At 37.6% G+C, this 106622-nt stretch overlaps 10 protein-coding genes across 12 annotated transcripts; 1 reads left to right on the top strand and 9 right to left on the bottom strand.

The window, feature by feature from the left end:
• Window positions 1–2499: 2499 nt before the first annotated feature.
• On the top strand, window positions 2500–4913 carry LOC143468771 (uncharacterized). The gene is made up of 6 exons (XM_076966156.1): window positions 2500–2732; window positions 2918–3414; window positions 3518–3652; window positions 3886–3953; window positions 4115–4278; window positions 4484–4913. The coding sequence occupies exons 1-6, from the start codon at window positions 2679–2681 to the stop codon at window positions 4628–4630; spliced, it is 1065 nt and encodes a 354-aa protein (XP_076822271.1). The 5' UTR covers window positions 2500–2678; the 3' UTR covers window positions 4631–4913.
• Window positions 4914–4986: 73 nt separating this feature from the next.
• On the bottom strand, window positions 4987–11080 carry LOC143468772 (uncharacterized). The gene is made up of 6 exons (XM_076966157.1): window positions 10915–11080; window positions 8945–9090; window positions 6632–6742; window positions 6342–6537; window positions 5818–5936; window positions 4987–5530 (listed from the first exon to the last, which is right to left on the bottom strand). The coding sequence occupies exons 1-5, from the start codon at window positions 10991–10993 to the stop codon at window positions 5830–5832; spliced, it is 639 nt and encodes a 212-aa protein (XP_076822272.1). The 5' UTR covers window positions 10994–11080; the 3' UTR covers window positions 4987–5530; window positions 5818–5829.
• Window positions 11081–11714: 634 nt separating this feature from the next.
• LOC143468769 (uncharacterized) lies at window positions 11715–22065 on the bottom strand. Its single transcript, XM_076966155.1, has 13 exons — window positions 21917–22065; window positions 19935–21399; window positions 19641–19669; window positions 19317–19437; window positions 18945–19102; window positions 18454–18551; window positions 18107–18281; window positions 16611–16800; window positions 16298–16418; window positions 14585–14678; window positions 13971–14141; window positions 13626–13716; window positions 11715–13465 (listed from the first exon to the last, which is right to left on the bottom strand). Exons 2-13 carry the CDS (start codon window positions 19978–19980, stop codon window positions 13377–13379), a joined length of 1383 nt encoding a protein of 460 aa, XP_076822270.1. The 5' UTR covers window positions 19981–21399; window positions 21917–22065; the 3' UTR covers window positions 11715–13376.
• Window positions 22066–25280: 3215 nt separating this feature from the next.
• Window positions 25281–36314, bottom strand: LOC143468837 (protein Niban 2-like). Its single transcript, XM_076966269.1, has 16 exons — window positions 36158–36314; window positions 35821–35954; window positions 35600–35731; window positions 35279–35393; window positions 34841–35032; window positions 33872–33987; window positions 33158–33292; window positions 32034–32166; window positions 31395–31480; window positions 30871–31007; window positions 30503–30635; window positions 30070–30183; window positions 29422–29529; window positions 28936–29047; window positions 28332–28458; window positions 25281–27821 (listed from the first exon to the last, which is right to left on the bottom strand). The coding sequence occupies exons 1-16, from the start codon at window positions 36219–36221 to the stop codon at window positions 27098–27100; spliced, it is 2562 nt and encodes an 853-aa protein (XP_076822384.1). The 5' UTR covers window positions 36222–36314; the 3' UTR covers window positions 25281–27097.
• A 656-nt stretch (window positions 36315–36970) lies between these two features.
• Window positions 36971–49512, bottom strand: LOC143468981 (ral GTPase-activating protein subunit beta-like). Of its 2 annotated transcripts, XM_076966484.1 has the most exons (30): window positions 49236–49512; window positions 48627–48706; window positions 48238–48443; window positions 47981–48147; window positions 47612–47798; window positions 47086–47217; window positions 46493–46668; window positions 46245–46348; window positions 45807–46044; window positions 45374–45611; window positions 44716–44874; window positions 44535–44649; window positions 44276–44417; window positions 43949–44080; window positions 43664–43782; window positions 43329–43514; window positions 42914–43080; window positions 42442–42677; window positions 42144–42225; window positions 41597–41774; window positions 41178–41248; window positions 40871–41021; window positions 40552–40680; window positions 40026–40185; window positions 39610–39857; window positions 39214–39297; window positions 38810–38936; window positions 38536–38605; window positions 38238–38377; window positions 36971–37745 (listed from the first exon to the last, which is right to left on the bottom strand). In XM_076966484.1, the coding sequence occupies exons 1-30, from the start codon at window positions 49366–49368 to the stop codon at window positions 37471–37473; spliced, it is 4632 nt and encodes a 1543-aa protein (XP_076822599.1). In that variant the 5' UTR covers window positions 49369–49512; the 3' UTR covers window positions 36971–37470. The 2 variants fall into 2 exon arrangements, with proteins under 2 accessions (XP_076822599.1, XP_076822600.1); XM_076966485.1 differs by lacking the exon at window positions 39214–39297.
• A 4098-nt stretch (window positions 49513–53610) lies between these two features.
• Window positions 53611–59758, bottom strand: LOC143469013 (coiled-coil domain-containing protein 186-like). The gene has a single exon (XM_076966526.1). It carries the CDS (start codon window positions 58015–58017, stop codon window positions 55360–55362), a length of 2658 nt encoding a protein of 885 aa, XP_076822641.1. The 5' UTR covers window positions 58018–59758; the 3' UTR covers window positions 53611–55359.
• A 3703-nt stretch (window positions 59759–63461) lies between these two features.
• On the bottom strand, window positions 63462–70315 carry LOC143468169 (uromodulin-like). Of its 2 annotated transcripts, none has more exons than XM_076965191.1 (9): window positions 70159–70315; window positions 69148–69203; window positions 68869–69056; window positions 67415–67596; window positions 67098–67228; window positions 66690–66804; window positions 64228–64399; window positions 63952–64159; window positions 63462–63714 (listed from the first exon to the last, which is right to left on the bottom strand). In XM_076965191.1, exons 2-9 carry the CDS (start codon window positions 69200–69202, stop codon window positions 63539–63541), a joined length of 1227 nt encoding a protein of 408 aa, XP_076821306.1. In that variant the 5' UTR covers window position 69203; window positions 70159–70315; the 3' UTR covers window positions 63462–63538. The 2 variants fall into 2 exon arrangements, with proteins under 2 accessions (XP_076821306.1, XP_076821307.1); XM_076965192.1 differs by having other exon boundaries at window positions 70198–70291.
• A 5386-nt stretch (window positions 70316–75701) lies between these two features.
• On the bottom strand, window positions 75702–89600 carry LOC143468168 (E3 ubiquitin-protein ligase UBR3-like). The gene is made up of 35 exons (XM_076965189.1): window positions 89359–89600; window positions 89021–89199; window positions 88465–88643; window positions 88102–88240; window positions 87755–87912; window positions 87561–87667; window positions 87265–87417; window positions 87025–87103; window positions 86751–86953; window positions 86225–86390; window positions 85749–85929; window positions 85432–85499; window positions 85225–85359; window positions 84564–84774; window positions 84320–84496; window positions 84072–84178; window positions 83844–83931; window positions 83545–83657; window positions 83326–83392; window positions 83020–83160; window positions 82813–82859; window positions 82452–82634; window positions 82107–82269; window positions 81648–81899; window positions 81198–81347; window positions 80807–81026; window positions 80313–80575; window positions 79772–79944; window positions 79430–79551; window positions 79017–79203; window positions 78605–78746; window positions 78400–78491; window positions 78147–78278; window positions 77766–78027; window positions 75702–77621 (listed from the first exon to the last, which is right to left on the bottom strand). The coding sequence occupies exons 1-35, from the start codon at window positions 89499–89501 to the stop codon at window positions 77458–77460; spliced, it is 5346 nt and encodes a 1781-aa protein (XP_076821304.1). The 5' UTR covers window positions 89502–89600; the 3' UTR covers window positions 75702–77457.
• Window positions 89573–91772, bottom strand: LOC143468170 (retinol dehydrogenase 7-like). The gene has a single exon (XM_076965193.1). It carries the CDS (start codon window positions 91672–91674, stop codon window positions 90685–90687), a length of 990 nt encoding a protein of 329 aa, XP_076821308.1. The 5' UTR covers window positions 91675–91772; the 3' UTR covers window positions 89573–90684.
• A 10613-nt stretch (window positions 91773–102385) lies between these two features.
• LOC143469826 (uncharacterized) lies at window positions 102386–105167 on the bottom strand. Its single transcript, XM_076967664.1, has 5 exons — window positions 104605–105167; window positions 103815–103984; window positions 103649–103702; window positions 103432–103560; window positions 102386–103275 (listed from the first exon to the last, which is right to left on the bottom strand). Exons 1-5 carry the CDS (start codon window positions 104917–104919, stop codon window positions 103023–103025), a joined length of 921 nt encoding a protein of 306 aa, XP_076823779.1. The 5' UTR covers window positions 104920–105167; the 3' UTR covers window positions 102386–103022.
• Window positions 105168–106622: the final 1455 nt, after the last annotated feature.

The following is a 106622-nucleotide window of genomic DNA, read 5'->3' as shown; positions in this document are numbered from 1 at the left end:
AGAAATCGATTTTAAAATAAAACTTTAGGTATGGATTGTATAAGAGAAAAAAGTCTAAACCAGTGGTTCGCAACGTTTGTCACAAACCTTCCTTACAAACCTCAGACAATGTCATTTGAACAATTGAACAAAGTTCCTCCCAGGAAATTCCCCCCCAAAGAGAACCAAGTGGCTTCCAGTTGAGAACCACTGCGCTAAACAAAGTTTTGTTTCAAGAAGTATTAAAGCTTTAAAACGACCTGGGCAGGTACGTTGTAGTTCGTTGGCAATTGTGTCAAATTGGGTCTTGCAGCTGCTATTTTCAAAAAAAGTAAAAAGAAAACGTAATATTTTTTGACTCAACCCTTGTTTGGTCCACCACTTTTCCGTTATGACGTCATAAAGAAAAGCTAGAAATTATTTTGACGAATGATGCAAAATTGGAAATGACAAATCAATTGCTTTGTTCTCCATCAATCACGTTCAGGCGGATACTTCGTGGCGTCTCAGCTTGCTAACTGCCATCTCTAAGTAAAGCCTATGATTCTATACCACACGTCACAGAAGTCAGTCAGAAAAATAACTCTGTTTTCGTTTGCAGAACCGGTTGGCAAAGCCCACGCAATAAGATGTCTTGTACCAGCAAGTGCAGAGCCAGACACTGAAATGATATAGGACTGGAGATCTAGCGGAAGATATCTATAGTCGTTGAAGATGTTATATGGAATGAGATATAGGCCAGCTGGTATTGGAATAAAATAAATATATCCTGAATCCGGCAATTATCAATAACCTTGTTTGTGAAACGACATCAGTTTTTCAACAACAAACCCTGGGTTGGAACTTAAGTTCTTAACTAAATTCTCGAGTAAGTTTAAGATTTTAAGTTTTTATGTTTTCGGTAAATTTTTCGCAGTAAAAATCCTCTATAGAAAACCTTATCAAAACGTATGTGTTATCAATAAACCAAAATTTACCCAAAAACGCTACATCGAATACTTTCGCAAAGATGATAGAAATAAAGCCAATAACCTCATTAAAAATCACATTTATGTCATCGCGGTCTTCGCAGGTACAGCATCAGGCATCTCTAACGAAATTAAAGGTGTAGTTGAGTGGAGCTATTCACTTTTGTCAAGAGAATTTTTGTTTTTTAGTAGGAGCCAATACCAGGTCGTTATTACAGTTCAAACTTCTCTAATTTTATAACAATACGTTTTGTGTTTGTTCTGTTTTATCCCAATGGACTTAACAACGTCATTATTACGTCACAATGAAATTTGTAAGTCGAGGATCTTTTGCGTGCAAACCTTAGAACCAAATAGACAGAAGGGCGACATACGTAACAATGGAGTAATTATTACATCAATGACTTGCAGACTTCAAACAGCAATGGGGCCTATCAAGTCTAACAAATAATGACAAGAAAAGGCAGTATTATTTTTTTCACACAATCAAACAGTCCAAAACACTGAACTACGTTATCCGGTATTGAGTCATTCGGACCGGGTGTGAACCAGGCCAAGCAGCGCATTGATGCCAGATTAGCAGTGGAATAAGAATGCTCCAACATCGAAGGAAATCTCTAGACCAGGCAACATATATAGGTCTCAATAATAGCAAAGAGCAACACAGTTGTAACTAGCAGTCTGCAACAATACTTATAATCTACGGTAGCAGTTGATACAGTCTTTATCATTCGTTGCTGTTTTACCAAAAGGGCAACAGCAAAATTAAGTCTTGTAGTTTAAGTCGAAAGTTAGATACAAGTGACTTAAATGATTCAGCCAATGGCGTTTTTGATAAAGAAAACAAGCTTTAACTTTAGAATGGCAGTTGATAGCAGCAATAAACTAACTTAAAACACGTTAAATATTGCCTGGTTTTAATTGACGTAGCACGTTGGTATTTACTAAGGATGGGCCGATGCGAACCCAAACCCGAATAGATTCGCCGAATATCGCCTTTATGGAAGATTCGGGCGAACACAAATACTAACAATGGCGAACCCGAATACAATATTATTTATAAATTTACTGACTTTCGTAAAAAATGATGATCTAGTTTCACGACAATACTAAACTAGAGTCAGCAGTACTTACAATGAAGGTCGATTTCCTAACGATTTTGCTTTTTCGATCGTTTTTTAAACACTATTTTTCGAAAGAAAGCAATTTGTTTATCGATTACGTCATTTTAGAAGCAAGACTTGACAACTTTTGGAGGAAAGTTTATTGTTTGGTTCTAATACGAATAGATTCGGGATTCGTTCGTGTCGACCTTAATGATATATGGGTTCGCACGAACCCGAAGAATCTTCCTCGCGGCACATCCCTAGTATTTACTGAAGAAACAATAGACCCAAAACACCGGAAAATTATTTGTAATACAAACACTTTATTTGCTAATGTAATTATTTTCTATTGAAAGGTTTTCGTGACAAATATGTTTTACAGTGTTTTGGCTCTGCGGTTTGTTATACGCATTACACGTCACTCTCAGCATTTTCGCCACCGTTGCTATTTTCTGTGTGTCACAGGGCGCCGCTTGGCGGAAGCTTGAATTATCATTGTCCGATGACGTGGTAGCTGCATTGACAACAGCGTTTCTTTCTCTCACATTTATTTTTGTTTGAAGATTTTAAATCTTGTGATACTTTACAAAAACTTTTCAAACTCAGACGAAGAGTTTTCTTCAAAATGTCTGGCGTGACAAATTACTGGTTTGACAAGATACAGTGTGAAGTCCATCAGGTAGGCTAATTGGCGTTTTGCAGGCTTAGGTAGGCCTAATTGTTATCTTTCAAGCAACCTTTTGTCGTTACTAGTACCGCGCGGTGGGGCTGAATATGTTAACTTTTCATGCATTTACTATGCTGCGAGTCTTCGTTTTCATAATAATCTTGTGGTTTCAGTTGAATCTTTGATTTTATTTCTAGAATTTTCTTTATCGTCCGCGGTCTCTCAACAACTTGAGCGGCCACAACAGTAGATTTCGTCGATGGAAGGATTACTGTGACATCACAAACACGTGGCCGAATATTTCGGGCGACGGAAGAGAAGCTTGTATCTCTACCCAAGGATTCAAAGCTCTCATGGAAGACGTGAATTCTGGATTAATCCGTCTCGAAAGCGGCCGCAGAAGAGGAATGCACACTTCCTCTCAGAGCCTCAATTTAAGCGGCCGGACTCGGGTTTCAGGATGGAAAGAGACAAACGCTCTTCATCGATGCAAGGCCAAGATAAAGAAAAACAGCGCTCCTCTTCAAAGAAGGAGCAAACTCACCCAGTCTTTGCGGGAATTTAGTCGCCTTCAGTTCGGCGCTTTGCTAAGAAATGAAGTCGATGTCAGATGTGAGGGGAAACTAAGGCTGGGTCTTGATAAAACAAGAGCAGCACAAAAACCAGAAGCTTACGAGAAAACACAAGAAAAATTGTAAGTTTCCCGGCTTAAGATCAGCTCTACTTGACTCTAAAAACCTTATTTTTGACAAAAATGCAAAGATCGATTTAAAAGGTATGAAACGAAATATTCGCAGAAATCAAGTCCTGTCTTGGGTTCAGAAAAACAGCAAAAAGGCAGCGGAGAGATGCAAGGTCAAGGGTAAACGACGAGCTCACCAGCCCGACAAACATTGCACTGGAGCGCGTATGAACACATCGATTTCCAATGAGTAAGATTTCTCTCACTTGGGCTTTGTTGATGTAAAATATTTCAAACCATCCAGTAAAGGAAAGCTTTTGAGGGTTTTCCATAATAATGGTGAATAAAATCCATAATTACCTATTTCCGTTTGCGAAAGGACAATATATTTGTAGATTGATAAAAAGTTCTACTTCACAAATTGTATTTTTATCTTTGATCGAAACATTGTTTATTTCTGTATTTTCACGTCTATATTCACAGGCAATCACCTAAATATGTCGCAAGTACGACCTCCAGCGTCAGTTTAAAAGAAGTCCTTTCGAACAAGGGTGAGTGGCCTGACGCCAAAACAGACCCACTTTACGAAACGCACGATTACTTCTTTGCAGTGGCATTACAACTGGGGACCTTTCTTAAAGCGAAGTCTTCGTTTATTAAACTATAAGTTACTGTCACTTGTGCCGGTGACTTTATATGTTTTCTATTTCAGTTGAGATGCGAATGTTCCGGAAATTTCTCACAAAAGAACTGAGCGAAGAGAATCTCGACTTTTGGCTCGAGGTCGAGTTTTACAAGAAACAGAAACCGAACAAGCAACAAAAACTCGCCCCAACAATCTTCGGCAAATATTTCTCTTCTTCTTCTCCCCACGAGGTGGCGTTCTTCTCTTTCTTTTTCTTTTGTTTTTTTTTCATGTTCATCATTGTTCAATTTAACTGATTTCAGCCTTAAACTTTGTCATGTTTTTAAAAAATTATGTAAGACCGCAAGTGTCTAAAGACGCAAGACCCAATTATATTGCAAAATGTTTTGGGCAGATATTTGCGAATCTAAACTTAATCAGCTCCTTTTGTTGCAGATCAATATCGAACGCGAAGTGCGAGCGAAAACGGAAGAAAATCTTCTTTGTCCGGATGCCGAGTGTTTTGACTCGGCTCAGTGCCACGTCTTCCGTCTGATGGAGTCGGACTCTTTCCGAAGATATCTCGAACTAAACAGTAGATAGTCATTTTCTTTACTGAATGAGTGAATTTATATTGAAGTCTGAGACACCGTAGTGATGTTTCAACTTAGCACAACTCAAACACAGTCGTTATATGGATGCTACGGCCAATGGCGTTTAAAATACGTTGGAATACCTCATGGCAACAAGTAAGTTCCAGAGAAAACCACTCCGTCTACGTCTGTGTTTTGTCGTTGTGCGTTTACTTCTTGCCTTTATCAACTGCCGAACATTTGTCGTGGTGCATATATAGCCTATGTACCAGTAAATGCTGAATTATGTGTTATTGGTATTGCTGTCTATGTAATTACTACCCTAGTAACCACTCGTGTCGTAGATATATATCCACCAAAGCAAAGTATTTGAAAGAAATCTTGTTTACAGGAAGAACTGGGCAACAGTAATGAACAATTTACAAAAAGACATAAGGTGGTATATATCTTCTTGTGGTCATTTCACACATGAAGGTAACAAATAATTATGCGAACCTATTTCTCATGGTACAGTGCTCGTATAAGCACTGCTATAATAATGAATGACAGATCATGCAATAACAAGCAAGCGGCGTGCAATGAATTACAACGAAATCAGTTGTCCTGTCGCTCTGCAACAAGGATATTTTTTAAGTTCATTGTACAATGCCATTTTTCTTTCTATTTCAACTATTACAATGCACGAAAACCATCTTGAATTCAATATCTTTTCAATTAAAAAGCTGGCTGTTTAACATATGCCAGAGGAAACTGCAGGTCAAGATTAGTCCAAACAAGTTTAAAAACCCTATACTATATAGTTCTTGTTGGGGAAATCGTCGAAATGGTGGAAACAAATGCTGTAGGCACATCGTAAAATATTCTTAATTCATATTGTCTGCATAACTGATAATCCTTCGCAATGGTGGATCTGCAAAAGAATATTCGAAAGGTGTTAAAAGAGTTTTTTGTTTGTCAATCTTCAGCTAGGCTACATTCTATGCCCAGGCAAAGCAAATCAACACGAACAAGCGTAGACAGTAATAGGCCTAGTAATTTAGTTGGGTTCGCATTTATGATTAATATTTTGTCCCGTTTTGGTCCAGGAGCCTCGAAGGTCCATAAAGCGGCGCAACTGCATTTCGGAACTTTGGTTTCAGATTTTTGCTACAAAACCCTGCAGTAGATTAACCCACTTCACATGCCAGTATTCTTTACCTGCTTGTCAACTTAAAGTGTCCAAGTCAACGCGAATTCCTCGAAGTTGCGCGCTTGTTGTCCGTTGTCTCTACGTTTTCTATCGTTATTGGGATTGCCATCATAGTTACCAAGAAGCCCTGAAAAAAAAAGTAAGGCGTACAAGTCATGCTTAGGAAATGAAAACATAAATAAATACGATAAAACGTCATACCTCATAAGTTTATGCAACACACAAGATCTACAGTCGATTTGTGTTTGGGTTATTATTTTCAACTCGAAACGTGCGCTTAACATAATGCTTTTCCATCAAGGAAACGGTGCTTACATCAATTATACCCGGGTTCCCAGCCAGAGGTACGAGCTAAATTTTTAAGCATTAAACAAGGAAAAAGCAACCATTTCAATCCAAAAGTATGTTTAACTGGTGTTAGTCGAAAGCGGCATTTGATGGAGGCAAGAGGTGTGGAACCAATCTAGGAGGTGCGAGGAGTAAAAAGGGACGAGAACCCTTGGATTATACTAAACAGCTAAAATGCTTTTACCTTCCATGCGTCCGCCGTAAGTGTTTCTGTTGGGCCTAACAGTCAACTTTCTGCCGTCAAAAATGATCTTCAGCTTATTGTCATTCGATATAAACGTGCAAACGTTCCTGTTCACTTCAACAATTTTAAAGACGCCATTTTTGGTGTGTGTGATTCTTCCGTTTACCCCCACCGTGGAATCAAAGCCTCCTTGAACCTAAGAACAAGACAAAATACCTTCAAAATCTTTTTCTGTAGCTAATTTTTCCGGGAAGAACTGCAAAATTGTAGTTGAAACCGTAGACATTTACCTCCTTTAAACAACCATTTAATCCCATTGCTCGTTGGAGAGTAATTGTTTCACCTTGATACATTATGATGACTTCATCAATGATAGTGAGAGGCGGACCAATAAACGTAGCCTGAGTAAAAAAGTAGCTGTTTAGCCATTCTTATTCCACGCTAAAAGTCAGCAGTGTTCAGATTTTCATTTCTTCAAGTGGTTTTAATTCGAAGATATATTCTGCAAACCAGTGGCATGAAAATGTTGATAACCGGTTGTTATAAATTAGTTGATCTCAAAGCTGGTTTGAATCAACGTGTGTAAGCTACAGCAAATATCACTGTCAGAGTTGCACGCAGTAAAAGTTACTAAAAGAAAAATACTTTAAATTCAAAGAGAACAGATAAAATGGGGAACCACCGGTGTAAGTACAGCGAAAGAATTCCACCACAGCACAGCTTGCACAAGAAATGGCCGGATAAGTACAGAAGTGTAACTTCGATATTTTCGACAATTACGTTTTTTTTAAATTTTGGTAAATCTCTCCGCCATGGAGACACCAAATTGATCGTTCCTCGCACAGTTTGACTTCATAAAGTCATAGACGAACGTTTCTTTTTTACCTATGTTTTCAATGGGAGCACGACATATGGCCGCGGGAAAGTGGCCGCGAACAAACTCACCGGGGTCAACTGAACGTGACGTAAATTGACCGCAGACAAACTGACTGTGACATAAACTGGCCGGCGATCAAATTAACCGTCGATAAATTGGCCGGCGATCAAATTAACCGGCGACAAATTGGCCGTCAAAAGGTCAAAATTTTAAACTCGGTAGTATATGATATGTAAAGTAAATATTTGTTTGTAACTATTTCCTTTGTTTTTAACAAAATTGTTTTTTATTTCAATACACATTGAAACGTTTATTGAAATAAACAGAAATATTTCCGGAAATACGAGAAATACGAGTAACAACATTAAAAGACGTTCACTGCAAAACACATATGACACTACATAATATGGGCACTAAAATTTACACAAGCTGTTATTTGACAAACAAGGAAGTTTATTGCGCAAATTGTAGGTTGTGGGCGATGCCTCTGAGAAAATCTAATATGTCACGGTTTGCAAAATCTTCAACGATGGTTATTGCGGTTCCACGACATATGGCCGCGGGAAAGTGGCCGCGAACAAACTCACCGGGGTCAACTGAACGTGACGTAAATTGACCGCAGACAAACTGACTGTGACATAAACTGGCCGGCGATCAAATTAACCGTCGATAAATTGGCCGGCGATCAAATTAACCGACGACAAATTGGCCGTCAAAAGGTCAAAATTCTAATTCACTATCTAGTCACTTCTGTTTATTTCAATAAACGTTTCAATGTGTATTGAAATAAAAAACAATTTTGTTAAAAACAAAGGAAATAGTTACAAACAAATATTTACTTTACATATCATATACTACCGAGTTTAAAATTTTGACCTTTTGACGGCCAATTTGTCGCCGGTTAATTTGATCGCCGGCCAATTTATCGACGGTTAATTTGATCGCCGGCCAGTTTATGTCACAGTCAGTTTGTCTGCGGTCAATTTACGTCACGTTCAGTTGACCCCGGTGAGTTTGTTCGCGGCCACTTTCCCGCGGCCATATGTCGTGCTCCCGGTTATTGCAATAAGTCCATTGTTACAACATGAGATAGGCTACAACGCATTGTTTCATAATCTCATCAAACAACTCGTCTAGACTGGGAAAATGTATGTAACAATAAGAAATCTATGAATATGGGTCACCGTACAAGGGGCCAAAAAACTCTACGAGTGGCAACCTTGACTGCAATACACATACTGGATAGTGACTAGATAGTGAATTAGAATTTTGACCTTTTGACGGCCAATTTGTCGTCGGTTAATTTGATCGCCGGCCAATTTATCGACGGTTAATTTGATCGCCGGCCAGTTTATGTCACAGTCAGTTTGTCTGCGGTCAATTTACGTCACGTTCAGTTGACCCCGGTGAGTTTGTTCGCGGCCACTTTCCCGCGGCCATATGTCGTGGAACCGTTTTCAATTATCACCAAACAACACTATCCTGGGAATATCAACATCTCAACATAGAGTACAAAAATCTTTGCAAATACCGTATTATTATGTATATAGCTGAAGAGACAGATATGTCGTTCGGTTTGATCAAAATATATTTCACAAAGACTTTAATTTATGGTTACTACTGGTTTCATATCAACAACAATAAATAGAAATGCTGTAAGCATTTAACGACTGGCAAGAAATTCACCGTTGAGCTAGAAAGCTGCACATAGCGCATGAGTATTCACCTGCACTTCAAATGCGATATTATTTGCGGTTCCATCAACAGTCCGTGTGGCGATAAACCTCCCTGCTTTATTAAAAATAATTTTTTTTCTTCTGTCGTACTGTTTGACTCTGACGTCACCAGATATGGATCCTTCATCCAAGATACCTGAAACATCAAACACAATCGTTACACAATATGTGACTCGATGATAACCTGCAAGTAAGATGCTGTCATGAGGGGCTGTATGTGTAACGTTGGAATTTTGCCAGGTTTTCAACCGCCAACAACCACTCACATAATCCAACATTTATTAAAACCAAATATTTTGCCGGCAAACAAAAGCATAACATTCTCTGCCGGGCACCAAACCCAGACTAAACAATAGCACACCCAATTTTCTACCACATGCAGCGAGTCAAAGCGTGCGGCGTTTGCTGCCTAGGCCCTAGGAGAAGGCAGGTTCGAAGTGAAATGATTTAAAACGTGTTTACAGACAAACACGATACATCGCGTAAAACTTGTGAAATACTAAAATCATCTTAAAAGTACAAAACATTATACAACATGGCATATCTATATATATATAAATATATATACATCGGCAACGCGGTGTTACTAGCTTTTTAATTCTCGTGGCAAATAATGTTACCGGGTGAAAACAATTTATGTACAAGTGGCTGAGACAATAAAACAACAAACGTCTTGAAGCAAATTTAACTTTTCCATGCAAACCTGATTTTTAGCCAAAAGTGTAGTAGTGAAAATTCCGTTACATTTATGTCCATATGATAGTGACAGTTTAGTCTATGATTGTTTTGCCCTGTTGCCAACAATACCAAGCAGCTTTTGACACAGCCTATTACCTAGCGTGGGCGAGACCATTTTCAAAGTAGGTTGGCCCACTGGCGTATTTAAGATGGCGTCGAAGCGAATCAAAGTTTTCAAAAGTTTGTTCTAAATTTCTTGCCTCTGCCTAACTCACCAATGTGCACAGAGTGCAAAAATTTCGAAAGAAAGACGCCGTATAAAACGATTTTGTAACGCCGTATAAGCCACCCAATGCGTTTATTGAATGTTTTAAGGGCTCACTTCCCAATATAAAGACAATTTTGAGCCGGCAACACATTGATTATTACGTGTTCGTACTCAATGCGTCATATTAAAAAAAGTAAGAAAATTTCCGGTCCAATGCGCATGTGACGTCGCTGTGAACAAGTTTTGTTGTTATTTTGGCGGCAGCTGGTCGCAGGTCTAGGCTAGGTTGTACATTTTTTGTGGGTTTGAGTTTTTGCTTTTTTGGAGAATTTGTGCTGAATTTTTAAGTTTAAAACTTGCTGTAAAGTTTAGGTAGCTGTTATAGAAAACTGAGTACATGGATTTTGTCCAAATTAGGACTGCAAATAGTCATAACCTAGATATCGTTGCAAGCAAAAATTCAGTGTAGGTTTATGATGTGAATTTGCGACAGTAGCGTCTTGATTTAATGTACTTTGCATTGAAAAGCCTATCTCTTTGAAAAGGGTAGGGACCCCTTAAATGAACTGATCTTATACTGCGTATATGGCCCGTATTCGGGTGACCTTTGCTTTATAACAATACACCTGGAGTTTTCAAAGCATCTAACATTGCAAAAGTTATAGCCAATAAGTAGTCGCAAACATTAAATTATGATGAACAAAAATGAATAAAAACGTTAAAAGGCCTATGGCCCAAAAACGTAGGTTTGTGAAAAACATGGCCCAATGTCTCCAGCCTCCCCATATACGCTATAGTCAGGCTGGTGAGTGGGCCTTGTAGGTTGTGGCCTGGTTTGAAAAGTTTATCATAAAAGCGCTCATTCTATTTTCACAGGTTTATTTTTTTAAATAGAAGGGCCTGGCGCCCCCCCCCCTCCCCTAGTAAAAAGGCGGAGGGTTCAAGTCCCTGTTTTACCATCTAGGCTGTTACATTTAAACCTGCACTGAATAAAACCCATGAACTTATACTTACTGTTTGATTCTTGGGCACTGACACATTCTGTCGAGACCAGAAGCATTAAAAAAGATAAAAGTAGGTAAAATAACTTCATATCTTTGAGCAGTTTGATCCAGAGAAATATTCAGAAAACACTAAGATGTTTACTGCAGCGACAACATTACAATCAATAAGCCATTTCAAATAAAGATCGGAAATCTATTTGTTTGCCCCGGAAGCATCACAATGAAATCATTTGTATTAACGACAATACGTTGCCAATGTGCCTATGATAAAGCCTACTGCTAGCAACTGATGCTAAAGCAACAATAATTCAATGCAGTCGTATATACCCAAGGTTGCCATCGGCCTGGACTCAAAAATAAGGACGACTAGGAAACAAAAGAAGAATGCTACTTTAAACAGTGCACAACGGGAGAAGGCAATCAATGTTCTTAAAAAAAACGATACTCTATTTGCATGTTCTTAATTTTGGTATCTCTTTGGTACAAAGTGGTATACTGTAGGGGTCGAAATGGCCAAAATAAAGCACATTAGTATTTTATAAGACGTTGTACTTGAAAATAAGCACAAAACTTAGAAATAAGCACGGAATGGTAATCCTGTATATACCGTTGTCTCCGTCGTTGTAGGAGCAGACAGGCTTATGAAATAAAAGCTTGGGTCAGTTTTTATTTTCTTGTGTTTTCAGTTGTTCGGGTAAAATTTTTTTAAAGCGTGATGTCGAAGTGAAGCGCATCAGCTCTGTACAAGGGAAATACCCATCAAGAAAACTTGCCCTTTTTTTGCATCGATAATTTAATTAATTCACAAAATCCGGCAAAACGGTATTTATTGAAACTGAAAAAGCCACAGAATACTGGCACATTTAAATACTTAGAAACATAAAACAGCAAAAGACATCACTCAGTGCAATATTACTCAACTCATCAAATTTCGAAAGACTGAAATAGACCAAAAGTTTAATTTAAAGGTAAAAAACAAACACAGTCGAAAACAATATTTCTATGGTTCGGTGTGTATTTTTCCGTTGTTTGTGTATACTGTATTTTACAGACGATAGTAAAAAACGACAACGGCTTAACGAGACGTCATAAACCAACGCATTATTGCACAACAATCACACAAAGGTTACTGGCAATTAAAAAGTTTTAACAAAGCAAACAATAGTTATATAGGATCAAAGTGAAGTTCAAAATTTAATTAAAACGCGGCAACGACAATGCCAGTATAAAGGAAAAACAGTTTCAAAATCGTAAAAACAACATATAATTTACTGTCGAAAGGTCGCGTTAATTTCAGTGAACTTGTATTAGATGAATGTTCATTCACAGATTAATTATTATTATTAGCTTACAGTAGATATTAACAACAGGTGACACATAAACATAGGAACTAGCAAATCTGAACCGATGCCAGTAACATACAATTGGATACGACACTGTTAATGCATAGAGATCTCTATGATGTAACAAATACAACATTATGACAGCATAACAAAACACATCCTATCGTGCGCCCCTATCAAGATCGTGATTCAAGGTATTATGACGTCATAACACCGTATGCATGTAAAAACTAGAACGGTCTCGCTTGGTTAATTACTGGATGTGTTTCCAACGACTAAATTATTCGGGCTGGTTCATTGCAAGGATGTGTCAGTGTGTAAAGGTTGGTGAGAGGCAATGCAGGCAGTGTGGTAAATAACATTTTGAAATGGCAAACAAGTGTACTCAGAAAATGAATGAAATGAAACTTGACAAGGGAAACTTTACGGAATTAATTAATAATAATTAACTGCGCTTGGCACATAAATATACGACAAACAAGAAAAAAAAAGTAAATCCAAATTGGCATGCTGGACCGTACAACTTGAACAAAAATTTTGAAAGTTTTATGTAATCATACTGGCAGTTCAAAGTGGAGGCAATCTCAGGCGGTTGGCTCTGAAGCAATTTTAGTGGTTTTTGTGGGTGAAGCGAGCATTGGTTAAAGACATTCGCAATATTTGCCTCACAATTGGCACTAGGGCCTAAAACCTACGCTTAAGGCGATACGACTAGTCCCCTAACTAATACCACCATCATGGTAACCCACCAGGCTAAGAGCATGCACGAAGCGCAGACTGCACAGTACGGCTTAAGCATACGTCTTGTGATGAACTGAACAATTTTCTTTACAAAGTGAACGATGGTAAAGTTTTAAATGAATTTGTCGACAATCGATATTAATCAATACAATTACTAAAGTAGGACGGCTGGTTGGGAATTGAAACCACAGCGTCGATTTCTTGTAAGTAGCGATGTGCCGATCGATATTTTACTAATTTTTACGACTTCATGTCAACCCCACAAATTTTGCTTTGTGACGTGACAGACTTGGAAGAAGGCAATGCTGACTATAACGTAGGATGGCAAGGGACCGTACTGTACTGCATGAGGATAAGGGTTAAATGGAAAAGCATGTTGTTGACAGTATCAGCCGATATCGAAACTGACACAGTTGGACACCGGACTGCCTTCCTCTTTCACAAGACGTACTCCAGAAACACTGAGCACAGATGTACCTGTGACATCACAACACAATAGCATCAATATCAACATACCACAGTTGTAAGGCTTATGAACATGGCAAATTACTTGCAAATGGTTGCAGATTGCATCCACACGCGTATGCCTATGCGCGACTGGTGAAGTCCTGCTTTTTTTAACATAGTTACAACTTACGGTCTGGAAGATCGTAGATTTCTTGTGGAAAGCAGTGGAAAATGGGATGACGCATGCCTTCGTTTGCATTCAGCCTGTCATCGGGTTCAAACTGTAATTGACAGTTATCAATCATCAAACATATCATAAACATAACTAAGCCACATTTAAAGATATCAGTAAATTTCATGAAAGTGTCAACATCTACTAAATAAATTCTTCAGCCGCAATAGAAAGCACATCGGCCAAAGAAACCACAAAATTAATACACAACCGATGAAGTGTCTGTGACGTTTAAATGCGGCCGTGACATTAATAACAGTGATTCTACAACTCTTGTACCTCTTAGAATGTGAAATTTTATACCTTTAGTAAGTCGAGAGCAAATTCCATTCCAAAATCAACTGAATTAATCTTTTCGCAGAACTTAGAAAATGGTGTCGGTGGACGTTTCACTTTAAAACAGGATGAAAACTGCGGGACACATGGAAGGTGTTCTAGCCTTGGCCACATGGTGGTGTTTGGAGTTCCTAAAACCTTTAAATATCGTCAGTATTTTATCACTCAAGTTTGTCAAAATGGACCAGTCTATGTACCAAAATGTAGCTAACGCTAATGTACAACCAATTACATTTTGGTGTTTACACCAGCAACACCAGCTACGTACTGGTGTATATAATGGTCTTGTGAGCACATGTCTAGGAAGTTGTGTTAAAGCATATACATAGCTAAAAATAAACAGAACAGAAACAAATTAAAAATTGCAGAAATCACCGAGTGAATATGTGATGTTACTCATCCGAGACCAGAAAATATTCTTAAAACTCTAACAAACATGTACTTCATTATGACATCACAACTGAATTCAGCTGCTTTAAAGTGAATGTCAGCATTTATTAATGTAGTTAAAATCCCATAGAGTTTAAATCTGCAATAACTTTTAACCCGGCATAATTACTACGACACTAATAAGCAGTCACCTCAAATATTTTATTTAGTTGATCCTGAGCGTCAGACTGGCCAGGAAAGACGGGTACACCCATCAACATCTCCAGGAATATGCACCCAACACCCCTAAAAATATACGAAGAGTTTAGGAGCAAAGTGTTCAATGGTACAACTGACAAAGACTGAAGACTAAAGGCAAGACAGTATATACCAGGACTTCTCAACCAGGAACCTTGAGCAGATGCGCCACTAGTGAGCTATATATATATATATATATATGTATATATATGTGTATATATATATATATATATGAGCTATATACTAGTAGTATAAGGGTAAGACGAGGCAAAGTGGGACACAAGTCTCTCACATTTTTGTACTTGTTGTGCAAAACTTGTGGCACGAAAGCTACGGCACGCACGCAGTAGTGAATTAAAATGTGTCTTGCAATCAACAATCTACATTTTTTATTGATGGGCAGGGGGCCACGGATTTTGAGGGTCGCTGTAAGAGGGCTATGAACCATGGAAGGTTGAGAACCACTGGTATCAACCGCAGAAAACATATTCATTATTCTAAGGTTTTGGCTTGATTCTAAGGTATTATCAATGCAAAGGAAAAAACAACTACGCGGCGAAGTTATTAAGTACAACAGTTGGAGAGAAAAAACGACTGACAAAGAACTGACGAATACTAAGTTAAACGTCTGATTAATAAATATGTTTCTGCTGTCTTGGCTGTAGAGTTTATTCTGAGCACGACGAGTCTAAATTCACAAACAAGTGTGAGATGTAATGGAGTAATGGCAATGTCAATAAAGCTTTTGGAACAAAAAGCCTGGCAGTAAATCCAAAGTAGGCTTTAGGCCGAATTAAAGCTGGCAGAAAGTTACTTGCAGCTGATGTGAAAATCCTGTATTTATTTGGAACAAACATTAGATGTCTGTCACCAAAACATTAGAATATAAATTGATTAATCCAAAAAAGCATTAGCCAGCACATAGCAAGTTTCATTCGGTTCTTTGGTGAATATAAAAAAATCAATGAAAATTGATTACTGCTTTTTTCTTAACATTTAAATGCATGTAAGGAAAATTTATTGAATTCCATGTGCCCTTTTTATCGCCTCAAAGACGTAACAAAGCGTCTAATGACCAAGAGGATTAAAAGCAGCCACCAGACCACGAGCAATCAAGCATTCACAATGATAAGATTTAAGAGAGTAAAGAAATAAACAAGCGTTTATCTAATTAGCATATTTCTTTTTCAAAATTGCTCACAGTTAGCTTTAAAATGTATATGAAATGGACACTGATAAAAATACTTTTTTCTGCAAAACACTGCTTCCAGTTAGCCTATAAATAAGCTTGTCATATAGACATGAATCTGCTTTAACAAACAACATCTCAACGTTTTAACACTCTTCATACAGACTGCATAAAAAACAAGACATGACATGGACACGGCTCCAATGGTCAGTATGCAGAGAAACTATAAAGCACAACAAAAAGCAATCATTGTCAGTTGCCATTGAATTACCTTGACCTAACAAAGTGTCAATGTTGGGTTCACATGGACGAGCAGTAAAGTGATTCAAGGCACACTAATCGCAGGAACAACAACTGCCAGTGCACATTACGTAGACCACACAAAGAAATGGTAGCAAATAGATACATACAAAAGTACAGTATGTATTTCACCAAAACTGGCCAAGGTTAAAATTAATTTAAAAGGACAAGAAATTACCATATGTCCAGTGATGTTGTATAATTTCTAGAGCCCAGTAACACATCTGGCGGGCGATACCAAAGCGTAACCACTTCATGTGAGTAGGTGTTGGTTGGAATTGACTTTGCTCGTGCTAAGCCTGTTAAGCGATTTGATAATTGAGCGTCATAAAGGCACATACTATACAGACTAACCTAGTACATTATACAATCATTGTCAATTTCCTATAGCCCTTGTGGACAGAGTAGCTAAATACAGTAGCACTTATTAATTATATAACACAGTTGTATAATATATAAATAGAAATACATTTTTTACAACTTAGGCTTACCGAAATCGGCAAGTTTTAACTCTCCGATTTCACTTAGGAGCAAATTTTGTGGTTTGATGTCTCTGTGCAGGATCCTTCGCTCGTGGCAATACTTCAAACCACGCAAGAGTTGAAATGAAAAAAGCACAGCATTACGAGGATTCATCCCGACCGAACCGTACCACTCCATGTATGCACTTAAGTCTGTCACCTGAACAAAAATGTTGTTACCAATGAAACACTGCTACAGGCCAGTCACCAATAAATATCATGACTTTTGTATCTGCTGTAAAAAGCAGAAAATTGAAAGGTCAAGCTCAATGTGAAGCAACAAATAATGGAGATGTGATGCAGTACATCAGGATTGATATGAATAGCCGACAGAAATTTGAATTACCTCGACTGCATAATCGTTGAGGCATGTCACTAATAAGACAAGCAATAGAATGAGCTACGCTTTTTAATCCAAACCACAGTTTTTAGCAGAAAATAAATATCATTAAAATTTTAATCAGGCTCCTCTTGATAACAATTTCTGTCGGGCGTAAATGAATTACCAAAAATGATCAACCTTGTCGTTTACATAAAGGCAAAGACATCTTATATATTGAATCGCATTAAGCACTCATTGATATTTTAAACACTCAGACCAAGGCAAACCAATAATTAAGAATCACTGGTTGCTCCAATTTTGAAAATATTTCTTAATGATGAATCCAAACCACATTTTAAGCAGAAAATAAATATCATTAAAATTTTAATTGATACCCACCACTTATACCGTGCCATGTATATACATATTATCAAGACGACATCACAATTGACATCAAGGACAAAATCAAAAACATGTAAGAAAATTGAGGAAAGTGGAAAAATAAATTTTGACACAACTTTTCACTTTGAAGGTCAAGTAGGTTCTTTAGTTCAATAAAATCTTTGTCACGTTGAAAAGGCTTAACCTTTACAAAAAGAACTCTTTGCTGAAACAATAGTTATCAATCACTACTGCACAGTGCAAGATTAGCCCAATGCAAGTTATGCAATGATCAAATAAATGAACTAAAACACACTCAAGTTAGATTTAAATGTTAAATCAATAAGTAATTAATTTATAAAATCAGTAGACGGTCCATTATTAAAATATTACTAAATCAGCATAACACCATATATTTCATGAAATTTATTTTATCTTTGGTAGATGTGAAAATATAAAACTTTATATATATCACTTAAAATTGTCTACATTACTAAATATACATCACTGTTTAACACCTCAACTGCGTCATTAAAAATTCTTCTCCTCACCGGACACGTTGTATATAAATAGTAAGCAAAGTTGTACAAACACAAAAATCTATTATCCATACTCTCAAAAGTTTGAATCCTTACAATTCCTCATAAGCCCAATGAGTTCCTTAGATAAAGTAATTCTAGGCACATAGCACCCAGTGGTATCACATAGCACCCAGTGGTATCACATAGCATAGGATTGTTTAATATTTGTGAAGGAAACTCACCATAAATTCAAAAACGAGTGTAAGCTTGGTGCTTGTGTGAATGATGTCATGCAGAGTAACAACATTGGCGTGTCGGAGAGTCTTTAAAAGCGACGCTTCCCTGATCGCTGTAAATGGGGTTCCCTCTTCTGAATTTAATGAGATTTCTTTCAGAGCAACTAATTGTCCAGTATGTCTACGGTAACAAAATATTCAACTTAGTAGAGCAACATAGCAATTAGATGGCAACGTATCTGGTAATTAAAGGCCCAGCCCAGGATTAAATTGATACATTCAGAGTATAGCCTATGATGAAACCTCCTCAAAAATCTAAGTCATTTTTTAATTAATAAAACACAAATGCTCACTTGCTTTTTCCTTTGTACACAGTGGCATACGACCCTTCACCCAATAGTTCGAGTTTTGTGTAAGTTTCATCTTTTCCGTAAGGCGATAAGTCACAAGTCTGCACACATTATAATATTTAATATCAAGAACTCATAACCATGTATCAATAAACACAAAATTACACCCACCCTGTTCTGTTTGCGATCAGTATCATTTTCATGCTTTACTCTTTCCATTGACATAGTATTACGATATATATATTTAGCAATTTACTTCAACATCTGTAGCCAGTAAAATAGCTAAGGTTAACCAACTAATGTCAATTCAAATTCATCCAAAGTGCACAAAACTAAACCGTCAGCTGAAGCAGCTAAAGTGGAAAATAAACTGACATTACAATCTCATGTCATACTTTGCAGTAAAAACTCTGCACTCCCAATACCAAGTAAAAACTTTACAACTACGGAGGAAAAGCCTTGATTTTAATATAAATAAACTCTGTCAAGGTTACCCAAACAGGGCTGGAATGCCTGCGAGAGACTTTTTCGCGTGTGCTCAACGTTTCTTTCTTCCATTTATCAGCGGATGAAGTTGCCGATAGGAACCTCTTCCTCAAGACTCCATCGTCTGCATCTTCCTCTTGGACTGATGAGAGCTGCTTGTTTTTTGCTGAAGAAGATAAAATAGTTCATTTGTCATTTTCGACAAACTGTGAAATGTAAATACATCCTGTCTGAGTGTGGTATATACTTATACTAAAATAAATAGTCTTATATATCTTATATAAATATTATATAACAATCACAAGTCTAACTAATAACTCTTAAACAAGGCTTTTAAAAACTTGGCAAAATTAGCTGGCAAATGAATATAGACATTTTACGTTTTGTGTTTCCGGCTCCCTCAACTGGAACATTTGGCATGGAGGAAGGTTTCTGCTCGGAAGCATAAAATTTCATGGCATCTTCTTCGCTTGATAAGTATTCAGAACTTTCAGTTTCATTCTATATGATACATAATAGGAAAATCATTAGAATAACTTTTAACAGTGGCTATTACTAGGCAACTGAAAGTTATCAAAGGAGTTTAGCTAAAAAACAAAATAGGCTAAAAACACTGCCAAAATACTGCGCAATCTTTTAATCGAGTATTTATCATAAACATCTATACTACACATATACATACAGACAGAATTTGTAAGGCTTACCGGTTGTGTATCAGGTTCACCATTTGATGCTGTAAAAACAACACAATAAACATGTAATTATATATTCGGAACTTTAGTGATACATATCTGTGCAGATATATATATATATATATATACTGTTCAAAGTTTTTAAGGTTTGACTTTGGCAACCATTAAGAAATGTTAAGAGACCGTTTCAGACACCTTGAAAAATACTTACAATGTATGATACATATCATAATGATACATTACATGTAACTGTAAAAGTGAACTCTGCAGTAAATGCAAGTGTAATCAACAAATGAAATAACTTACATAATCGACTCAAATGCTGCGATAAACGTCGTTTTAACTTCTTCATATTTCTGTCCTATGTGTATCGCTTAGGTTGATACAACCTGTTTTGATCTCAAGGCGATGTGTTGGAAGCAACTTTATCCGATTCTACGTCTTTCCATAAATATACCAAACTTTAAGGATGACAGCTCATTGTTTCAGCGGAACGTAAATCACATGAGAGACAGTTTTATGCAATCATCCACTTCCATAGCCAAGCTATAGGCCTACTGAGTAAACTATATGAATAAGGGATACAGGTTTGAAAAAGTATAAAAACTTTGTTAGCTGCAAAAACTGAGCATGCACACAAAAAAGCTATCAGTGCCATAACACAGTGTTCAGAACACAGAATGTATGAATCATGAGTCAAAAGTAAAAGACCAGGATGGCAGTGGCACACCATCAGATCATGGTGCAAAGTGTTGAAAATATAAATAAGTCAATTTCAGTAGTGGCATAAAACTAATGAATATTCACCTGTCTCAATCAAATTGAAATGCTAACCTTTCCAAAAATTTGATAAAAATCGACAGGTTTTCTCTTTTTAGAGGTTTAATAAGTTCCTAATGGAAACTTTGCTTTTGGTGCGCTGGATAAATACGCCAATAAAGGAAATTTCAAAATTCGCGCCACACAATAAGCTACAAGTTTATAATGAAGACTATAGTGCAAAACGACAATTCAGCCATCCCCAAAAAAATTGGTCCATATGCCCATCTTCTGTACTGGAGAAACTCAGTGCTTCACACAGACTTTCCAGTAGGGCTTTATTATTATTATTGTCTTATATATATAAAACTAAAAAGTAAATGAAAAACGTAAAAAATTTACCATACAAATACAACCATTATTTTTTATAATTTACAGTACCCATATAATCACAGAGCATCATCGAGAATCCTAACTGGAAAGTAAGGAAGTTTTCAACAAGAAATCGTGTGTGCACAGACGCAAATTTTAGCAAGATGGCATGCACTGAAGTCTCAATTCTTTGTTATTAGTTAGCATTCAAACAAATAGAATTTTGTTGTATGATTATTATAAATCGGCGTGAATATAAAAAATGTTGTGTGCACATTGACTAAAATGCAGAGTTTGGTACTCAATACTGTTTTTCACGAACAACAACGGTACACTTTAGGTGCGTGTTTTTGCACTTAATAACTTGGACAGAACTTCTGCGCACTCAATTTTTAGTTCATAAACAGATTGAATTAGTCAATTTTTGTGTAACTGCATGTGAGTCTGTGATTGTGCACTTAAGTCGCTATAGGCGTAAATGCGCACTTCAAGTGCATCTGGGCCTTTTTGTGCAACCGTACTTGTCATTTTTGGTAGTTTGGTGCATGCAAGATCTTGCTGAAATCGGTCATCTTCTGCAGTTTGGCATGTTGATGAACCTCATGCGTACAGCTGCCACACTTTCCACTATAGCCCAGAACTGTGCAGCAAAATGAAATGAATGAAAATTTAGCTAGCCTAGGCTAAAAATTATCAGCAGGCTACAATGCAACAAAAAGCACCCTAGCCTACAGCTATCTAACCTAAACTGATAATTGTGCAAAAAAAACTGCTCACGCTTATGCTAACCTAGCAGAAAATGCGAGTTACTTTTGCACTCCTACTACAGTACCGGTGTAGCGCCAAATAGTGACCCCCTGCCAAATGCTGAACACCTCCCGTGTGATGTAATAAATTCATTGTCTGATAAAGAGTGGCTGAATAGTATGATGCCGTAGCGTTTGCGAATGCATGTATACTGGCAAACAAAATACCATGGCGTATAGGCTACAGGTGTTGGCCTACTTCTGTCTATAAGTTCTGTAGGCTACTTGTGTATAGCACTTATTGCGTATTGAATGAATAAATTTATTACGTCACAAAGGGGTGTCACTATTTGGCACGACGACACCGGTGAATCATTACGTCAGCACATCAGTTAGCCTATTTTCTATTACCTCGCAGTTCCATACCATTCAGGCATTCGACTAATTCAAGTTGAAATACAAAAGACCCGGCATGACAAGTCATGCTTCCGCAGAATTGCAATTTCACTGCTACAGTCTCCTGTGCCGGTCGTGTCCAACTGTTCAATCGCTGGTGAATTTGCATGCTTGATTGCTTGGACTCGACTTCGACTTATATGTAAGATATCTATGGCCTGATCTCGCTCATGAAGTTATTGTAACCATAGATATCTTATATATAACAACAAGATATCCAATTCTCACTGAAAATTGATACAAACCTGCGATGACACTTGCGCCCAAAAGCGTTGGGAGAGCGTGAGACAAAGGCTTTTAGCCAATTGCAAATTGTAGTAGCTCTGCATAGGCCTAATTCTATGGAAGTTTTTCGAAACGCCGAGGTGTTTGCACTGCATTATCACTGACTGTTTTTGTAAATATTTGTATTTTAGCTGTATCGATGAATAAGCTTGCCTAGGCTAACTGCCTGCTGGTACCGTATAGCATAAGGCAATGGGCATTTCTCTACCCTAGGTTCACGCAGGTATATCCTGTTGCGAGACGAAGGCAATGCTAGCCCTTGACTTCCTGCATTTATTGACTGATGCAACGGTAGTCACAGCAAAATCCTGCCAGTTGGCAAAATTCACGGTCATTGCATTTCTTAAGAAACACAAAAAAATACGTAATACAAAAATACTTCATTCGTATTATGTATAGTCCAGAGCCATCACTGTATTTAACCTCTAGTGATTACAGGGTATGTTCGAATATTGTTTCTTCCATGCACATAAGCCTTCCAGATGTATATTTGGCAGAAGTATAATCTGAAAAAATTTTCGTACATACGTAATTATCATACGAAAAAATTACGAAAAACAATTGTTTATGATGGTAGGGTTGGTAGCTACGAACTACGATATAGCCTACAACAGCACTATGAGGTTAACTTTTATTTATATTTACATTTTCTCCACAGAAGCTTTCGCAGATATCACCTTGCTTCATCAACTGCAACAAGAAAAGGCAAAATTTTTTTCGTATACATTCGTATATTCTGATTTCAATCTTATGTTAATTAAAATGCAAGTTAGAGTCACATAAGATTCATAAATCCTTCTGATTTAACAAAACAAATACAATTGAATCATTTTAATATTATGCATGATAAGAAGTCGTTTTTTTTGGGAAATCTTTAAAGCTTCATTCAATTTGCCTATGACATAAATTCATTTTACCACATATTGACCATCATAACATTACTGACAGTTACAGGCTAATAATAATAAATAGAATATCAGTATATGTTAGCAATGATGATGGCCGTAGCCATTGCCTTCCCAAGCTAAGCAGTATATACATATATATCTATATAGTGTGACCTTTCTGACTAGTTGACCACCATCAGCGAGTACCGTTTATTGCATGGCAATTTTAACCAACTGGTGTGCCAGGTTCCAAGCTGTTCTAGATGGAAAAAAATTGCTGTATTTAGGTGAGAAATCCCCTCGCAACAAGATGAAACAATAGTCATCATACGTACCGTTAATTTTAATCTCCGAGCACTTGGTAAACTTTCCCATCTGGAAGCTGTTTTGCACCAAAATGAATTGTCCAGTGAATAAATTCAAAACATTTATAGGCTTACTCCACCATGACATTTTTGCAAATTGCCGGTAGCCCAGCAATCTGGGCCAATATCAGCAAGTATAACATTTTTCATTTATAACTTCAAGCAAGTAGGTCAAACAAAAAACTACTTTCCATAATACTTCCATGATACCGGTACGGTACGGGCCGTGCCAGTGTCTGGGCTAGGTCATATTTAAACGCCAAACACCCTTTAACTATGCAATTGAGCTTCAGGAATAATGCTTAGCATCGTCCGCATCAAAAAAACATCTTTCTATTTTATATCTATTTGCCAATCTCACATAATCCTTTCATATGTCGCATTCCACACATATGCGCCAAAGCGTTTCTGGTCGCACATGTTGACAAAATGGCGGACCCTTAGTGGCTTCACTTCTTAAAGCACAAGCGCAAGGTAGTTGGATATCTAGTTGTTATATATAAGATATCTATGATTGTAACGCCTTAATATGATAGGAACTCTCTCAACATACCGCTAGAGCAGGGCTTCCCAAACTTTTTTGCTCGCGACCCCTTTCAAACTTCTGAAGTTTTCCGCGACCCTTTACGTTTAAATTGATTAGCAGTGCGAAATATACATTAGTCATTACTCATTAGTGACATTTATTGAGATGCAAAGACTGAATTCAAGCAACCAGTACTCAAAGCCTACCAGTACTTACTACTTTACACATAGCCTATGTAGGCTACTGGAAACAAAAAAGCACACACATTTATTCAGTGTGATTGGTGCGACTGCTTTCTGCTACAAAGCAAGTCCAGCCGTGGCTCAATATATGTTAATGCTGGTCTCAACTCTCAAGGCGGTTTCAATGTTGATTAGGCTGGAACGATATTTTGTTTTGATTGTATTTTGTACTTCGTGTAAAATTGGTATACGCGGTGTGACCCCTGAAGTTCGTTACGCGACCCCTTGCGGGGTCGCGACCCCCAGTTTGGGAAGCCCTGCGCTAGAGGACTAAGGCAACTAAGCAAGCCGTATACCACAGACATCTTAAGTTCCCTTAATTCTCTTTGTCTTTTTCGTTCTCTTAGTCCTCTTGCGGTATTTAGAGATTTCCTTAATAATATCCTCTAGCGCTACCTCAAAGAACATACGAAATGTAACTATTACCACTAACTGAGATCAGGATCTTTATCCTCGGGTTGAGGAGAGTTTTTGTACGATTAAAACCCGGCGAGCATTTTTTAACGCTCTGACTTGGGTTCCTGAGTATATGCATTTTGGAATAGATGAATGCTTCAGTTTTATGCGATGTTGCTCGAATTTACCACAACCAAAACCACTAAACGGCAGCAGGCGTCATTAAAACTTTGCCCAAGAACCAAGGACATTGCGATGGTGGCACCGCTGGGTATCGAACACGGGCTGACATCATTGCGAGCCCGGTGCTTTCATCTCTTTGCAAGTGAGCCGACAGCGGTGGCGAGTGCCTTAAAAATCTTATTTAAACCAAAACCCAACGAACTTCATGCATTGAAAAGCAAAATTCTTAAATAACTTATGGTGTTTGTTTGGACAGTAGCAGCGGTAATTGTTTTTACCAGTATTCTCAATAAACTTTTAAACAAAAAAAAAAACAGTCTTAATTAAGCCACAAAATACTAAGTAGCCAAACCTGGTTCAGCGCAACACCGCCAATATTTCTGTCTCCTATGCATGGGCATTTTACCTAAATCCTGAAACAAAAACACTGACAAGTGTAGAAAATATTTTATTGAGCTTGGCAAATAGGCGCAGAAGAGTGGAAAATTATTCGGAGATGCCAATAAGAACACAAGAAATAAGCCCAGGAAAGCTGCTAGAACTTAGTAACAACATTTGGACAGCTTTCACACAGCAAGCAATACTTAATAATCATCAGATTAACCTAGAATGAACAAACTGTAAGCACACTTACATGCCACACAGCTTAACATGACAAGTTAAGCTGTTTTATTACTTGCGCTTAAAAATAGCACACTGCTTAAAAGCTGTAATATGGCAATGAGTCAACTGGCGTAGTGCAAATTATTACAAGCTAAATTCTGGAAATAACGAGTTAACAAGTTATATTAGTTACTAAAAGCAGATAGGTACGAAATCTAGTGAAAAAGGTATTAAAAGTTCACATTAAGGGTCTGTGAGTGACCATGTTTGTGGTCTTACCATATCTCGTATGGGATATTTTTCAGAGATCTTTTCGCACGGACGCAAAGTCAGAATTTTTTATCTTACTCATTCGCTGTGAGAACATAATCACAGCAAAGATACGAAAATATCATTTTAAAACGATAATCCACAACCAAGTCCAACCATCACCGGGTGAAAAAAGCCAGTTCAGTACATAGACAATTATTTTCCAGGATTTAGAACACACCACATTTCGATTCGATGAACTATGGGCACATGGCAATTAAAGGAATGACATTATATTGGGTAGGAATAAACATAATTGTGACGCAACAATGAAAAGCACTTGTATCAAAATACAACACAGGATATTTACTCCATCATATACAACATAACATATAAAACACTGTAAACACGTTTTGTTTTTATCTTTTCAATTTCTTGGCCACATTTTACACATGGTGGTATTGCCCAGATAATACGTAACGACAGGAGGTTGCTTTAGTCGATGTGTAAAATGGATAAAATGGATTTTACGCAAGTAAAAAGCTGCAGCGGGCAGCAAAATGACCACTATTGCATAAAATTGACCAATAGGAATTCCTGGCAGTGCTGCTGGCTGAAAAAGCTGCCAAAATAGCAGTACTTGCTCTACGCACACAAACTGTCACATTATTCAACTAGAAACGTCAGGAAATGGCTTAATTCTGTTGTTCTAAGCATTAACGGCATAACTACAGCCACCTATTGCGTAAACATGATTACGTCATTATTAAACATTGTGCGGTAACTCACCGAACTGACAGCAAACGCGATGTCACGTTTTTTCTGTGATGACTGAACAGCTTGCTTTGTTACATAACAATGAAGTAGATAGCGATACTCTACTGATAGAAAACTATTTACAACACAAAGGGTTTGGAAATTTGACGTCAATGCCAGAAATATTTATGGTTTATAAAAAACGTAATACATAAATCGATAGCAATTTATTCAAACCGGAAAATTTCTGAGCCTTGAGCCAAAAAATAGCAATCACGTGACGGATTAAAAATGCGGTTTCTACGAGACATTGAACACCGATATTGCGCCATTATGTGGTAATAACCAGACCATAAACAATTCTCTATTCTGAGTTCAGAAATCGTGTTTTCACTCGAACTTCCGCGTGGCGTGATTTCGCGCGTCATAAGCGAGTGGGAAAACCCAAGGTTGTCCGGGAATGGTGATGTAATAATGAATGGCTTTAACGTCACAGTGCAATAGAAAAGAGAAAGCGGGAATGTGATCACGACTTAAAAGCTGAAAAATACTGACATGAGTGATCTCGCACTTTCACCAAAAGGACGGAATGTTGGTTAAACCTGGACAAATTATTGGGCGGGGACAATAACGGACCTACAAGTTTACGAACGCCCGTTAATTCCATTGCACGTTGAAAGGTCATGGTTACCGTTTGCGTCATGAAGGCCGATGATGACGTCATTAGAAACTACGTCACAGCAACCGTGACACGCCTGACGTGAATCGGGGGAATTGATACCGTCGAATCCGTTTACACGATTTTGGTCGCCGAAATCCGGCGCCGGCTCACCGGTTTCGTCGGTGTGACCATTACAATTGACCGGTGAAAGCCTGTTTAGGTGGACGTCAACCGAAACCTCGTGTGTGTCCGGGTGAGGCTGATCTTCGCCCATTTCAGGGTCATAAGAGTCAGGTTCTGGTGCGTCAATGTCCGAACTGTCATCCGTCAATTCCACGAAAGCGGCTTGTTCCTGTCCGCTTTGTCCAACGTCTTCGTTCACGTTTGAAGTCGGTCTAGGTTCAACGTCAAGGACTGGTGCCGTCGTTGCGTCATTATTCGACGCTTGTAACCCGTTTGTGACGTCATTCACGGCTGTTTTGCGGTTGGAGTACTCCCCGGTTTCCCCATCCATGTCGTCATGGTAACACTCCGCCTCCCCGCTCTCCAAATCGCTAAAACACCTGCCTGCTTCCACAACGGTGGGAGTGCCCGGGGAAGGGGATTCGTTGAGTGGTTGCTGGCGAGTTTCCGTCTCGTTGAGGCCCGACCCCTCTGCTAGGTAGAAGGGCTCTCCCATGGAGTTCGTCTGGGAGTTTTTGCGTCTGCTGTGAAATTATTTGTAGGTTTTGTTACACACGTTGCGCTGGACACGTGCAGATACGCTCATTGCTTTTTTAAGAAACTCATTATGAGAAGCTGGAGTTTTTTGCCGGAAACTTCAAAAACTATTGGAATTGAACTAACTCAAAATTAAGAAACTTTTCTTCGTTTGTTACGTGTACAATTGATTCTTTGTTGTGCTGGTTTTAATGTTTTAAATACAAAATTGAAAGAAATTCTGTCAGAAAGTTGTACCATAATATTTGAGCTTAAACTAAGGCCACAAAAGACCACGGTATGAAGATTTCCTACGAAATCATTCTTATAAAAAATGAGCGTACTGTCCATGTGTTTTTGCATAAAACAGTCAGACACCAACATCTTATGATCTTACAAAAGGAGCGCTTTTGAGAAGTTAGTTAATACATAATATACAAATTTTGTTAACCGATTTGCCATTAAAAATGCTGAAATCCAACACTATTGTTAAAAGTTATAAACAAAGTCAGTCTTACTTCTCTTTGACGGGAAGTTCGGAGTCAGTAGATACAAAGGACGAAAGAGAACTGAAATTACTCGATAACCGAAGCGCGCTGAACGTCGCGTTGTCCAGAGTAAGCTGTTTCATACATCTGTTGATGACTGGAAAGTAAACGAAACCTCGTTAGAACTTCGGCAACGTTGGCAGGGCGGCACCTGACACCAAGTCTGTTTTTGTCGCAGCTTCTACACCCAGTTAGTTTCGTTGCGACAACTGCGAGTTCTACTGGATTCGGAAGGATGTTTACACAGAGCAGATTGAATTTTTATGATGTTTGCTCCGTCGTATCGGTTTGCCCATTGTATGTTGACTGGGCTATGATCTAGGGTCGTGTCAGTACATGTTTCGCTCCAAACAAGGTCAAACAAGTTTCTATTGCCATGGGCTTATGTCATCAGCCGCATAGCATGAACTTAGTGAGGTTAATGGGCAAATATCCGGTTGGACAATTCTGGATTATTTTAAGTACATTTCCGTCGGGAAATCGGAGCCAAATTTGATATTGTATCAATGCGCAATGTCCCTGTAACAACGAACGAGTGTTCCCAAGTTAAAATCTAGTGAAAGAGCGATCATACCTGGGTTAACGAGTTCTGTAAAATGTTTGGTCAGAACGTCTGTGAAGACGTTGTTTATGGGAAGAAATTCTCGAAGTTCTTCAGGTATCGTGCTTTGGAAATCCAACATTTTCTGTAAAATAAAACGAGCAAAATTAACGCCGTGTCGGATTGCGACGTCACTTTAAAACACATCAGTTCTTTAGGAACATGACTGATATATTATAATTCAAATATTAAAGCAACAGACAGCCCAGTTAGTAAACAAACACGTTGAGATTTTCATCAAGGAACTATTGAATAAAACCTCACTATCTACTTGCGTATGAAACACTTCGCTTCTCAGTCAGCGACAATGGAAAAATGTTTAAAAATTAACCAACGGTCCTATGTTAAAATCAAGCTTATCTGTGCCAAAGCAAATATGAACTCCTACCACAATTTTTCCTAAACTCCGGAGTGATACAATGTGAGATTTACAACTAAGACCATATGAATTGAAATTACCGGTTTGCAGTGTTCTTCAATGCTTTCACGTGCAAGCTGCATCGTTGCTGATAATATGACCGTGCGGAAGAATCTTCTTTGCGCCAATAAGACGTCATAATCAAGACGCTGTAAACAGATTTCAGAGACAAGTGTTATACAAATGATAGCCCACATGCGAGTCCACGCAAAATAGGCCATAAATTTTGATACCATCAGCAATGCGAATTTTGTTACGTAACTGTAAGTAGTTTTACTGTAATGAACATAAATATACGTTGAAAAGAACCTTAGCGTTTAATGACGTCGTATTTACCTCACAATGACAGACAGCAATTAACGAAGCAATTAAAAACTACAGCACAGTGAAATGGTTCGCAAATACGCGAAGTACCACAGCTTTTAGTATGAGCAAGTCTCAGCATAACAATCAAACGGAAGTAAACTTAGATGCTATTTCCTTTTGAACGAAATTCAACAAATCACGAGCCTTGCACACGAAACAACTCTTAAGATTATTTAGGGTTGTTTAAACAAAGCTAATACAGCGTTAGATATTGAAGAAAGCACATTTGTCTTTCTATAAACACGTTTTCAATTTTCAGTGTTTGATAAAGATTTTGAAGTTGACAACGTCCGTCTACAATAAGCAGTAATCCAAAGTTTTACCTTCAACACTCTATTCTGTACTTTAGCTATTGATTCGATTGTCAGCTTGCCGCCATTTTTGTTGACTGACTCCCCGCACAAAGCTTCGAAGGTGCAGACAGCTGAATCCAGAAGCTAAACACACAAAAATATTTGCTTAATACAAGGACACTTTTTATACTTTGGGGCAGAATGTGTGAATGTTTTATCTTCAAATCTAGCAGAGGGAAACAAGTTAAAACTAGCCCTGGTAAAATCCTAATAATCTGTTGCTGGAACAACCAACTAATGCAAATCCACACGAAACAGTCACCAGAAATAAATCATCAAATCAATGCAGTGTGTCTCAGGCATATCTGGCTCTAAGCTTTGTTTATTCGGAGCGAGCCAGCAGCAAACACAAGCATGTCATAACACACAATATTCTTTTACATCATAAACAGTTGATGTTTACCTGTTGTTGGTAAATGTAAATATTTTTAAGATGGGCTACAAAATCTGTCTGTGGGAAAGCAGACTGCAGGATTGATAAAGGAGTTTTCACACTGGCAGACATGTCACCACTGGGACAAGTGAATTGTGGATCTCTGCCAAAAGTTTTTATGCTCCGTTAATAAGTAGTCATAATTTATGAATACAGCACAAAAATTCTAAATATAACTGCAGAAATCATTTCTCTACATCACACGCAAAAAAAATTGTTAATCTCCAAGTAAGTTGCACCTGGAAGTGGAGATATATTTAGCCTATAAAGTTGTCTATTTTAGACAAGCACGGTTCAACTCGAAATAGACCAGATTAGAATAAAAACATGAACTTTACCTCGGTGCAAAATCGAGTCTGTTTAGAAAATATCGATCGATGTTGTTGGCAAATTGTGATGAAGTCGACGCCTGGTTTAAAACATCGTTGACCAGAGACTTGAACATTTCACGAGTGGCTCGAAGTGGATGCACAAGCTGCCGGGTGCAAGATATCACTGATTTATGACATCACAATCACTGATTTATGACATTTATTTATGACATCATCATAAATCAGTGATTGCATTTTTTATGAAGTCACATAAACACCAAACAGTTTAGCAGACTTATATAGCCGCAAGACTTGAATACTAGTTTAAATAGATACCTTAAAGATAAGCATGTTTCAATTATAAACATGCCAGGATAGATATAGTAATAAATAAATCAGTTAGTCAGTCAAATAAATCAACATAAACACATAATCTACCACACAGAGCCACACATTACGCAACTCTCAGAAATAATTTTTGGAAATACTGCTACATCTTGAACAAAATACAAGTATACATTTTTGTAATATTAAACCACAATTTAACTCACTGAATCTGACATTGTGCTAATAACATCAGGTAGCTTCGGTATAATTTCGTCGTTCAATATAGGATCAAAGCATTCAGCTAAAGATTCTACAACCATAAATAGAGTTTCAAGTAGAATTCAAGATTTAAAAGCACTTAAGCTAAGGTCTAATCATGCAAGGAGTAACAAGAAATAACGTTCATCGGTAATTTGTGTTTTTTAAGCTGGCAAAATGTACAACATCAGCCTATGTACACGTTAAGTCATTACAGAACTATTTTAGTGATTAAATGGTTGTCGTTTTATAACAATCTTTTTAACTATATTTAGTATTTACCAGCAACAATTTACATTTACGCTAATATATTTATTCAGTTACCAATTATGTCCGAACAGAACATATACTACAGATCGAAAAAAAAAATATATATATATATATATTTAATGGCATATCAACTGATGATGATTTAAAAAGCAAAATATTTTTATAGCTGAAAACGTGAGAGTTTACAGTCTAGATTTAAGTAGGTACACACAGACAATAACTTTAGCATGGACAAGTAAAATTCACAAAGTATGCAGACACACAGACCTTTCAATGCCAATAGTCAAGGAAGATTAAGCTCACTGCAAAGCACAGGTAGAGTAGAACTTACGCACCTTTAACAACACGTGCTGTAGCTTCATAGGTGATGGTTAATTGTGGTAAATTAACAATAATTTCCTGTCTCTTTGCGTGGCATCTCTCTTCACAATCTTCTCGCCAGCCTAGGTACTGCTTTTGCACGACGCCCTGGAAAAAATTTTATGCATTGCACGAAACCCGCACAAAATGGATTATTCAAAAGATCGCAAAAAACTTTGTACTTTCATGTTTTCTTACATTTCTTTGTTAAATGCAAATAAACTTAACAAACAAACAACCACAAATACAAAACAAATCGTATATATATAAAAATTTTGTTTTTGTTTTGGCCCTTCAACACAACAAGCACAACAAACTGATAAATACCATGAGAAAGAGGTAAGCCGTGTGATTATAATAAACATGATACTGTATCGTGTATTGACTCATTTTAACTATGCTTTATTTACTTTGACTAGCATGCTACTTAAAGCTGTTTATGCTTCAGTTAGTGCTAAGTGCTTGGTCTATGACCTAGCTACTGTATAATTAGGGACCGATTTTGTTTTTGCAAACTGCGAATTCCGTATGAATGAAAGTGTCTGCACAATTTTGGTTTCGTTCAGTTTTCGGTATTTGATTTAATTATGAGACATCTATGTAAACCAGAAAAAAAAACTAGCACACTATACCACTCTAAGTAACTTCATATTTGTAATTTTACATATGATTCATCATGACCATTGCCATGCCAACTCATATATTCTCCCAATTAACACTCTCTATCAGTGTCTGAGGGTTGTTTACGAAAACGACAAATATGTCATTCAACCCAGTCTGGAACACGAGCACATGCAATGCATGAACATGAGTTTCAAATCATGAATTATACATAAGACACGCATTAATAAACACGTTTAATGAAGTGTGCACATGGTGCCTACGAAGGGCCATTGCAAAACAACAATGCAGTTTGTACGATTATGCTAACGTTAAAATTGATCCATTAGTGCCATTAGCAACATTATGATAAAAAGGTTATATTTGCCCAGAAAAAAAATGGTTGTTTGTATAAGACGTTGACCAAAACAAATAAACAATATCATCAAAGCAACTCTTTATCATAAGTCTGCTTATAACACATGGTCACACACAATACCTTGATTAATCTATGGATGGAACTTAAGACAAAGTTCCATGCCTTGTGTTTCCTCACAATTCCTCCGGTGATCCGAGGTAAGACGACCTCTTTGCATTCGCGGGACTGGAGTGCGCAGATAAGAAAAGTGAGAATCTGAGAAAACATATTCTCATTTTTTCAAGATGAAGTGGTTATATCACTGACAAATAAATATGTTCAATATATATTTCAGGGAATTGAGTATTGGTAATTAAGGCGAGTCAAGGCTTGTATATGCCCATAAGAACTGCATTAGTATTAGATCTAAGGTAGTTTCAGTTCAGTATAAATATACACATGATAATTTTCCGCTCAAAATTTAAAATAGATTAATCATTTATGAGAAAAAATTGACATCAATGTATTCTGGCCTCAGTAAAATAGCATTTTCAGAATAACATCGCGGTTTAAGACCGACTTGCAGTGATACAACCTGATTGCATTTGTGGTCGTGATAAAATGGTTAAAATTGAAAACACATTTCCTATTAGCATGTTGACACTGACACCAATTTCAAACAAAGACAAACCACAAAACCATATCAAACATCATCAACCACCAATAAACAACCAGAAATCGCAAAACAACCAGAGGTCATAACCTCAAAACACACAAGAGCAGGTGAACATCACTGCTCGAAGTGAAACCATTTTTCAAATTTTTACAAAAAAATTTCAAAACTCGAATCCTGACCTCTTCTTGTGTCCCTGAAAGCACAGACTGGTCAATGCAGGCTTCCTCTGCACGAAGAGATTGTTCAACAGCAAATATAAACGCGTCTCTTGCAACCTCATCTTCACACAGGCAACCTATTAATGAAGAGAAATATAGATACTTTTTAAATTACATTACAATTACTATTTGAGGAAAAGCATTCAATACACAGTAAGCACCCAGTTAAGCCAGTTAAGCATGCAACTTGAATTTCAGTAGCTGGATTGAACTAATACAGTAGTTGTGCACTTGGCCATTGTCAACACTATTAAGGGTCTGTCATACTAAAAAATACCAATAAGAATACTTGGGCTCCAACCTTAATCCTGATGCTAGAATAACATACACCCTGTGATTACAAATTAAACTCTGCTTCATTTTATAGCTTACTTATGCCCAAACTCTCAAAATTATGCAAACACATTGGAACTTATGCCCAGTGTCCATTTCGCGCTCCTATCTCACGTGTAGCGATATTATTTCGGTAAAAGTATATTTAGACATTCCCACATGACAACAGAAACCTTTCCTTTCAAATACTGTATGTTATCTTATAAATAATGAAAAACTGTATAAGGCGACAGAAAACAAAACTTTTTTTAATACAGCATTGCGCGGATTTTGCTGCTTATATGATGTCAGCCAAAGATGATTTTCCAATCTATTATTCGGCCGTTTTGTCTGTTTGGATGATAACTTATGGTAGATGAACATAAACCCAGAATTTGTGACAAATTGCTGAGTTTTCATCCAGGATGTGAATTTAAACCGATGCATGCTTAGGACTGAGGTCATTGCACCGACATGTTTATAAACAATATTTGACATGACGCTAACCTACATAAAAATTATCTCATCTGATGAAGATTTTCACAACCGTAATACAAAAACCTATAAAAATATCAACAAAACAGCAAACAACAGAGACAGATGTAAAAAATGACATACCATCCAATCGCCGCATACCATCCCTCAACATGCCAACCCAACGATCCTTCTCGGCAGAGGATTCTGCGGCAAAATAACTCATCCCACGCCAAGGATGATCCACAGAAAACATATGAAGGGACGGACGCTTTCCGGCTTGTCCAATCAAAGTAACTTTTCTCCCGAATGAATCCAGGTCATAATTCACATAACCTGTTCGCATGAAAAGGATGAGGATGAATGAAAATGATAAAACATTTGCCCGGGGTACCTTGGGTTTGCTTAAGGATGAAAAAGTAAGAACAATAACTTGACCAGACAACGTGACACAAAAAATATTTTAAGGGGGGAAAATGTTTAACTACCATGAAATTGTGCACAAAGTTAGATCAAACGTTCTGGAAATTTTTTATACCGGCCAAAATTAGATCGGACATAATATTATTGCCACATGCAAACCTAAATCTCGAGCTTGGATCTCTAATTTCTTTTGCAAATAACCGTCAACATCAGCAGCAAGAAAGTGTCCGCTGTATTTATTAGACGATCGGGGTTTGGCTGCACTTTCATATTCCTTCACAGATTAAATCCCATATTATATATAATGAACATACAGCATAACTCTATCTGGGTGTATAATTATAAAAAAGCATTTCAAAAGACATAATTCCACAAATACAATTATGTGCTAAGTACAATAGCTAGTTTCTCGCAAATATGTATGTGCTAAACAATATGCATATTATTCGAATTGGCTCAGTAGATGCATTTACAACATACATTTTTGCTGGTATAAACATCTAAGGCATAATCTGGCTGCAGTACACAATATCTTTTCCTCCAACGTTTTCCTTCAGATTTACTAAGCACGTATAGAATCCCCTCCGTAAGCGGACGGTTGTATGCATTCCACTACAAAATACCATGACATGGGCTATGTCAATGCAGAAGTGAAAACACATATTGATTGAACTGGGATTGTGATGTCACAAATAAAATACCTTTCGCTGCTGCAGCTGCCATTTTGGTGTCGTACTTTTTGCTTCTATTTCATTATGGATCTTCTGTGTCAAGAACCACAGGTAAGCGGCTTCATATCGTGCAGCAAAATCCTCCTCATACCCATGGATATTATCTAAACAAAAATTGGAAGCACCGTTTATTATTTGACAAAAACCCCTTTAAAATTAATTTATAATCAAAAATAATTGGATAAGCTAGGTATAAACTACAAAAATTTTTATAATGATGATGATAATAGCAAATTAGTTTTATAACCAAATGTTTACAAAAACAATCTGATAAAATTCCTTCCAATTAAAATTACAAACTACTTACTCATCACACTTTTATGAGAATGACCCGGTATGGGCTTCAGGGGTAGTGACGCAACCAAACCCATTCTTTCTTGAAATTTTCTCACATATCAAGGTAAAATATGTCCCCGGGTAAAGGTCAGATAGCCTAAATAATGTGGACACTTTGGATTTATAACAAACCAATTAGTTACGTTGCCGACAAATATAACAAAAAATTATGAAAAAATGAACACTTCTTAGCCTACTTTCTTGCGCTCATCAATCAATAATTTCTTTCAGTTTTATGTTAAGTCTAGTATACAAGTGCACAACCAAATGACGTCACAATTTGAGTAGCTGGGATCTAGTATACAAAAGCATTCTGTGGTTGTGCACTTGTTTACTAGACCCTTCATGTTATGGTACTTCTTACAATGTGTTGCCTACTCTAGCCCATGTAACGCGATTCTTTCAAACTGAGTAATATGGATTTGCTATGGCAGTAAGGAGGAAATTTTATGCGAAAACGTAGGCTACGCTTTTTTCGTTTCCAGCCTTAAGTGACGCCTGGCTATGACCACCTTCCACGCTTTTCACTCTCCTACCTGCAAGACAGAAAACTTCTTTCGCCAAAACAAATTTTCATTAACACAGGCCTGTATGCAGTAGATGACATAGACATCGCATTTTCGTCATGAAAATTCTTTGTATTAACTAATCACGAGGACGAGGTCATATCATAGATACCATGTTAACACAAAGAAGATAATTTTTTAATGTAGGGTCTAACCTCTTACCACGTTCTACAGTTAACCTTTCATTTTACTACACAGAAGATAATTGCAATTGTAAATGCACTTGTGTTATGATTTATTAGACAAGAAACACACTGGAGTATGGACCAATGAAACACGCCCAGATTCTGCCGATCTATACGACAACTGAGCATTTTCCAGAATGAAATATTTTCTGCATCGTGACGGCATTCTTGCAAGTGTATCTTACAGCGTGCTGCTTAAAATAAAACAATGCTTGTGCCGAATCTAATCAGTAATCAACTAATCATACATACACTTTATGAAATCGTTATCAAAGTATACAACCCATCACAAAACATAGAAAGCACAACTATTGCACAAAAAAGAGAACATGAAAAGTTTTCTTGTGAAACTAAATATAAAACTGAATTTACGTGCATCAGTGAAAAATCACAACTCATGTTTAGAAAAGTGTACGGCGGTGAGAACGAAGAATCATAAATAATAATCTAGATGATTAACATGAAACATCAACTTCGAAATTCAATGTTAAACGTAAAAGTTATTTTATCAAAGACGCGTATATCATAGAGAGCTATGAGGCCATCGCAGTCTGTTTTAGTGCGGATTGCATAGAAGCAAGGCTACTGGAAGAACCTGAACTGCCATTACAGCTGATGTTCAGATTTTCCTCTGGTTTCGATTCAGCAAACATAGCGGTGAAGAACTCCGGTTCGGTGCATCTGCGCTGGTACTTGGATAGGAATTCGTGAATTCGTTGTTTGCGTCGTATGTGCGGTGGGTTGTAGGAATCGCTGGCCAGCCTTCGACGTTGACATATATTCATCGTAGTCATTCGCACCGCCATTCCTTAAAGATATCAGATGGAGGTTGGAGCGGTTAAGTAGTATATTTGTCTTCACACATAAATAAATACAGTATTATAATCATTAACAAAAACTATTTCTGTGCGTGAACATGGTCTACGTCTTAGACACTTAAAACAAGTTATTGGCGACAAAACGCATGCTGTGGTATCTGAACCTTCATCCTCGGAATGAACAAATTTTTTTTAGAAGTGAGATTGGTTGGTGAGTGGTTGGTTCCAAACCACTCAGCTCACGAGCAGTAGTCAGCGTTCTTACCCTGTACATATAGTTGTCGGGCTCGAATATGTTTACCAGAAACGCAGAACACGGGTAAACGTTGCTACCCTTGCACAAGGCAGGGTACTTACAGGCAAGCGGCATTGGGTTTTGAGCAAAGGTGAGTTATCGACTTCTGCCCAGTCTAGCACTGACGTCGTTGAAAAACAGAAGATCTCAATTAGTAACGAGTACTAAAAAACTCCGGCACACTTACCCAAGCACCTTCTGCTGACAACCGTGCCAGATACCAAAGGTACGGCGACACCCTTAGAGCTTCCCTGACCCTGCACCTGAATACGAAAGAGCCCGCTACTGAGCGGGTGTATCAGGATAGCAACGATCGGTTCCTTCGATCTACAATGTGAGGAGACAATGATATAAGGTGACATGAAAATTTTTAGAATTTTGAAATTTAAACCAAAAACGAAATAATTACTGTAGGAATAAAATTACGAAATATCCAGCCCACTTGTGGCCTGTGAAAACGTTAAAAGTACTTTGAGTGAACTTACTTCGTTTGGAGGTTGGGGAATTCCTGTTCAGTAGACATATCGCTTTCCAGGGCTTCCAGGGCAAAATTATCTAAAAATAAATAAAACTTTTATCCCTTTATATCCCTAATACAGGAAGGTATAAAGTAAATGCATTTATTACATAAAATGTACATGTAGATTTACATGAATCGTTTCTGAATAAATAAACTTGAATAAATCTACGGTATACTCATTAGCGAATAATGCAATTACGTCACACCGATGTGTTATTGCAGTCTTGCTTAAAACTCACCAAAACTGTCATAATTTTCGCACCAAACCACGGCCACCCTGGCGTCAGGTACTGGTTGGAAGTTTTGTCTCGCGCCTATTGATAATTTTTTTGGCTTCGAGCTTAAGGTGGGGCTTGTTGGGCTCTCCTGGAATTGAAAAGATCTGGTTAACAAAACAGCTATTTGTTATCTTTACTTTTATTGCTTTGATAAGCACCGCATGTTTTTACACAATCCATCAACTATTTCTTTAAAATGATACTGACACCAGTGTAATATAATCAACTTTTCATCTACAATTGTATTAAACCAGTAGTCCCACAATTTGAATGATTTCAAAATTAATCATAAATTTACAATCAAGGGCCAGAAATTATGAGAAATTGTCCTTCTTTTCACTGATTGTGGTTACATCAAAAACTACCTTAATGTCAAGATCAGTGGTATGCAAACATTCTGAGCACAAACTAGACTGAACCATGTCAGAACCTAAATGACTGCAGATGTCCTGTGAAGAGAATATGTCCTTAATCTACCTTTATGTAAAAAAGTTTCAAAAGCTCATTGCTACTATGAAGCTCACCTTGCCTGGAAACAATGCATGACATTATGATATTGCGCTACTGGATCTTGCTTACTGCCCATTAGAAGGGTGTAGAAAAAAGTATAGTTGAAAAGTTTGCTTTTCGAAAAATACTAAAAGTTTATCATTTAACAATTGTAAGAACAGTGAGCTTGCATATAAGATGTTGATGTATTGTCGACAAGGTTTAGTTGTTAAAGAGAGAAGAACAAACAAGAAGCTTCCCTGCCATCGTACCTGTACTGGGGATGATCCGATCGTCTGTGCAGCATTCAAATCGAGAGTTAATTTCCCAGCATTCAAGCTTTCATCTTCTTTCAAATCAGCGCCGCCACTGCATGATGATTCAGCACTTTCCTTGCACACATTCTGCTGACTTGGCACAATAAATGCGACCTCGGTGGTGGCGTCAGCATAATATAAGATGTATTTTTCCCCATTAAAGACACCAGCTGGTTGGTGGTTTAAGTCTATCGGGGCAGATCCTGTCAACAAAAAAGCGGAACTCCAATACCAACTGACAACATTGCAGTGATCAGATGATGGTAGAAGTTGTAACAATGTTATCCGATACAAACTCTGACTCGGTAGCTTTAAATCCGATAAATTCAAAAGCTAACGACTGATTTCCAAGGTTACAGACATTTGACTACCTTCTGATCGATAAAGCTGATCTTTCAACTTCCACGATCCCGATACTCTTCCTGTCCATCCTGGATGTTTCTCCACATCGACTGGCCATCCAAGGGAGAGGAGGAACTCAGTGAAAGAGGGCTGAAGATTCCCTACATCCCCGCTGACATTTCCCAGTATCTAAAGCAAAATACATGCACTTCATCTTTGAACTAAACTGCATTCTGAATGCTCTAAGTGATAATGGTTAACGCTTAACACTGTTTAAATTTTCAATATTAGACTTACAGCTATAGCTCATATTGGAAAGTTTGCTGAGTGCGCGGGAATTAAGACTTAATGCGAGTACAATAGCTATTGTTTCACCTTGTGGCAAGAGGATTTCTGACCAAAAAACATAAACTTTCCAATTCAGGCTACAGCTTGTATCACTTTGACTATTCACATAAAGTAATCTTCTAAACTACAACTAAAATGACACAGAATTGTGGGGATTAGTTTCATAGACACAAGATTGGTAACCAAAATATTTCACCCATTACCAACCTCATCTCTGCCTGTTTGGCCAGATTTAAGATAAAAAACAAACACTGTGTCGTGATTTCGCGTCGACATTGAATCTAAGGTCGCGAGGTCATATGCAAATGAGGAATCTCCTGCATTTAGCATGACGAGCTACATAGAAAACAATTCATAAATTACCACTACAATTCTGGCATGGTTAATTCCAATATGCTTAGCGAAATATTTGCAATGGATAATAGTTACATAAAGTTCAAATAACATAAGCTACTTGACACAAGTCTTTACTCGGACTGCGACAGTGCACTTAGATACTCTTTCACATAAACATCTGCTATCTTACATCCGGCTTCATCCGTGCTTGAGGTTGCGCTTTGACGGCATCTAGTGTCAGGAGGTTGAGATGGGAGAGCAGGAGACGAGCAGTTTGAAACTCATGACTCGACTGCATCGGGACACTTTCTGACATCGACTCTGGGTCTTCTCTTACGACTCTACTCGATAAAGAAATCGGGTTAAAAATGACAGAAGAGTCGTCGAGGAAAAATCTGAGGAACGAATTAAGCCAACATGCTGAGATGTTCTGCTGTAATCAGGAATTATTTTACATTGATGTTATTATCAGTCATGTTGCCGGCTTTCCAACTCACTGTGATATCACGTCATCGTATCTTTTATGTAGTTCTATGAGATGATGAAGTTTCTCAATCTGAGCTGCTTGCTACAACGAGATACGAAAAGCAAAATTATATGATCGGGTTTGTAAATGATCAAAACAGTACCGGTACAAAAGCACTGGCGAAAAGGAAATGCTAAAAACACACACAGTAACTACTGGACTGGATTAATAAGGTGGTAGTCGTTGTTATAAAAATAAGGAGTATCGCTAGGGACAAGGTTTGTCTTTGGAGACTGCGAAGAAGTTTTAAGTGTGTCACTTTACAAAACTAACTGCTTATTTTCTGCTATTTTTGCAGAAGTATAAATTTTGAGATTTAAGAATCATTTCGGTCGTCAAAATCAATTTTAAAACACTGGTTGGGATAAAAAGTTAATGAACGCAATGTACTTCTGGATTTGGGACATCACGAAGAAGTGGGATGCTTTGATCCGCTTTAACAGGAGGAATTCTTTCAACCTCTTCAGGAAAGACGCGATATCTCGGCCTCTCAAACTTTTTCGGCTCCGAAATAGGGTCGGGACGTTTGGGTCGAGCCAGGTACGAACTGGGTGAGAGCTTGTCATTCCTAAACAATAAAGAAAATTTGTCCCATCTCCAAATTGCAGCAACAACAAATAAAATAGGAAGTAAAATAATTAAGGGAAAGGGACTTTTTAAAACACTGAGTTATCCAAAGTCAGGACAATTCATCCTTCCATAGGCGTTTTACTGGGGGGGTGTAAAGTTTTTTTGAATTATCTAAAATAAGTTTAAGCAAAGTTGAGTTAGTGAGGTTATACTGTACCTTTATTTCAAATTAATAGGATGATATTGATACTAACTATCTAGATCCCTCTAATACCGCAGTGTAACAAAGCTGCCTTTGATACTCGAAAGCAAACACTGAAAGCTAAACTACCAAACAAGTAGATCGAACATAAGTTTTAAGCCAAACCTTGGTGTTTGCCGGAGCTGCATCGTCCAGACTTTTCTTCCAGATGAACTTCGAAATATGACAGTGACTGTGGGAACTGGTTCTAAATCAAAAAGTTCCTTGTTAGTGCGTCCATGCATGCAGAGTATCAGTGGATTACAAACCGTCAATGTTTTAGAGATTTATACGTCAAGTTAACTGAATGACCGTTAACTGTTCTAAATCATTCTATCAAAGCTGCTCAAACTACAATGAATGAACAAAGTCGAGGAAATAAATCTATTTAATAAAGAAAAAGAGGAGACCTCCACAAACAAACCTTGTTCGTTTCCCAGAGTCTGCTCCAATATTCCGAGAAGCAAGCCGTTGTGGAGCCCGAAGTAGCGGAAATGTGGGACCGCTTTCGCCATTAAGTGTTCGGATGTGGACTGCTCATCAGACTTGCTCAAGAATCCTCCTCCTGATGAGTGGTGGAGGAGCGATGGTTCATCGAGTAAACTGGATGTTGAACCTGGAGAGCACGGAGACGGGAATGCTCCGACATGTTCAAACACTCTGCGTTAACAAGCAACAAGTTTCGTTGATAAAATGATAATTTCAGTAAATTATTCAGAAAATAATATTTTAATTGGACGTTAATAATGTTATCTGTTCAACTTAGCAATCCCTGTTCAATCAGTAGTTTGGCGATTCAATCATCAATCATACTTGGAGATTGGTTACAAATGATTTTTTTCCAGAGATTAGTTCACAGTTATTACGCACACTCAATTTACTTGTGATTAACTTACAGGATGAGTAACCCTTCTGCAGCTTCCAATACTCTCATTGAAACAGGATTCAATTCCTTGTTTGATTTCAGGATTGTTTCTGACTGGTTTGTACTGGCTGAAACCTGTTTTGATTTGCTGCCGGATATGCCAAGCTCAATTATTTCTAAGATCTCATACAGGCACTCCTGTAATGAGGGGGCCAGTGTCATTTTAACGAAAAACTTTTTTGCGCACAACTGAACACAACCCTACAGTATCAAGACAAACTATATTTCAAATTACAAGTAATTGAAACAGAAATTAAAGCATTGTGCTAAAAAGGTGCATTACTTCTGTGTAATTAGGGTTAAGGCTTAACTAATCCAATCAATAAAAAAACATATAATTATAAAATGTCAACTTTCAACCTTAAAATTAAAGACTTAGTTCCAACCTTATAGTTCATCAAGTAAGGATGCTGCAGCAGCCATGTGGCGAGCGTGTGAAAAGAAGTCACGATCACGGTGTGCAGCTCTCTCTTGTGCTGAGGTGGTGGGCGCTCGCATTGACGAATGATGTACTGACATAACTCCTGCACTGCACGACGGCATTCGTGTTGGTCTTGCATGTTCACGGTAGCCTTAAAAACTTAACGATTAGTTCAAAGAATGAAGATGAAATTACAACTGCTATTCTATTGTACTTGCAAATGGGGTTAAATATGTTCTTATGCGCCAGATGTATGAGCATGTTGCCCACTGAATTCTGGGCTAGACTTTATCTTCTTACCTTGGCAAGACCACCTAACAATTCCAGGGCAGCCAATGAGATGCTGACGTCCGATTTCCAGGTGTCAAGTTTTTGTGAAACGACGTGAATAATTTGCACAAAAAGTCCATAGGCTGTATCTGTGACAAACAATGCTAAAATTTGCGTTACCCATATCATACGTTTTCTCAATGTAAACAATCAACAAACCGACATGATGATTGCCTATCAACAACTTCTTGCTTGTGGATTAGAATATATGAATTGACTCATACTGTATATCCTACTTGAATATTGAAAACCTACCCACAGAAACAATTTCATTTTCACTGGGTTGCACCACACCGGTGGGTTTTTTTCCGCTCGCTGACCCGTCATCTGCTGAGTCACCAGCAGCTTCAAATATAGCTGAGTCATGAAGGGCAAGAAGAAGAGCTCCTGAAAGAGAAAAGTAAAATTATTTAAAATGACAAAAATGTAACAAGCAAGTTAAGGAAATTCAAGTGAAAAAACATAATAGAGTGCTAATTGTACAAAACATCTATAACTTTGATTATTTAAAAACAAACATCGTCATCTGTCTATGTTTCATGAAATCACAGCTAGACCAAAATAATGTTTCGGACTTGATACCAAGAATCATTTGCGTGTTGACAGGATCTGCTTCACACTGGAGGGCGCCAATAAGCAAGTCAAGCAACCTCTTTTTCAACGACTGGAACGTAAGCAAAGTGCCGCCACTGGCTGAAGTAGCAGACCACAAATCCTGTACATCCTGCAACAAAGCAAATCCACCATATTGACATATTCAAAGTAGTTTAAAGTCGCCATAGGACACTTTAGGCTTAGGGTGAATTATAGAAACAAAGTGTCTTCTCTCTGAGCATTTTACCTCGATTTGTAAAGTTGTGAAGTGCAGAGGCAAAGGTAGCATGGACACAAGGAGGTGAATTGCTGTGCGACGTAGTTCTGTTGTGTTCAAGTAAGGTTTGAATTGCTGCAGTTCCCTATTACACAAAGAGCCAGCTCAAAACAACACACTGGCACACGATTTGGGTGGAAGAAACTCTCACTTGTCTGGGAGGATCGTTTCCAAAGCCGATAAAAGAGCAGGGAGGAAGCAAGTAACTCCTGGAAGATCGATCCTCATCAGATCAACAGAGTTGAGGAGGATGCTGGCAAGTACCTGTTTGCTATCGCCGAGTAATCCCTGACTCAGCACTAAATAAAACCTGCAAATGGAACCATGAAAATCTAGTTGGTTTATCCTGGTGCTTTAATTATTGCGAAGTATTCAGTTGCTATGAAGCTTTAAAGGGTTACATACATATTTTCAGCACCACATAAATCAATCCTAGATTAAACAACACACAACAAGGACTAGTAACATGTTGTAGGTTATGCAACAAGTGCAGAAAAATTCATGGCAATTCATTTACAAATCTAACATTCTCGCAAAGGTTACAAGAAAATTTTAGAAAAAATGATGACCCATCTTCATGGGCTTGTTTATTCCAGTTTTCTTTCTTTCTTTAACAATAAATGTATTGTGAATTTTATTTTGTGATCTTTGTGGCATATTTTCACTGTTTTCAAAGTCACTTGTGTTAACACCTTTGGAAAAACACACGCGCACACAAACAGAAGTAACTTTGTGTCAGATATTTACGTATTTAAGAGTTTGTTTCACAAGCAACTGAAACAACTAGCTTGACACTTTTAATCACGGACCTTGACAAGTAGACCGGCAAAATAAGTTCATTGGTCTTCTTGCAACACATGAGGCGACAGAGAGTCCCACAAGCCTCGGCACGACCCGCTTCGTAAGACTCGGGAAACTCGGAACTGTCAAACATTGGATTTGACACAAGATTATCACCAGGTGATGCAGCAGAGAGCACACTCGTAGAAGTGCTTGATGTAATAGAGTAAGGAATACTGGTCGTCCTGCCACCAGCTTCACTTGGAGCTGCGTTTAGTAGAACATATAGATAATCAGGACAAAATTGGCAATGTGCTGTGTGTTTAGACATGGCTCCATCGACATGCAGCAAACTTTACAGAGCAGATACAGACTACATTGAATAAACACAAATTACAAATTTGAATTGCGCAAAAGTTTTAATATTTTGGAAAAAGTCAGGAAAACTGAGTTTCAACGAACATTTCTTTCTGCTCGTCTTCTCAAACTTGCATCCAGCCAGAGCAGCATCGAACAACCACTCCCCGAACAGATGCAGTATCGAGTTGCACTGGGGTCTGCTTGAGGCTGGGTGGGGCCTCATGTCAATCAGGGAATGGGGGGAGGGTGAAGTTGTGGATGGGGAGGTGGAGGAGTGAGAGCTCACTGTGCTCAAAGCGGGGGAAGGAGGAGGTTTCGGAATCGACGTGGAGGAAGTTCCCTGAACACAAACGAGGAAAGTTTACTCGAGATTGCACATGGATGTGGAAGAAGGAGAGACAGAAGTAAGCAAAATATAAATCACCGTACTGAAGTCAGTGCAGACACTCAGCTATTATTTATGGTAAAAAGTGCATTGAATAGCTGTAAGCCATATCAAAGCTTCCTTGAATTGATTAGTTATGCTTCTTAGTTCATCACCTTCTTTGCTTTTCCACTCTTTCTAGCAGTAGTTGGCGTAATTGGGGTGGCAATTTGCATCAGGATATTATATGACACTTCATAACGTTTCTGCTCTGTCAAACCTAAAATTGGAAGGAGAGTATCAGATCAAAGTCTGAGCAATTGCAAAGTTTTTTCTCAAATATACAAGAAAAGTTTATTCTGTTCTAGTTAACACAGATTATAAGCTATTTAAGTTATGTTGCCTGCTGTTGTCAGTCAAATACCTAAAAAGGCATCAACCAATGATGAAACTCCTTTAATTGCTTTGAGAAATATATATGGCAGCATCCGCAAGCATGGATGCTGTAAAGGATCAAACATCGTTTCACTGTTCAGCGTATATTCCATGAACATCGGAGTCTTTGTGATGATGTTGGTGTTTGAAAGCTCAACTGGGTCGCTAAAAATCAAACAGGAACATAATGAAATAATCAGACTGAGGCAGCCAGAATGTAGCATGTACTTGACTGTAGAAGACCGGCAATCATGGCCCAAGAATATTATGTGGTATATTCAGATCATAATGTATATCAGCATGATATCACAGATGGTCAAACGCAGAAGATGAACAACCGTGCTCTGATAGTAGCCTCTATGCTATGTTTTGTATAACATTCAGATGATATATGATAAATGATAAGTCTATCACTATATATTAAATATGTCCATATTTAACATCCATTATTGTCTATACTGGTCTATTATATTAATAAATTCATTGAAATCACTGCCAGTGACATCATTCATGAACACGATAAAATTCAAGATATCAGTTGCTACGCTCTACGTCAGTATTAAATCTGTAAATATTTCCAACCTTATTAGGTGAAGAACACGGAACCACGCTTGAGCGATAACTTCGTTATCCATTTCCTTCGGAATATATTTTGCATCATCATCTGGGATCTTATATTGAGGAAGACTTTGTCCGTATGTAAACGAGAGAAGTCTGCATGGAGGATATGTAGTTATTAGTTGTGTGATAAGATATTGGTTGCCATCCATTATGGTATCAGATATGTAAGTAATCCACATTGCAAATTATAAAACTGAACACAGAAGTATAACAGCTAAATTTGCGAGTCATTTTGAAAAGAAAGTTTTGCAACTAAACTACCTACAATGTAACAGATGTACGTTAAGTTTGTAACAATGTGCAATAGTAATCACAACTTAACAACAATTAACTTTGTCACTACTTGTTGTGATGTTCGGAAATTCATCAACAACTCAGCATCAGTAAACATGTCATTCGAAATGTTTGACTTAAGAGTCAAGTCAGGTCATGAAAAAATAGGACTCGACTTGAATTAAGTCAATGACTCGAGGCATTACAACACTACCTTGACGTGAGCGCTGAGGTGATTCGACTCCACCAATCCACAACAGGGGGATGATGTCTCCACTTCGAGATGAGGATGCGGGCGGTCTTCCACAGCGATGGTGTCGGAAAGAAGCGGCAACAGGAGAGCATCCAAACATCGTAAAAAGTCTGCATCAGTTGTTCGCAGATCTGTTCAGCAAGACTATCTACATTCCCAGCAAGAGATTTAATTACGACAATACATGCGACAAACAACCAAACACCTGTGCCTTGATTCCAAAAAAGTCAAACAAAAATTAGCCAAAGATAATGACATTACATTTATAAAGCATGTTATAAACTAAATTAACGAAACAACCAACAAAATGATCGATTAAGCAACACTGACTTGGCAGGGATGGAGGTGCAAGCAGGGTATCTGAGACGTTGAGGACAAACATAAGTAGCGACTCCCACGTAGTTCGATCCAATTTATTTGACTCGTGCGTAAGACTCTGCACTGCTCGAAGCACAGTCTTGCAAAGAGTCAACTGGTTGTTGGTATTTCCGTCAGTCCTGAATATCAAAATAACTTGCAAAGTTCTATAACAAATTAAAAAAATTTTTAAACAACGAAACTTCAGTGATTAAAGCGACAGCAGATACCTTGGTATAAACAAGTTTTCCAAATGCCTAATCATCTGACGAATATAAGGTAACGGTTCCCTTAATAGAGGCTTAGGCACATTCGCTTTCGGTAGTACAGCAACAGTAAGCCAGTCAAGATAAATTGAAACACTCTGGTCCAATGTGTCGTATTCAGATAGGGTGAGGCTGAGTGCAAAACATATAACCTCCATTGTCCACTTCACCTATGTTCAGAAAATTATTCGGTAAACGTCCACTTTTTCTTAGAAAATTAACGAAGAAACAATCCTATTGAAAAAGTAAAAAAATAAAGATACAGTACAACTGATATCACTTTGACAGAACAGATCAAACGATAAGATGCCAGCAGATTTATAACTTTGTTTTAAAGTTTCAACTACAATTACCTGTTCTTTGGTGGAAAGGCCTTGCATTGTCTGTGTTCCTTCAACGCCACCTCTATGCCCATTCGGCTGCATGGACAAGGCTGATAAGAGCAAAAATAATGATATGCTAGTAAATGATGTGCAGTGATTGAAGTTTACAACTTGACCCACATCAGCCAAACAACTAAAGCTTTCAAGAGAGACAATGAGAAAAACATCGCCGGCAAAATCAAGTTTTCAAGGGTTTTTACGGGCAAAATAAAATTGCTTTTTGGAGTCCACAGTTTGTCTGGTATGAATGTTGTTTGAAGTGGCTATCTTGTTGGTGCTTTAATTGCTAATTACAATTCAATTAATATGTAAAACTTTGCTTTAATCTCGGGAGGCACAGATCAACTATGTCCTGCTTTGAATATATAAAGTGCATCATATAAAGTTTCCAGTATGTGCATAAGCTACCGAGTTCATTTGCAATTAGGTTCAGGTACTCAAACAAGACAAGACCCAAGATGTATACCGATGCTCCAAACATAACAACCGAATATCATATTGTTAATTTCCAAAACCCGAGACAAACCTGAAAATAACCAACAAAGGATAATAATTAATCAGCCTATCTATGCCACCTACATGGGTGTGTTGCAATCAAACTGTTCACGACAGACTTGGCAACATCCCGTCCAACACTGGATGGATAAGTATGCAGAACGCTTCGGCATTTTTCAAGCACTTCGTTCTCAATCGATGGCCATTCAGAATACATCTTCAACAGTATTGGTATGTTCAGATGTTTTCACAGGTAGAATTTATATACAGTATGTATATACAAGTCAATGTCTAACAGACATGATTTCACTTAATTTGGACAGAGGTTTTGTAAATATCTCCTTCACCTCTTCTAGGGCTGTAGCCTGTAGGACAAAATTGGATGTTTGAATTTTTTCACTTTTGCTTTTGCAGCTTTTAAACAATTTGATAATTTTACTATTTGGAAAGTTGTTTAAAAAAATGGAGAATTCACCAAATCTTGAGTCAGTCATGTTATGTTTATCATTAATGTGGTGGGGATCAAAATACTGTTTTAGTTGATGACATTGTCAAGAATTAACGCACAGGAAAAAGTAATAAAGTGTTGAAGGCTTAAAGTGTGCATGAAAATAATCGTGACTTGCTGATGAAAACTACCGGTAGCATGACTCATAAACCCAAAACTGAGTAACAAAGCTTAAAATTAATAATAATTAATTAATAAAAATTATGCACCTAAAGTGCGCCACTGTAGCTCATGGAAAACAGTAATTGAGTGCGTCATGCAAACTCTTCAGCCTGGCCAAGAATAAAGACCGTGTTACCATATCATATACCATGCTTCTGTGCTGGCTTAAGCGCCTTCTCGAGTGGAAATGGAAGTTTTAGACAAGAAATCAAGCATCCAAAGGACACAAGCCTTGCAGTGACGAAGAGCACTAAAGTTTTAGCTTTTAGTTTATTGGCTATATCATAAATTAAAGTTCAAACCGTTATTATTGAGACTATTGCCTTGTTTGTTTATTATACATTGGTGTAAAGTTGAAATGTTCAATGTGCGAGTCAGGTGTGGCTAGGCTATACTTTCCTCTATCAATCTCTGGCCCACTTTGACATAAAAAAATAAGCTACAAACTAACAATGAAACCCACAGAAATGGGATTTCGGTCCATAAGATGGAGTTTCTTTTGTGCGATTTTCTTTAACCATCCATTTGTTGTGCACTTAAGATATTCATTTTAATCAAACCATGTCACTTCATAGGATACATCATATGTATTTCAGCTGTTAATATCTGTGATTTTAATGTTATGAAACATGTCCTCTACATCTTCCAATAGTGTAGTTGTTTTGTTGTTAGTGTTATATTGATTTTAAATTCGTTAAAATTAGAAACTACTGTATTTTCATAGGAGGGCAGTACCGCAGTATTGCAGTACTGAATTACTGTACCGCGGTACTTTTTCAGTACCAATACCGTCGATACTTTTGAAAAAATGTACCAAAACTCTGTACCGAATTACTTTTTTTAAGAAATTTCGGCCGGACCCGGTACTCGGTAGCCTACTTTGACGTGATAATGTCAAAATTTTAGCAATTACCGGTATGTTTTCAAAAATACATGTAAATTAATCCTTAATACTAATTTTAGCATCTGTTGATCTTTTTTAAACTAAACATGTCACGTAAAATTGCAAGCGATTAACGTCGCATATGTTTTCACCCGGAGTAACCTTTATCGGGGGCCTAGCCTAATTGCAGCAAACATTGCATTTGCAGCAGCATCTTTTACACAAAAAGTACCGGTACCGACAAAGTACCGCGCTACTTTTTAAACATAGTACCGAATATCGGAACCGTCGGTACATTTTTTGCCAAATACCGGTACCGTTACCGACGGTAGTTTCAAAGTACCGACTGTCCATGCACCTCTGTAGCCTATATTTTGTAGGTTTGGTGGCCATGCTAACCTACCATCTTATAGCACAATTCTATTATTGCAATCTTGCATGTTTTAAGCCTTCGACTTTGCCACTTTTTTTTGCTCATTAACTCTTCGTGAGCATGTGTTTTATTATGCTATAACTACAATGGTTAGCATCCTAACTTTCCTCTGCACAGTTAACAGATAAAAAAAAACAATACGATGTCAGAATGTTAATGAAGTCCTCCGCTTCTGAAAGAAAAAGTTGGGGAAAACCCAAATCTAGTACAACGAAATGTCTGATTCCTCTATTAGTCTATTACTCTATTGCATAGTCTGCCAGTGCCACCACGTATTCAGTTAACACCCATTGACAAAAGGCTTGACAGAATACGTCTTCCGCGCTAGTTTCTCAGAATTTATCTCTCCAAATGGTTTGGTATTTTTGTTAAAACGAGTAAAGTACAAAGCCAAGAGCGGGCGAGGCTCTTACACTAGGAATCTCAGTGCGGGAAATGGATGCTCCATTGACCGCCTGGGATTTTTTGCCGCATGTAGTAACGCGCTGCAGTATTCTTCGTAAATCTGGTTAGCATTGAAAAGTACAATAGGCCTGATGCGCATTTTTGCGTACTGTAATAAAGCTCAAGCGTTCCCAGTCAACCTTTCTGAGATTCCATCGCTTCACTGGGATGCTTGGAACTGATGTTATGAGTTTTGTAAGAAGTGAAAAGTGATGATGATGATGATCGATGTTGGGACCTCCGGAACCTGTCAAGCACACCTCTGTTCGACAGTTAGTTGACAGTATCAAAGCTCGCAACTGTCAAGTCGGGGTTTTTTCTTGTTCATGTATCCCAGCTTCCGGAGAAGAAAGTGGTTACGCCCTATGGGCTGGTTAGTAGAACCAGTTGGTTTGTTGGTAACTGCCCGAAAAAGCAAGCAGTTTCCTTTACTGTTTTTTTAGTTTTATCCCCAGTGAAATCTGTAGCGTATCAACTTCCATTCAGTTAAAGGAACAGCGTTAACAACGAAGGTGGGATCCACGATGATGGGGCATGTAAAGTCGTACGTTGATAATGTTATATTTGTCAATGTTTACGGACACCTGAAGAGGTGTTTATAAGCGGTTTCCTCACTTAAGTTTTTGGTCTTGTTTAGCAACGGATGAAACAACAGGTCTGTCGTTGGTCTATATAGATCACGGGGACCTTATTTTAGATTCTGTTTGTAATAAAGCAACAAGTCACTTCAGTCCGTCACTTCTCATGTCATGTTCTTTTGTGAGTCGGGACCATTAATTTGATAAAATTAATATGAAGCTATCTCCAAAATAGTTTCCTTCCAAAATAGATTCTCTTGGACATTGGAGGATGTAAAAAGGACCCCCGACTTCGAGAGCTTGCTTATGAAGTTATGCCTGGGACGTTAAACTGCAGTATTGTTGGGCGAAGGTACTTGTTGCTTCTTCTTAATATGAGCTGTTCTTTTACCGCTGTACGTCCCGGGTTGATGTTTTTTTTTGTGATATTTTGCTGTCCTTGACATAAGAAAATTACCTGAGGATCGGCACCAAGCACTATATGTACTCTATATCAGGATTTGTTCAAGTTCCGCTTAATTGACTTTGTAGCTTAAATACACGTAACAAAGCATGCTACACTACTACAACGACTGCAGGGGGACAATTATTAGACTACCACACATTTCCGTAGTACTGCAACTTCTTTCGCCGCGAAACTTCCACGAATTGGTTTATTTTACGAGCATTGAAGTCATTACTCATTATATGGCGTGACGCGTAATACTACAATGATTCTTTTGTTGAATAATCGTCTGATTAGGTTACATGTTGTAAACCTGTCAATCAAGCTTAAATGATTTAATTAAACGACCCAAACGGCGTTGAAATAAATAATCCGTCGGTTTCCGCTGAATATATTTTAAAATTGCAGTAATATAGTTTGTAAATATTTGTGTTTTATTCCTGCTTTCACAAACAATTTATATATATATATATATAATCGGTGACCAAATAAAAAATATTGGAATAGGCTACTCGTAAGTCCGAGGTTGGAATAACTCGAGACCCAATTTCTACGACTTGAGTGACGTCATCAAGGCGAACTTAGAGCTTTAGACAGCCACAACGAATACTTCTCTAAACAATTACACTTCTATGAAAAAGTATCAACCAGACTTGGAAACAACTGTCACTTGTCAGGCAGTAAGTGTCGAACAATCATGACCTTGTGCTGACCAACTTAACGCAACACATGATGTGACGTTGTAAAATTTTTAAGTTGCATTGACTTGCTTTGCTTAGCGTCACAGTTGAAACTGCCTCGAGTTAGAGAAAAAAACGTGGTTACAGTCCTGAATAAGTCTGTTACCGGGTGGATCTAGAGCGTGATTAGTTATGCATGCAACGATTCGAGAAGTTATTGCTCTCATAGAAATATTCCAGCCATTTGGAACATATTTCGGTGATGATAACATTCTGTTATTGACATAAAGACGCATTCCCCTTTCCAACACGGCAGCACAGACAAGCAAATTTGTCACCAGTTTTAATACATTTCCTCGCAATGAACATACAAATACGCCAAACATTGCACACTTGTATAGCTAAACAACGTAGTAACTAGAAAGAAAAAGTGCATTATTCCATAAACACTAGCACCAAGGTAAAGCAGCAAAGGACAATTAATTTGACATTGAACGGAGAACAAGTTTGACAAAGTTAACCGCTTTGTTTGACATCGTTTTCTCTACCGGCCAACCTAGTCGGACAGGTTGATAAGAAACGCAGCCAATAATCCAACAAATAAGTTCAGACGTGAGCATGCCATCGAATTTATAATTAAGCACAAATCGATACAATTGCGATGGTTCACTTTCTGAGTTAAAAGCTTTAAAGGTTTCTGGGAGTCAGGTAGTCAATACGGGGTCAACCAAGTTTTTTTCAGACGAACACGGTTACGACGCTACTTTAACGTGGAACGACACAAAACGCATTTAGACGTGACGTAAGACGAATCACTGCACAAACAAATGGAATAACAACACGTTTCCTAACACATAGAACGCACAATCGTTTTAGTAATCGTGATTCATTGGTAGTTATTGAATAACCATATAATATAAATAGCTACGGCACATTTAAAGTTGAGTTATTTTTCAAAGTTTCCAAGCTTTCAATAATAATTAACTTAGTAACAAATATGGGAATTGATCACGAAATATTACCAGACCGGTTTCTTAGCAACGCATCAACGTGTTAATGTGTACAATGTGACAGGTTAGTAGGCGGGCCTTGGGGAAGTGAAAAGATTCACACATAAACAAAATACTGACAAAACGCAGATTCATAGACTCTGGGTAAAAGACATATAAATAATATAACAGAAGAATTTTAAAGTAAAATATTTAAGAGAATGGTTCACCATTCGCTAATATAACTGTAAGAAGTCTTGAAGAAAAAGCGAAAAAACCAAAATTATGTTGAGCCTGTAGTAAAATACATATATATGTCTATATTACACTTCACCATACCAACACCTTTGTTCGGTAAAACTGTACTATTTTCAGCATATTATTGAGTGTAATAAGGTAAAAAATAGATAACTACAAACGGTAATTCATTTCTTTCTGAAAATAAATTTTAAGACTGAATATGCATACTTGTGATAAATTTTAAATTTTAGAAAATTTTAAAACTGAATACACAAATATACTCACAATTGTAAATAGCGAACATGAGCACAAATTATTTCACAGTAAAATGTGTCCAACCACACAGATATCTGTCTTGTCCATCAGCACAACACGTCAAACGAGAAATAATAGATTCCCAGAGTAAGAAAACTCACTATCTTAAAAATGCAACAATGTCAAACATCATCACAAGACACGGCCAAAGCAATGCATTTTGCCCTGAACGTTCTTATTTGACAGTAACATAAATTTTATGACTTTTCTTACACAAATCATTATCATTAGACGATGGTTTATTTACTTAAAATTTGAGCCAACAGTGGCTGGGTGTTCTTCGTCAGATTAATTATCAACGCTTTATAGTGGCATGTAATTAGTAAATCATTAGGCTTGGTATAAAAATAAAGACAAATAAGATTCTAATAAATACATACATGTGTTATATACAATTAGAATGAAGTAGAAGTTGTATTTGTTCGTTAAATACAAAATCATGGTTGAAAATAAAATAACTGATGCACCTTTACAGTCCTTAATTAGGCGAGTGCTTCGGCAAGGAAAATGGTCAGGACTCAGGACATAAGGTCAATTTGGTTTAGATTCATGAGAGAGTCTCTCCACCTCTTTACCTAAAACTTCAAGACTTTCTTTCAGTGTAATATTTTTAAGAAGAGTGTCTTCAAGCACAGACTGCATTTTTCGATTGATTTCAATCGACAGTTCGAGGGTTAAACTAGATTTAGATTTATGGCCGTCGTTGACTGGGCGTGGCGGGGCAAGTGCCCCTGATTCTTCCCTCATGATATAATGTAGTATGATGCGTTGTTTCTTTTGAACTGCACCTAGAAGCTGTTGTACATGTTCGGTTAGAAAGTCGATTTTCTCATTCTTCTTTGCGTGAATCTGCTGCAAGCGCACAATGCGTTCTATGAGCAATTGACGATCCAACGAATCTGGGCCAGCAACAGTGGTTTCTGGGATGGCAATTGCTTCGTACGCAACCGTAGCGTTCGAACTACCATTTCCATCTGGAGAACAAGAAGAGAGCTTATCAAGGGAAGTAATGGAGCTTGTTCTGCTCCCAATGCTCCCTCCATCAGCAGTGTGGTTAGGAGCTGAGGACACTGACAATGAATCGACATTATCCATTTTCTTTTTTGCTTGAGTTAGCTGCCTTGTTAGATCTTTTACTGAAGCAGCATTCTTTCTTTTCACTGTACGCATTTCATCCTTTATCTCCTCTAGTTGCAGCAGTAGCTGGCAGATGGTTCTTTCTTTTTCTTCCAGCCTGCTGTTCATGGTAGTTTGAGATTTAAAATGTTCTGAGCTCATGTTTTCTTTAGCAGCCGTCAAATCAGCATGACCTTTTTGTAATTTTTCAATTTGGTCTTTGTTCGTCTCCAGCTGAGAATTTTGGGCAGATAACTTAGAATTAAGATCTTCAATTTGCACTGTAAGTTGCGTGTTTTTAGAAGTTACTTTTTCAGTGAATTCAAGAAGTTCATGTTCCTTGCGTTCTTTCAAAGAAAGATCATTTAAACAAACTTCTTTTGCTTCATCGGCATCATGCAGAGCAGCTTTCAACTTGTTTATGGCTACTTTTAGTTCCTCAGTCTGCAACTCAAGCTCAAAAATATATTGCATTTTTTCATTCATTTCAGAGTTGGTTGCTTTTTGTTTATTAATTACTTCTTCGTAACTGTGCAAAGTTTGTTCATTTTTAAGCCGTTCCTCGTCCAAACATTCCACTTTGGATTTCAAGACTTGGTTTTCTTCAAACACGTCTTTGTGCCTAATTTTTAACAGATTTAACTCTTCATTTCTTTGCTTCAGCAATGAACGACTTTCGTCATTCTCAGCTTCTTTCTCACAGAGCAACTGATTTTTTTCTTTCAATTGAATGTCAAGGGAGTTTGATTTTATTTCCTCTGATTCTTGATAAGTTTTTATCATTCCTTGACAATTCTTTCGAATCTGTTCAGTTTCTTCCTTTGCCTGTTGAATCTCCAGCACCATCTTGTCGCATTTCTCCTTTGTTTCTTTGTGACTATCGATTTCTGATTTTAACTTATTTTGAGCCCACCTCACTTTAATGTTTTGAGAATTGATTTCCTCTTTAAGTTTTTCGATTTCTTTATTCTGAGCACCGCTCTCAGTTTCTTTCTTCTCGTGAGAATTCTTCATTTTTATCATGTCCGCGCGCAACCCTTTGAGTTGCGAAATTGCCTTATCTCTCTCCTTTCCGGCTTCGCGAGCAAACTGCTCAGCTCCATCTTTCCGACGACGAAGATCGAGAAGTTCTTTTTCTCTTCTAGCGTAATTCATTACCGACGCTTGCTTCTCTTTGTCAGCAAGTGCACACTGTTTGTTGAGTTCTTTTATTTTGGTTTCTGAATCTGCATGGAGTCGTGTTATCGTACGTTTTGCAGCAGCATCATGTGAACTTAGCTTTTCCTCTGTCTGCTTCACATTGTGTTTAAGTTCCAAGTTTTGACTTTCAAGCTTTTTGTTTACTTTAACGAGTTCATTTACTTTCTGTTCCAAATTATTGAGGCGCACTTTGGTTTCAGAAACTTTTAGCAAGTTGTTATATTCTGAATGGGCATTTATTTTCTTTATGTGTGACCACATAAACTGTTCCAGTTCGTTCATAACGGGAATGCCTTTGGTTTCTTCATTTACGTTGATTTCTGAACCGTCACCAAATGTTATAGTAAAAGATGGAAGTTCAACATCAGTCATTGCATCATCTTTGTTAAATACTTCAACATCATTGCTTTGGCTTGTTTTGTCATGTGACGTTTGTGATATTGTATGCAATTTGTCTACAACATTCCTATCCTGTGATATTTCAACTCCATTTATCTCAGTCGTCACATTCTCAGATGATGCGACAACATTCTCGGAACAATTTTCTCTCCGATCATTCAGGACATCATTTTCACCACTGGCACAATCTTCATTGTCATGGCTGCTTAAATTACAACTGTCCGTGGAGTCCTCCTCAAACTTTTTCTGACAATTATTGTCAGTTGATCCAGGCGATTGCTCCAAAGTGACTGCGGCAACATCATCTTTATGGAGCTTTATCTGAACAGTGAGTTGACTCAATGAGTCCACCGTTGCTTCGTGGGTAAGCAACATTTTATCCTGGTCCTCAAGATGGTCAACTAAGGTATTATCAGCAACGACACGGTTGTCAGATTCCATCATTCTTAAGCCATGTCCAGGCAAACCAATCATACACTAAGACATTAGGTCACATTACAGGACTAGCCTTCATGGATCAGAACAATGATTTGAACCTATTTAAGCAAAATGTTAGTTATTAAAACAAATGAGAAGTTAAAGCAGAAGTGTGCGACTGAGACAGGCCATGACTTTTTGCACTGCCTACCAAAACTACCACCATAATGGAATAGGTGCATTTGAACTAGAAAATGAGAATTATTTCAAGGGCAATCAGAGTAAAATAAGAGTCATATAATTACTAGCCAGTATATTGCAACTAATGGCCCAAATAGGAAAATCTGTTGTTTTTGAGGGAGAAGTTCAGTACACAAACAAGCAGCAAAAGCATTTAATAAAGCGATGCAAGAATTTGAAAACCCAGTGCACTTTGTAAACATTCCAATCTAGGTATAAAATAAGTTTGATCGGTTTTCAGTTTCGACATATTAGCTCATTCAACTATCATTCATGTTTCAAACATGAATAATGTTCTTTTAATAAAATTAGTGTTTTCTTTGAAAGCAAAGCACTTTGGGTATTTTCTTCTATATTCTAAACACTACCACGGTTCGTAATGGCTCCAAAGACTATTGAACATACCTTTTTTCAGCGAATTATATTGTAACATGAAAGCAACAGACCCTTTCCATATTGTGGCCGCTATTTTTTGGGTGGCAAAAGTTGTTTGATCACCTATAGGTGAAATGAACAGATACTTAACAATAGAAATTGTCGAACCTTTTTGAGTCACTCTGTACATACTTGGCATACTATAGGACCTAGAGCAAGGAACTTAAATTTTGAAAGCCTCGACTCTTTCCTTATTCATTATAAATTGGCATTTAAAAAACAATGCATCTTCTTTGCTTGTTATAAATTGGCGTAAACAAGACGATCAGCATTCACATTAATGAGTCTCATGCACAGATAGCCAAATATTGATTTGTTACTAGGACTAACTGGAAAGTTCGGCTGATTTCAACGAAAAATCATGCGTGCAAAGGTGCAAATTTTGGTGTGATGCCGGACTGCAGAGTATGGCCATTTTCAGCAAGACCTTGGGCGCACCAAACAACCAAAAATGACAAGTGTGGTGCATAAAAATGCTCATGAAAAGCAGCATTGAGAGCGCCTATGCCAAACTCTCAGTCTGGGCGTAAGACTATCACTAGTCACTATGAAATAATACATAAATTACAGAAATTAACAGTTGCTTGGTGTGGGGCAACAAAGACCATGATGACATGCACTGAAGCCTCAATTAGTAATTACTAGTTTATTTATTATACACTGCATGGCTGTCAAACAAACAGCTTTTCTTTGTTTATTGTAATTCAAATCTCGTGCGTGCAGGTGCAACACTTGCCCCTATGGCCATTATGGGGCATTTCGGATTGGAATGCTTGCTAAGTGCGCGAAGTATAATAACTAACTGCGCGTATAATGGCTGTATTATTTCATCTTGTTGCGGGGAGATATCTCACCTAAAAACAGCAAACTTTCCAATCTGGAGATGTCCGACATAGCTACAGAAACTGGGTCTAGTGCATAACCACAGGATGTATTTGCATACTAGACACCAGCAACTCAAATCGTGACGTCATTTGGTTGTGCACTTCTGCACTAGACTCCCCAGAAAATTTTGGCACTGTCCGGCAGTACGTTAAAAATTACTGAAAAATATAGTTCTTTTCGTAAGTTAGCCTGCATTTAGCATTGACTATATGTAACGCTAAAAAGCAGCCGTCACAAATCATAGTCTAACAGCTTTCTTTGTCCACCATATTTATTTCACCATATATATTTAATGCTACTTTTACAGAACTCCAGTTTTCACTCAAAACAAATTTCATTATTGTCGTCACACATGACTGCGAGTAACCGTGACAAAACGAAAACGTCACGTGGAAATTATTTTTGAAATGATCGGGTAGTAGATTGGGATAGTAAGCGTTGAAAATTAAATATTAACAAAAAAAGCAAGACACTGAAGTTTTAACTTATTTATTAAAATTAATGACGGTGAATTTTTTTGAGTAGTTTTGTTACTTCAAATAGGAAAAAATAAGTCGATTGCATTAAACCACCTATCAATGAAATGACTTCAAGCATATTTTTTTTTGCAGTCAAAAACTTTCATCATGAAAGTTGGCAGGTTTGGTTTCGATTCGAACTTGCACGAATCTCAAAACTTATTAATCGTATTCTGACGAATCCAAATCTTTTACTTCTATTCGTTATGCTACTAGTACAGTTGCATAAAATGACTAATTCGTGTGTAATACAGTGCACATATTGGTCTGTAGTCATACATTAACCCTTAAGAAATGGGGTGGACCAAGGATAAACCCTTTTAAATTTAGGCTACGTTTGTCGTACAATTATTTAACATGCTATAACAACATTATCAACATATACTAAGCCTATTATAAATTTGGACTGGTAAATACAAACATATTGTACATGAACAGAAAAAATATTAAATGTGTGAAGAACATCTTCAACTAGCTTTTTCTGTATTGGGCATTGTTACATTTTTATGGGCATTGTTACATTGGATAATAACCATCACAAGTCCGTTCTAATTTACTTCAGGTTTATCATTGATATCGGATAATAGACAGTAAATGTTAAGCCACATGCTATTGATTAAAATCATCGTATCATCCCCGTTATAGATCATTCTTTTCTATTTGGTGATTTCTTCTCCAAACATCGTCAGTATTGAATAATTGAATTGATTTATTTGGTTAAAACCTTGTGGTCACCGAATGACTTTTGTTTATCTTCTGTCTGACGTAATTTCTTCTTTTCCGTTTTTACCACCTATTCACCTATTTTTTCCGACCAATTTGTGTTTTTATGCTAATAAAAGAACTTAAGCTAATTGAGATAGACTCGCACTACACTTATTAGCATAAAAAGATTAATTTTTTTGGAAACCGTAACATCTGTCTTTTATCAGAGTGATGACAAATGGCAGAACAACCAGTGCTACAAACGGTACAAGCAGGAAAAAACGTTCAACATTTAACAGATGTGACCTGGACAGGGCGTGAAAGCGACAAAAGGTGTGATTAGTGACAACAATGAGCGACAAAAATAGTAAAATCATGTGTTGGTCCGTAGGGCAGCTGGACAATAACCGGGTTAGTTTAATTATCGACTTGTAGCCTAAGAGAAAGAATGACATTTTCAAAACTACAGCTTGTCAAAGGATGACGGATGCTTTTTAAATGCTTTTCAATTAAAACATCAATGATATGCTCTTGTAGTCGATTGCGAAGCATCTCATTTGGTCAATTTTGAAACAGTCGCTCATTTTGTTGTGATTTAGACCAGCCTACGTGCAGTGACTTTTTTCAATTAGTGGATGTCTTTAATAACTGCTGATGTGTGATGTTAATATTGTTCATACACTCTTTTTGATGCTGTGTGATACAATACTCTATCAGCCAATGTTGGTTATTGTTTGTGTTGCTTGTATTCAAAAATCCTATTGCATTTTGTCACTCATTGCTGTTTTGTATTGTCACTGTCTTTATTACTAATTTCGATGTCTCTGTTAAGGATTTTCACAATGTTGAATTCCTATTAATATCTGTCAAGCGCTTTTTAGCGTTGCTGAAAAGTATTCCAGCAGTAGTTTAGAAATGAACTTTTTCGTCGCTATATGAAAAAAATCATAAAAATTTCATGGTTGTAATATTATCAAACAATACTAGAGAAATCTCAAAAGAGAAAACTACAGCAATCTCTTTTTTGCAAATTTTGATACGAATACTAAAAAAGGAAAATTTTCTTGCTATATTCTTTTCAGCAAAGATCACTAGGTGGTAGTATATGTCAAAGCATTGATTAGAATTTATGCACGAAGAAGTTGCATGGTTTCGCACAGAGTGGTTGATGATTTGGCAACACGTTCCTGATCATGTGAGAAATCACGTGATTGTTTATCCTAAAATCGTCAATGACAATCTTTCATGAACCTTGCTACCACAATATCTTAATAAACACTATAAATACGTTACGGAAATTTATGAAGGCTTTTTAATCACCATGTTCACTTGTGTTATAAATAAATTTGCTAGAAAGTATTTGTATGTTGTTGAACTGGTACATTTAAGGTCATTCTAGTTTGTCAACCTTAAGTTATTACAATCTGTGAGGTTGTATAATATCGGTTACAACCTAATGGCCACTTGCAACTCAGTTGACTAAGTCTTTATTAAAATTATAAAGGTATAATTGAACAATAGAAATTTTGTGACGTTTTCAATTTTTATTCAGGAATTCTTCTTTAGTCACAGAAAATAAAGCTTAAGCTTTTTACGATAATTAGATTTTAGTTTACAGTACTTATAAGTTATATCTTTTCAAAATGACATGATGCAATGTTATGTTGGCCATCTGATATAAGATTGCTAAACTATAACTTCAGCATTTTGTTGAACGATATAATTAGATGATTAAAACTATTCATTAAATATACTATGGTTGCCACCAGGCATAATAATCATCAAATATATGGCTCAATTGGTGAAAAACAAAACTTGATTTTCTATTTCTGAACTTTATTCTATGAAACGTCGGCAGAAAATAAAGTTCTGTATTTCACTAGTTGAGATTTATGTTTGATAATTATTTGTTAAATGTTAGGTAAAGTATACGGTAATTTTTTCTGCCAAGCCGACTGATTAAGTGAATAGTTACACAATTACCAGACTAATTACACAAATGAATATCTGGTCTGTTTTCCACTAAAAAGGATGGGATGCTACGTTACAGCAGACATATTTTGTTGGATACTAGTACGGATTTTTGTAATATTTGTAGTTTTGAAGCTGTGTAAGTTATGAGTTGAAAGAGTATATGACCTATGAGCATCAGACAAATTGCATAAAAATGCAAGTGGTAAAACAGCTTGTCACAAAAGTCGACTTGCCCGGGATAGTGTATCCAGACAAAGCTCACTGAATTGGTTAAATATGTCTTAGTAGACAGCGCTTGAAGGATTTCGTTTGACCACAGCACATTACTTGCCCTAAGGCGTATGAAGAAATTCTTGCGTAATAATTCACGCCGTATGCTTCGCAACTTCGATAACCGAAGCTATTGCTTAAAATTTATTTCGAAGAACCCGCAGAGTTTTTGCAACCAATTTTGTTTATTACAAAACTCGCGAAAGCATTACACGTTGTAAGGTTAAAACACAAACAAGTTTCGCTGCTGCAACCTTCTTTAACCTAATGCGTCTTCAACGTACAAAATTTTAACATATCATATACTGAAGATACGTGGCGTTAACCTTTGTACATTTTATTCAATTATCGAATGGTGTTGACATTTTCAATTTTCGTAGCAATCGCGCAGTAGCGCAGCTCGACTGACCATAAAGTTTACATGATCAAATTTTCTAAACGTAACTTTCTCACAAGTAGCCCACAATCTTTAAATTATGTAAACACGATTATTTATTATACAATGAAGGACATAAGGGGTTAGAAACGTTTTACACAGAGTTTTTCCTCCATCAAGGAGTATAAGCTTTATTGGGCATCCCTGCCAAGTCCACACCGGAATTTGCTGGTCGTAGGCGCATGCGCGCTATGACAGCAACCAGTGCCAAAGCGACGCATATTAGAGCCAGACCACCAAGTACACCGAGCACCGCAATCACTGCTGGACTCCAAGATCCGGTGCGAGCATCTACATTAAAGTAAACTGGATGAGATACAGCTCATTAAAAGAAGTTGCCAGACCGTATAGGTATTAATAAAGGAAAAGAAACGGGTGTCAGGCTGAGAATGCTTTCGGGCGCCTACCACCTGCAATTCTTCAACAAATCGTTCAATGCTGAAGTGCTGCTGATGGTAACGCACACAAAGCTGTCAACATTCAGTAAGATGCTCGAGTCTGTCCGCCTCTATCAACACAAAACCTCACCTGTTTTTGACGGTTGCTTCACTACAAACGGGTTACTGCCAGGTTCAACGTCCACGTAAGTTGTCTTGGTGTCATTTGTGGAAATTTCAGTGACTCTTAAGCGAGTGAAGGGACCCAAACTGATGATATGTTGTTCGCCAGTGAAGTCATCAGGACCCCAGAACGATCCAGCTTCACCCAAAGCACGGCGTCTTCTTCTGGCGCAAGTCTGCAGAAAACACACCACAATCAGTCAATGTCATTCCACACATACCTGGGAGAGTCAAGGCTACCAACCGGTTCGCATTGCTTGTTAATGCACAGCTGGAGGTCGCAGTGAAGCCAAACATTGTCGTGCGCTTCGTCATCGCCGACGAATTTGAAGACCGGGCTGTTCCACATGGCCTGGTGTCCGATTCCATTCTGTGTGACACGGACGGCTCCGTCGGCAGCAGAGGCGACGGAACATCTGCAAAATACATATAAGATACATATTCAGATCATACTTAATAGGCATTCTAAACAATAAAACTTAGCTGTCGCTATGGATACTATCAAAAGACAACGGAACTTGGCGCACACGGCTTGTTACCTTTGAGTGGACTAACTTCCAACTGCCTGGTGCCCTTCTGAACCAACAACAAGCTCTAAGTATGAAGTGCCACGTTGCATTTTTTCGAGTTAGCAGAGAAAAGTGGCTGTACGCCTTACAGCCAATCTAGCAATGAAGATCTAACTTCCTCAGAGAGACACATATTTTACTTGCAACGCTTTTTTTCACCTCACTTTTGCCAAAGAACAGAAAAAAGAAGTAGAAAGAAACAGAAAGGAGAACGATCGCTCATCTCGCTCCGGGCGAATTACAAAATAACGCCGCTTCGACGTTGTAATTATTCGTTTGTCCCGCTAATTATGAAGTCATAATGCTACAAGAAAATTCGGAAAGGGCGCGTCGATGTCTAAGATCAACTAAGAACAAGCAAGCTGCCAATGCCCCAGGCTGCAACGGTTTTCGCGAACTGGCAAAAATCTCGCTTCTTATTATTTTCTTTATAATGTAGTGATTCGTCTTTATCAGGTGTGTCAAGGCTAATACGTGTGTTTTGGTGATAGCCCCAGGCCCAAGTTGAAAAAACAAGTCGAATTTTGATCTAAATAAGGAATTGAAAACGTCCGTGTCAAACAATAGCGCGAATAACGCAATTTTTATACAATGGAATATTTATTATCCTGAAGTTCACGTATGTGGTTTTGAAGTGGTCGTTATAGGATTTCTATGGACAGCATACAAAAAATTGACCACAAACTTTCGTCCAAGTTCAATGGATCTATATTTAATGACCTTGTCCGCCAAGACAATAAAAATATTGTTAAAGGCAAGTTTTGTTAACTTGTATAAAATCTTCTAACAATAAACGCCAATGGTATACCGCATTGAAACCAGGTGCACATACTTGTAGCAGATGTTATAAACTATTTGTCAAAAGGTCTCCAAATTTAGGTTCTAAATAGCTACCGGAGTATAAAAAGTTAACTATGTAACAAATCACACTTAACATGCGCAGTCCTCGTCAAAGTGTAGTACTTTTAGTGTAATGTTGGTAGTGCTTGTAGTGTTGGTTACAACAGTCAAGAAAGATTAAAATATTCGAAGCCAACGCTCGTACCTGAACGCGTAATTACCGCCAAGTTTAACCGTTTTAAGCCGAGATTAATGGCGTCATGGTTTTAATTAAAACGCCTCGGGGACACAAGAAAATTCAACTTAAGCAAAACGAAATATTTCGTTGTCTTATGACATTGGCATTCTTCTTAAACTATAAACCACGTTTTTTGGTCTCGAAAAGTGCTAGATGACCTTGCTGGATATCTTAGAATCCGATAAATTGCATTTTTAAATCACTTTATTTGTCAAATGCTTCCTAAATCTCGGAGTAAATCATCATTCATTGGTAAATTTGTTTGTAGTTATTGGATGTTTAGCAATGTACGAAAACAGGAATAAAATCTATGGCGGTTCACAAAACTTTGTCTTCCTTTCTTATCGTGAAATCACTCCTTCCAAATCATACGTGTAAATATAAATTTCGTCAACAAACCGGTTACCGCAAAAGTACAGCGTTATGACGTCATAAAAAGCTTAACAAAAACCGATTGACGCACGAGGTTCGTACGTCACCATGTTATAGTGGTGTCGCCGATGGAAATTTATTTCTTTTGCGTAAGTATAATTTAGTTGAAATTTGCTGTTTTAAAGATGAAGATGCTTTCTTATCACTGCCACGGTATCAAAGAACAAGGAAGATCGTTCATCATACAACGGCGTTATGTCACTGTTATAGACACACAAAAGATATCGAAAGTCAGAAATGAACCAATACTGCCAATATCACAGAAAGGCGTAATTGTGCGATGCACGATATATTTTTTATCGGTTTTTCTCTTATCTGTCTTCTGCAGATCAAGTTACTGTGGTGGGTTTCATAGTGCTCTCTTGCGCCCCTTAGCGGACAATGTTTTGCGGGGTAAAAAACGAGATCGGTGAAGTACTTGCACTTTTGTTTTTAATATGCTCTGTCGCTTGCTGTCTAAACGACTGTTTTATGACAGCCTTTTGTTTTAGTTAAAATGAATCATATCATGTATAACACTACTTAAAAAAGGATAACCTATGACTGGTTGTTCTATAGTTGTGTGGCGCTTAGGAGCTTCTATTACAGTTTATTTTGTTCAGCAAATAGAGAATTTCAGCGGCTCACCCTTCTTCGACCAAAGGATATTTGGGGCTGGCTGATGGATCACTTGAAATAGTTCCCCAACATTCTTGGACAAGGAGATAAATGTCACTGCTGGCCTGGTCAATAAGTGTGACGCCTGAAATAGTCGAAATCGTTTAGAAAAACTTACAAAACACGCCCGTTTATTTTATTTTCTGAAATTCGAATTTTGTTCAGCCGTTTACTAAGTTACATCTCGTGTTAGGCATGTAATGTTCTACGTGTGCTTTGTATATTATTATACAAAGCAGCATTAGCTAAACACTGTAAGATCTGTATAATAAAGTTAACAAACATTCTTCATTCGAATCCATTACGAGACTTTATTAAACTTCTTTTTAACAAAATATTTTTTATTGAACTTTAGACTCGACGCCACCTACCACCTACCAATGTATAAAACGTCGTCTGGCTCCATTGACGGTGGTCTCAAATATGGCGTTCGATATGTGTTGTCTGTGTAAATGGCCATTGCTGCTTGGAATTCCCCTATTCCGAAAGCGTCTGGAATTTTGATAGGTCTAAGAGTATGAAAGAAAGGATTAGAGTAGCAAATAATAAGAACTTATTTCAAATAAAAGACCATAAATAGCTTATACTTGATTTTATATCCGTTTGACTTATGCTGCTATACATAAATCTATATTTTCTAAAAACTCAATTAGGTGCGTATGTGCACTTACAGGTTAAGCACTTAGCCTACTCACACAATAGTGATGTTTGGGATGAACATAACGCTAACGTTTAGGTCGATTCGGTACGTGCAGGAAATGCGGGCACTAAGCACATTTGGGTTATCTCTGGAACCAACTACTACACCGTAGGGGTAAGTGGGACCAGTATCGACGGTAGAAATCGAGTTTGTGAATTCCACATGGGTGTCGTTAGCCTATCAAAACAAAAACGATAATCAGTAGAAAGCACATACCTCAAAAGTGCCATTACTGGCTAAACGGAGAAGAAAATATACACGCTAGATGCCGCTAGCGATCTTCTAAGTTTGATTGACATTAATGCTAACACTGTAATTGATATGATTGAAGAAATTTCACTGTCGTAGCCTAGATAAGTTAGTTATCCATATACAGTGGTAAATTCTAAGCAGACCTACAAAATTTTTTACATCACGATTCGTCTGTGCCTGATGTATTGTCAAAACAATTGACAAAGGACTATTTCGCATCTTGTTGTAAAGTCAATTAGGTCTAATAACCAGACATTTTATACAAAATATATTTCAGAACGACACTGCACTTAGCCTATAAATTATTGAAAAACAGCTTCGATGCATATTTGATGAAGCCGTTTCACTTTACAAAGGCACGGCCATGAGATACGGCCGGCAAAGTTACACACGTCTGCATATTGGAAGAAACCGATACATTTAACGATTGAAAACATTCTTCATTGCGTGGTTTGATGAATTTTTACAGAAAATATCTTGTATTATTTGAAGCCAATGTAATATGTAAAGTTATATTTTCAAAAGATGATCGTTCAATTTAACCCAAAGCTGATATACCCAGGACATTTCAATTCAAACACAATTCAACCAACGGACGTTGATTGGATCTTTCTGGGTTTAATCATCCGTGGCTCACACACGGACCGTAGATTGAATTAACATGGAATTATTCTCAGAAATAATCTAACTAACATAAATGAGATTTCTTTTCGTTACAGGCATTTTTTCACATGCATTGCTAACATAAATTACTCAAAAGATCATATCTTTTAACTACAATACCTGTTGTAGCCTACACATTTATATTTTCAAATTTGTCGGGATCTGTTGTTTGCCACTGCACTCAATGACGTAACAATAACTTGCTGACAACATGTTACCGGTTATGGAAAAATATCGAAATACTGTACAAGGATTACCAATACCAACTAGCTCACAGTATTAATTATGTTTTAAGCTTAAAAGGCCGTTAGATTCAAGGCAGTTTGATAGTCAAAGCAGTGAAAATGACTGAGTTTTAACGAGGTGTATCGAAAATTGCAGATCTGGTTGCAAATCTTTAGTCAAAATAAAATAGAAAGATTGTGAAACCTTAGGCTAGGTCTACGAACGGTAAAATCAACATTATAAAACTCAAGGCTGCACACGTTATTACGCTAGGGCTAGGATTGCTATAGATATTATGTTATAGCTTACAATGAAATGAGTCCCGCACGAGCTTAATGGAGATATGGTCCTCAAGAAGAAGTCATTGTCTTCATCTGTGAACTCACAGGACCTGTCATTCATGTGGACATCGGACATTTCAAAGCCAGCAGTCTCTACAATTTCTTTCTGAATTTTGGCAGTAATCGCGTTCTGTCCGCACATCACTTGTACGGCATCTGTTGGATATCGGTAAGGCGTTTTAGGTTACCTTTAGGTTTAAGTATACAGTATGAAAGTTTCATAAGCAATCGGTGACACTTGACTCACCCTGTGCAAATACACTTGTCGTTAGGAAGCCTAGCAGCAAAATTATCGTCTTCATTCTGCAAAATATTTTACCTTAATTATGGTGGTGCATCAAGTATAAGAAAATTTTAAATATCAATGAAAAATATTAAAAAGTTAATATTGGTTAATACTGATAACTTTAGACTCAAACTTTAATATGCTTTTGATTTTAGATTACACCACAAGCGTTCACTTGAGTTGTGGTGTTTTAGTAATTGCGAAGTATTGTTTGAAATGCCAGGCAAAATAAAGAAAAGCTGTTTTTAATGTTGTGCATTTCAGCTTATTGAATACATACTAGCCGTCTTATTGTGATGGTTCAATGCGAAAAATGTGACATTAAAATGGTCACTGGATTGTTATTAACTACATTAAATAGTATTCTTTAGGGCACGTCCATCACTGACAGTCGTAAATACAATAGAGTATAGAGTATTAACAAAATGGCAAATTATGTCACCGACAAACACAAGTTCACGGTCAAATTCGCTCAAACTGCTATTGGGCTTCTTTGCGAGTGCCATTTCGATGGTCAAATATGCAGTTCAATTAGATGCGGTCATCAAGTTATTACAAAGGAAATATCTCTGTATCTAGCGTCTTCAATTACCCATACAAAACCGGTTTTTTGTTATGATAACACTTGCAAAATATGTTAACTGTATAACTAGTTCGATAACTAGTTGGATAGTTGGACTTCGACATTTTGAACAAAAGAAACCAACAATTTATAAAACTAACTAATTATTAAAATGTTTTACGGCGACCAATAATTGCCTTTTGCGAGTATATTTCACTTTGACTTTTGCGGGTATATTTGACTTGATTACTTGACAAGGTTTAGTTGCAATATAAAATTTACCGACAAAATTTCAAACAACGTCGAATATATTTTCTTGACATTATGATCAAAATCAGTGAACTGAAATATACACCGACTCTATACGAAAAATAATTGTTTAACAATAAATAACTTAAAAATGTATTTGCCTTGTTTATAATTTTGAACTGAAAATGGAATCTAGAAACCTTTTCCTCTTCGACTTAGGGCTTCGACTTCGGCTTGCAAGTGAGGCCAGTTAATACAAGCCTTTGATTGTATATTGGCTTAGTTCAGCTGAAACAAAAAGGTTAATAATCAAAATAAACGTTAACTTGATGAACACTGATCTTTCTAACGCTTTTTCTAAAGTTGTCAATATCATATCTGCCAAGTTTAAAGCTCTACATATTACTGTACTGGTTTAGTGTTTTCCGAGTATTTAATCGCTTTGTCGGAAAGACTTTCTAAACCGAAGATCCTGCAAAAAATACTGACGGCAATGAACCGCCATAACAACTTGTATATGATCCCTGAAGACCAAGACAGCAGTCTAACAGCTTGTTTTAGAAACACTCCTTTTACTGTCCTGCTATGCTGGTATTTGCATGTCTTTCAAACTGTCAATAACGTTTTTCGACGAACCACCCAAGATTTATTTCGAATAGATTTTTCCGCCCTACTCTGTTTATTGTCTGTGCTGGATTATCTGTACCAAGTGCTAGGTATAGTTTAGAACAACGACGTGTTTATTCCGAAAGCTTTGTTCGTTGATATTTGAGTGAAATTTGCCGTCGCTAACTGATTATGTCGTCAGAAATGTCGTGGGTGTTAATTTTGACGTCATAATTGAAAGAAAACGTCACGACTTTTAAGGTATAATACAAATTTACGAAATTTGATTAGGCTTGGCGTCTTTGAAAGCGCTTGGACGAAGTAAAGCCATTTAAGGAGGATAATTAGTTAATTACACAAACAACGACGAGCATAATTGTGAGATTACAAACAGTAATTATGACGTTTTAATTGCCATTATGACACTGATATTAAACGCTATCTACTGGAAATCTTTAGACATCTTCGGGTTGAAACAAGGTATAACAACATCATTTCATTAAAATATTTACCTAAAAAGCTTTTATTTCTAACGTTTCACTGGCACCGACAGCTTATTGCCGATAGCGGCCGTTTATCCAACGTATTAACAATGCGAACAATTTTACGCCGATCCATTATTACGTGGGGATTGTCAGCACCGCTCATCGTAAACCGTTGCCTGTTACTTATTTCAACCGTGGATGTTCTTTGTTATGTCATACTGAGAAACACTATGACATCATGTTAAAAAACTGTCCATCGTAAATTAGACCGTTTCTTTCGGCGTGAAAGCATCATTTGTTGAAGGTTGTAAAAAGCGACAGAATTTATGTGATTTGTTGTGTAGGTTGTAACGGTGTTTGATGAATAAGGAAATCGTCAATCACATTTCAAATTGTTGCCAACATTAATTAATTTAAGTTGAATTACATCTATGGATTTGTAAATGGCGATTTGTAAAAACCACCGACTAAAAGTAAACTCTAATGCTTGTATTTTTTTTACAACAAAAGCGCCTTTGCTTAAAATGACCTATAAAAATGTAATTTTTGTTTAAGTAAAATTTCAAAACATTGATCTTGAGAAATTGTTCTTATGTTTATTTGCATGCGAGCTGAGTTTGATTTAAACCAAATAAAATAAGCATAAACAATTTCAAATAATTACTGGAATCAAATTTAACACCTATTCATAATCGAAAACAAAAACCCTGTTTTTTGACAACTCGTTTTCCATTTTACTTCTCAGGCAATCTGTCTTTCATAAACTCTATAACCTGCAACGGGTTTGCGGCGGTTCCACTTGTTTTCTGCCTCCACCGCGTTAACCAGTTTCCGCCTCTGACTCATGAGTAATTGCAACGCGGGGAAATAAATGCTTATGCGTTTTAATCACGTGATCCACTGCCCGGAGGCCCTCGGGAGAGAAACTTAAATTTCTTATTCAACGATGAGCACAACGAGCACTTGTTGCTAGGCGACATACCACGCTTTTCTATAATGAATTATGTCGTTTAATTTTGTATAACATTAAAAATTATTGTATAATGCCAAATTAGGAATTACCGTCGATCGCAAGCTTTATACGCCAAGAAGTGCATAAATATTTAATGGGCTGCATATTGGTGTTTCCTTTCAAGGTATTCCTATAGAGTTGTGGTGACTCTCCTTAATTCAATGACTCACAAATAACATTGAAACCGAAGTCATTTTATAACATTTACACCAGCAACTGGCGTCGATGAAACTCGAGATAACTTCAAAGAAGTATCAAAAGACATTTTATATATTGCGGTAATGAATTTTTGGAAAAGGTTTTATAGGTTTTCTACAAACCGAAAGACGAGTTTATACACTACCTGATCGAAATGTCTCGTACAATATTACTTATGGCGTTGTTTAACCAAACGCTGTTTTACGATAACAAACCAAAAATCATACGTTGTTACTGCACGAACCTTTGTCCATAACAGATTTATAAATTTATGAAATGTCCGAGTATATAAGACTACGACATAAAATGATATAAAAATAAATAAAGTTTATGAAAGACAACATTGAAGTTGAAGATGTATTTAAGGATTAGGTGTTATTTGTGATTATGACATAGTGAGCTCACAAATTATCCCTTTGTCTTTCAATATTTCGCAACACGTCAAGTTCTTATTAGTAAAGCTTGTTTGATTTATAAATTTCTCAACCGTGTTAAATATTCGATTAACACCTTAGTTTGTATTAACTTAATTAATTAACTAATCAATTAATGACTTAGTTAGTATTGCTTCATATTTATAATATGGACTGGGCGTGTTGTAATGGACGTTATAAACGCACTGGCATTGGATGCCATGAGAAAGTTTTACGCGTATAAATATTTGAGCTTTTAAATGGCAGCTTCTCTAAATAAGATGTTTACATATCGGAGGTCAGTTGGGTGGCATCTTAGGTTTACTAATTAATGTAACTCTTACTTGCGCGCATATACCTTCATCCAAATAAAGTCCACATCATTTAACAAACGATGTCTCAGTCCTATTTCAACTACAGCAGCACTGAAAATGTAAGTGCGGCTAGTGTTGCCATTTCATAAGCTTTGATGCCGTGGTTGTGTTCATTGACTAATTACATCACTTTCAAGATCGTCGCCAAACATTTACGCATTTTGTGTAAAAAGTTTACTAAAATTCTAATCTGTGATTTCATTTCGCAAAAGTTTTCAATAAGTGATATGACGTCATTGTGTGGTGAAGCTTGCTTTTGGCAGATCAATGAAAGACTGATAATAATTTTTAATTCAAATTTCTACATTCCAAATAAAGTTAAGTGACTGCTTGAAATGACAGTGCTGTGTGGGATAATTGACGTCATTAAATGACGGCAATAGATAAGCCAAGTCCGTCGAAGGCCGCCCTCGCATCTTCAAAATTAAATTTAAATATCTCTCTCCATCGACAACTTAGTTTATTGCAATTCATCCGGCACCTCTTAATTTCCTTTCGGTCATCTACTTTCGGATGCGCAGCAACTACGAGGTGGAGGTTTTAGTGCATTTTTTATAGAAATTAATCCGATTAAGAAGCCACTTAAATTAATACTGTCATTGTCTCTGTAAGGAAAAGGAATAACTTCTATTTTCTTTTTGTTCAGATCATTTCAAATTTACTGTAAAGTTTGGTTGTTTTCTATAGTTAAAAAGCGTTTTTACCACATATATGCTCTGGAAAGGTCAAGATTTTTTTCTGATAACTCCTGATTATTTATTTTATCAAAAAGCGCATAAAATCTCAAAAAAGTTAAAAGTCGGACCTAAAAAAGTTAAGACTCGTTTAGAAGTTATTTTTCTAACGTGATATTGTATGACATTGTGACGTCACAAAAACAAGTGCATGCCACGTTCTCCTGTATTTAATAGGCTGGTTCGCAGCGTTTGGTTTATGACCTCTCAACGTCACGAGGTCAAATAGATCTACCAGTTTAACAGCATCTTTGACGTCATGAGCATTGCATTTATATTTGCTTAGATTAACTCTAAACAAAACAGCAAATAAATCGATCAAGAATATGATTGTTGGCACTTCTACGACTGTCGCATTGTAGGGAGCCTTAAAATGCCGATGTAAAACCCCCATTTGCGAATCTTTACGTCGGCAATCTTTAGAAATGTCGGGCAGGTGCGAAGGTATTGTTTGCAAACTTGTGACAATGCATCGCTGACAATACGACGTCTGACATTTTACCAAACAGCCAGTAATGGGTGTTACTCTCACAGCTTAGTCCAGTGAAACCTTTTTTTCACTCGCGACACACTTCAAACAAGAAAATTACTAAAAATGTAGGGAATACAAAAACCACATTACTATCATTTCATTCAATGATTTGTTTGTGCTTGTCTAAATTAAAATGAGCACAAACGCTGTACGTTTAGCTCTGTCTTTGTTCATATTATGCGTTGTAATACAATTTTTTGCAGGTCTCGTTTGCATCATCTGTCTATCTATAATGCTTGCACACTGGAATAACGACTTGGGACTGGGCTAAAATATAAAAACACTTTGACCGGTGTCAATATACGAATAATAAATTGTGGTATTTGTGCGAATCCTAATTTTGCTTAATCAAAGCGCCTAAAGAGCAAGCACATTTTGCTTATTCACTTTGCTGGTGAATAAAAATAAATCGATCCGATTTCCACTTAAACGAAATTACTAATAATATAATTCTAGCAACCGTTCCGTTGTCGTTTCGGACAATTATCAAAAACTTGTACATTTTGTTGTCGATTTTCTACTTTCTGCTAAAATAAAGGATTCCGTCCAAAACTTCTTCTAAGATTTCTTGTGACATTACGTTGTGATACATCTATGACGCTAGCTCGCCGCACATCGGTTGCAGAGCTCTGACTTAGTCTGTATATGGGTTTAAACTTTCAAACTTGCTTCTATAAATTGTTTTAAACTAGGTTCACAAGTTCATGTTTGGCAGAGTTAACTGCGGTTGACGTCAGACAGATCATTTGTAACATGTCAGGCACCATTGTGAGCTCATAAACTATGACCTACAACTATATCCGTCTATCAACTTATATAAGTGATATTTATAATATTCATGGTGGCAATATATTTATTGCACAGGTGGTAGGCTGGAGGCTACTTTCACGGATCGGAATTAAATTAACAACACGAGTTCCGATGCCTAAAAAAAACATCGTTTACTGATAAATTAAGCGATTTCATTGTCGATATTTTAGTAACTATGGTGAATGGACGACGATGGTACGACTTCTAAAGTGAGTAGAAGATTTGACAAACTACAATGCAAAGAAAACAAACCGCAGGTTATTTTAAAAAACGTGTTTTGAGATGTTCATGCACCTGCCATATGTTACGTCCGTCACGTAACTGGATTTGTTGAAAACTGTAATTAAATATTACAAGTAAAACTCAGCACAATGAAAAAAGTTGTGTTTGTTAATCCAAACCTGATAGGTAAATGGTCATTTATAAATTTTAAAACATGTCAATTATTCAACCACAAAACTTGTTCAGAATTGTAAAGAATTCAAGACATTTACTTTGTAATCTACAGAAATGACTTTTCCACATTTTTCAAAATTCGCTCATAATCACTGACCTGATAAAAATAACCAACTCTTCAAATGGCACAAAAACAATTTAATGAAATTTGATCCGAGCAGAGTGTTGGGACAGACCGAAGACTTGCAGTAAATTAATAAAATCGACAACATAAATTGCTCCACGACATGCACAGCATGAAAGCAAATTTAAACTTATTGTTCATTTGTCATAAAGTATTGGATACAAATGATCTTCTAAGCAGCTAGAAAGCAACAATCAAGAAAACTGTTTTTTTATTTAATACTTTGGGAGTAAAAATATCTTCAGTTACCAGCCCACGAGCTTGTTTAGAGCCAATTTTTCCAATTAATAAATTGATAGTGTTGGAACTAGCCGCAAACTTTTGATCAAAACCAGACAATTTCACGTAAAACTTGCACAACAGACAATAGAATGGGCTACATATAAAAACCTAGTGAACAGAATATTTTTATATTGACATAAAAGTTATTTGATTTTAAGATCTTAAATTGTTTCCAAGTCTTAATTGCATTCTTAGCTTCCCAGATGCAATTTTCTTTTGTTTCTTGTCATACTGTAAGTATAATGCAATAATTCCTGACCTCAATTATACTTTTCAAAAAACGTCCAAATTTAATTGCTCTTCGTCGTACAACAACAACATCCACAAATACTGAGATGAAGAGTTTGCATAATATGACCAAATTTTGGTTTTTATGCTAAGTACAGAAGTAGGTGACGTGTGCATAAATGTAAGTTTTATAAGGCCACTCAGTATTTAGTAGCTGGTAATAATGTTATAATCGCTGGTAACTGTATGGAAAGCAATGACATAAATAATAACTCAAATTGTAAGGCGACAATTACGACCGAAGAAGAGTCACAAAAGACCAGTCATAGTCAACATGACGTCAGTTAGTTAAATCAAGATAATTGGATTAAGTCAATAAAAAGTGACTGCAGGTGCTAATGAACTCATTTTACCCCGCCCACTTGCCCTTCGCGTACGTCACAATCGGCATTGTTTCCATGATGAAACGCTCATAATTACGTGGCAGCATTGCGTGTAATTAAGAGCTATATTCTCTCGCATTTAAAGCAGATAATATCCTGCATAATACAGCACTGAGTCAGGTACAGTAACATTGCCGTCAACACTGGAACGATAGATAATTGTACAAATATCTTGTGTTTTAAAGAGCGGGTGTGATTCGTAAAGCTTTGCTTGGAAGATCCGAATTGGTGGTGTTCTAATTTTTTTTGGCGGTATCGTTGCGATCAGGATGCAATCAATTGGTGCAAAGTGTTTTAAAATGAGACAAGTCTCTAAGAAACAAACGACTGAAGAGTTATTACGTCACCACACTCCTCCGATACCAATCGTGAGACAGGAACGAAGCGACCGAGAATCAGTCGAATAAATATGCGAGCAAATAACATAGAAATGTTAAAAAGAAAACAAAAGACAACGGTAGATGAACTAAGCGAGAAAGAACAATTTTAATCTGAACATTTTAGGAATAACTCGGAGGTAATTTTGCTTCAATTGTCGTTAAGGTCGACATTTATCTGACTGATTGTTTAACATAGTCTTTTAGAAAATCAGTTTACGACTGATTGTCATTTTAAGAAAGTGCACTGGATTTTAAGGATACGAAAATAAAGATGGTAAGACAAAAACGAAAAGAAAAAAAATTATATAATAATTTAAAACAATAAAATAGTTTCAAACACGAGACAAAAGTTATTTACTCGCGTGCATCGGAACAACAACTCGCTATAAGGAATTTCCATGAACTGTCCAACCCTTACAAGCGCTGTCGAAGACGTGCTGGATCCACTGCTGTTCCAACAATCGAAGTCTCTCGGGCTTTAAAAACAGGGGTTTCCCCCGCTTCCAGCCCCTGTCCTCTTCGCCGTGAGCGTCCAGATATACGGTGCCTGGAAGAAAACCACAGTTTGATGAATTCTTAGTCAAAGCGAACGGTCTCATTTAAGTTAAGTCGTTTGTAAGCGTCACTGAGTGTAACGCCTGCCAAGTTACAAATTCGTCTATTTGAGAATGTCGAGTCGAAACAGACCTACCCCATATGCAGGCGCGAGAGCCTCTTATCAACACAACAACCGCCGAGTTGATCAACAGAAAGATACTCGTTCCAGCTCCACAGCGCTGTGCGTGGCGACAAGCGGCTTTCAGCTGGGTTTCCACTCGGGAATTCCCCGTAGACGAGAATAATACGTCATCTTCATGAGGCTCGGGTTTGCAGGTTTTCTTGTAACAAATGAAGGCGCCGCATACGAGGCATACCGCCGGGTCGTCCGGCATCGAACCACATTTATCGCATTTCTTGAAAACAAGTGAAAAGCATCGTTACTATTATGTCATAACAAGTTATTTTAAACGCATTGTGAAGTAACAGAGTAAGTCTTTCGTTAAAAGCTGTAAAAATGGAGCAGGTAACGCACAGATTCTCGGAATAACTGGAAGAGAGTGCTGTAGTGCCGCGGAAGATCCAGAAGATGCGGTGCGAGCCAAGTGCGGTGTGACGTCAGCAAACTCCTCGCTGATTTCGAGTGACTTCGGATAAAATCCGAGCTCTGGAAGAATTTTGAAAAACGTGAAGAAGTTGCTTTTGACCATGACAGGAAAATTCCAGCAGTTAAGAACAAACAAACGCAAATTGACATTGAATGGAGATAATGTTAAATTTCTACACACCTCTTCACACCACTGTCTCACCATCGAGGTCGGCTTGTCCCACTTTAAACATTTCATGACGTCAATTGAATTCGGCGATTCATCCGATAAACCTGAAAATTAACATTTCGCTTTACGGCATAGAAATCACATTAAATTTGCAAATTACACAGGTTCAACCCCATTATGAGCTTAGAAGCGTCACGTGGCAAAGCAGCCATCATACCCAGATAAGTTGCAAGGACTCCAAACTCATTCTTGGAGTTAGTCTTGATCGGAAGATGACCTTCGTCAAAGAGATGATGATGCAGGAGAGATGCAACCTGGAGGAAGTGAAGAACCAACCTCTCCACGTGTTCCATCACCGACTGTAGATCAAGAGGGGGAAGATTAAATGACGATCTTATGCTGTGGTTCGCTGGTCGTGAATTAGTGCAGTGAATAGTTTTACATCAATTCGCTTAATCTTAGAACAATCTCAAAATAAAATGCCCGGAATTAGAACCGAGCTTGTTAGAAATTAGATTTGCGTCATGCACAATGGGTGGTCAGTAGCACTCATGCTCATTAATCGAGGATGGTTATAACTCAACATATAGCACTTATAATGCAGGTTCTGTGTCGACAACTTATCCAACCTGTGGCGAGAAGACAGTGGTGGAATATCCCATCCCTTGCAACCCGATCAATTGCTCGAATGACTCTTTGGGAATCTCAAAGAGCTGATGTGGAAGAAAACGGATCACAAATCCAAGCAAACATTCGAGGTTGTCGGAGGAAAATGGAATTCCTCCCATTGATGTGGACACATTGTTCTTCCAGGCTCTGGTTGGGAAGATTCTTAGCTATTATTTAATTGAATTACTGACTAAGCTGATTGCTAATTTTCAACGTAAAACTTTAACTTTTGCTCAAACTATACACTTATTTTGTTAAACTTAAATATATTTATCACGGTAAAAAAAGTAAACACTAAAACAAAACTAAATTCGAACATTTTCTGTCATTAAACCAAGATCAGCTCAAATGTAACAATGACTTCATAACCTACCTCCTTTCCTCACTGCTGAATTTGCAGCTGACGTGGACAAGAGCCTGTATGTAGACGAGGTTGAAGAGAAGTTCTACGTTTGTGTGGAAGTGAGCTTGGGTCAAAGGTGATTCGAGCATCATCTGAAAGATAAAAATGTCTTGAAAAGATTTTTACCAAGTTGACATAACTTTATAATTTCACCACAAATGACATGAATGTAAAATCATTTCAACATACCAGCAAGTAACAAAACATGTTGCTTTTAATGTTTTATCATAAATTTTTGTTACGGTAGCAATGCAAACTAAAAAATGTTAAGTTACAAGATATGGTTTTATTCAAACTTCTGAATCCACAAACCTGCAGCAAAAGCGTTATGGGGTCTTCTAAAAGAAGAAGAATATCGGAAGATTCTCCAGGGATTCTCCCCGATAATCTATCAACCACTGTCCGCATGTGGGCGCTGTTTCTCTCTCTCGTTTCTTTGGAACCATTCACCTTGTTCATGCGGTACATTAAGATGAAGAAATTACCTGAGAATACAAAATTCTGTTACAGTAAGTTGCAACTTTGATCAGTAAAGCTTGCAGTGGCTTATCATTGGCAATACATCGACACTAGCTAGGTGGTCCTAGTTAAGTTGCAGCTATCATTATGTCTTTGCTCATAGTGAGTTGAAAGCACCACCGTCTCCTTCAAATGTCATTATCAGCAAATTCTACTGTGCGGACTTGCAAGACAATCACAGACGGCTTCATTGAATTTAGTTGCATTAAAAGCGAACAGTAATTTCCAGCGGCGTTCAAAGTTAATAAACGGAGGGAAAAGTCGAATCACAAGCACATTAAAGTCATTACAAGATATTCAACCTCTTCCATGCTTTTAAAAAGAAGCAACTCACCAACTGGAAGTTTCCTGGAGATCAAGGAAAGCCTCGGTGAGAGAGATGGGCCTACCTCCTTTAGCAAAAGAGTGTTACCAAGTTGTAAAAGATGGTTTTCTAAATTTGTTCGAACTATAGCAGAGGCAAAAGCGACCAAGTTCAAACTATTGCTAGACTGCTGAGCGATAAGTGCACTGAATGTTGCAGAATCTGAGATCGATTCGATGTCATTCAGGGTTTCCAACCAAATCTTTGATATAAGGACTCGATAATTTTGGGTCCTATACAAAACAAGAAATATGAGGGTTGCTAGCATCAGACTTGATCGATATTTGACATAATCAGCATCCCCAGAAGTACAATTCAGAAGAACGAAGTGATTGTAAATGAAACTGATTTCAAGGCAGAAAAGCACCACGTTAATCTTTACTAAAAATACCTCATAAAAACACATAACGATGGTAGTCTGCCAAAGCGGCAAATATTTGGTAAATCAGAAGCTAGTTATTTACTCTGAAATGTTAAATTGCTTAGGTCTTATATTGCAAGGCAGGACAAGGTTGGAAGTTTGTCGGCACAGCGGACACATGAATCCCCTGTGCATGTCGTAGTTCAACTGTGATGACTCATCACGACGGACTGAATCCATGTAGTCTCGTTGACAGGCGAGGTGCACGTGGTGCCCGCACGAAGACACGTGGATGCCGACAGCGCTCGCGAACAAGTTTTGTTCTGGTCATAGAAGATACGACTGAGAACAAGTTCTTTATGTACATTATGCACTAACATGACAGCATTTATTCTCATCTATATCGTGTACGGCAGCGTTTACGTCCATCATTATGCAGACTACCTTTTGTTTAATGATATTTCTCTACCCCTAGCAATGCATGTAACTTATACCTCTAAACTGCTGCTCAAACTTTGTATGGTGTGATTGCAATTTCATCAAGTTATGTCGGTTGACAACATGGCCACGACATGACAATACCTTCGGGTGGTAGCTGCCAGGTTTGTAGGGGGCTGTTTTTCGAACACTGTCTGTTCTATGACCTTCATATATTATTCAGAAGATAAAAATATCAATACATTATCATCCATTACCAAAGAAATGAAGTCTAAAGCAAACTAACTTACAAGTTGTGTCATGTGTACAATAAAAATAATTTTTTAAAACCACAAAATAAAGCTTTATTTAGCAGTGCAATCAAATCTCGAATTACTTAACAAAGCGAATAGTCGCAACAAATAATAATGTAATAATAAAGCATTGCTCAAGTGAAGAGCAAATAGCCTTCACCTCAGTCAAAAGCAAAAAGTTATCAGCTAAAGTAGTCGATATTTAATTTTTACCTAACACAGTAGAAGGTTGGACAAGGCATATTAAGCTCATCAACCTCTCCGACGGATTTGAATTTCCTTGTTCATTTGTTGCTTCCAGCTCTGTTTCGGAGTTTCCACAAATGACGCACTCGTAAGTCGGCATCACTTTAAGTCCAAAGTCACGAGCAAGATTGTCTTCTTCCACCATTGACTCACTGAAGTCCGACTGTAATTGAGAGTCTGAAGGTTGCTCAGACACCACCAAGGTCATCTGAGCTTGTTCTGTTAATTGCAAAGCAACACAACTTAGTCTGCCAAATCTGTCAGTCAACCAATCTGAGGAAAAAACCAGGGCAGTTTTTTAATTCACCAATATAAAGGTTGGCCAATGCAACATGTGATATAACACGACCTGCTTTGTATTTTTTACAATTTTTATAGCAAATTCCAAAGCTGGAGATTTTGAACGAAACTTATTTTATTTCTTACGCATAAATTGCTGTTGTTTCATTGCCATCTGCTTCATCAAACGCTTCCTCGCTTCGCGTGCTTGTAGCTTTCGTGATTGCTCATCCATGTCCAATGGTCTGCCATCAACATCTGTCACCATTGCACTTGGAGGCGCTGTGGTTCCACAAATTACTTGGATTGTCTTAGAGAAAGACATTTCATGAAAAAAGTTGAAAATGAGGTTGTGAAAAAGATGGAACAATACAGTGTCAATCCCAAATTTTAAATTTTGTAGAAAATGATAAAATGTAAATTGATAGCTAAGATAATAGCCCTGGCTAAGCTTCCTAGCTTAAAGCAGAGTTTTTCTGATGACAGACACACCTGTTTCACTTCTGCGCTTCTTGCAGCTGCAAGATGAAGAAGATTAGAGATGACATTGGCTCGCATTGGTGGCACAGCCGGAAGAGTAAACGAACTGTTCAGTTTATTCTCGTCGAGGCAAAAGGAAGCAGATTTTCCAGAACATTTATCGTACAGCCTCAAAAGTAGGGTGAGGATGCTTTTCTGAAAAATTCAATTTCTTTGCTTAAGGATACTATGCTATGGAGTGTGTGCACTTTACAGTATATTATATAACGTTCTAGCATATTTAACAGAGATACTGATGTCATTGCGCAATTTTGATAAAAGAATGGTTGGAAACAATTAACTGTAATAGACAAGGCAAGCCAACAACTCATACCTTTGTCATCTTCTGGCTCTGGCTCGGTGAAGTCGCTTGTGAAGCACCTAAAATAACATTGTAAGGTTTGACTTCTGGTAAGTTCGATTAATGCCAAGGTCCATGAACGTTACTTTTTATATGTTCGCTAAATTAACAACCAAAAGCTGGTAATAAATTCGTTTTGATCAAGTAATTTTAGTTCAACCTAAAATAGACACAAAATACTTTGATCGAGTGGATGTTTGTCATCTGATACTGGAATCAATTTCACGAAGTTGACGAAGGGGTCATTCAAATCATAGAGAGCTTGAAACGGAGCGTACCAGACGTCTTCTTTCCTGGATCGTTTATTCTCAGGAAAGTCAGCTGCAAAGCGAAACAACGAGCACCCTTAAACTACAGTTTTAATTGAAGCAAAATGCAAGTTATGTGAAAATGGAGGCAGCTATTAAAAAACAATGTTTTGTAATAGTATCTGAAACTGTGGAGGTAGCACTAGCAGTACCGTAACAATAATATGGCGTTGCATACCTCCATGTGGTGGAAATGGTGTCACACGAAACGAGGCATCTAGGAGGTGGAGTATAATCGACAAAGTCTGAGAAAAAGAACATGTTACGAAATCAGGTGGAGTCGATAAAAGTACACAAAGTTATGCGAACAAAATTCTTACCATGAAAAAAATACATAAGTAAAATAAGAAGATAAAGTGCCTCAAACACGTGGAAATGCAATATTAAATGATCTTACTATGTCAGTCACTTCGTCCTGCTTATTGAGAATGGTAAAAATAAAAGCGAAAAGAGTCTTGCAGTGAAGTAGGTTGGCAAGGCTCTCATACTGAGCAGGAAGTGTATGTACAGCTGCGTCACAATAAACGTCGTTTGTTACGTAAGTATACGTTCTTTGTTACATAAATACATGTTGTTTGTTATGCCAAAAAGACGGAAGTGTTACATTAGTAAGCATGACATTTCATCGCTTTCTTTGACTGAGTAAAACCTTTTACTAAAACACTTTCATGAAATTAAATGCAACCATGAACCCACGTTGGTAAGGTGGCCATATGTCTGCTTCTGTCACATGTTTCTCCAATTTGTCATTTTCTTTCAAGTGTTTTAAGTAACTTGTATGGGCCTTAAGGAACAAAGAAAATAGCGATTTACTGATCGGCAACTGCTTAAAAGAACTAGTCGTAGTGGTCACATAACCATTAATGAAAGTAATAGTTAGAGATGGTAAGTTTCATATCAACAATAAAAAAGAGTATTAATCACGTGTTGCATGTCTCGTTTGTACAGGGTCCTGTGTTCCATGAATACAGGGTCATAAAGCTTCCATGCTGCGTCATTAGGAAGATAAGTTGTCTGCTCCATTGTGTCACCTGTCAATGAATCATGATTTCTTAAATGAGCAAAAACGTAGTTGACCAACAACCGAAAAGTCCAATAGTCACTACAAACTAGTTGCGTAGAGAAGTTGCTGAAGTGTTAAAAACCTGCAATCCATAAATTCTAGAGCCCACCTTCTTTTTTGGTTGCGAAATCTTTCAACAGCTTTGTCAGTAAATCTGTGATGAGCAGAGCTTTTGACCCTGAGTGGAATTCATGGGGAATGTGGTCAGATAACATGCTGTACGTGCACGACTGAGATGTGAGAAGAACAATCACCTCTGCTTGGATTAGATCTTCATCTTTGAGATCTAGATTCAAAATTTTTGTGATTTGATCAAAAGTTATGAAAAGGCTTCTCACACGATGAATTTTTACCTATCGGAGTTTTCACACTGAAAATGGATAAAATCAATTTAAAGGCTGCTTCCAGCATCTTTGGAATTTTCTCTTCATGAGGAGCGCTGCTGCTCTTGTAAGGCAGAGTTGGTGCAACAGCGGTACGGGGCAAGTTAAGACAATCTATCACTCGGCATCTTTCGAATACGCTGGCAATGAAGGTATCGGGTGGAAGGATTGACGCGCACAACTGCAGAAATGTAACATAAATAATCATTCAAAATATTGTCATCTAAGCATCACCCTAGCACAGTGGTTCTCAACCTTTTTGGGCTCACGGCACCCTGCAAACAACCAAAAGATTTGGCGGCACCCACAGTCAAACCAAAAAGTTTCTGCATTAAATAAAAAAAAATTTCGCAACCGTTTTCCTGGACTAGTGATTAGTGCGGGATAACTTGCGGCACCCTTGCGAAACGTAAATGGCACCCCGGTTGAGAACCACGGCCCTAGCATATTATTCCTATTACTACTGCAGGTATTTAATCAAAATAATTCATGGGATTAATTTTCCTGCCAATATAATGTTTTCCAAATAATATTTAAATAAATATGACCATACAGCATAGATTTATAAGGTGATTAGTTTGCAAAAAGCTCAAATTCAATATACAGCAACTTCCAATAACATGCTGAGTACCTGCAGAAGATAGAGATCAGAGTCAATGAAAAATTTACAAAAGAAATATTGTTTATAAGCGAGCGCTTGCGTTGACACGTGGATGCCGTTTCGGACCCACATATTGCAGGTGACCTCATACATCGTGGTTAACACCTGGAAACAGACGGAATGTTTAAAACGATGGAAACATTACTTGAATTCGTAACTGAGTGATGATGCAAGCACCTGCAGGGGGTGAGACATCAGCTTCATCGCCTCGTCTTCAGAAATATTCAACTCCCTTATCGTAAGACCTGAAATTTTAAGAAAACTTACAAAAAAGAAACTAAAAAGCATATATGTCATAAGCGACTGTGCAAGGAAATCAATCAAAGATATGATAAGCCTTCAAGTGTCGTAACTGCTTGCTGCAAACATTACATTTTGACGTGCACACTGCACAAACACCCATGTAGTCTCAGAGTTTAACCACAAGAGCCAATATTAAAAGGTTATAAGAAGTAAAATAAAAAAGGCTAAAAGACTTCCCAAATCCACTGTACCTTGTTTCTTGATACCATTGCTTATTAATTGAGCTAAGTATCTGTGCAGGGGATAATGAAAGCTGCATTGATCATAAGGAAGGGTTTGCATCTCCTCAAAACCCAACGCATCAAACAACTCCGTGATCGTGTCCATGAGTGTCCGGATCACGATCAAAGTCATGTGCGAAGTGGTTGGATCCTGGATAGATTAGTTATCATTATTATTACTGAGTTCGGTTGAAGCCCTTCCGCTTTGATTTACAAAGTTTGTTATTGCAGACCACGCAATATATGTGTTCAGTTAATTTGAGGTAACACACTAAGATACACAACAATGTATCAACATGTGCTATAACAGAAAAACATTGTCATGTAATGGTAGTATCCCTGAACATTGACATTCACTTCATTAAAAACATCATTGAAAAACTATTTTTTCAATAAAAACAATGAATTTAAAAAGTTGATATGAATTCGCTTTCACGGCAACTGACCTGAAGAGTGTCAATCAAGCACCAGAGTGTGGTTGCACAAGATTCTCTCTCAGAGTAGAAGGCGTGCATTGCCATTGTCGGCTCACGGTCATACTCAATGTGGGAGCGAAGCTGCCGGTTGCATAAATCCATGCCACAAAATGCCATGAGCTGCTGAAACCAACAACTGGAAGAAAAAGACACATTTAGGGGGGTAACATATCGGGAAAACTGAATATAATTTCTAAAAATGTGTGTAAAAGTGTTTCAGATTATTTGTAACTGTTTGTTACGAATCTTTAATCTTAATATTTACATAGCCATTGTCATACTCATAGATAACTTCATTTCGACCAAACCACATTCTGACCATGTTCAACAAAGTAGACAATACCAAGTTTTAAAATTTGGATGTTTTTTAATTAAATTATATTTAGAATGGAAGAATTACGCAAATAGAACCTTTATGATTAAAGTTAAGCGCCTTTATTAAACCTAGGGGCATCCTACACTGCAACTAGCTTATAATCAGCTCAAAACATCCTACTTGATTAGATTTGCGCTTTCCAGGAACATGCGAGCAATGCGTTGATGACTCAAAACATTCACAAAATCACTGACAATTGGCCAGTAAACGTTTGTTTTCAAGTGATGTGAGTTTGACGATATGCACTGATGATAGTCACGTGAAGATGTCTGGGAGTCTTCCAAAAATGGTCGGATTATATTGTGCATTGATAGGAGAAAAACCTAAACAGGAGATCGATGTAAAACCTGAAGGGTAAAAGAATAAAATTGCCCATAGAACCACATCAGCTTACTTCTAACAGATTTTCCTCAGTGGCCAACATACAAGCAAGATCATTGTTGCTGAAGAGTTGTACAGATATGTGGACTACCCTGTAGAAAACATCTTGTTTACTTTTAAAGAGTCCTTTAAACCAAAACAAAAAGTGGAAATTTCTATAACTTTATGTCTGTCATATTACAGCCTGATGCTAATTGTCCAAAAAGGACGAGAAAGATAAAATAAATTGAAAAAGCTAAGTTTAAACTTGAACCTGTTGCAGAGTTGATCAACGTTGGAAGAACGCAGGAGTGATATGGCGATGCGAGAATAATGACGAGTGAAACATTTTGAGAATTCTCGTTTCATCTCCGTGTCTGGCAGGAGATTGAGCACAATCAGAATTACTGGCTCCGGAAACTCATATCTGGAAAATAGATGAATTCAAAAGTTATAAACTAGCACATCTATGAACTTGTTATAGCATACTCTGTGGAGTGCACACAACGTGTGGCAAAATTTACCATATAATCATAAGCACAGTGTTTGACAGATATGCAATGGGCTAACCTTACTATCCAGAACATGATTTCATCGAGGTAGGTCTTGTATTGATAGCTACGATCAAACTGCCCAGTGTCTTTGATTTCTTCAACCATAATGGGTTTGTCAGTCGCCTATGGATGACAATACATGGTTAAGCAGCTCTTTGTTGAACTGCCTTACATGGCATACCAGGTACTATGTTTATGATTCAAGGTCACCTTCACAGCATCATGAAACAAGTCCATGCTTTTCTTGTGAAAAGAAAGAATCTGAGAGTTGCTGTCTGACAGGCATTTGTATCTCTTGCATTGCATGATGTCAGAGTACAAACTCTCATTTAGAAGCAGCTGTGAAACATGTTTGCGAACCGGAGAGCCTTCAACACAACAGAAGATAATGATTAGTTGAAGACATTTCCCAGAAATGAAGCAAAGTTGGTTAAAGTGAAATATATTAAATAACAACTAGCTGGTGATTTGAAAAACTGACATCCTATAATTTTAACAGCAAACTATCAATCAACCCATAAACTACATAAATATTTACTATATACATGATAACTAACCAAGTTTCACAAGATCCAGGACGAATTCAAAGAATTGTTTAACTTCAGTTGGAAAAGAAATATTTCCGCCGTCAGTAGAGTCTTCAGAGAACATTCTCAGTACGTGTATGAACATGAGAAACATCCGATCCAATAAGACCTTAATATTAAATATATAAGGCAGACATTAATGTTAATATTAGGTAATAACAGACAGACCAATATGTCATCAAGTCAAACTAATCACGTCGGGTCATGTTACAATTACAAAAACATCAAAATTTATAATAAACTTTTCAATGTTTTATGAAACACTTAGCATAGAGCATTCTGTTGTTCCACAACACACAGGAAATTGGCAAAATCTACTATCACAGCAATAACCTTCCCGGCAGCCAGAAAGCGAGGAGGTTGTGGTTGTGGTGGAATGCGGTTAGGTCCATGATGGGAGCAAAATCCCGAGGCTTGCAAAACACTGGAATCCCCGCAGTCACAAGCGCCGCCGGCTTCACTTCGAAATATGTTGTAATCGTGACCTTCGTGGACGCCTTTTTCGAAGCATGCTGCGTTTGGAAAAAATAGGACTTAGATAGAACCATCAACACTAACTATAGTAGACTTGATTTAAAACAGAGCGATTTTTTTTATCCCACCCAATGAAATCATAGTTTATGGATTCTTATCAAGCATTTCGGATATTGGTAACTGGTATGACATAAGAATTATTTGTGACAACCTAAAATGCTTTACAGCCGACACAATTTAAAAAATTCTTTTACGAAATATCAATACTCTGCTTCATTGAAATGCCAGAGCAAATGTGGAAAGATAAAACGCTCCTGAGTTAAGTTCCTCATTCTATGATCATCCTGGTTCCCCTAAATCTATATTTATCCTCCATAAATTTGCTATATTTCTGTCTTGTAAAATGAGAACTCACCAGCGCAAAGCGACATACACGGAGACGTGGCACACGTTCGACAGCGATAAGCCACAAAGTTTGCCGTCCACACACAGCCACAGAGTGATGAGGAATCCATATTTCTAACTTTTGTGCAAAAATTATCAAAGCTATCTCCTTCAGAGAAGAATACCTTTAACCATTCTATTGCGTCTGTCCTGTAAAAGTCATATACGTCATTTTTTTAACAAACTGGAACATGTTAGACTTACCTAGGTATATAGTTTATTATAGCAGTACCACAATTATTATCAAAAAATACATCTAGATATGACGTTAAAGTTTATTGCAAAATTTGACAAAAAAATAACAACAACCTTCTCGAAGTATGTTTGCTTGGTACCAAAAGCTGATCACAAATCTCATGAACAAGACTTTTTCCTTTCTCTGCGTCATGTTGGAAGATGCTCGCCACAATTTGACTCGCTGATAGCTTCGAGCCATGCAGGAGATAAGCCATTATTAAAATTAACTAAAATGTTCAAGACGCATCATAAGCTAAAAAATTATATATTACTGAGTTATCTGCAAGATATAAACAAAATCAACCTTATGTGGAACAGGCATGTTAATTGCAATATTTTTTCATTCAACTCTTATCAATTGTCTAAGCAGTTTTAGGAAAGACATCTTTGCATTTTAGTAAAAAACATTTTCAAGCAGTGTAGCGAGGTAGAGTGATTCACACAAATTTAATGGATTGCAGAATCATCTGGATTGTTCAAGTAAGGTAGCAGCTGGTTTGTATGCAAAAAAATAATATATATGTGTACATGTAGCCATACAATTGCAGGTAGAACCTATCGCTTAAACAAGATGATTGTGTCCCATGCAATGTAAATACTCAGTGCTATTCATTTTAAATACAGTTAATCATACAATTTGGCAGTAAATGTCATGCATGATAATACTTTACAATTGGCCTATGCATGAGTGATACCATAAGCAAATGTGGGTGTTATTTCCATAGCTGAATATGCTTGAAATAGATTACGCAGCGTAAAATGTCAAGCTTACATGCAAATGAATTCCAAACATATTTCAATACAGATTAAAGCTTATAGACATCAAACAACATATACGTGTTACGTAGTCACATTACAGACATCACACAACAAACAACATACAATTTAAAATACAATATGTACTATGAAAACTGACATAGACACCCATGTTATGAATGAAGAACCACAAAAAATTAAAATACTGAAAAAACATATATGTATATAAAATAGTTTGCATATGTTTTTTGTTATAGTCATTGTGATCAAGGAACAATAATTAATCAAAGAATAAAAAGTAATCAACGAGAATCAGTAACTTTTGACATTTCTATTAGCAGCTACGCATTTATAAAATTTTATTCATCCCAAGTTTATATCAAAACTTTTCAAAAGTGCCTGTGTCTACAACCTTATTTGTAAAAGCAAACTTTTTGGTCTTACTAGTAATAATGAAATGACAATACATTCTGGCACCATAACTACAAGCACTTAAAAAATTTGTACATGGTGTTAAAAAAGCATAAAAACATTAATAGGTAATACAGTAAAATAAGGTGTTAGTAAAAGCTTATTAAGTGCGCCTAGTTAATTCCAATAACAAAGTAAATATCACCGTAACAAAGAAACATTACTAAAGCATCATTCTTTTACTGCATACTGCGGTACAACATCCCTCAAGCCAGCTGCTTTTTGCATAAATGGAATCAACAGAAACTGGATTGAAAACGGAAGCAACGAAAGAGGTAGAAGGACAAATTTTGCATCCCATCCGACTACATAACGATTCCTTGGATATTTTGCAAAAAGAGCATGTTCAAAAGCTCTGATAACCTTAGACAAATCAGAACAGGTGTTCTTCTCATAAAATGATTTGATACTAGATATTTTCTCTTTTAAATAGTTTTCACCATATTCCCGCTTCATGTTATGAGACAACTTATCCCAGCTGGATTCAATTAGTTCTTGGTGAACGTCTGGACTTGAAATTTTTGTCTTAAAAATGCTGGGTTGTAAGGTGTGGACAGTGATATTGAATGGTTTCAATTCAAAACTCAAGCCATTTGACAATGCTTCAAGGGCGCACTTGGAAATTCCATATGGATTGGACATAATGTTAAGCCGACCATTCATACTGGACACATTCACAACCCTTCCTTCCAAACCTTTTTTCAGGAATGGTAGCAGAGCCAAAGTGGTTCGGACAACTCCCATAAAATTTATATCCAGTACCGTCTGGTATTCTTCAACTTGAGTCCAGTCAAACGGCACCAAGGCAGCTGGTACACCGGCGTTATTTACAATGGCCCATAGTGGTTCCCCATTCAGGTCTCTTCTTACAAAATTCACAGCGTTATCTATTGTATCTTGCTTGGTTACATCGTATACAAACGCTTTCACGCGATCACTGGTTTCTCCATTTAGCTCGTCAGCAAATTCCGGCGTCAAACAGCCGGCGTATACATGAACGCCAAGTTCGTCCAAACGTTTAGCAAGTTTGTTTCCAAAGCCGGTTGCGCAGCCGGTAACAAACACAACGCGTCTTTCAACCTGTTGAATTTGTATATATCGGCTGATGTAACACCACGCTGTGTATAGCAAGACACCAACGACAATCAACTGCAGTAACATTCCACCGTGTCCAGTAAAAACCAACCTTTCCACCACCCACTATCTCACCATAAACTGGTAGGCCTAAACCCAACAAAAGCAAACATCAGAATACAGCTGATAAATAGTAACAGTATTGCCAAAGCAGGGACAACACTTTTGCGCCACTTGACGGCGAAGTGATTGTTACATGTGCTCCGCGCGTTGTCGGCAGTGAGTTTTGCTAAAGTACAGTACGACATAATTTTGTTGAATTTTGCCACAATGAAAAGGAAAAGTTAATTCTAGTTTCAAATATCGTTACTTAACAGAGTGAATAAAAAGATATTGGTTGTGAATGATGACATAATTTTGTTGTCTAAAATACTTGTGGCGGCTTGGCTCGCTTTTGTAAAATCCTTACGTCTTTCGTAGAAATGTGTTTTCCAGAACAATTGGAGTTTTTAAACTTTCAGTCCCGCCACATCATTCTTATGAAAGAGTTTTCCAGCTAGTAAATGGAGTTTAAAACTTGCCTTTTCAGAACACTGCAAACTACCGTTGGTATATTTGAAAACTTGCTACGAATAACTTCGTGTGAAAGCTCCTTATTTAGTACGTTACCAGGTCGCTTCCAAGTAACTGTTTCCAACTTAACCAAATTTAATTTGCATTGCAAACACACCGATTTTCACGTTCACACGCTTTGAAATGTTCATGCCTTTTTTGTCATATATTTCCGCCACATCGCAGCACGTTTTATAAGCTTGAACTTTTGTGTGAGACTCCCTCAGAGCCTCAGAACCTCAGTCACAGACGCGAAGTTATAGACATATGTAATACCGTACTACTGTAGTTGTGGTGATTGAATCAGTAGACATCGTGTAAACAGTCACATGACTTGTGTTCTCGGTTATTTGTAATATTGAGAAAGTGTACAGCACCTACAATAAAAGCCTTTTCTGGCAAACGGTATTTGTTATAATATAATACGAACGTTCGGCTATCAGAAAGGTTAGAGAATTCTAACCGCACGCAACAATAGAGTCAGATACTAATGTAGTAGGTTAACTAAGTCAATAACGTAACGTAAGCTAAGACCGATAAACTCTGCATCTGTATCTGCATCTGTCGGCATCAACCTCTACATCCTAAAACGACCCCAACCTCTACATTTCTGGTGACAACCCGACGTTCCGACATTTCTGGTGACAACCCGACGTTCTACTGACAACCCGACGCTTCGACGTTCTAATAAACCACCGACGTTCTAGTGATCACTGACGATCTTGTGTCAAAAACGACGCGTTTCAATTCTCACACTCTCGCAATTCGCACAACCGTTCTTCACTGGTAAGTGGATTTTTCACTTTTTATACAACTACTTGCAACCATAGCTTGTAAATGCATGCTCATCGGCTTGTACCTTATTAAATTAGCTTAAGCTATTCTTATTGTGCTGCATTGTGCTGCAGTTTGAAATAAAAGTTTCTTGTTGTAAAGTATTTTTTGGTTCAATTGTGAACAATTTTTGCGGTGCGCCGCCTAAAACATTTTCTATCGGTTTTGATAAATGTCACAACCTGTGCCGACACAACGAAAAGTTACTTCGGTGCCTGGCAAAGCTAAGACAGAATACCACATGAGCACACGATCAACCGACCGTTCCAACGAGTCAATTAATAATACAACTATGTCGAACGAAAACGGGGAGGGATCTGCAAATACTCCCGATAATGGCATTGCTGGTCCGTCTGGTCTGGGTACTAGTAACCAATTACCAACAAACGCGCAACCACAGAACAATACTTTACGAAACGATTTGTTTTCACACGTTAAACTTCCTACCTTTTGGAAATTTAATCCCGAAGCGTGGATTTCTCACCTTGAACATAAATTTTCTCTTTATCAAATCACTTCTCAAACTAATCGTTACTTGTTGGCGGTAGAGGCAATTCCTGCGAAAGACCTCGCGCTCCTTCGGTTACCTTCTGCGTCGGCACAGAACTGCTACGACATATTGATTAATGAAATCTTGAGAAACTTTGATAAACGTGAGGACCATTTAGATTTTTTGTTGGCGGACCTGACGCTGCACGATCAGTCCCCGAAACATTTAATGCGCGAATTAATGAGCGCAGTAGGTCAAGAGAATCTTACTCCGCCAGTCGTCAAACTAATTCGTGCTAAATTCCTTAAAGCGTTACCACCAGACGTCGCAATTGCGTTAGCCAGCGTGGAACATCACGATCTCCAGAACCTTGCAAGCAGAGCCCACGAAATCTTGCTGCTTAAACAACCAAAAACTTCTTCGCACAACCTTTCCCTTGCCATCACTGATACGGATGACATTGACTACCCAATGCAACCGCAAATACAGCAAATTCAATTGTCTAAACCACCGCGCTATACACGATCTAACGCTAACAACGAATCTAAGAGTTCCGGGCAAAGAAATACGAATTTCACAAATCAAAATACGCCAAACCAACGCAATTCATTTAACTCAGCATGGCAACAACGATCACCACGCACAAACAATGGACAGTTTCACAAATCATACAGCAACAACGGGTTTAATCGAGATAATCGCCGACAAAATGGTTCTTCTTTTGCAAACCAACGCAAATATAATTTTTTACATTCATCCCCCACATTTCAGAAACCAGACTACCAACGTAGCAATTACCCTTGCGCGTCTGATGCTTCTAATGGCTTATGTTATTACCACGCCCGCTTCGGTAGGGATGCGCGCCGCTGTCACCCAAGTTGTAGCATGTGGGAGAACCAATCCCGCCCAACAAAAAACGCGTGGCGATCGACGCAACATTAACCCCGTCAGTCCCGTCGATCGCATCAACAATAAAAAGAGGCTGCCCCTTGTTAACTGTATATGATCACGCCAATAGTATTCACTTTTATGTAGATAGCGCGGCAGCAACTTCTCTTTTGTCCGCTAGTTTAGCTGACGTATCAAACCGCAAACCGCAAACACCGCTTTTCGCTGCTAACAGCACGCCAATTACTACGTATGGCACTACACAACTTAATGTTTCCCTTCATCCTCGTTTTTCTTATCCCTTTGAATTTGTGCTTGCGGACACACCTTTTTGCATATTGGGGCTGGATTTCCTCACTGAATACAACTTTGTTTTGGATCTTAAAGCCAAGCATCTCATAGATGTACCGAACCAACAGCAATATACGTTAGAGCCTGTTGAAAGTGATCCTGTTCGCATATCCATTCTCAGCCAGATAGATCCTGTTGCAGACCTTTTACATCAATTTCCAGACTTGCAAAAACCCATGTCAGCTGTTAAACCAGTGAAGCATTCCATCGTTCACCACATCCATACCACAGGTTCTCCTGTACGTGCACGTCCACGTCGATATAGCCCAGAAACAATGCAGATCTTGAAGAAAGAAATTGACAGCTTGCTGGAGCGAGAAATTATCCGATACAGTGATTCTCCTTATGGAAGTCCGGCCTTGCTCGTTCCTAAAGGCTCTTCTGGCAATAAATATCGTCTTGTCGTTGATTATAAATTAGTCAACAAACAAACAATCGACAGCTGTTACCCTCTTCCGTTCTTACATAGTTTTTCCGAGGTTTTGTATGGTAAAACTGTCTTCTCTAAATGCGATCTCCAAAACGCCTTTCATCAAATAAAAGTGGCTCCAGAAGATGTCCATAAAACGGCGTTTGTTTGCCCCCTAGGACAATTCGAATACACAAGACTCCCATTCGGTTTGTCCGGCGCCCCACGGACCTTTTCCAGACTAATAGGGGAAGTAGTACGTCCCCTTCAGCACCTTGGAATCTTTGCTTACCTCGATGATATCATCATTGGAAGTAGTAACCTATCAGAACATCTTGAACACCTTAAGTTGCTTTTTCAACGACTTGAGGAATTTGGCTTAACGCTCAATTTAGACAAAAGTGAATTCAACCGCAAGTCTCTTGACTACCTTGGCCATCACATAAATTCTGAGGGTATACGACCAACTCAAGAAAAAGTGCAGGCCATTCTTGATTACCCACAGCCACAAACCTGCAAACAGCTGAAACGTTACTTGGGAATTTATTGCTATTATTTTCGCTTTCTGAAGCATTGTTCCACAACCTTACAACCGCTTTACAAGCTAGTTCCGAACAGTCGCAGCAAACGCGCGGCCCCTTTAACATGGAATGTCGAAGCCGAATGCGCCTTCGCCAGCAGCAAACAAGCTATTGCAAATGCTAGCACTTTAGCGTTTCCGAAACTCCATGCTCCAACTTATCTAACAGTTGACGCTTCGTTGACCGGTATTGGAGCGACATTAGAGCAATTGCAAGGAAATCAACTTGTTCCTTTGGCCTTCTTTTCAAGACAGCTGAGCGCTAGTCAAACCTGGGGAGCAAGGCGCTCCTGCCCCCATGCCCCAGAGCGCTGATCTAGCAGATATACAAGCTACGGTGTTACAACCAGTACATAGACTATTTCGGCCGTTTAAAACAACCGTTACAATGCCGACCCTTGCGGTTCCTGCGCCGCCAACCACTTCGGCTGAGGATCTACTACTTTGGTTCCAGCAGCTGGATGAACTGTTCCAGCTGGTTCCTGATTTTGAGTTTATGAGCAAAATCCTTACTGTTGATAGGTATGAACTAATTAATAAGATTTCTATGTTGGCCATGCTACAGCCATGTGCTCTCTTGGTTGTGCATTTGTGATTCGTATGTGGAGTAATACGTTCATGTTCAAGACTGTCTAAATACAAGAGATTCTGCCGAACGTCTTATCGACTTAGTTCAACACATAATATCACGAGAGTAGCGATATTAACATGGTGGCAGCGAATCCTGTGTTGTAACAAGTTGATCCTACGAAATATACTAACATAGACCTACAATACTGTACCGTACTAGCCTATTTCCTGATAGTATCCATCTGCAATGGAAGGATTACGGTTACCAGAACCTCTAGACATACATTCAGCGTCTTTAGCGGAAGACTACCGACGTTGGAAAGAACAGGTAGTCAACCATTCTTAATTGTGCTGGATCTGATATGATAAGTGTAGCCAAGCACTTCATTTACACAACAGGTCAAGACAAGGACAACCCGGCAGAACTGTTCAACAAAATGGCCGCATATTGCAACCCAAGGCAGCATGAGTCCCTTGAAGCATATAAATTCTGGAGAGCCACATGGTCAACAGGCAACTTTGATCACTTTTTAATAGAGCTTCGAAGTCGTGCAGAAACCTGCAATTTTGGAGACATGAAAAGTCGCATGCTACGTGACAAGATAATCTTTACTGTTCCTGATAAGGTGCGCCAAGTGCTACTAAGAGAAAATGACCTCACTCTTGACCGAGCCATTCAAATCTGTCGTTCTTTTGATTCGTCTGGTGCACAATCGCAACAAATGCAAGTTGAAGATGGTACCGTACAAAAAGTCAGTAGCAACAAGCATGAATATGCCAACAGAGGAACTCGTCGTCACACATCACTCCTGTCAGAGTGCAACTTTTGTGGTAAAAGCCATAAACGTGGAAAATCATTTTGTCCTGCGTATGGGAAGAAATGCGCAAAATGTCATGGTTTGAATCATTTCAAATCAAAATGTCGATCACGAGTTCACTGCATTGAAGATAAGCAAGCTACATTACGAGAGGTGGAAAATGAACCCGAACAAGAATTTTTGCATGCTGTGCACGATGGAAAAGACAGACTGACTGCTTTACTTCAAGTAAATGGTTGCACGGTACGATTTCAATTGGATACCGGTGCTGACGTCAATACCATATGTAAGAAGTATGTGCGATATACTCAACTCCAACCTTGCACCAAACAGCTGACAATGTGGAACAAAACCAAAATTAAGATAGCTGGTCTTGCAACGTTAAATGTCACCAACACAAAAACAAACGAGGTATATCCTGTATTATTTCATGTTGTTGATAATAATTTGAATTGCTTGCTAAGTTATAGCACAGTAACAGAAATGAATTTGATAACTGTTAATGCTGATTCGTTTATTGCAAATGTTGTACAGATGATGTTATTTTGGGTGATTTAGGTACTGTATCTTTAACTGTTGATAGTAGTGTCAAACCGAGAATTTTACCTTGTCGCCGCATACCTGTAGCCTTGCAAGAAAAAGTTAAGCAAGAGCTTGACAAATTGGTTGCTAGTAATGTCATTTCAGTCATCGATGAACCGACTGAATGGGTCAGCCAAATGGCTATTGTATCCAAGCCTAATGGAAAGATAAGAATCTGCATTGATCCACAGCCTCTCAATGTCGCCTTACAGCGTGAACATTACAAACTGCCTACCTTGGATGATATATTGCCTGCTCTGAAGGGTGCAAAAGTGTTCAGCAAACTTGATGTTAAGCATGCCTTCTGGCACGTTAAGTTGGATGATGACTCCAGCCGACTGACTACTATGATTACCCCTCACGGTCGATTCCGATGGAACAGACTTCCGTTTGGTCTGAAAGTGAGCAGTGAGATCTTCCAAAAAAGACTACACTCAGCCCTGTCTGGACTGCAAGGTGTATTTGCAGTGGCAGATGATGTAATTGTTATTGGTTGTGGAAAGACCACAATCGAGGCTGAAACACACCATGACCAAAATCTAACAAAACTACGTGAGAGATGTCATGAATGTAACATTTTACTAAATGAAGAAAAAACTGTAACCAAAGCTTCGCAGATCACATTTATGGGTCACTTGATGTCCAACAACGGAATAGCACCTGATCCTGCGAAAATCGAAGCAATTCAACGTATGCCTTCTCCTGAAGATGTTTCCGGTGTGAAACGATTTTGTGGCATGGTACAATATTTGGCTCGTTTCCTGCCAAACCTAGCCAATGACCTGGAACCCTTACGGAAACTGACGAGGAAGAATGAGAAATGGAAGTGGAGCGAAGAGTGCGAGAAAGCAATGAATAAAGTTAAAGAAAAGCTCTGCGAAACTCCTATTCTGACATTTTTTGATCAAAGAAAAGATCTAATTCTTCAAGTAGACAGTAGCAAAAGTGGTTTGGGAGCAGTGTTGCTTCAGAATGATCAACCCATTGAATATGCTTCTAGAGCCCTGACAAAGACAGAGCAAAATTGGGCTCAGATTGAAAAAGAGCTTCTTTCTGTTGTGTTTGGTCTGGAACGTTTTGATCAGTATACGTATGGACGAAAGATAATAGTTCACAATGATCATCGACCCTTACAGTCTATTTTAAAAAAACCTCTGAGTCAAGACAATGATCATCGACCCTTACAGTCTATTTTAAAAAAACCTCTGAGTCAAGCGCCAAAGCGTCTCCAAGCTCTCATTATGCGCCTGAATCGTTACGATATTGTTTTTGAATATGTCCCAGGCACTGCATTAGTAATTGCTGACACATTAAGTCGTGCCTACCCGGAACTTCTCGATCAACCAAACCGAATCGCGCAAGTGGTTACAGAACCAATTCTAGATGAAATTCCTGATGAACGATTAAAAGAAATAAAGAATGCAATACAGACGAATGAGGAATCTCAACTCCTGCTCGAAGTCATCAAGAATGGGTGGCCAGACAACAAAGAACATTTGCCTCCCATCATCAAACCTTACTTCTCCATTCGTGACACACTGAGTCAAGAAAATGGCATCATTCTAAAAGGCGAGAGAACCTTCATCCCTCAACCTCTTCGATCAGAAATCAAATCTCAACTCCATTCAGCTCACCTTGGTGCTGATAGCATGTTACGAAGAGCTCGCGAAACCGTTTTCTGGCTAGGAATGCCAAACGAATTAAAACAACTGGCTCATGATTGCACAATATGCCAACAAGCAAAGCCAAACAACCAACGAGAACCATTACTGCTACATCCCGAAGGTTTATCACCATTTGAAAAAGTTGGTGTTGATTTATTTGAGTTGAACCAAAAGTCTTATTTAGTCACGGTTGACTATTTTTCAAATTTTGCTGAAATTGATGTCATGACCTCAACAACTGCAAAGCACGTAATCATTTCGTTGAAGCGTCATTTTGCCCGATATGGAATTCCTAAATGCATTGTATCTGACTCTGGACCCCAGTTCATCTCTACAGAATTTCAAAGATTCTGTCAAAAATGGGCGATACAACACTACAAATCATCACCAGGACACCAACAATGCAATGGAAAAGCGGAAGCTGCTGTGAAAACACTAAAGAACATGCTGAGACGTACTGCACAAGATGGGAAAGATCAGTGGCTGGCACTTCTGGAATTGCGCAATACGCCACGACAAGACGTCAACTGCAGTCCTACAAAGATATTGTTTGGTAGACCAACTCGATCAGTGATACCGATTCACATTCCAAAAAGCAAACATCTTGACATCGATCGTCGTCATCAACGCCGCACCTCAGTCAAACAAACCTACGATAGCAAAAGTCAACCAATGTCAAAATTGTATATCAACCAACGAGTTTATTTCCAAAGTGCGGAAAAGAAGGGATGGCAAAAGGGTAAAATTGTACGCATACTTGGGCCTCGTTCATATTTGGTAGAATCATTGGATGGTTTTCGTTATTGTCGTAATCGAGTACATATTCGTATTGACCATAGCAAGTCTAACAATGTGTATGAAGATACTGATTTTAACTTTACATTTTCGACACCAAACCAAAACAGTCAACCCACAGCTAACAACTACACTGTTGCTAACACACGACCTAATCGTACACATAGAATGCCAGTAAGATATAATGATTATGTACTGTAAATACTGTGTTTGTGTCACCTTGTTCTGTACTGTAAATACTGTGTTTGTGTCACCTTACCTTCACTGTTTTATTTCTTGCCACTCATTATGCATGTAGCTTTAAACTTCAAGTGTGCCTCACATATATTGCGAGTAGTATGTTATTTCAGTATTTTCTGTGTGATGGTATTTCAGTATTTTCTGCGTGCTCATAAAGCCTTCTCACTGTTAGTCTTTACTTAAAGAAAGGAGGATGTTGATAGGTATGAACTAATTAATAAGATTTCTATGTTGGCCATGCTACAGCCATGTGCTCTCTTGGTTGTGCATTTGTGATTCGTATGTGGAGTAATACGTTCATGTTCAAGACTGTCTAAATACAAGAGATTCTGCCGAACGTCTTATCGACTTAGTTCAACACATAATATCACGAGAGTAGCGATATTAACACTTACCATGGTAGCAGCCACACCTGCTTTCCACATGGCCCCCTTGATGAAGTATATATCCAACGGGGTTACGGACAAAACCCTGGAATACGAACAGTTCAAACAATTTTTGCATGCCCGGTTAATCTTGGAGATACCCTCCAACATGTAGCTATATTACCATCAGTTATTTTAAGCATATGTTACAGTTCATTCATTTGTATATAACTTCAGTTTTTTGTTTGTGCTTGCTCGCCATTGCCACCTTCAGTACGTTACATGTTAATTGTCATCTTTTTCCTTCCGTAGCGGGGGAGGAATGTGGCGGCTTGGCTCGCTTTTGTAAAATCCTTACGTCTTTCGTAGAAATGTGTTTTCCAGAACAATTGGAGTTTTTAAACTTTCAGTCCCGCCACATCATTCTTATGAAAGAGTTTTCCAGCTAGTAAATGGAGTTTAAAACTTGCCTTTTCAGAACACTGCAAACTACCGTTGGTATATTTGAAAACTTGCTACGAATAACTTCGTGTGAAAGCTCCTTATTTAGTACGTTACCAGGTCGCTTCCAAGTAACTGTTTCCAACTTAACCAAATTTAATTTGCATTGCAAACACACCGATTTTCACGTTCACACGCTTTGAAATGTTCATGCCTTTTTTGTCATATATTTCCGCCACATCGCAGCACGTTTTATAAGCTTGAACTTTTGTGTGAGACTCCCTCAGAGCCTCAGAACCTCAGTCACAGACGCGAAGTTATAGACATATGTAATACCGTACTACTGTAGTTGTGGTGATTGAATCAGTAGACATCGTGTAAACAGTCACATGACTTGTGTTCTCGGTTATTTGTAATATTGAGAAAGTGTACAGCACCTACAATAAAAGCCTTTTCTGGCAAACGGTATTTGTTATAATATAATACGAACGTTCGGCTATCAGAAAGGTTAGAGAATTCTAACCGCACGCAACAATAGAGTCAGATACTAATGTAGTAGGTTAACTAAGTCAATAACGTAACGTAAGCTAAGACCGATAAACTCTGCATCTGTATCTGCATCTGTCGGCATCAACCTCTACATCCTAAAACGACCCCAACCTCTACATACTAAAGACCTGATTAACTAGTTTGCTAGAAAACTTTGTCTATCCAGAACTTGATGGGGACATTTTTCCTCCATCCCCCCTGACAATAATAGGTCTTTGCCAGCGACCAATTGCCAAAAGTCATCTTGCATTTCAAGGTACAGAATTCTACTGATTTACTTGCAAAAACTGTCGGGATATTCTGCTCCCAACTAGTGAAATCTACAGCTCTCGTAACAAACATAATCACTCAAATTATGCAGTATATTTTGCAGGCATTGCTCTAGCTTAGGTTTCATTTAAAAGTAAACTGTAGTGTAAATTATGTTCACAAATTTAGACCTTGCCAAATATATAAGTAAGAAATGGTTGCTACTAAATACCTTATATTTTTAACAGAGTAGGTCCTAAAGGCAAAATAATTTAAAGTGTTCATACCTGACTTCCTGCCTGATTTATTTCTCAGAATTTAACACGTAAACTGCTACAGTAGTACTCTTTACACAACGACAAAAGGTTTTACATTTGTTTTAATAAAAAATTACATGATGTTAAAGCTGTGAAAAAGGCAGGTTGAAATTGCTAAGGTAAGTTTGATAAAATGGCAACTCAAGGTATCGGCTGATATGTACCTTATTAAGAAGTAAAAAATAAAGATTGCCGAATATACCACATGTACAAAATTAAACACTGACTTTTTAAAATTTTTACAGAAAACGCAGCAATAGATGTTTAAAATACAAAGTACAAGCAACATATGAAAAGTGGTCAACTACAGTACATTATTTTAAAAAGCAAAGCGGCACCTTCATGAGTTGCAGAGAAATCATTTGATACAAGTTCACAAAAAATAAACAGGCAAACATGAGAAGTGTGAAACTGGAGGTGACTGTATGCTAAGGTCACTTGCAAGCAACTACTTTTCCAAAATACATGGCCACCAATGTTAAATGTTCATAGAAATATGATGTAACACATTTATTGATTGCCTATAGTACATCATCATTCAAGAAAGCTCAGTTTTGAAAGTTCTTATGGCAAGCTAGGTTTTGCCAGCTTCACAGATAACAATTTTGTTCCGATGTAAATTTGTAAGGTGCAAATGCATGCAAAGCAACATAGGTTTGGCAAACTAGTGTTCTTGTGGTGTTATGCTAGCTCAACTTCCTGATAGACAGGCTTTCCTTGAATTCTTGAAGTAAGCGTGCTTGTTGAGGTTGCAAATCTACTTGTTAGCTTACGACTTTTGATGGAGATTTTCGACATGCTTCTGCGTAAGCCCTGACGACTGAATCCCAAAATCTGTGAAGATGAATCAGCATCCAGTGACTCGTAAGTATTTTGATTTGCAGCTGACTTTATTAACATGACATCTTTGGCGACCCTTTCTCGAAGACTTGATCTATTCAAATGATAAAAGAGCGACATGTAAGCATCATGAGGTTTGATGATCAGTAAAAACGATGTTTTTTTACACAAAAGTAAATGTTGATATTGCATTTGTGTATGTGAATGCATGAAAAGCATAAAAGATTATCCAACTCCAAGTAAAACAAACTTTTTATTTCGTTGTTGATTTTCAAAATGGTGAAGAGCTGTGTTAAGTTTTCCACCGTTTGCTTTGAGTTTTTTAATACCAGATTGCACTGTTTCCAAGTGTGCAATGAATGCATCAGCATTAACATCCCTAAATTGGCACGAACAACATTTTGTAAGTACGCAAAAGATTGGTAAGACAATTACAATAAATACTTTACAAAAGCAATACATTGTACCTTATTTTTCTTTTTATCGGAGTTTTACATGCCAAAGTTGAAGCAGGAGTACAACTGAAATGAAAAACTTTAATTGTGCCGTGCGCATCATACATGGTTCCATGTACATATACAAGTAAAAATATGCAAATTTCAGTATGAATACAGTATTTAAGTTATCACATACCCAAGTGATGACAATCGTTTTGATCTTCGTAATCTGGAAGTTGGAGTTTTATTAAATGGATTGTTTGGAGTTAATGGTGAGTTCATGACACGATCCCGATAACGCGATCTTGGTGATGTGATATTTTTTATAGTATTTCTGCCTCTTGCATTGCTTTTTCTACTGAATTTCTGAAAATCAGTACACCAGTATTGCAAAAAATGAAAAGGCGAACAAACTTTAGAATGCCCGACATATCCAGTGAAATATCAATGACAATACCAATACACCCAAATTACTGCTGACTTCATCTTAATAAAACTATGAACTAAATACTATGCTCAGATCTGGTTAGGATTAACACATACAAATTCTGGGCTTCCTCTACTTTTGCACTCCCATATAACCATGGAGCGTATAATTAGGAATAATTATATATGTCATAATTTTTTTTATTACATCATAACTCTTTTCCATTCAAACTTTAAAGCCAGAAGTACAACAAACCCTAACTTCTAGTACAACAAACATAAGCACCACTCAAAAGTACAGCAGTTTTTGACAGGAAATCGTGCATGCAAATTTTGGCATACATGCACAATACCGTCACATGCCTCAATTCTTTGTTTACTTATTATAAATTGGCATTAAAGCAACCAGTTTTTCTTTGTTTATTTATTAGGCTATAAATCGGCAGGATGAGTAAATGTTTGGCGGGGAAGTTTATGAATCTCATGCAATATAGGTGCCACATTTTCCAGTAGTTTACACTAAGACACATGAACATTTGATTTTACACATTGTGTTTTACCTGTGAAACAGCATCAATGGCAACACCAAATCCTTTATTAATTCTCTGGCTCATTTTCCCTTTTCCTCCTTTTGGTAGTTGAGGTCTTGGATGAGGTTTTGAAACACTGTTTCCGTTTTTCATATGTAGGCTTATATATGGTTTTGCGAGAGTATTTGTAATGTTTAAATTTTTGAAGGGAACTCTGGGCCTCAAAACCATTGTGAAATTATTGCTTTCATTCTCCCGACATTTTTCAGAAAAAGTTGAGTATGCACGGCTAGCATTTTCATCACAAAATTCCTTATAACCTGGCTGGTTAGTCCACAAAGCCATATTTTAGCCTAGACCTACTTTATTTATACTCGAGTTCTGATAAAATAAAATTTGTCATCCACCCAGTTTCATTGTTTTATAGTAAACTACTGGCAGCTGCGTGATGAGTTAAGCTACAAGTTGGTAAATTATAGCCTAAATTTTTTTGCACCAATCTTCAAATTTGGAACACTTTTCGCACAAACCGAAGATTCAAAGATACGCCAAAACACAATTTCTCCACAAATGATGATTAATCAAAATAAATTTGTATTCGCCGCCATGATTACCAACCAAGTGATTGGAAAGACATCGAAATCATAGAAGTGATTTTGTGCAAAAAATTTAGTGTTTACAAGCACCAGTACACTCAACTTTCATTAAAAAAAGTTACAGGAAACTGTCATCAGTGTTTAGGTGTAAGGAAAAATACTAAATGGTTTTTTAATTTTAAAACGCATAGAGCCAAGTATAATATATCAAACTATCCCCATATGTTAGGCCTAATTTGACGTTGTGTCTTGCGTTATGTTTTGCTGTGATAATCGTCAGACCAACGATATAAAGAACATGATAGGAAACTGCTAGGGGAAGTACCGTTTTTATTTCGCCCTCGTTACGCTTCAGTGCGGTCACATCCGTTTGTCACGTTTGACTTTGGTTGAACCTTGGACTTAGTGTAGCCTAACTGGCCTCACGAAGAAATAACTATGATTAGGGGAAGGTGACGTTTGTAAGCGTATATATCAGTATAGCCTATAAGCCTAGCTGAATTTGGTTAACTTTGAAGTTTACTATGGTGCGAAATTTATAAAACTCGGTGAAACTAGGCCTAAATATCTACAGGTATGCTTGCAGATTGAGACTGCAATATAAAAATGCCACGTATATGTTGCATGCCTGAACTGTCAACAACTGTCAACCTCAGCACAATTTATTTCGTGCACCAAACAAAAAATTTTGTATCAAAAAAAAAGAAGCATGGGCAGAAGTATTAGAAAGAAAAATTTTGTCGTACCGAGAGGACAAGTTTATACAAGAGTTGTACAGCAAAGATCAAGTGAAAATCTGTGAGGAGCATTTTATTGAAGAAGATATTATCATGAGTAAGCAGTTTTTTTTAAATTACTTTTGAGTATCTAATCCATGCTTCTAAAAATGAAATTTGTAGCTTAGGCTACCATATTGGTACTACAGTATCAGATGTGTTTAAATTTTAGAAGGAACTCGCAAGGAGCTACGCATAGGGGCCATTCCAACCCTGAAGCTACCACAAAAATCTGTGGAAGTGAAAAAAATTCCAGAAAGAAGACAACCTAAAGAAAGAATATTGCCCTCCAAAGTTTATTCCACAGGCTTAATGGATATTAGACAACAAGTAAAGAATTATTAAAGAATTATTAAAGAGGAAGCAATGAGGCTCCTGATGTAAATTCATATGGGCAGTACCAAAACATAATATCTTGCATGAAACAATACAAACAAGTAAAGGGGAGCAATGTTGAAATTGTTGATTAATTCATTTTGAAATGTTCTCACTGTGGTGATTAACACACATTTTTTTGATTGCTTACTTTTTCAGTAAGTAGTGTATTTGTTGCCCAAACTACAGTCATCGATAATAAAGAACATAGATTATTTGTAAACGCATCAGATATTACTTCAGTGATTTACGTAGACTGATGTTCTTAGAATTACGGCTTTGAACTAATTTTGACTTTAGT

Source organism: Clavelina lepadiformis, chromosome 8, assembly GCF_947623445.1.
Source record: "Clavelina lepadiformis chromosome 8, kaClaLepa1.1, whole genome shotgun sequence".
NCBI lineage: Eukaryota > Metazoa > Chordata > Ascidiacea > Aplousobranchia > Clavelinidae > Clavelina > Clavelina lepadiformis.
This window is presented reverse-complemented; position numbering and strand designations above follow the sequence as displayed.

Bases quoted from the DNA above. Each gene is read 5' to 3' on its own strand.
- LOC143468170 (XM_076965193.1), bottom strand. From the start codon at position 91,674: ATGTTACTGCAGTTGATTGTCGTTGGTGTCTTGCTATACACAGCGTGG.
- LOC143469826 (XM_076967664.1), bottom strand. From the start codon at position 104,919: ATGGCTTTGTGGACTAACCAGCCAGGTTATAAGGAATTTTGTGATGAA. The intron at 103,985-104,604 runs GTAAAACACAAT...ACTGATTTTCAG, and splicing joins CCATTGATGCTGTTTCACAG to AAATTCAGTAGAAAAAGCAA. The intron at 103,276-103,431 runs GTTTGTTTTACT...TCATTTGAATAG, and splicing joins AATCAACAACGAAATAAAAA to ATCAAGTCTTCGAGAAAGGG.
- LOC143468168 (XM_076965189.1), bottom strand. From the start codon at position 89,501: ATGGCTTATCTCCTGCATGGCTCGAAGCTATCAGCGAGTCAAATTGTG. The intron at 86,954-87,024 runs GTAAGCTGATGT...TCTCCTGTTTAG, and splicing joins CTGAGGAAAATCTGTTAGAA to GTTTTTCTCCTATCAATGCA. The intron at 79,945-80,312 runs GTGAGTTGCTTC...TTGTATTCTCAG, and splicing joins CTCCAGGAAACTTCCAGTTG to GTAATTTCTTCATCTTAATG.
- LOC143468981 (XM_076966484.1), bottom strand. From the start codon at position 49,368: ATGTATTCTGAATGGCCATCGATTGAGAACGAAGTGCTTGAAAAATGC. The intron at 48,444-48,626 runs GTAATTGTAGTT...TTCTGAACATAG, and splicing joins GCCTTTCCACCAAAGAACAG to GTGAAGTGGACAATGGAGGT. The intron at 40,186-40,551 runs GTTGGTAATGGG...ATTTTGCTTTAG, and splicing joins GCCAAACAGGCAGAGATGAG to ATACTGGGAAATGTCAGCGG.
- LOC143468772 (XM_076966157.1), bottom strand. From the start codon at position 10,993: ATGAAGTTATTTTACCTACTTTTATCTTTTTTAATGCTTCTGGTCTCG. The intron at 6,743-8,944 runs GTGAATACTCAT...TTTTTTACTCAG, and splicing joins ATATCGCATTTGAAGTGCAG to GCTACGTTTATTGGTCCGCC. The intron at 6,538-6,631 runs GTAAATGTCTAC...TCTTGTTCTTAG, and splicing joins TAAATGGTTGTTTAAAGGAG to GTTCAAGGAGGCTTTGATTC.
- LOC143468771 (XM_076966156.1), top strand. From the start codon at position 2,679: ATGTCTGGCGTGACAAATTACTGGTTTGACAAGATACAGTGTGAAGTC. The intron at 3,415-3,517 runs GTAAGTTTCCCG...AAATATTCGCAG, and splicing joins GAGAAAACACAAGAAAAATT to AAATCAAGTCCTGTCTTGGG. The intron at 4,279-4,483 runs GTGGCGTTCTTC...CTTTTGTTGCAG, and splicing joins CTTCTTCTTCTCCCCACGAG to ATCAATATCGAACGCGAAGT.
- LOC143469013 (XM_076966526.1), bottom strand. From the start codon at position 58,017: ATGATTGGTTTGCCTGGACATGGCTTAAGAATGATGGAATCTGACAAC.
- LOC143468769 (XM_076966155.1), bottom strand. From the start codon at position 19,980: ATGAAGAAGTTAAAACGACGTTTATCGCAGCATTTGAGTCGATTAT. The intron at 19,438-19,640 runs GTAAGCCTTACA...TGTATCATATAG, and splicing joins GTGAACCTGATACACAACCG to AATGAAACTGAAAGTTCTGA. The intron at 13,717-13,970 runs GTATAAAATTTC...TGTCAATTACAG, and splicing joins TTGCTCTCGACTTACTAAAG to TTTGAACCCGATGACAGGCT.
- LOC143468837 (XM_076966269.1), bottom strand. From the start codon at position 36,221: ATGGGTTTGGTTGCGTCACTACCCCTGAAGCCCATACCGGGTCATTCT. The intron at 32,167-33,157 runs GTATTGTGTGTG...AATTTTTTCCAG, and splicing joins CCATCCATAGATTAATCAAG to GGCGTCGTGCAAAAGCAGTA. The intron at 28,459-28,935 runs GTATGATCGCTC...TTTACTTTCCAG, and splicing joins TACAGAACTCGTTAACCCAG to TCATCAACAGATGTATGAAA.
- LOC143468169 (XM_076965191.1), bottom strand. From the start codon at position 69,202: ATGAAGACGATAATTTTGCTGCTAGGCTTCCTAACGACAAGTGTATTT. The intron at 67,597-68,868 runs GTAAGCTATAAC...TTGTTTTGATAG, and splicing joins CGTGCGGGACTCATTTCATT to GCTAACGACACCCATGTGGA. The intron at 63,715-63,951 runs GTGAGGTTTTGT...ACTTTAATGTAG, and splicing joins GAAGCAACCGTCAAAAACAG to ATGCTCGCACCGGATCTTGG.